The sequence below is a fragment of the Daucus carota genome, chromosome 4 (assembly GCF_001625215.2).
Source record: "Daucus carota subsp. sativus chromosome 4, DH1 v3.0, whole genome shotgun sequence".
NCBI classification, from domain to species: domain Eukaryota; kingdom Viridiplantae; phylum Streptophyta; class Magnoliopsida; order Apiales; family Apiaceae; genus Daucus; species Daucus carota.
In genome coordinates, this window is record NC_030384.2 from 31535779 (window position 1) to 31654568 (window position 118790).

General features: G+C 34.8%; 14 protein-coding genes, 2 long non-coding RNA genes and 1 other non-coding gene across 25 annotated transcripts; 5 read left to right on the forward strand and 12 right to left on the reverse strand.

The window, feature by feature from the left end:
• Positions 1-351: 351 nt before the first annotated feature.
• LOC108217227 (cytosolic Fe-S cluster assembly factor NBP35) lies at positions 352-3958 on the reverse strand. The gene is made up of 3 exons (XM_064092334.1): positions 3745-3958; positions 3554-3655; positions 352-1568 (listed from the first exon to the last, which is right to left on the reverse strand). Exons 1-3 carry the CDS (start codon positions 3812-3814, stop codon positions 646-648), a joined length of 1095 nt encoding a protein of 364 aa, XP_063948404.1. The 5' UTR covers positions 3815-3958; the 3' UTR covers positions 352-645.
• Positions 3959-4681: 723 nt separating this feature from the next.
• On the reverse strand, positions 4682-11545 carry LOC108219227 (glucose-6-phosphate 1-dehydrogenase 6, cytoplasmic). Of its 2 annotated transcripts, none has more exons than XM_017392554.2 (16): positions 11353-11545; positions 10804-10981; positions 10542-10627; positions 10282-10348; positions 9997-10183; positions 9551-9708; positions 9395-9463; positions 8484-8542; positions 8347-8383; positions 8002-8073; positions 7420-7567; positions 6841-6936; positions 6147-6217; positions 5657-5772; positions 5141-5186; positions 4682-5047 (listed from the first exon to the last, which is right to left on the reverse strand). In XM_017392554.2, exons 2-16 carry the CDS (start codon positions 10972-10974, stop codon positions 4880-4882), a joined length of 1551 nt encoding a protein of 516 aa, XP_017248043.1. In that variant the 5' UTR covers positions 10975-10981; positions 11353-11545; the 3' UTR covers positions 4682-4879. The 2 variants fall into 2 exon arrangements, with proteins under 2 accessions (XP_017248043.1, XP_017248042.1); XM_017392553.2 differs by having other exon boundaries at positions 11279-11511.
• A 7339-nt stretch (positions 11546-18884) lies between these two features.
• On the reverse strand, positions 18885-23046 carry LOC108217228 (plant UBX domain-containing protein 1-like). Its single transcript, XM_064092167.1, has 7 exons — positions 23041-23046; positions 22913-23008; positions 22766-22833; positions 22281-22354; positions 21936-21992; positions 21751-21855; positions 18885-19340 (listed from the first exon to the last, which is right to left on the reverse strand). Exons 1-7 carry the CDS (start codon positions 23044-23046, stop codon positions 19135-19137), a joined length of 612 nt encoding a protein of 203 aa, XP_063948237.1. The 3' UTR covers positions 18885-19134.
• Positions 23047-26466: 3420 nt separating this feature from the next.
• Positions 26467-31537, forward strand: LOC108215771 (probable carboxylesterase 11). Its single transcript, XM_017388339.2, has 2 exons — positions 26467-27548; positions 30635-31537. The coding sequence occupies exons 1-2, from the start codon at positions 26719-26721 to the stop codon at positions 31170-31172; spliced, it is 1368 nt and encodes a 455-aa protein (XP_017243828.1). The 5' UTR covers positions 26467-26718; the 3' UTR covers positions 31173-31537.
• A 390-nt stretch (positions 31538-31927) lies between these two features.
• On the forward strand, positions 31928-34925 carry LOC108217229 (myb-related protein 315). 3 transcript variants are annotated; one of them, XM_017390068.2, is made up of 5 exons: positions 31928-33215; positions 33462-33679; positions 33839-33968; positions 34043-34545; positions 34654-34925. In XM_017390068.2, the coding sequence occupies exons 2-5, from the start codon at positions 33547-33549 to the stop codon at positions 34692-34694; spliced, it is 807 nt and encodes a 268-aa protein (XP_017245557.2). In that variant the 5' UTR covers positions 31928-33215; positions 33462-33546; the 3' UTR covers positions 34695-34925. The 3 variants fall into 3 exon arrangements, with proteins under 3 accessions (XP_017245557.2, XP_063947823.1, XP_063947822.1); XM_064091752.1 differs by lacking the exon at positions 31928-33215 and adding an exon at positions 33281-33339; XM_064091753.1 differs by having other exon boundaries at positions 31933-33215; positions 34043-34925.
• Positions 34926-43088: 8163 nt separating this feature from the next.
• Positions 43089-48541, reverse strand: LOC108216012 (uncharacterized membrane protein At3g27390). The gene is made up of 10 exons (XM_064092557.1): positions 48101-48541; positions 46561-46669; positions 46282-46474; positions 46072-46196; positions 45293-45581; positions 44754-44860; positions 44528-44666; positions 44088-44286; positions 43735-43978; positions 43089-43629 (listed from the first exon to the last, which is right to left on the reverse strand). The coding sequence occupies exons 1-10, from the start codon at positions 48192-48194 to the stop codon at positions 43374-43376; spliced, it is 1755 nt and encodes a 584-aa protein (XP_063948627.1). The 5' UTR covers positions 48195-48541; the 3' UTR covers positions 43089-43373.
• Positions 48542-55496: 6955 nt separating this feature from the next.
• Positions 55497-55568, reverse strand: TRNAT-UGU (transfer RNA threonine (anticodon UGU)). Its single transcript has one exon. It is a non-coding gene; the product is annotated as a tRNA-Thr (tRNA).
• A 267-nt stretch (positions 55569-55835) lies between these two features.
• LOC108218221 (protein SIEVE ELEMENT OCCLUSION B) lies at positions 55836-59411 on the reverse strand. Its single transcript, XM_017391133.2, has 7 exons — positions 58983-59411; positions 58795-58884; positions 58185-58633; positions 57988-58094; positions 57650-57792; positions 56922-57557; positions 55836-56832 (listed from the first exon to the last, which is right to left on the reverse strand). Exons 1-7 carry the CDS (start codon positions 59367-59369, stop codon positions 56188-56190), a joined length of 2457 nt encoding a protein of 818 aa, XP_017246622.1. The 5' UTR covers positions 59370-59411; the 3' UTR covers positions 55836-56187.
• Positions 59412-61750: 2339 nt separating this feature from the next.
• On the reverse strand, positions 61751-64424 carry LOC108216010 (ras-related protein RABB1b). The gene is made up of 6 exons (XM_017388659.2): positions 64194-64424; positions 63914-64053; positions 63595-63677; positions 62690-62894; positions 62503-62571; positions 61751-62023 (listed from the first exon to the last, which is right to left on the reverse strand). Exons 1-6 carry the CDS (start codon positions 64237-64239, stop codon positions 61931-61933), a joined length of 636 nt encoding a protein of 211 aa, XP_017244148.1. The 5' UTR covers positions 64240-64424; the 3' UTR covers positions 61751-61930.
• Positions 64425-65613: 1189 nt separating this feature from the next.
• LOC108202215 (uncharacterized) lies at positions 65614-70375 on the reverse strand. Of its 2 annotated transcripts, none has more exons than XR_010291453.1 (7): positions 70111-70375; positions 69838-70008; positions 69629-69723; positions 69361-69489; positions 69021-69221; positions 67737-67870; positions 65614-66010 (listed from the first exon to the last, which is right to left on the reverse strand). It is a non-coding gene; the product is annotated as an uncharacterized LOC108202215 (long non-coding RNA). The 2 variants fall into 2 exon arrangements; XR_010291452.1 differs by having other exon boundaries at positions 65616-66010; positions 69867-70008; positions 70111-70368.
• A 12342-nt stretch (positions 70376-82717) lies between these two features.
• On the reverse strand, positions 82718-84220 carry LOC108218185 (uncharacterized). The gene is made up of 3 exons (XR_010291089.1): positions 83913-84220; positions 83469-83555; positions 82718-83361 (listed from the first exon to the last, which is right to left on the reverse strand). It is a non-coding gene; the product is annotated as an uncharacterized LOC108218185 (long non-coding RNA).
• A 647-nt stretch (positions 84221-84867) lies between these two features.
• On the reverse strand, positions 84868-85245 carry LOC135152292 (uncharacterized). Its single transcript, XM_064092168.1, has one exon. The coding sequence runs from the start codon at positions 85243-85245 to the stop codon at positions 84868-84870; it is 378 nt and encodes a 125-aa protein (XP_063948238.1).
• Positions 85246-87601: 2356 nt separating this feature from the next.
• Positions 87602-94534, forward strand: LOC108217974 (uridine kinase-like protein 5). The gene is made up of 15 exons (XM_064092169.1): positions 87602-87710; positions 87797-87888; positions 89653-89722; positions 89853-89968; positions 90134-90230; positions 90871-90950; positions 91371-91565; positions 91702-91785; positions 91868-91928; positions 92358-92418; positions 93358-93451; positions 93519-93591; positions 93657-93739; positions 93844-94116; positions 94252-94534. The coding sequence occupies exons 1-14, from the start codon at positions 87602-87604 to the stop codon at positions 94021-94023; spliced, it is 1395 nt and encodes a 464-aa protein (XP_063948239.1). The 3' UTR covers positions 94024-94116; positions 94252-94534.
• A 967-nt stretch (positions 94535-95501) lies between these two features.
• LOC108215977 (SAGA-associated factor 29 homolog A) lies at positions 95502-103241 on the reverse strand. 3 transcript variants are annotated; one of them, XM_064092478.1, is made up of 9 exons: positions 102927-103241; positions 102011-102104; positions 101699-101775; positions 100573-100679; positions 100317-100402; positions 97486-97539; positions 96107-96257; positions 95970-95983; positions 95502-95891 (listed from the first exon to the last, which is right to left on the reverse strand). In XM_064092478.1, exons 1-9 carry the CDS (start codon positions 103048-103050, stop codon positions 95789-95791), a joined length of 810 nt encoding a protein of 269 aa, XP_063948548.1. In that variant the 5' UTR covers positions 103051-103241; the 3' UTR covers positions 95502-95788. The 3 variants fall into 3 exon arrangements, with proteins under 3 accessions (XP_063948548.1, XP_017244110.1, XP_063948549.1); XM_017388621.2 differs by having other exon boundaries at positions 100573-100682; positions 102927-103239; XM_064092479.1 differs by lacking the exon at positions 95970-95983 and having other exon boundaries at positions 95779-95936; positions 100573-100682; positions 102927-103239.
• Positions 103242-108485: 5244 nt separating this feature from the next.
• LOC108218943 (U-box domain-containing protein 3) lies at positions 108486-109995 on the forward strand. The gene is made up of 2 exons (XM_017392128.2): positions 108486-109013; positions 109144-109995. The coding sequence occupies exons 1-2, from the start codon at positions 108799-108801 to the stop codon at positions 109910-109912; spliced, it is 984 nt and encodes a 327-aa protein (XP_017247617.1). The 5' UTR covers positions 108486-108798; the 3' UTR covers positions 109913-109995.
• A 317-nt stretch (positions 109996-110312) lies between these two features.
• Positions 110313-114399, reverse strand: LOC108218941 (serine/threonine-protein kinase D6PK). 3 transcript variants are annotated; one of them, XM_017392126.2, is made up of 3 exons: positions 114004-114399; positions 112315-113422; positions 110313-111638 (listed from the first exon to the last, which is right to left on the reverse strand). In XM_017392126.2, exons 2-3 carry the CDS (start codon positions 113358-113360, stop codon positions 110798-110800), a joined length of 1887 nt encoding a protein of 628 aa, XP_017247615.1. In that variant the 5' UTR covers positions 113361-113422; positions 114004-114399; the 3' UTR covers positions 110313-110797. The 3 variants fall into 3 exon arrangements, with proteins under 3 accessions (XP_017247615.1, XP_017247616.1, XP_063947572.1); XM_017392127.2 differs by lacking the exon at positions 114004-114399 and adding an exon at positions 113541-113876; XM_064091502.1 differs by lacking the exon at positions 114004-114399 and adding an exon at positions 113498-113876.
• Positions 114400-116195: 1796 nt separating this feature from the next.
• Positions 116196-118546, forward strand: LOC108216561 (large ribosomal subunit protein eL37z). The gene is made up of 4 exons (XM_017389355.2): positions 116196-116342; positions 116441-116585; positions 118154-118255; positions 118340-118546. The coding sequence occupies exons 1-4, from the start codon at positions 116340-116342 to the stop codon at positions 118384-118386; spliced, it is 297 nt and encodes a 98-aa protein (XP_017244844.1). The 5' UTR covers positions 116196-116339; the 3' UTR covers positions 118387-118546.
• The last annotated feature ends 244 nt before the right edge of the window (positions 118547-118790 follow it).

Sequence of the window (118790 nt, forward strand, 5' to 3'; positions counted from 1 at the left end):
ATCTGTTCAGCAGAATTTAATTGTGAGTAAAGTATGTTGTAGCTAAATTCTCCAAATTAACTTGGAATTTCAAAATCTGCTCCATGGCCAACGCCGAGATAGACGGTTTAGTTTCCTGGTGTTTTGCCAACTTTTTTGTCGTCCTTGGAGAACACGTTCCTGTATTATTACAGATTTTAAACGGAAAGCACTGCCTAATCATAAGACCTGGCTTCAAAATTTTAAACTTCTGTAATTCGTATTTACCATAAATTGTTAATTGTTTTTTCTTTGGTAGAATACTTCAATTGTTATTTGGTGCAGTATTTCGCATAATGTGCATACGTTACTCGAGGGCATTTAGCAGAGAACTAAAGAAAAAACTTAATTTATGAATGCATAAATTACACAACCTACTACAGGCGGCAAATTTTACATTTCCAGTGTCAACAACATGCACTTCTTTTTCTTTCTTGAACTGATTCCACCCGATACGGGAATACTTGATTAAAGTACACATTAGGAAAGCATCAAATAAATTTCACGTTTAAGATCAAGTAGAAAGTCTCAACAGATTCAAATTTTGGAAATTGAGCAAGTACACGAGTATCTGCTTATCTATTTTCATAGATAGGCCCTGCAGCCAAAAAGACAGCACCAGATGTCTTAAGCATCATTTATCATATCTGGCATTTGTGTTGCTACCAGTTTCTCTATGATCCGCTTTAATGCAGGTGCACTCGCTCTACACTTGCTATCCGAAAAGCAGGACCTGCCTTCCTCTGCTGCTTTACACAACTGAGGGTCTAATGGTACCTTGCCAAGAAAAGGTACACCCATGTCTACACACATTTTTTTAGCACCACCACCACTGCTGTCGAACACTTCACTGCAAGCAACCAAATTCAGAAGTTCCGGTGCTCTCTCTTTTATGAGATTTATTGCCCACTCTGTCACGTCTACTTCTTCACCTATAGTTGACATCCGTGCAAATTTGAAATCTGGAACCGACTGAGACAATCCACTCATATTTTCAACTACCCCTAGAACTTTTATTCCAACTTTCTTGCAGAAACTAACCTCTTTCCTGACATCTATCAGGGAGACCTGTTGTGGCGTAGTGACTATTATAGCACCATCGATTCCTGTTTCTTGAAGGAACTGAACAATTGATATATGTTCATCTGAAGTCCCTGGTGGAGCATCAACTACCAGGAAATCAAGCTCCCCCCAGTAGACGTCCTTCAGGAATTGCTTGATGATTCCGTTTTTGCGAGGGCCTCTCCATATGACAGCATCATCTGGATTGGGGAGCATGAACCCAATTGACATGACACCGAGATTGGACTCCACATAGACAGGAGACCATCCAAGATTACTCTGGTGAATCTCTTGGCCTTCAAGGCCAAGCATTTTGGGAATGCTTGGACCACATATATCAATATCAAGGAGACCCACTTGAAAGTCCATAGCTGCCAGTGCATATGAAAGTTGAGCAGAGAATGTGCTCTTGCCAACCCCACCCTTTCCAGATAACACTAGTATCTTGTGTTTTACAGTAGCCATTCTTTCTGCAATTGCAACCAAATCTGCGAAACAAATTCAGCAGTAAAATGAGATTGTAGCATTAACAATGGGCAAGTAAATCTTCAACTAGAATACCACTTTTAAGGAAATAGTAATCACAAGACACTAAATTTTACTTTTATAATTAAACTTAGTTGCATGAATCAACTGTGAAAGGTTACCTATACATATTACACAATGCTCATCAACTATTACAAATTTTGAATAAAATACTAAATATCAAAGGCACGTCAAGAAACTATAATAGCATAAACCATCCTCTGAAATGTTTCATGAAAAAATTATTGTCATAGATCATCTATCAATATTTTGCCTAGCAGTTGAAGCCTTCATAGCTACTAGAAGGCAATGCAGCCATTAAAAAAGGTTATATAAGAACCCGTCGCTCTACTTTCTTTTAGTGGGCAACAAAAACAAAAAGAGATTGTTTTGAAAGTGAACTACTTCAGGGTGATCTTTCCAGGAAAGAAAGAACTATAACAAATTTTACATATTAAAGAAGTTGTGAACACCAATATGCCACAATACTAGAGGCCAGAGGGAGGCACCAAATTCGACATCCAGATGAAATACACGTATGGAAAATCATCCTGGTAGAGAGTAAACAAATATTGCACGAGAATAGGCCTATTTAATCTGTGTTGGGAGATTTGCATCTCATAAAAGAATTTTATAAAATAATATTATACACAAGTCCCACAATAAGAACCCTGTGTTTTTCTGTAAACATATTGAATTGGGATAGTTTGGCGAGGGGTGGCAATATCAGACACGACCCGAAACCCGACACGAACCCGACCCAACCCGAAACCCGATTTACTGAGACAGAAACCCGAAAGTGACCCGAAAATCACCAGATTGACCCGAAATGGACCCGAAATGAGAATTTCATTTCTAATAACTTCAATTTTCAGTTTTATTCAATTTCAAGTGATTTTAGCTTGACCCGAAATCGACCCGATTGCTGCAAAGAGGGCTATAACCAGAGGGGGCTGTTCTGGCATGCCAAAAGGGAACAACCCTTGTCCCTACTGAAAGAACCACAATTTGCCACAATGGCTTCTATTTATTCTAGTGTGGTTGGATTCTGGTCGAGTAAATCTAGTGCAATCTCTGTTCAAGCACTCTCTCTTGTATGAAGTTAAAGCATTACTCGAAAGAAAAGACATGAGAATGTACATATATGTATACATACACAAAAAAACTAAGAGACTGTGAGCTAGATGATTCTTCATCTTTAAAACTTATAAAAGCATATTAACAGATATGCCCCATCAAGCTCTTCAGACTGAGAAGGGGCCATAACTAATATCATGAAATTTAAGTACCATAGGTGCACCAAATCTCAGAAGGTTATCTCCAATAAATTTGTGAGGCAGTAAGTAATAATCCAGTACTGCAGTGCTAACAAGGAGGTTATTTCCAATTGTGAAATCCTATGCTTTGAGTCCTGCAGAGGATGGGTGCAGCAGGCTAGGGATATTTAACTCGACTGATATTCACATAATAGCATGATTTGAATATTAGGCCACGTCTCAAGGTTTCGGAACAGCCATATAACTAAAAATGAGATCAAAAAACATTTGAGTCATTACTTGAAATGATCTTAGATGACAATATCCTCAAATTACTTAATTTGGACACTACTTAAGTATTGCCTCATAGATGAGCAACTAGTGATCGACCCCCAAAATAAGTTTCAGAGAACATATTAACAAGCAAGCAAAATATACATAATTAGTTAATTACTACATTAGCACACAACAACAATTGGAACTAGTAACAACAATAATTAATATACCTCTTAAGCTTTTAGGTGAACTAGTAACTTAACAATTGGACTCGAGCTGCTTTAAATGCAAAAACATCAACACACACAAATATACATATACAGGCAAGGGCAAGTTAATAGGGGGGGGGGGGGGGGGGGGGGGGGAGAGCGAGCGAGCGAGCGAGAGAGAGAGAGAGAGAGAGAGAGAGAGAGAACCAGGGTCAGGGCCTTTGGGGGCGGAAGCACAAGCATCCTGATTAGGGCAGCCAGCACAAGCATCAGATTTACCAGCAGACTCCGATGCAGGACCTGGGCAATCTGTGGTATACCAAACATAAATTCCCCAATCAATAAACACATAATCATATAAAACATACATAAGAGAGACAGATTCTCAAGTTACTCACGTTCATTGGCATCTTCAGGGATATTATTGTCACCGTTCTCTCTAGCACCCTTCGCCATATCATCTGCCATCTTCTCTTCTTCTTTCTTTTTTGTTGACAAACAAACAATTAAAATTTGTAAGCTTTGCACTTCCCTTCTAAACAAAATATCTCCGCCGACTAGCTGCCTTCCCCGTTCCCACGATATCTTTTTCTCTTGTGAGCTATGACTAACCCATATATTTCGAAAAACATACGAAAAATCAATTTATTTAGGTTTGACTTTTAACTTGGAGGAAAATTTCTCTCTGCAAAAAAATATCAAAAAGTATATATAAGATTATTTTTCAGAAAAGAATAATCAGAAAAGCGAAGTTCTTAAAGTTAATTTTCCATGTTCTATTATTTATTGTTATTAAAATTGTTGAGAATATTTTTAAATCTAAAAATATTATCATATTAACATAGGAAAATTGTTTTGAAAATTTCAGAACACTCTTTTAGAGAAATTTTCAATAAAAATATTTTGTTTTATAAAGATCATATAATATATAAATAATTTACTTTTTAAGTCCGGAAAATATGTATGATCATGTTTAAGTTGAAACATACCGGAGCCGTTTGGGTGAGCTTAAAATAAGTTCTTCTTTCTTAATATAAAAAAAGCGAAGTAAAAGTTAGAAATTAGTTAAGACTTATAAGTGATTAAAGTGTTTGGGCAAAAAGTAGAATTCATGAAACAAAAGTTAGGAATCCTAATTTTCTATAAGTGCTTCTCGACTTTTTACATAAACGGTACGAATAGGTGCTTCTAACTTAAAACATCAAGAAACCGGACTTAAAACCCCACCCAAACCCCACGCAGGTTGGAAGTTGGAATATAGTTTTTTCCTTTTTTTTTTTTTTGCGTTATAGTACCAACATAGGAAATGTTTAAAAGTACACAATCAAAACCACATTCATGATTAATGTATCACATATTTTTCATTATTTATTAATGCATCTCTCTGAAAGTGCCTCTATGAGTACCAATTCTGCATTTTTTTCAATCATCCATTACTTCTGCTTCAACATAAAACATACAAACCAAATAAAAAAGACAAGAACGTTACAATATCACAGCAACTCAAGTGACTAATTTTTATGGTAAGGAAATCTATAAGGTAGGAGGGATCCATATGTAGCCATGTGTTTGAACATAACCGGCCTTCTCAAGCAGCTTATCCGCTTCCGCTGGCCCTCTGCTGCCTTGCTTGTATGGAATTGATTTGAACTCTCCCCTGTCGATTCTGTGCAAGAGAGGAGTGAAAATCTCCCAGGCCGCCTGGTAGACAGAACATAAAATAAATATTTAGTACTATGTTGTGGTACACATGAGTATTGGTATAAAAGCATCAGGAGATCTGATAACATGTACCTTTAGTTCATCTCTCCGAACAAAATGTTGTTGATCGCCCCTTATCCTGTGGTGATAACATGAAAAAGGTTTCAAAAAGACGATTAGAGAAAAAATTAATTTATTGGCCAGTATTATATAGGGTGGGGGCTAGTAGCGAAATACACCAATTTGTATGAAGCCTACGTTTGTACAACAGGAATCATGATCTAGTATGCAACGTGAATGTTTGATAACTATCCGTCTATGCTTTTGAGAAATGACATGTTATAACATTAGTTTTGTGAGTTCATTGTATAAAATATACTTTATACTCCTGCTTCTGGATAGCTGCTAATATTGGCGACTCTGTAAATTCAAGATGCATACTTTATATTATAAATTTATAATCCAGCTTGCATATGCTCCAAAAGTATATTGCTGTCGTTAACATGACCGCCCTTGGCGCAACTCTTATTGGTGGATTTTAGACACTAAGAGAGTGTAATCAGATAAAAGGAAGTTTTATTTGGTAGATTATAAGAAGGGGAAACATACGTGTCAAGAATTAGACGTTCATAGGCTTCTGGAATGGTAACTTCCTGATAACGTTGCCCGTATGACAAGTCCATCTCACTTTGAACAGTTGACATCTTAAGTCCAGGTTGTTTGACCTACAGTAAAAAAGATATTAGCAAATTTATATAATCGCTGACATTTAAGAAGCTTATAATTCGATAAAATTCTACCTATAGTTGGGTTTATAAATCAAAGTGGAAGGTTAGAAACTTGTACCAAATTATAATTCAGTTTATATATGTGTATATATCTTATAACTAAATGAATCGCAAAATTTCTGCATAAGCAAATATAATCTTTCAATTTTTAAAATATATGAAATTCTGATTGCGAAGCAATCATAGGCAACTTATTACTAAACAATTTAAACACTTTACCTCGAATTCTAGGTATGTGCCTAAAACAAATATGTCCAGAAACTAACTTTTATAAAAAGTTTAAGACGCATAAAGAAAAATCGGTCGCTTACTGTAAGCTTCATATACATTGCCTCTGATGGTTGTAGGCGGATTACAAATTCGTTTCTTCCTTGCTTATTACCTGCACAATAAGGTATTTGGTTATTCAAGTTCAGAAATCAATTTAAAACAACCAACTTAAACTTTGCTACAGAGATGCACCTAGTTCTAGTATATTATTTGTATGTTTCAGCTATTTTCGCGGTTGCTCTGTGATAAGAGTTAAAATTTTTAAGAATCTATCAACAAATAAGACTTCCATATTATCTTCACTTAACATATATCCAGTTTTGAAATGATAAGAATTTGTAATGGAGATGTCGTGTTATTAGATTTATATCCTACTAAAACGTGTTGACATAAATTCAAAGTGATAATATACCCATTTTCAGACACCTAATGCTAACTGGGGAGGTGAAAGGAATTCTTTTAAACAATATTGCAATCATAGTATCAGTATCCTCAATCCTAAGATTTCATGATATGTTCAGCGAAAATCAAACAGAGATGATTATAGAACTACATCTTCAAACTTAAAAGTCATTTAAGGAAATGCTCTGAGCGAGATCAGTGGGACTATAGTCTAATTTCTTGAGGGGAGACTCAATAAAATTGTCAGCGGTTGCAATTGACTTGGTAGAAAATAGGAAGTGATGGCAAGTTATAAATAAATTACAGAATATGCATAGAACTCAGATGCCATACTTTTGAATATATCACCAGGAACATCCTTGAACTGCACTCGGATTTCTGCCTTTCTAGAATTCAAAGCTTTCCCAGCCTTGAGTATAAAGGGTACACCTGAAGCAATAATAAATAAATGTTATTGCTTGCAAGAACAATAAATTGTATATGATATATTAAGCCAATGATGATGCTGAAAAAACTAAGAAGCTGGTCACAAGCCTCTAAAGTACACCCTTATTCTGTAAAAGACTTTTCCGCACTCTAGTACGAGGAAACATTTCTTTTGTTAAACTTAACTTGCAGATTTGTCTCGGTTTACTTGCTAAAGCTTTTATCTGTCCTTGCACTAGTCACATAACGTGCCCTTTTTATACTTAAAAAAGAAATACTTTAGTTTAGAAAATCTCACTTAATTTAAAATTGTTAATTGGATTTTATAACACAAATCTTAGCACAGAAATCTTAATCATTACTTTCGGTACTGCTGGGGTACACAAATTTTCCATGCTGTAAAAGATTCTTCATTTTTGCCTAATTCAATGAGCAAACTCAAACGGAACTGTACTATTAAGAAAATGCATGAATCTATTTCCGTACCTTCCCATCTTTCGTTGTGTAATCTTAAAACCATAGTAGCAAATGTAGGAGTATACGAGCCGTCAGGAACTGTTGGATCTTCTAAATAGCCCTCGTACTGCCCGAGAACAACCTCTTCATCTTTAATAGGAACTACAGATTGAAGAACCTGAATTTGCATAATATTTGTCAAGTAAATTGCTAATATTAAAAGAAATGAAAATTAATCGAAATAAAAGATGATAACAGATATGAAAACTTTAAATGAAATTAGAAGTCTGACTGAGAACTATAAAACAATGAAAATTTATGTGGGCACTTTTTGCTTGTATGGATTATTATATAATAAGATAGCAATAACTGTGCTGTATGGGTTATGGTGAAACAAGATGGAGTTGAAGGAAGTTTTAGTATAATTTACTCATGTAAAGGGATCAGAGGCTCTCTCCTTGGACCAAATAAATGAACCTTCTCTTTTCATTTTGCAAGGGTCAATTTTAATTCTTTTAAAATAAAATTGGAACTGTATAATCAAGAGAGCGAAAACTTGCTGAGGATCACATACAAAGAATAAAAAAGAAACATTAAAAGACTCAAACACACCTTTACTTTCTCATCTCGAATGTGCTCAGGTTTAAGAGAGACAGGCTTCTCCATAGCGACAAGGCATAGAACCTACATTACATAGAGAACTACATTAAAAATACAATTCATTTTGGAAACTGCAACAGAAGAAGAGATGGGAGGAAAAAATATGCTCTATACTGAGAACCGGTAAAGGTAGTAGTCTCTTGACTGCAGGCTGATACTCATAGTGAAGTTCAAAAAAAGTTTTGTAACTTGAATCGTAGTCATTTAGGTGTTAAAAAAAATTCAAAAAGATATTTATGAGACAAGTGCAGAAGGGTTTATATAACTCCTGGTTTCTATTTGAGTTAATGTCCTCACCTGCAATAGATGGTTTTGGATGATATCACGGATAATTCTGCATATATAAAGAAACAAAGGAGTGAATTAACACATGCATTACAAGTTACAATGAAGATTATGTATCAACAAATAACTGCCATTGTCACACAACATACCCATACTGATCAAAATATCCACCACGACCATCAGTTCCAAAATCTTCTCTAAATACAATCTGCAAGTGAAAGCGTAGAATCGAGAAGAAAAAGTTGAGCAAATTGATAATCGTCAAATACCATACTAAATAGGCAAAAAACAATAAGCCGCGTTATACAAAGAAGCAATGTTGTATCAAATAATGGAATCATGTTATGAACGCGATCAGTACCAAGTACCAACCCCAATAATTAGTTTCCATCTGGGAAATCTTATGTTTTAATTTTTTTAAAGATCTGTCAACCTATTTATTTGGAAACATATAAGATTATAAAAGATATGCAGTTCCCGAATTCTTCTGAAAAGAAATTAAACACTGTGACCCCCTCTGTTATGTAGACTCGGCTGGAAATGTCCACATAGATATGCGTTCAGGTGCCAGATTAGGAAATATGTAGAAAATTTTGTATGTTTGCAGCCCAAAATGATGTATAGAGTCATCCCTGTCTATGTCGAGTATCCGACAAGGTACTTAAGGTAATATGCTTAGTTGAGGGTGACGCAAGTCACCACAAAGCAGGAAAAATCGGGATCCTTTGGTATTTGTGTCCATATAGAAATGTGTTCAACAATTCAAGTGTCAGACTAGGAGATATTTCAAAATTTTTGTACATTTGTGGCCCAAAATGAAGTGAAGAGACGTAAATGTCCGAGTTTTGAGTGTCCGACACGGATTCGCGGAGTGAAATAAAAATTTGGAGGTTATGCAGCCACATAGGTCCCCACAAAGCAGGAAAATTAAAATCTTTTGGTATTTTGTAATATAAAATCATGAAAAAAGATAGAAAGCTACAATTGACACGCAAGGTTGCAAGCTTAGCTACGATGCAAATGCATTTAATTAGGAAAGAAAAAAGAATCACCAACCCACCTGAATATTATCAATGTTGTCACGATTCCAGAGTGGCATGAAGAAACGATTTGCGAATCGAAGTACCAGCTGCACAGGAGACATCCAAATACAATAAGGATAACAATACACGACAACTAAAGCATTGAATGTTGAAACTATCTCGACATTTATTACCAAGTTCTGCACCAATTCTTTTCCCAGATAATGATCAATACGGTAAATCTGGGGCTCTTCAAACAATTCCCCTATCTGGTTACTGAGTTGCTCAGCCGATTCCAGATCCCTGCCAAAGGGCTTCTCAACAACAATTCGAGTCCATCCACCAAGATCAGCTGAAATGGTACATAGACATATTGTAACTTATATTACTTAAAATAGCATATACAAGTATTTGATAATAATTTGTTTTAACTTAGGCTTCAGATTCCCTGTTAATTCCCTAAACATAAAGCTCTTTCCATATTAACCTTTTCTAGGATTTTCTTACATAACCATATTTAAAAGTCTGGATAAAACATTTAAACCTGACAAAGTTTAGTTCAATTAAAGGACAGACAGACTACTAACTAAGAGGAAACAGTAGACTAATCAGAAGACAATTGTGTCATGTTGAAACATACATTTATTCATGCAGCATTTCTTGATCATCTTGCAGACAGGAGGATATACTGATGGAGGTAGAGCAAGGTAAAAGAGTCTGCGGGATGATCCTTCTGTGCTATTTCTGTATATCTCGTGCGCAGATATTTCCTTGTCCAGTAATTGATAACCCTCCTCGGTATCATAAGATCCGCAAACATATTTGATCTGCGTGATTGGTAAGGAGTCAATAAAATTGACACAAATAGATTATGTAGCCATGTAGGTGACCATTTGATAAACAAAGTGACAACTTCTTTACTAACCAATTGCAGAAAGTTAGTCAAATCTTCTTCATGCCCCTTAACAGTATTCTTGCTTGGAACAAGATATCTGCAGTTACCATTATACAAATCAGTTGATCCATCATAGTTACTCCAATGTGTTACACTCAATATCAACTGGACTATAAGATACATATTAAGTCGCAAATAATTTTGGCGCTGAAAAGTATCAGAATTGATTCTTAACATATATTTTCACTCCGAGTAAGTAGTAACTTATGAGCCTGATATACAGCTCTTACCCACGAATTCGTTCTCTCAACTCTTCGTCTGATATTTTTGTCCTTGCATACCCGAAAATGTAAACTTCATGTGATTGCAAAAACCCCTGTGCATATCCATTCAAGTTCCAAGTCAGCACAAACCAAATTAGATATAAATTACCATCTACAGCACAAGCTTCCATGAATATGTTAAAACAGAACTGATATCATCTCAGCCTACTCATCAAATAAAACCCCCATATTCATTAAACAAGAAACTTCAAGGCAATTTTGAGCAAACCTGCCGATAGAGATTAAACAGTGCAGGAAAAGTCTTCTTCTTGGCAAGATCACCAGAAGCACCAAGAACAACAATGGAAAGACACCCAATTTCAGGCACATTCTCTTCTTTCAAAACAGAATCATTTCTAAGAGGTGCTCTTTTTTCAATACTCCATTTTTCAGATGTCATCTTCTATCTGATTTCACATACAACCACCAAACGTTACAATAAAAAACCATATTTGACTAAATATTCAGTAACATCATTATCAATAATTCAAAATTTAATAACTAATATTAAGGAAAAAATCAAGAAAGCTCAAGCCTCAAAAGGGTATTTAAAATCACTCCGTTTGAGCTCAATTCGCATCATTTGCATACAAAATAAACATAAAGATCAAAACTTTGTGACAGTTCTTGAACAAAAAATCATCACCAATAAATATAAGATCACAACATTAAAAAAATGAACATAAAGAGCAAGAAGATCAGACCTGAAAGCAAATGATGCTTAAAGAAAAATATTAATGTTGCAGGGAGCAAAAAGTCTGGGAGAGAGATGTAGTACCTAAAACAAATGATCTTGGTATGTATATATACACACGAGTAGAAAGAAAGATAGATACAAAGAGAGAAATGTAAGCAATAAGACTTTTATTTTCAAGCAGGGGTTGATGATTCATTCGATTTTTACAGCATTCTAAGCACCAACTAACTTTGTCCTCGTGTCTGCTGTTTTTTTAATTGTTTCATTTATCATTGTTTTTCCTCCAAGCCGCCATAGTCGACACGACTAGAATAAAATTTACGCCTATATATTCGTGTGTTTACATTTCCTGTAAATTTGTCATATTTCTTTTAGTCTATCTCAAATTTATTTATAACAAATATTACTCCAAATAATAATAATTATAATTAATTATATATATATATATATATTTATAACTACGATTATCTCTTTTATTTTGTAACACAGGACTTCCTTGTACATACATGTCTTAAAACAATATGAGATAGTATTCGTTAAAAATAGACATGTAGAATATTATATAAAATTTATAAAATATGTATAGGATTGTGTTTCTCATTTATTTTATTTTATTACGCAAGACGATTGTACTACCTTGCACATACATGTCCCGCACCAGCCTCGGAAGATAATGTTTGTTCAAAATGATTGGTTAAATTAGACCCGTGAAATATTATATAAAATTTATTAAATATATATAAATTGTGTTTCGACGAGGTTGTCTGCAAAGCTATCAATATACTTATATAAAGGAGAAGCGAGGGGCGTGTAGGTGGCGCCTCTCAAATCGCTCCGTTCTATTTTTCTAATTTTCTGAATTTTTTGGATGAAAAATATCAAAAATTAGAACTACCTTTTTTAGTTTCGGGTATATTAGAAGCAAATTTCAGAATCTGATTTTGTTTCAGATTATTTATGGAATATAGTCGTTTAAAAGTTTTAATTTGATTTTGTTTCAAATTATTTAATTATGGGAAAGAGTAGCACGCAAGTCTCTCTGCAGTTATAAATACCCCTATAGATTGTAGGATTTTGGATCATCTAAACACAACCTATTCTCTCTCAATACCACAACTCTAGCTCTCTCTGGTGATAGTTCTCTTGCTTGATTTCTAACTCAGTGATGCCGTTTTTCTGCAACGACAAGTGAAGGCAGTTTATATAGTTTTAAAAAAAATAAAGGTTGTTGCAAGCAAAGGTATCGCTATGTGGGAGTCGACAAATTGAAACAGGGGGGAAAAATATAGTCTTGACATGATATTGATGGATGATATCAATAAATTAACTAATAGTGATGTATGTTTGTTGGTTATTCTTTTATAATATTTGTTTTGTTCATCGGACATGTTTGTTGTTTTTAATTTTTATATGATTTACTTTGTATATAACACAGTATGGTGAAGTGAGGGGCGTGTAGGTGGCGCCTCTCACATCACTCCGTTTTATTTTTCTAATTTTCTGGAATTTTTGGATGAAAACTATCAAAAATTAAAACTACCTTTTGTAGTTTCGGGTATATTAGAAGTAAGTTTCAGAATCTGATTTTGTTTCAAATTATTTACGGAATATAGTAGCTTGAAAGTTTTAATCTGATTTTGTTTCAGATTATTTAATTATGAAAAAGAGTAGCACACAAGTCTCTCTACACCTATAAATACCCCTATAGATAGCAAGGTTTTGGATCATCTAAACACAAGCTCCTTTCTCTTAATACTACAACCTCACGGATTTAAGTTAGATGTTTTTGTGCACAATCAATCCAAAAAATTTGACGGAAGGTGACAATGTAAGAACATGATTACCTTACAAAAACACAAATAAAATTAAGATTCGTCGTACTTTAAATTGTTAATTACATGTATTATTTTATTTTATTTTTTTTCACCATGAATTATAGTCCAAATTTGCAATTAGTATTGGTATTACATCAAGATTTTTATAATATAAAATTAATTTTATCATACAAATATTAATTTTGAAACGTTAATATAGTTTTTATAAATAGCCACAACATTATTTTATTCTACAAATATTAATATTTAATCCTTAATATAATTTTTATAGGCCGCCGCAACGCGCGGTTTCTCAACTAGTATCTTTAAAAGTAGTATATTTCTATTGTTCATATTATTAATAAAATATACTACTTGAATATAGTAACAGATGATCAGACATTTCACTGCGCTTATATACATATTCGACAAATTTAGTCGATATAAGTTTTTCAGTGGAATGAAAAAATGAAATCCAGTTCTTTCTAACAATTTTTTATGTTCAAGGCTCCTTTATAAAAGAATCAAACACATTTTTTTTTTCGAGATAGTCTATCTTTTTCGAGTTAGTCGATCTTGAGTCGAATTTGATCATAGTCAAGTTGTTCACAAACAATTTTTACATAAACTTAACTGATACTTAGTTATAAAATATAATTAAAAATCTTATAATTTACATCCATATTAATATCGCACTGTCATGATAATCATATAGTTGTGCTTACACATGACTCAAACATTTGTAATGTATTTCTTAATCGCCCGATTATAATCTATAAAACATTATTTATAATTTAACAAATTAATCCATATTAAATGTCATAATAATCATGTACTCACATATGTTCGATAAAGTATACATTTGTTCTTATCTCATGTCATAGATCATTTTTAATGTTAAGATTTCAATGATTTGGAGATTTTAATTTAAAATATATTAATTATCCATAATATTTTGAATTTTAAAATATATACAATACCTGAGCTAAGTTGAGTCAAACGAATTCAAATTAAATTCGAATCTATCTCAAATTAAATGAGCCCAATTGATAAAAAATTCTACTTGAATTCATTTACAAATTTAATATATTTCATTTTGAAAACTAGACTTTTTTTATTAAATACACAAAATCGAACTCATTTAAACAAGCTCTCAACTCAAATTTTTTGTTCAAGAAGGAGCTTGTTTCATTTGTTTGCCACAAACAACCATTACTATTGGGTGGTTAGAAACATGGAGAAATATTACCAGTATTATACTACGATTGATTATTATTGTTGTGCCATGTGTGATAGGAGGGGTTCAAAAGATGGTTGACCCACGAGACTTGGATCCCATCTCAGTGATCTCACTGCTGTAAACTCTAAACTCAGGACTTGTTCAGCTCTTTTGCTTTTAGCCCACCAGTGAGTCAATAATCTATTCATCTCTGACCATATTACACTACACGCCTTTGCCTTCTTCTAGAACGTAGGACATTTGTTAAGTTTGTTCTGCATGCCACACTTAATACTATAATAACCCCCTTGACACCCGGCACCTTCATTCCCATCTCGACTGTTACTCTGTTTAATAATAAAGCTTCACACATAGAGCTGTAATTCGAGCCGGGCGGCTCGCGAGCTCGCCCGGCTCGAACTCGTTTAAGTAGGCTCGACTTCGGCTCGTTTAGTTGAACGAGCCGAGCTCGGGCAAAGGTTCCGACTCGTTTAATTAAATGACCCGGCTCGGCTCGACTCGTGAAATTAAACGAGCCGAGTTCGGGTAGAGGTTTAAGCTCGATTAAGTGTAAAATTAAACGAGCCGCTCGCCCGACTCGCTAAAACCGGCTCGTTTAGCTAAACGAGCCGGCTCGACTCGACTCGTGAAATTAAACGAGTCGAGTTCGGGTAGGGATTTAGGCTCGATTAGTTAAACGAGCCGGCTCGGCTCGACTCGATTAACTTCGGCTCGAATTACGCCCGGCTCGAAACTCGGCTCGCTCGGCCCGAATTACACCCCTATTCACACAAATCACAACTCATTCGCAGTTTCGCACCATCTTCTTCACAATAAACAAATAAATAAACAATCGTGTGCCCAGACTCTAGTATAATTCATATCTGTATTAAAATTATAAAACATGGTCGATAGTGTTTGATAAAATCATTGACTAGATTTATCTAAATCCCGGAGTTGTAAATTATTCTCTCGGCTTTTTTTTAGTTGTAAATTAATACTCCTATAATTAATATTTAATTTTGATCTTTTATAGAAATTTTATTAAAACACCATTTTTTTTGGGTTTGTCTAGTGTGTGTGCATGGACACATGCTATGCGCATGATACTCAATTTTATAGATTTGAGACATTTTGATTGGTGTGGTTGTTACATATGCAAAGAGGTCCATCATTATTATTGAAAAACAATAACTAATCAAAATGAGTCGAACTTATGAAATTTAGTACTTAGCATGTGCCCATGACCCCGCACTAGAAAAATCATTTTTTTTATACCGAAAGCAGGCAGTAACAAGAAATTTAATGAGAACAAGCGTAAAAGTCTAGTACCCACATGTGTGACCGTGTGAGTGCTTTGATTAATTTGAACCACTTTCTAAGATCCAAGTAGAAAATATATCTGATGAAGAAAAATTCAAAAAATAAAGGAAACTTCTTGTTTTGTTCAATTCAAGACTTTCAAACTAAGTTGAATGTTAAATTTTGACTTCACCCATGATATCAGCAGATATGTAATAGTATCTCTGTACAAGTTTTATATTGTATATATCACATGAACAAATTCATGGAGTATATGATAATTATTGTTTAGGTTATTTCCTCGATTTCCACCTTTCCGGAAGCTTGACTAAAGATTATTTTGGTGCTTAATATATGTATAACGTGGACCATACCATCCTCTTTCCGTCTGCTGAATGGAACTCGTGCTTCCTTCACAGATATTTAACTTACTTGACATTTTATTATTATATATTATAATCAGATATGATAATGAACTTTAAATACAATAAAAAAAAAATTCTATATCATCATCTCTTCAGAACCCACCTCCCACACACTCAATCCATATCGGACCCATTAAAAGTCTTAACAAGACTCTGGATAGGACTCAAAGAATTTTAAAAATATGAATTTACGTTTAAGTTTATATTTAGTAGTTTATATTCCCTTCGCTTCTTTTACATGTCAATTTTGACTTTTGATTAGTCAATTAACTGAAATTTACATGTATCATATAATTGGACAAAATAATAAAAATTATATCATGAAAAAATATATTTAATTTGTTTCAATATACAACTTTCAGATTTTAATGATAATAAATAGATAATTTATAATTTTTAATCGAAAATTGGTCAATTATACTCCTTCAAAATCAAAATGCAATTAGGCTAAAACTCAATATTTTCAAACAAATCGAATGAGATGATGAGCTAAAAACTCCCGACATATCCCACGCTAACCTTAACCTAAAGTCCGCTAACCTTAACCTAAAGTCCCGTGTTGGTGACTCGCTTGGTCTTCCCGGTTCTTGAGTCATGATATAAAAGGTTAAGTGGGTGTTTGGATACCATGCTTCTGGGCTTAAAAATGGCATAAGCCCACCTCCACTTATTTGCTGCCCGTTTGGCAAACTATATGAAGGGCTTAAATATTGTAATAAAAGCCTAAGAAAAAAGCCAGAGAACCAAGCTTTTTTCCGGGACTTGACTTATATTTTCTTCCGTACAGTATTGCTTAATGTTTTAGATCCCATGCAATTCTGATACTAAAGGCAATTCTGCTACTAAAGAAACATTGTAAAATCTGAAGTATATGAATCCACACACGAGACCATATATACGAGAGATGATCTCAAAAAAAATTTAATTAATTCATGACTCAAGATGCATAATAAATCTTAAATTTATTATTATAATAATTTTTAATAATAAAATTTATATTTATAAAATATTTCATGTATAAATAATAAAAGGTCTTATATTATTATAATTTATTTTTTAATAGAAACAAATTATTATATTATAAAATTGCGAAACTATACCAACTTATAAGTTAAGTTATCCAAACGCTTATAAAACTTCTGGTAGCTTATAAGTTATGATAACCAAACACTTCTGATAGTTTATAAGTTCACACCAACTTCTTACTTTTAATACACTTCTTTATTTTAAGCAATAAGTCACTTCTTTTAAACTCAGCCAAACAGCTAGGGGTGATCGCGGTGCGGGCGGTGCGGTTTTTCGCTAAAACCGCGAACCAAACCGCGCATGCGGTTTGGTTGAAAACTCAAACCGCAACCGCACCACGCTAGCATAAAAACCACGTAAACCGCACCACAAAAATGCGGTGTGGTGCGGTGCGGTTTGTGCGGTTTGTATGCTTAAGAATAAATATTTTTAGTTGAAGTTAGAAATAAAATTTAAATATACAATAATTAAAAACTTTGCATGTAATGAAATTGATATTTATCATTTCAGAGCTACAACAACTACTAAAATAACACAATCAAAAGTGTAAATATGATAATAAATATGAGTACTAACTATTAAGAGACATATTATAATAATATAATAATTTCATACAAATTTGGTATAATAGTAATGCGAGATTGATAAAATAATAATTAACTATTATTTGAAGAGATTTAACAAACATATATAACATAATTATAAATAATATATATGTATAATATAATTTTATTTAACAATCACTAATATATATATATATATATATATATATATATATTATAATATTGCGGTGCGGTGCGGTTTGAACCGCACTACTAATATGTCAAACCGCAATCCGCACCGCACCGCGCGGTTTGTGAAAAATTCAAACCGCAACCGCACCACGAAAATTAAAAACCACATTTTGTGGTGCGGTTTGGTGCGGTGTGGGCGGTTTATGCGGTTTGGGCGGTTTATGCGTCACCCCTACAAACAGCCCCTAAGAATTCTCAATTTTTAATAATTTATTTTTATTTTTGAAATTTGATTTTATAAAAACGTAAAAGATCATTTTAAAATAATTTATAATATTTATTATATTAATAGATTTTATATCCGATAATTTATGAATATAAAAAAATTCTAAGCACATAAAATAAAAATTACATTTCACTTATAAATGTCTTATCACTTATAAACACAAAACATTTTTTTTCAGCTTAGGCGAAATCCCTATAATTTGTGTCTGTATTTTATTTTGTTGGCAGACCATTTTTACTGAGCTTATAATCCACTTATTTTGACTGGTTTCCCTGACAGTGCCCCTTTAAATGCTTAAAACGAGCTTCACAATCAAATCCTTAATTTAGGCTTTTGTGGGACCTCAAACATAGTAGAGTATAAGTGACATTGCAGCCCAGTGCCAAATATTTGGGAATCTTGGCACCTAATTCCCACCTCCCACGTTGTTGTGTCCCCCCAAGTCAGGAATGCTCTAATTCCCCACCAGGACTCCGTAAAATTGTTGTATTTTTCTCACCGTTCCGGGAGTTTCAACTAATTACTGAAAGCTGGGAGTTGGTCCCAAATGTCTTATATTTTAACACCAAAATGTCTCTATTATTACCTTAAAATGTCTCTATTGTTACCTTCTAATATAATGACTCCAACTATCCCTTCAAAAGGCAACTTCGTGTTGTGCCTTATAAAAAAGTAACGTCAAGTCATGTTTTCAGTTGAAAACGCAACTTGAAGTCGTGTTTCCTATGAAAAATCAAAATACAATTTCAAATCATGTTTTGAAGTAACAGTTGAGACTATTATTCCAAAAAATGACATTGAGGCCCATTTAGCTTAAAATAGTGACTTTTGGAATTTTGTCCTCCTAAAAGCTTCACTAATAACATAAATACATAATAGTGGTGGAATTTATACATTGGGCTTAGATATGCTAATATTTGAAACTCTTAATATGCATCCCAGCCTTGTAGAGTGGTGGATAGCTATCGATCCCTTGTCTTGTTAACAATGCAAGATGTCGAGGGTTCAAGCCACCATGGAGTCTTCGAAGTCTCCGCATTTAAAATATCGAAATTGATCATAACTGAAAATACCTATTACTTGTTAAGATCAGACTTCTCACCCAGCGAAATTTGAAAAGAGCGTTTATACTACTGGTTTGGAACTCTGGCGTGGGTTGGACAGGTTCCACTTGTTCAGCTATGAGTTCCAGACCTTTCAATGCAATGATCTCCTCTTGAAGGAAGGAACTCGCTTCACTTGCACCATCATCATCTGGGGAAGCTAAAAGGCATATAAAATACTTAAGATGTTGACAAGAATAGATACGACTGATATCATATGTAAAAAAAAAAAAAAGAAGCAGAAGTTGAGGCTGACTTAGTGGGTGTTTGGCCCGGTCTTTTAAGCCTGGGCTTTGAACTTATAAGTTAGAAGCACTTATTTGTACCGTTTGTATAAAAAGTCAAGAAGTACGATAAAAAGCTACCAGCTTTTGTTTCATGGTTTGTACTTATTTCTCAAACACTTTAATCACATATAAGTCTTAACTTGCTTTTAACATCTACTTCACTTTTTTACTATAAGTAAAAATCACTTATTTTAAGCTCACCCAAACGGCACCATTGACTTCTTACATTTTATCTATTCATTTGATAAGATGATTCAGAGCCTATCTAGCCTCAAACTAAAGCAGTATAACAAAGCATATAACTAGAATTACTCAGATAAAGCAGGACAAGAATTAAGGATGATCAATGGAATAAAACAACAAAAAATAGGCTTCATTGAATAAACCACAGAACCACTCTTGAACTGTAACTACAAGGATTAACATATAATATTTAATACATATAAATTATCTTCATAATTTCTTTTCCTGCATCATTAGGAAAGAGGAAAGCAAGATGCCCGTCAACTGAATGTAGGAGCTGAAAAGTTGACAATCCATGGATATCCTGACTATTTAACAAGTGAGTCACCATTTGGCCTACAGAGTCACAGACACACAGGAATGAATGGACTCTGGTGTTGACAGTGTCATATTTGTAGAATTTTGATAAAACACATACCAAAATTTGAGAAACAGGAACATAGAGTTTAGTATATTATCATTTACAGCAAAATTACAGATATGGGGCAAGTAAAAACTAAAAACTTGAAGGGCTTAAATTTCCAAATACAACAAAGCTTATAGAATAAACGTGATCAGTTGTAACTAACTAAATTTTTTTACCAATCAAGTGACGACTTCAATTTAGATCCCATTCCCATAGACGTTCTAGTAATAGAAGTATACTACAATGGTTCTTTAAAGGTAAAAAAAGATTCAATTCACATATATTGAACATTTAAAATACTTCCTATACCTATGGCTGTTTTTAGTGGCTGTGATTCAACCCTAAAACCCGAAACTGTTTCAAATCTGGGGAGGCTAGTTGTTACAAGGTTCTTTTTAGCCTGATTTCACTTAACTGTAGTATTTTGGAATCCATATTACCACTGCCTTACTGCCACATACAAAAGGTCTTGCAGATCTAGGTTCATTCCGAGCATCGCTAGTCGCAAGTGCCTTATACTCCAACATCATCGAACCTTTTAATCTTTTAAATGCATCATCATTCTTCAGTCTGGCCTAATTTATACCATAAATCACAACCGACATCTCCTTTGATGTTTGTTTCATTACTTTAAGTCTTCTTTCACACATGAAATTTTTTCAATGTCATACACATTACACAGACCTTCCATACGAGTTTGAGTGTATACGAGGGTCAAACTGTCTACAGGACAGCAACATATATTTAAGAAAATAAATAGCCATGGGAAAAGATGCAAACTCAGATTATAACATTAATCTCTGGGAGTCATATGACACTAAGCATTCTTCTAAAGTTCGAGTAACTGTTCTGAAAACCACTGGTAAGATGTTAGCAATTGTGCACTACATAATCATATAGAAAAATGTAAGAATGGAGGAAAGTAATGTTGCAACTTATAGCTTACACAGTTACACTCCACTAATAAGAAACTGCATTTAGTAAACTAGATGCGTCATGTCCAATGTGGATAATAGGACAGGGATTTATAGTTCACAAGGGGATTTCTACACCCTTTTTTGTTCCTTTTTCTTATTCTGACAAATAGACATCAGAATATCAGTTAATTTTAAAATATAATATACAAGCCATACAGTTTTTATCGCCAGCAATAGGTTGCATAAAATATAAGAGTGGGTCATCAAATAGAAGTAGGCAGTTCAATGTCTTTACGAAAGTTTAGGACAGCTATCCACAAAATCATGCATGGGGGCTGGAACATATTACAATAAATTTTGCATGTAGGAAATTTTTCACATGCCAGAAATCTGAGACCAAACAGATAGATACACCATCATATTTGAATTTTAACTGTATCCATCCAGTTATGTGTTTGCAACTTTTATATAGTACCAAACAGATAAATGTAGCAAACATAAGGCTAAAAGCACAATTATGTAAGATAATATATCATTATAATTCAACGTGACAATTTAAAACAATTAAGGATTTAAGGGTGCTTCAGACTGATCAAATGAGAATTTCACTTTCAGACCATGAGCAAGCACTCTTTCCTTCTTGTATTGGTCTGTGTACACTAATGACTGACAAAAGAGATACTTTATTCATGAACTCAAGATGAAATGTAAAGTAACCTTTTGGTAAATCCTGTGAAAAGTAAACAATTGCACCAGGAGCGAAGCCAGCAGAGTAGAAGTCCTGGGACATATCCTTAATTTGCTTCTTAGGAGGAGTGGTATCTGAAAGATGATTAAATATTTTAAGTTAAACACATATATACATACCTAATAAGAATTTTTTTTATATTCTTAATGCTTACATATATAAAATGGGAGCTCTGTCCGTGCAAGGACTTTCTTTAGAAGATCATATATGACTATAATGTTGTGTTTGGTTAGAGCGAATGAAAATGGAGGGAATGGAATGAGATTTGAATGTATAATAATTTCATTCCTTCCAGCATTCCATTCCTATCACCCTTAACTAGAGCTCAAACCCTACATTTTGTGAAGGAATGCTCCATTTTTTATCATACTTATATTCTACCCAAATCTTATCATACAAAATTTGCACTCACTCATATTTTCAAAGTCCTCCCTCCTACACTCTATTATTTTCTTTTATTTATACTCATTCCATTCCATTCACCCCAACCAAACACAACATAAGAGTTGAATGGACTCTGATGGATGAAATGTCACTTCCAGTGTGTGGTTGTGTGGGAACCGGACCCACAGCCTGCACAATAATAATTATTTTTATTCTCTAATCTTACATGTTGAAAGTGCCAATTTAACTTAACAACTCAAGCCTAATCTTAGACTAGTACCAACTTAACTCAACAACTCAAACCTAATCTTAGATCAGTTGACTGGAGCAAACTATGTTGCTGATAAACTATAAAGATAGTATCTGAGAAACTAATTATCAGTTTAGAACCTTGGTTAACCTTGACCTGCGAGCAGCTTCTTCTGCTTCTCGAATTTTCGAGTCTTTAAAACCTTATCTCTTCAATTGTCAATCACCACTAATAAATACATCTGTAACAATTATCACATAGCATAACGATCTCAACAAACATAAATTACACTACAAATAGTACACCAAAAGTTGACTCATATCCTGACTATTTCAATGCTGATAAGGTACCTGCTTTTTCGGACCCAAAACACGATAATAATCCTCGGGAGTAAACTCATACATGTCATCATCCTCATCTGTTACAAAGGGGAACAAGAGCTTAGATAGCTTAATGAGGCCAAAACATTTTTCGAAAATAAAGAAATGGGTATGTACCATTATTTGAAGCATGAATTGAACCTGTGAAATAACAGAAGTTTCGAAAACACGAATATCTCGTCCTAGTTTCTGCCTAGCTGCCTCAAGCTTTTCCTGAATCGCTTGAATAAATCAATCAGCATAACCCACATAACTAAATTCAAATCAATCAGCAAGCCATATATACATATATAAATTAAGTCTGCCTGAAGCTTGTATAGTTAAAGAATAAATCTTGTAAGACCATAAAAATAAGTGAAAAACAAGTATAGAGATATGGGCTGTAAGTTAACAGAGCGAATAGCAGATTTAAATGACGGAAAACTGTACCTAATGATTCTGTGTCCATGGGATCAACGAACGAGGCTGCAAACCCAAATGCCAAACACGGTCTTCTGAATCAAAGGAAATGCTACTATATGCCATGTTCGAAAGGGGTAAAATGGCTGATTCATAACTGTAGTCTCCGGTGACTCATAACTGTAGTCTCCGGTGACTTACAAGGAGTCCCCTGTGGGGCTGGTTTGGGGCGGGGATTGTGATTCCCGCACGCCGTTCCTATATATTTTTATTTTTATGAGTAGTGCTAGGTGAACAAAATTGTGTACAGAATTTTTGCACATAATGATGTGGAAATAGAGGTGATGGATTTTAATTGGGTGGTTGATGTAAATACAGGGGGTCCATTCCAATTAAAATCCAACACATGTCATTATGTACAAAATTTTGTACCCATTTATGTGCACCAAGCATTTTCCTATTTTTATTTGTCCGATCATCCGTAATGGTACAAGTAATAATTTTTTAATCTTTTTTTTTGAAGAAAAAAAGATAATTCAATGAATAATAGCCATACGACATCTACAAGAATGATCGAATCGAACGAACGTTGAAAAAATTAACATGCTTGTCTTCATATCCAAGATGAGACAAATAAGCGATGTTGAAATTGACGATGGTACATGTATAGATGTTTGCTCTGTGTTCACCATTTTTTCCAAAAACTCTGCTTGAGCTATCAACCACAAATGCAATTCCCAAAAGGCTTTATCGATAAATCCAAACCACTCTCACAAAAGGAGAGAAAAATCACACACTCTCACCAGGGAGAGAAATCAAACTATAATAAAAAAAAACTAAAACAATTAGATCTGCACCACGATTCTTGGGAGATAATCGATCCACCCACAAATCCAAAAAGACCTATGGAATAAGAACGACAATCGAAAGTTTCGGTGATATAGATTTAATAAAACTTTCCCTGAAGAAGGAGATTTATTAAGAAAATCAATGAAAAAACAAGAACAATCAAAGAACTAGCAATCAAAAGGAAAGATTTGGGGCTTTCCACCGGAAATCGATGGAAGCCCCGTCGGAGATGAAAAGAGAGAGACGGCTAGAGAGAATAGAGAAAAAGAATGTAATATTAATAATTTTTTAATCTTCATTCCTTTTGTTAGGATATTGTTTAAATTACAATGACATTAGATAATTGCTATTTTACAGTCGCGGCTGCTTAGGTGTATTTTAGTGGGTGCTATTTATAATTTATAATCAATATGAAGTGCAAGAGCATTTATTGCATACACAATTTTTATTAGAGATGTACACGGTACGGTTTGGAACCACGAAGGTGCGGTTTTAAAAATTGAAAATCGAAACCAAACCAAGTATCATTGATGCGGTTCGGTTTATAATATGATCGGTTTTGGTTTCATATGATGCGGTTCGGTTATCAAACCGCGAAAAGTCCGAGAAATTAAAAATCATGATATGAACACTTGAGTACGGAAAACAAAATAAAGTTTAACTTGGTCATTTTTGGAAAAATTTTATGATCTCTAAGAGGATGTCCAGTATTAATCTCTATAATACGACGCATCATAGAGACTCTAGGGTGACCTAATCTTTCCTGTCAAAGGGTAAATGATTTTGGATCTTTGAGTTTCAAAGTATTGACATTGTGTGACTCCATGATTTTGATTTTCATCATATATGATCCCGAGGAAAGTGAATGAAACTTTTCTAAGATTTTCTTATTGCTAGAAATAGCAGAAGTAATATGAAGAAATTCATTACTAGCCTTAGAAGTGGTTTCAATGTGAAAATTGTCAAATCTGATATCTTTAAAATTAAGAACATTTCTAACGAACTTACTAGAAAATAATGAATTTGGAATATGTACGTGTGTACCGTTAGGAAAGATGAAACTACTTGTTTCAAAACCTTCGATTATATTAGATATGTCAGAAATCATTTCAAGTTGAGCTTCGATTTTGGTTATATGTGTAAAATATTTTTAGTTCTGTAGAATGAGTTATACCACAATCAGCAATGCACATTCTTCTCGGTTTTGGTAAGGCTTCACGGTGATAACGTGTTGTAGTATTTTAACTACATTGATAATAGATAACTCTTATTTTGACAGATAGAGAGAGAAGAGAGAAAGAAGCAAGCTGCTTGAGGTGTATTTTCTCCATTATAGAGTGATGCTATTTATAGCCAATATGAAATGCAAGAGCATTTAATGCATACATAATTTTTACTTCTACAAAACTTAGCCTTAGTATGTGAGTTTTGAGCACATGGCAATCACTATAACAAATATTTTATTTTTCTGTGTCTTTTCACTTTATTTTGTTATTATAAATTTGAATTTTATATTTAGAAATATAATATATTCTTATTTGATTAGAGTATCATTTTTTCAATATATCTAATTAAGTTATTGTTGTTTGGATATAAACTTTCGATAAATTAAGATTTGATCTTATTTTTAAATTTTGATTTTATTAATTATTCTCAAATACATGTCATGATATGCATTTATTTTATAATCATATGTTTAATTTCAGTAAAATCATTATATTGTCTGATGATTTCTAAAGTGATGAATAAGATATTCCCCACCAACAACATATAAATTGACTTGTAGGACATTTAATCTTTAATAAATTTAAATTTTTAAATCATATTATTTTATACATCTAATAGGCATCGTTATATATCACGCTAGTTAGAAGTTTTTTAGGTCCAATAGTGGCGTGATAGTTATCAAATTAATATAGAAGTCTAGTGAAGTTAACTAACTTTATTTCAAACATAATTTGTTAGTATTAATTTTTTTTAATGTCTTGTGTTTCGATTATTTTTAATTTTACTATATCATGATGGGCAATTATTCTAATAAATAATAATGGTGGTAATGAATGAATTTCCATTTGTCACGTTCGCTATTTGCCTTCTTTCAAAACAATCTTAAGAAAGACAATGACTAATTTAGAATTTGAGTTAGATATGAATTTGACTAATAATATTGAATTCTAAAATATGATGAAAATTATATAGAGTTGTTCATAAATTAATTTATTTGAATCTATAAAATTAAAAGAAATAGTTTGTTGGCGATATAATTATGTTAGTGCAATAATTGTTACATTACAAAATCATATTCGTAAATAATTATTATTGAATAAAAAATTATATCATAATAACAACTTTCCATATCACTTCTTATTTATTTATATTCTGAATTTTATATGAATTTAGGAAATATTCAGCTAAACAATAATAAGTAAAAAAACAGAAAATAAGCAGCAGGAAAAGCAACAAACAGCGTCGGCCGGCGAGTGCATTTGTTCACCGACTTTCTTAAAAATGTATACGTAAAGGTCCACTTTCTCTCTCTACACAGCAACGTTTCTCTCTCTTAACAACTAAATCCCTTTATTCTACCAATCCAAACCCTAATTATAATTTTCAATGTAGAAATTTTCCTAATTAAAACTATCACAATCTCATCATCGATCACATAAATATTAGAAATGCCAAGTGTAGGTGTGAAACTGTACAGCGTGTTCTTCAAATTCCTGTTAAAACATAGATTACAATCCAGAATTCAAACCCCAATTGATCAATCCAAGGATCCGAACCACTTCGGCGTTTCGACCCGACCCGACGAGTCCATCGCCGCCTCCAATCCGTCTTTTGTTGATGCCGTTGCCACCAAGGACATCCACATTGATCCTTTTACTTCGCTCTCAATTCGTATTTTTATTCCGGACACGTGTTTGGTTAATTCAGCTACCAAGCACTCGAAATCGAGGGTTAGTGCTTTGATTGGATCGGAGAACGATGATTTGTATAGGCGGAGCAGCTATGATTCGAGTAATGTGAGTAATCGACAAGTGGGTGGGAATGTGGGGAGTAGGAGGAATAGTTATGCTACTGTTGGTGATTCGGGTAAGTCGGAAAGTGGAGGGTCTTATCGAGGGTATTTACCGAGTGGTGAGAATTGTAGGAAGTTGCCAGTGATGTTGCAGTTTCACGGGGGTGGATTCGTGAGTGGGAGTAGTGATTCGGTTGCAAATGATTCATTTTGTCGTAGGATTGCCAAGCTGTGTGATGTGATAGTTGTGGCGGTTGGGTATAGGCTTGCGCCTGAGAATAGATTTCCGGATGCGTTTGAGGATGGGATGAAAGTGTTGCATTGGTTGGCGAAGCAGGCGAATTTAGCAGAGTGTGGCAAGTCTATGGGGAATGTGAGAGGGGTTGGGGCGGAATTGAGGAAGGGGGAAGTTCAGAGGCATATTGCAGATTCGTTTGGAGCATCAATGGTGGAACCATGGCTCGCTGCTCATGGTGATCTTACCAGGTTAAATGTTTGATCTTGTTGGATTATTAGTTGGTTTTTTGGGGATGTGCTGGTCATGTTTTAAAAGAGTTATGCTAATACAAAGTAAAGTATGTTGGTTATGTTTTAAAATAGTTTTAACTTATCGCAAGGAAGTGAAGTATGTCGTTGAAGTTTATGAGTGAGAAAATGAGCTACATAGAATTAGCTACGAACTTCCGCTTTAGAAATTCAATCATATCTTTCAGTCTTTCACATGAGTGAACGAACTTTAGTGGGCTCAGCATACTTTGATCTAGGGAGTCAAACCTACTTGCAGCACTAATAACTACAAATTATAACCTCAATATTTGGCTCCTAGACCTTTGTCTGAGACTCAGAGTCAAAAGGTATTGACCGTTGTGACGGGCAATATGGCATAGACAAAGGTGCAAGGACGCCATGGAGATACCATGTCAATAGCCAATAATTAAGGGCAGGCATGATTATAATAATCTTGTTATTGACCTTTACCATAAAAATTCAACAAGGCATCTGTTTGATGATATGACTTGTACTACTGTTGTTGTCCACATCAAGTTTAACTTTCCTTGGTCGAGGATTACTTGTTCGTGAGGATAATGTTGTCCTTTCCAGTAAATAAGTTCAGCTGTATGTTTCCCTTTTTCTTTACTCCATTATGTAGCTATTTTCTATGTTTCAACTTGCCAAGTGCCAACTTGCTATAAATAGCCCGCCTCTGCAATTTATTCGCAAAGCCTTTTATATCTTCTCGTAATAGTTACGCAAGCATATAACTGAAGCTTGAAGATAGCATCTATGATTGCTAGTACTCTTTCGGTTCAGTGCTAGGAAGCTTTATTTGTCTGTTAATATAGCCAGAAATGATTAATGTCTTTTTTTATCTTCTCAGATGTGTACAATTTTTTCATGTCTGTAACTGAAGTGTTATGATTGGTGAAGTTTATTATCTTTTCACAATGATTTTATTGAGTTTTACAACTACATTGCACAGGTTTAGTGTTCCACACTCTCACTTATGATTTATGTTCTGTGAAAATTGTAATAAGAAATAAAGTAGTGACAGGGCTCTCCCCCATAGTTACATAAGACTTGGTTCGATTCGAAACGGGGAACGAAATCGGGTACGCGGAACATTAGTTTTAGTGAATCCGGTACGATGGAACGTACGGGTACGATGGAACGTATGGGTACAACTGGTCCTTTTAAAAAGAATTCTATAATCATATATATAAATTCCATTATAGTATACAATTTTAGTTGATAATTTATACATTTATAATTTTTTTTAAAGAAAAAGATGTTGAATAACAAATAAAAGTACACATTTATTGATAAAATAAACTACTTATCATATGACATAAACATGGATCTATTGTTCGGAACAAGAATGAAGTGTGTTCTCGCCAGTCGTCACTTCCGGCGATCTAGGTCGCGGCCCCGAACGTTTCCGTTTGCGTTTCGGGTACGAACGATTTGGATCGCGGTACGTGGTAGCGTACCCGTTTCCTTGTAACTATGCTCTCCCCCCTCCCCCAAACATGCGATAGAGAGGCCAAAGTTTATGAGAAAGAGGATAATAATTAGTAGGAAAAAGGGAAGAGAAAGAATGTTTATGCAGCAAAACTGTAGCAGTAGATATTGTATTTTGCTGCTCCAGTGATATTTTGCTGCTTCAGTATTGTTGAATAAATACTTGCTGCTTCAGTATTGTTGAATGAATAATCTTCACAGGAGGAGCTACAGGTTCTAAGACTTTATATGGTAACCACTTCATAACCTTAAGGTTATCAATTAAAACATATATTTGAAAACCGATATGTGACTGCTAATTTTTGAGCATGTTTTGTTTTAAGTCATTCTTTAATTGTGCTAATAGAATCACATAAGTTGTTTTGTTACTATTTTTGGTATATTTGTGCATTATTATTAGAACTTTAGAAGTACCTGTATTCGGAGTAGTTTTTTTTTTTTCCAACACTTTTGCCTGGTCAATCAGCTGTGGATTCCTATGTAGATCAATCTAATTTATATAAAATCTCTGAAAATAAAATCTTTTAAGTGAATAATTAAAGTTTTTTACTGGATTGAAGTGTTTGCATTGGCTCCAAGCATAAACATATTCTTTTAATTTTTTTCGGACTACATTTGATTTATTAGTGGCCTAAATTTGTTGGGACTTGTTGCATTCATTCCATTTTGTTGATATCTTGTATTGAAGTTGTTAGGGGTCACTAATATTATCGATTAAAGATATAAATTAAGAACACAACATTATACAGTATATAAATAATGGTAAAGTTGAATTTATTCCATTTTGTTGATATCTTGTCTTGAAGCTGTTAGAGAGTCAATAAGATTTATGATTAATGACATAAATTAAGAACACAAAATTGTACAGTATATGAATAATGTTAAAGTTAAGGTAATTCAACTGTAGAAGAACTAATGCCCCTATGGTCAATCAACTGCAGAAGGGATAAATTTGAATGATGGATCGCATTCCATAAAAAGTGAGATTAGTACTGAACTCAATAATTCAATTCAAGGCTCAAGCAGTTCTACATGCAATCTGCAATAAGGCTCCATCTGACCATATAGTAATTTAATTACATGAAATCTAAGTTGCACCTTTATGTGTAAGGAATTTTTTGTTTGCATAAAGTAATAGTCGACTGGCTCATTGGTTGCAACTTGTAAATAATAATGAATTTGTTAACTGAGGAGCTTTTCACATTTAATATCTGTGTGATGATTGTTGTCCATGTGTAACCTTTCCTGGTATGCTGACCCCAACAGCAGAATAAGTGAATAAGTAATTTAATATGCTTGCGGTTTAGTTAGAAGCTAAATTAGTGGACGATATTCTACTTGTTTGATTTGGTAAATGCTATTTAAAGACAGAGATGTCTTCTTAACTTGCTTGTTTACAGTTTAGGCAATGTCATTATCAAGATCACATGAAATTGGTGTCTAACAAACCTGCTATATGCTTACTGATATAGTTTAAGTTCCTTTTCTATGTTGCTATGTATCAACATAGTTTTTGTTGCTATGTATTAACATAGTTTTTATCTAATGATCAGATGTGTTCTCCTGGGCGTGAGTTGTGGTGCAAATATAGCGGACTATGTGGCTCGAAAATCTGTAGAAGCAGGAAGGATGTTGGATCCAGTCAAGGTTGTTGCACAGGTGCTGATGTATCCTTTCTTCATTGGAAGTGTTCCAACACATTCCGAGATTAGACTGGCTAATTCCTACTTTTATGACAAGCCAATGTGCATACTTGCATGGAAACTTTTTTTACCTGAAGAAGAGTTCAGTCTCGACCACCCTGCTGCTAATCCTCTTGTTCCGGATAGGGGGCCGCCACTGAAGCGCATGCCCCCTACACTCACAGTGGTAGCAGAACATGACTGGATGAGAGATCGAGCCATTGCTTACTCAGAAGAACTTCGGAAGGTGAATGTTGACGCACCAGTGCTTGAGTACAAGGATGCGGTTCATGAATTTGCTACTCTAGACATGCTCCTTAAGACACCTCAGGCCCAAGCCTGTGCAGAGGACATTGCTATCTGGGTGAAAAAGTATATATCACTTCGAGGTCATGAATTCTCTTATTAAGCATGAGAAATCCAGAATAACATACAGGAGTATCAGTTCTACTTGCATTTCTGTTGTATATTATGGGTGCATCGAACCATCAACTTGCCGACATTGATATTTTATTTGTAGTTTGAGGAATTGGTTGTATCTAGATTGGGGGTTGTTCCAAGGAATTTCTAAATGGTCCGTGTGCATCTGTTCATTTTTTTTGTAATATAGGGTATTGTTTGTGTAGGTTTAGTTGAGTTGTGATATGCAATTAGTTAGGTTTTAGATGAGTGTGATCACTGAGACACCCCCTTTCTGTAATCCTTTTTCTTATGTACTAGTTTGTATTACTATTTATGAGTACCTTATTTGAAATGAGTTCTTCAGATTTCATCTCCTCCTTGGTTTAGTGTAGTTGTGTTCTCATTTATCATCTCCTTGGTTACAGAAAATTTGAATTTTTTTGAAGTACTTCTCAGGTCGTTGTGAGTCCTTAAATATCTGTGCATGCCCCTTCTTTTAACATCGTCGTGTGAGTGGCTCTCCATGTTCTGTTTCATGTACTAGAATATTGTAATGCTTCTTTATTTGTCTTGGAGTGTCTTCTTGACTCTTGGCCTTCTCTATAGGCTATGGACTGTCAGTGGCTTCCTCTTGTGCATACTCCATATTATATTGGCGATGAGGTACCTTCTTCTCTGGGTATTAGGTCTTGCTTTTAGGAAATAATTGTTGTGGTCCTTTGACATGCTAATTCTTTTCGGGTGGGGAAGAGTGACGAGTCTCATTGTATATTTAGGTTGGCTTAATCTAATTTCAACATGAATAAATTAGGGTCTAGAGCACAGTAGAATAAATGATTCCAGAGAGAAGAAATGAACCCTGATAGAGTAATAATCTCTCTCCCTTTAATATTATAGAAACGCAATGTCAGTGATGTTATTATGGTGTTGATGTAATATCTCTTCTTCTGATTCATTTTATGCATATGCTGGTTTATACTATCAGAAACATTTTTTTGTTTTTCTTGTCGATTTTTACCTGTCGCATCATCTCTAGCTGATAGTATCATCTCTGTACCTGTATCTACATAAACTACAGTTTCAGAAGTTTCAAGATTGCCTTGCTTTAATTTGGCGCGACGATGAAGGAATCAAGCAAAGGTGTACTTTTGGATCCTGATGACAGCAATTAGCAATTGTAAGTACAGCATGGCACCACTAATGTTAAATGCTACGCAAAACATAAAGAAGATAAAAAATGCCACATAATTGAGGAAATCAGAAGCAAATCAACAACATTGTTCTGTTTACTCTAAACACCCCACCAAGATGTCTTTTCGTTCATTGGATGTACTCTAAACTATATTAACAATTTCAAGTGAATATAACCAACTTACGTGTATAAAAAACAGGTCCATGAACTTGTTCTCTCTCTCTCTCTCTCTGCAGTCCATTATTATTAATCGTTTATTCGTATTATTTTGTACCGGCTTAATCAGTGAACATGTCTGTATGCCTAAGACAATCTTCCAGTTTAAGCTTGTGATATGGATTGATGGTCAACACGCTAAAATAGATATTGTACTTGAGCTCAAGGGTTTACTTTTGGCTTTAGCATCTGTTTATACCCGGGAAGGCATAAGACAATCTAGTATTTTGTTAGTGCTCTGATGAATTCCTTTTCAGCTTCAGCTTTTGATAAATTGCAATTTCTGTCTTCTTCCAATTGTTCTTTTGCTAACTCTGCTGTGTTTATCATAACACTGAATGCAAAGTCAGTGAATCCGCCAAAATGATCAGCAAACAATAAGCCTTGTCTCGGCATAATATACATTATTTACTACTCCATATTTATTAAATTTTAGACGTCTGATTTAAAAATCCACGAATGGATGACTACTGACTCAAAAATGTAATTTTGCTGTTCCACTACAGCTTTGACGAAATTTCAAGTGGAGTCATTATGGGATTTCGAATAGCTTAAATTTTGTTTTTGGCATGTCTTTGTTTACAAACCTAAGTTGAAAGAGTTGCTTCCTAAGACAAACTCGGCCAGCTTTGAAGGGACCAGGTAATCATATAATTAGTACAACAAGGGAGGACTGCAGCTGCATTATATATATACACTATGATACTTTGTCCATTTTTATATGCATTCCTGTGCTTTTTTAGGCCAATGCACTCTCATTTCTCCGGTATGATCTCTTTCAATCATGTTTCTCCCCCGTGAACAGCATACCTCGTTAATTAAATTTTAAATGATCTGGCAGAATCTTTAGTTGTTATTATTAAGTTACGACAATTTATATATATATAGGGGTGCTGCAAGACTTCCTTTTTCCGGTGTGACTGTACCAGCAGAAAGCTATTTTGTCATTTCCTTTTCAAACAATCGCGTACAAATGGGGAGACAACCTTGCTGTGACAAAGTTGGGTTGAAGAGAGGTCCATGGACTACAGAAGAAGATTGCAAACTCATGAATTTTATCCTTGAGAATGGCATACAGTGTTGGAGAACAATCCCCAAGCTCGCAGGTACCTGTTTACACTGTCATTTTCTATTTTTTTTTACTGCAGAAAAGATAAAAAATCTTAGACATTCATGTATGCATGCATGCATCATTTTTAATCGTCTTTCTTTTTTTTGTTTAACCTCATTCTTGTTATTATGTTATTTTTTGTGTTGTAATGAAGGATTGCTAAGATGCGGAAAAAGTTGTAGATTAAGATGGATCAATTATTTGAGGCCTGATCTTAAGAGGGGGATGCTATCTGAAGCGGAACAGAATAAAATTATAGAACTCCATGCTCGTCTTGGCAACAGGTCCGTGTACCTAATTTCTATTTGCCTTCTTTGTCAGCTACTAGACTGTTTTCTTAAAAATTGAGACTTTGCAGGTGGTCTAAGATTGCATCTCATTTTCCTGGCCGCACTGATAATGAAATCAAGAACCACTGGAACACCCATATCAAGAAAAGGCTCAAAGCTAGTGGAGTATACTCTGTGGCACACCAACAGGTTGAGCCTAGAGAGAAAGCGGAACTGATTCTTGGGACAATGCCGGAGTCCATTTTACATATTCCTGACACCGAGCCAAAAACTAATGAGATATATGAGAGACAAAATAAAATCGACATATCATCAGATGAATCCACCTTCCTCTTGAACAACTATGAAATAATGTGTGGAAGCTTGGATGTCGTATCACTGATGAACCAGGTAGCCAACACCTCTGCTTCTTACAGCCCTTCCTTCTCTGTAGAAGAATCTTCGAGCAACCCCTCAATTGGAGAATCCTCTTACACCCAAGGAGATTCTGCACAACAGTGGGGACAATCCACGGATGCCATGCTGTCGTGGGATGCTTTTAATCAATTAGAAGAAGAGCTTTTCTATTTCAGTAAGTCCATTTAGATAATTTAGTTCCAGTAACCACCCTGTACCAATTCTATTACATTTTTAAAGATAATCATTAGCTGTGATTTATTTAAGAAGATGTGTGTTGCAGTTGCTCCGCGAGGTTCATGTGATCTTACTGTTTATTCATGACAAGAGGACTTGGCATATTCAATATGTTGTTGCTTTCTGTTTGCACCTTGCACCTAAGATGATATTTCTGGTTTAAAATTGTGATACAATGGAAGAGCACCACAGCTCTTTCTTAAAGGGTTTTTCTTTTTTTCATTTCATAAAATCCGAAGGTATTCCATTCGGATTTTAAAAAATGTATTTAAAATTCTTCTAGAATTCCGGGTCCTGGTTCCCAGTGTCTTGAAAATGTAATGCATTTGACAAACGGTTTTTCAATGGTGTGTCTATAAACACACAATAAGTACAAAACTGATAAGTTTCTCTTATTTTAATTGACTTAAATTATTAGTATTGGTAGACCCCTGCGTTCACAACAACTACACCAATCAAAATAAACAAAATTCAAAGATGTTAAACAAACCCTTTGAAAAATGGTAGATATCCAGAAAAAGAAAATAGAGGATATATGTCTTTGAACTGCTTTTTATTTGAAAACCCCAAGGAGTAATAACTTGTAATGCACATGAAATCAACAACAATAAGGTACAATACTAAGTAGCAGCAATCACATAATTATCTGTAACAAAGAACCAATCTTCATGATCATCGTCCATATCGTCCACTGATATAGTCCTCTCCACATCACCAAATCTCATCACCTCATCACTTTCAATCCTCAAATCTTCATCACACTCATCATCATCATCATCATCATCACAATCCCACTGATCGAGCCGATCAAGAATCCCCGTAGCCGTATACTCAAAACTCCTCTTCATCCCATTAGAAGTCTGATCAACAACCTTCCAAGACACATACTTGCAATCAGAGCTCACATCCGTTGCAGACTTGAGCTTGTGTGAACCCTTGGCCTTATCTTTGGCTTTACGAGCCGGTTGCATATGACAATCGGAGCACTTGGGCTTGCCGCACCTTCCAGTGAACTTGGAATGATTGGTGGGCTTTGAGGTGACTTTTGTGAAGAGTCCGGCTGTAGGGGGTGTGTCAAGCTTGTTGATGACTCTTCGTCGAGGGTTCGGGTTTAGTGGCGAGGGAATGCTGCAGAAGCTACGTACCATTCCGTGCTGGCGACCCTCGCGCTTCATGTTTGGTGTTTGATTGAGAGCTTTTGGTTTGAATTGTGAGATATGGGAGACGACGATGGGTTCTATATATACGCGATTGAGATTGGTGGAGTTTGACATTTTACTTGGAGAGCAAGAATGTTTGACAAAGTCAACGGTCGTATTGTGCAAGTATTGCTTTTTGGCCTTGTAGATAATCGGTGTCACTTAAAACATATATTCAGTGATCCTGTCATTTCATTTATATTGGTAGCATGTTATTCGATTTAGCATCTTATAGTTTTTTATCCATAATTTTATAATTATAATGAGGGTCGAAGGCAGGAATTTGGGTTGTGTTTTGGCCTTGCATATGCTAAAAACGCTACGAAGAGGTTAAAAAATCTATTCGATATGTACTATATAATAATAAATTTATGTATTTTGTATTACATGCATTTGAAATGGTTGTGTTATAAATTTTAAAACAATATTTTTTAATTTTGGATATATTGTTATAAATTTTAAAATAATATTTTTTAATTTCGGATATATCGAAAACAAGTTTAAGAACTATTTTTTTTTCTTCAAAATATGAAATTTTTGAATGAAAAATATCAAAAATAAAAACTATTTTGTTAGTAATCCTAAAATTTTGAAACTCTCCACCATAAAATATTTTTTCATATTAACAATATGGAATTTTTGAATGAAAAATATCAAAAATAAAAATTACTATTTTTAGTTTTTCTGAAATTTGGAAAGTCTCCACCATGGAATATTTTTTCATATTGACAATTTGAAATTTCCTTCTAATAACTTCGAAATTGAAAAAGATAGTTTTGAAATTTTCTTTCTAATATATTTGAAACTTCCTTCAAATAATTTCAAAATCAGAAAAGATAATTTTGGAATTTTCTTTCGATATACTAAACTAAAAAGTAATTTTTGAGATTTATAATTCAGGAATTTCAGACAATTAGGAAAATAGAACGGAGCTCTTTGAGAGCCGTCATGTCAATGCCCTTCGTTTCTCCTTTATATAAATTTATTGATCATTCATGATTTGTAATGTGCAGGAATTAACTCATGACAAAATATATGTTATATAGTTTAAAATTTGATATAGAATTTAATTTTCAGAATATGATCATTGTAATTTGTTTTAACAGAACCATGTTTCAAAAAATTTACAAAATATATACATTTTGAAGAAGGGACTCACAATTTCTACTATGACTCGTCTTGTAAAATATGCCATTTTCATTTAAGTTCTTCTTCTTCTTTTTTTTTGAAACCAATTTAAGTTCTTCTTAACATTTTATAATTTCATAGCATTCTCTCAGTTACATAATTTTTGTCCCATTTATTTCACATGTATTTTAATATTTTCAAAAATTAATTCTTGTTTGAACTCTAAATCTTATATAAAAAATCTAAAAAAATATGATAATTAAATAGATATTTTAAAAATCTTAAAATTCCTGAAAAAATCAAACCTGCGACGAAACTGAAACCGAAACATCAATCCAACTAGAAAGAAATCATGCTGACACATGAATCAACTGCAAAATCATGTCACTGATGACTCTGTATATGTTCGCATTGTAGACTGTACTGCATAGAGAGGACTGTAGTACTGCCACAGAAATATGAGTACAACACAGAAATATGAGTACAACTACAAGTTCTACTAGTACACAAGTAGTACAGAAACAAACACAAGCACATGTACATTACAATCAACTCAAAAGTACCATCCTCGAAACACATTCCACTCGGACCCCAATTGTGGTGGAAGTAAATGCCAGCTATTGCATAGTGAAGCTAATTGAAAATAGGCGGCTTGTAAAAGGAGTACTACAATTCGTGACTAGTCCAGCCATCCAAGCTCCCTATATAAGTAGTCACCCCGAATGGCTGGAAGTTGTCATCCCAGACTACGAAATACTAGTGTAGAATGGGATTGATCAGGATGGAGACGAGTATATCAACTCCGATGTTTTTCTCAATTTTCAGAACGCCGTTGAGAGCGGACCTCACAATGCAGAGTTTGCGGGTTGGAACATCATCCCGCAAATTCTGCATTGTTAAGTCCGCTCTCAGCCGCGTCTTGTCTCGAAGTTTTAGAAGAACTTTGAAGTTTTTAGACTCGTCTCCGTCATATTCAATCCCATTTTTCACTAGTATCTCCTCTGTCTTCTTTCTCCTCTGGCCTTGATTGTTTCAACGTTGCTTGATGGGCGGCCGAGTGTATCAGAAATGAGGATCTATCTGATATTCATATCCAACCAATCAGTTCCCTTGATATCTTTGCAGTTGCATTTATGCAACATTAGCATGTGACAAGAAGATCACATGAGTTGAGCTCGTGACTATGCTTCTTCTTTCACCTGTAATGTCCAATAGAGGGCTCTTCATTGCAGAATAACTTCAAGACGGCTAAACTTCGAGTGCACAAGATCTAAGAATGCGAGTGTTACACATCTCGTAGCACAATTTATTTTAGTTCAAATAATTTCTAGTGGTTTTTATGTAAAGATATGTTTCAAATATTATTATACGGTTCTTTAATTTAGTTGTACTATGGAATAATTTGATAGGCCTAGTCTTTTATATTTTTCACTTCATAATCTCAAGTTCTAAATATATATATACTGAATTTTCTTGGAATCCAATATTCAGGATGACATTCAGTCTTGACATCAGGAGAAAGTGCTTTTATAATAGTACTAAACCGTTGAAAAGTATACCAGATCTTTAAGTTTTCGAAATCAAAGGATAAAAAGTTCATTGAATAAGTATCTATTCACAGTTCAAACTTGCACTCAATTTTCACTCAATAATCACAAGAGTTTTCATATTTGTAGTAATCTGCAACATAAATTCTATCAAGAAATCAACAATCAACAAATTACAATACCTATCTCTCTCAACTAACATGAAACTCAAGAACTAGATAAACAAAGAGTACCTATTCGCGCTTCACTTGGACTCACGATTCAGTACCAAACAACAGTCCCACAACGTGCAGAACACAGTCCTTGTTCCTCAAGTTTAGTGAGTCTAGTTCTGCAATTGGGACAAGTTCGATTCCTTTTCAACCAATGATCAATGCAATTGCTGTGAAAAACATGGGAGCACGGCAACTTCTCGAACTCCATCCCTGAGCTCAAATCTTCTAAACACACAGAACACGTGATCACCTCTTTTCCCTCGTATTTCCCTTTCTCTACACCTATAAAACTCGAATTCGCCTCATCCTCATCCATATCCTCAATACCATCATCCTCAATATTATCATCATCATCCATATCATCAAACCGTCTCATCGACTGAAGTTCCTCCTCATCCGCTACTCGAAAATACGAAGCCTTAACGAAAGCATCAATCTCATAACCACAATCCACACCATTTTCAGGGCGTAGAGAAGCCAGTTTCGTCCCGCAGTCAACTACATTGTCTACCAAAAATTTCTTTGTGGCCGGATGCAGAGCATTACATGAATTAATAACTTGTTCACACAAATTATTAATCCTCCTCGAACGAACATCATCGAAAGAGAACTCAACAGGCTCTATCGGGTTTTCCTCATGACCTGCCCCTGCGATCAATTCATATTCGTTAGCGATTGTTTGAATACCCGGAGCGACCTCGGTTAGAACATGAACACATTGTAAGACAGTGATGTTCACTGCACAAATTCTTGTACGGTCAAAACTCTGTGTCCATGAAAGATTCATGGAATGTTCTGGAATACTCATGGCGGCGTGTTTCGTGTATACGTCAAACAAAATTACAGGCAGGTGTGATTGCAGAGAGGGTATAAATAGACAACGTTGGTGTGAAAGTGGAACTACTCAGACTCTTATGAGAATTAGGATTTTTAATTAACTTGTTTTTTGGGCGTGGCTTCCACACGATATTTCTGATGAGGTGAAGATTTTTGCTTTTGGCCGCCGAGCTGGCATGATCAATAGACAATAATGTTAGGGCAATGCTAGAGCCCAAAAAAAATTCCCAAAAATTTTTACCAAATGATGTGGCAAACAAGTGGCTAGTTATGATTGGGTGATTGATGAATCTGCAGGAGGGTCTCATTATTATGGGAGTGAATTCAGCCAATCAAATCTGGACACATCATTTGAGAAAATTAATTGGGACAATTTTTTGGGGTCTCTAGCATTTTCCTGGATGTTAACGTGGCATAAAGTACCCCGTAGTACTAAAATATGATAATTTAACATATATTTATGATCAATAGACAATAGAAAAAAAATTATATAATGAAATGATAATTAGTCTATGTCGTTGGCTGTCAACACCCATTAATTCCGCATTTAGGGTGGTCAAGCCGTACATATTTGCGTTTTGGTTTTTCTTAAAGATCTCATTTTAAGCTGTCTGATTATAATCAAATTATGATTAATCTTCTTTGTATTTACAATATGAATCTCTTTGCATTCTTCTTTTATTTATAAACCCTCTTTTTTTACCCTGTATCATTTTTTTTTTTTTGACAAAATGCAAATTCATCATACCATTAAATTAAAACAAGTCTAGTCCGGACAAATCCCCAACTGACAATGCAATCAGGTTGATAAACAATAAAACGAGCTAAACAAATAGCCGCATTGTTTCCAGACTGCTTAACACACAGAATCCAAGGATTCTTGAAATTGAAAATGAATCGAAAGGCTTCTCGAGTAATCCAGCCTACATCAATTCCGAAAATGGTAGCTTCACAATAGTTCCATGGCTGTTGGGGTGTTCAGGCGACTCAGTTGTAAAAACTAAGCAATGAGGAACAAGAGTACTCGAATAATGAACAACTATAATTTGTAAAAGGTGAGCACATGCGATCGCGACCGTTCCAAGCATATCCCAGCTATCTACATGCCGAGAGTCAGCTATAGACATGCCGAAAGTATTAATGATGCGATAAGTCAGATCTCTCAAAACTCTATCCCAATCATTCTCATTGATAAGACCAAAAGACATAACAACCACGAACATAACAACGCAGAATCACCCAAAAATTGGGTACTCAATCAACACATGCCAAAAGGCGAGACGGAAAAACACAATCGGACCTTTGACTTCAAAAGATCTGATTTATTCAGAAAACAATCAAGTCCAAGCTCAAATCCGAAACAGATCCGAGAATAAAACTCGATTGGAATCTTCGAGGTTTAAGCAACACTCGATTTTATTGAAAAACAAAAAAAATTGGTAAATAGCGGAGAAGATGGGAGAGCAAAAAGGATTTGGTGCATGAAGAGGATGAAGGTGGAGAATGGAGAAGTGACGGCTAGTTTTGGGAGTCGACTCTCAAACCCTAATTTGAGAGAGAAGAAGCAGCCTGTGTCATTTTTACCATGTATCATTTTGGTGTCAAAGAAACAGATAAATTAGGCACGATACTGACCGGTGCAGTGGCGGAGTGGCGGAACCAGAGTGGGCTAGGGGATGCTAGAGCCGTCAACCTCGAAAAAACAGTGTATATTTTCTTCGCAGCCCCTGCTCAATTATTCATGTTAATATAATTTAGGACACTTAGAGCGAGTTGAAAAGATGTCTTATAACATGTCCTCAGTCATAATTTAGGGCATTTCATGAAAAATATTGATTCAACAATGTGCTAGTGATGCCTAGGACAACTTCTTGAAGTCTTATTTATAAGTCACCTCTCTCTCCTTGCTTTATCCTATATTTTATAATAAATTCTTATACAAGCTCTTTTTCTCTTTGTTTTGGACTTGCTCTCAATCTAAAGAGCGTCTGATTAACAAATACTCGCTCCGTTTCAATTTACATGTCCATTTTTTTTATAAGAAAAATCATGTCACTTGTAACTTATTGCTTAAGCTTTTTCAAAGGTCTACATCCATTATGTGGCATATAAAAGTCGCTATTCCATAATTCAATTTTTTTTTCGCCGCCGCTGCTTTTTATTGTTGTATTTATATTAATGCACGCAGAACAACGTTCTCTTTTAGGCCTTTTAACCAATTAATACGTGAAACCTAAAGAAATGGCCGTTTCTCTTGATGAATGTGACATCGAGGTTCGGTATTCAAATTTCAATCCGTCTTTTATAATCTCACTTGTTTCGAAATTTGAGCCCCCCAAATGTTAATCCTGGTTCCGCCACCGACCCGTGACCACATTGTCAAAGCAGAGTTGTTGTCTCAAGATATAAAACATGACTTCACTATTCCCTGAATAAAAACCAGGAACTATTCTTCATTCTTTCTTGGTCCAAGGTTCACTCTGAGAACAACATTAGTCATTTATCCATATACATCAAAACCCTCAGAAATCATATCAACATTGCAAATGAATTATTTATTAAGAACCTCATAATGCACATAAGAATACACAATTAACTGAGAATACATAGTAGACAAGAAAACAAAGCAAGGTTCAATCTTAAACCATAGAATTGAATTCCTCAAAGTAACATATATTTGTGTAGAAGAAAAAACCAATCTTCTTGATCATGCATGCTCTCCATTAAATTATTCCCCATATTACAAAATCCCTTCCCCACATCACTCTTAATCCGAATGATCATCATAATCGTAACCTAGACGATCAAGAATCCCAGTAGCCGAATACTCATTACTTTTCTTCATCCCCTTGGTCCTCTGATCCACAAGCTGCCAAGATATGTAGCTAAAATCAATGCTAACATCGGTTGCAGACTTGAGCTTGTGTGAACCCTTGGCCTTATCTTTCGATTTACAAGCCGGTTGCATATGACAATCGGAGCACTTGGGTTTGCCACACCTGCCTGTAAACTTGGAATGATTGGTGGGTTTTGAGGAGACCTTGGTAAATAGTCCGGCTGTAGGGGGTGTGTCAAACTTGTTGATCACTCTTCGTTGAGGATTCGGGTTTAGTGGCCAGGGAATGCTGCAGAAGCTACGTACCATTCCGTGCTGGCGACCCTCGCGCTTCATGTTTGGTATTTGATTGAGAGCTTGTGATTGGTTTTGGGGAAGAGGCAGGTATCATATATATAGGCCATAGAGAATTTGGATTTGATTCCAAGCAGGCTTGTGGAACACACAGAAATTTTGCTTGAAGACCAAGGAAGCATGATATGGGGAAAGTCAATGATAGTAGTGCTCACCAAGTCTATAGAGATTGAAACACACATGACACAACTTAAGGACATTTTCTATATATAAAAAAAGAATTTATTAATCATATTCAATTTACCAACAGTTCTAAAAGAGGCTTGTTGTCAAATGAGTGCCCCCTTAAGCTGCTAAAGCTGATCAAATTCCTCATCCTCAGTTTAGTCACTAAAAGATTAGCATAGTATCACAATGGGTGCATCTTGTAGAAGAAACTCGACTATTACCAAAACCAAGTTAGATCTTTCGTTAAATCGCAGAAGATCATTACAGTAAAGATGTTTTGAAAAAAATCTAAATTACATTTACACAATTTCAGAAAAGATCAGCACTTCTATAGGACCTGTGGTCAATTGGGCAAGTGAGTAAAGTATTTGACTCTCCCCCGAACAATACTTGGTACATTCTTTATAGTTTACGACACATGTGAGCTTTCAATCTTGAATGGGTTGAACACCAGACACTGGTTCAAAGTTAAATGTGAATTTTCACTGAACTAGGATCTCTCTTTCACCAACTGGTTGAGCCTCTATATCAGCCTCCGTTGGCTTGCCTTTAAAAGATTTTTGGCTAAATATTTTAGCAAGAGCGCTTTTTGACCTGCCAGTTGTTCGAGATCGACTGCTTTCTTTGTTGCTGTTTTCACCTTTCTTAGCAAGTTCCTCAGATATTATCTTGATAGCGCTGTCAAAGCGACGTCTATATGTTGGATACCTTGATATAGACTTAGTGATCCCGTGAAGTCTGAAGAAGAATATTGAACGTTATAGGGTGCAAATTAAGTATGGGATGCAGGTACATTATAAGAAAAGTACTTCAAAAGTCATCAAATATTGGCTTCTTCATTACCTTCGAGCTAATCCATCAAGCTCAGCTCGTTTACGCTCCGACTCAGGAGGTGTGCCAAGGTCTGAATTCTTTAATCTGTCAGGATTACCACTCAGTAGAACTAATTTCCCCAGGTACGCCTCTTCACTCGGGGAGAGATGTTCAGCTTTGATCTGCTCTTTAATGATAAGGAGTGGGTTTAGAAACCAATCAAAGAAAGCATCCCTCGGTCTGTTTGTTGGTGTTATCTCAGTAGCATTATCAGCTGCACAAATGTGATAAAATTTGTAATCAAATCAGATAAACATCATGTTGCATGACTGAGACCATACTTATGAGCTTATGAAAATTCAATAGATCTCTCGTTTGCTTACCTAGCAAAATACCAGGGGAGTTATATTTTGCAGATCGTAAAAGCGACTGCAGGATGCCATAAGCGGCCAAGCCAGTACATATAGCCTTTCCATTACCTTTATTTGACTTGGCATCTTCAATGTCTTGCATTGTTATAAGGCCTTCAGAAACCATTACTTCTCCATAGCGCTTACACTCCTTGAACAAGTTATCAATGAGCTACAGAAAAAATATTATGAGTGAAATTAGAGCTAAATTTTTGACTGTGACATCCCATGACAAAAAATGTGTCAAGTTAACCCCCCCCCCCAACCCCAAACACACACACACACACCAAGAGAGAGGAGGGGGGGGGGGGGGGGGGGGGGGGAGGGAAGTTGCCCGCTGCATTAGAAAGGAAGCAAGTTATTATATAAAAGATAAATGGACCTCGAGTGCCTCTGAATATAAACATTAATACCTCTAGGGGCTTCACCTCAACTAGAGGGGTCTTTATAGAGACTGAACGGGAGGGAACCTTCCTGAAGGAGTCAGGTTTACGTAAAGAACCTTCACGAGAGCTGCCGCCTGAGTTTGAAGTCTTCTTCCGATATTGGGGCCTGGTTAAATTATAAGAATTATTTAAGTTGGCTATGAATTTGACACTGGGAAAAAAAACTAAAATGAAGATTTAGTCTCATTAGAACCTCGGAAAGCAGGAGCCCTCGGGCATGTCAAGAACATCATTACTGTATTCATCGTATATGGATAATGAAGCAACAATATAGCAAAGCCCCAACCATAAAGAAGATTCCTGCAGTCCAAAAGCCAAATAAAAGCACTTATATTTGGAAATTTATTGTGATTATAAACATTAAGATCAATCTAGCTCTAAAATGTCGCATGCTCAGAAGTACAAATGTCTGGATGAAATATACTATACAAAATGTGCACTATAGAATTTTAACTATTAAGGGGTAAATTAGGCAAATTTGTAACTGTTCTCTACTTAAATTCCCATCTAAAGCACCAAAACTAAGAAAATAAAAAATATATTGGTATTGACAAAATTTTGTGATCTTTTATCTTTTACTCGCAATTTTGGTGTAAAGTAATGAAAATTCATAACAATCAGTCCTCAATATGATAGAACATTATCAATTCAGAATGTCCTGAGGTGGATGTTTACGATAAGATAAGCTTTATCTTGTCACTGATCATGATATTTGAATAAACAGTGAATCACCTGATATACAATAACTGCAGCATAAGCCCCCAAAATGATACTTGACAAAACGGAGGCTAATAAAGCCCCAACAACAGCCAATGGCCAGAGTAATATAGCAAGACCTGCAATCGGGACACATATTGTTTCCAAGAAAGGACCTTCCCGTCCTATGCAGTCTTGAAATAAACGGTGCCACCCTTTGAAGAGCGTGTAGGGAAATTTACAAATAGCAACAAGTGAGATCACTACATAGTCAACCAAGATACCTAGTGCTCCAATTAGAATAGCGCCTGGAATATACATCAACCTGCACAAGAGCAAACTGATTAAATTGTTGAACATGGTGATTCTTATAACGATAATAGGAACATCTATAAGTGCAATAGTTGATGACTACAGTAGAGAGACAGGAAGTTAGCAGCAAACTGAGGTACAATATATATAGGAATCACTTGAGTCCAATTTGGCTGGGAGACAACTATAAGATATCAACACAATACATAAGGGAAGACTATATCTGCTATGATGATTGAGAGATAAATAGACTCTAAATGCTTATGTGATGCATGCTAGTGAAGGATGTTTTAACATATAAAATGCAGACTTTCTGTTGAAATGCTAGGATCACCATGCCCTCAAATCTATCACAGGGATGAATATCAATCCATATGAGATCTTGCCCACCAAATGAATATCGTAAACAAGACCAGTGACAAAAATTTAGAATAGTATCGGATAGAATGTTGACAAATATGGAGCCTGAAATGATAGTGCTAAAAAAATGTTGAATAAATAACCTTATCTCGTAATAATTCCCTTGACCCCTTAGGTCATCCATAATAGAGAAATAGGAATGATAGCATACATCCCCAAAATCTCTAACTATAGTGAAACACCCAGTGACTGTTTCCCAAGTTCCATCCTGCAAATAGTCCAGATCAACGATCTATCTTCACATAAGCAACAAGATGGGACCATAACTTGTTGAGGTAAATGAATTAACTCACATAAATACAATGGAAAAAGACATCATCTTTCCCCTCGCCCACTGCGTCAAAAGTGGCAAATATAGGTGAAAGAAGCCCAAATGCTGCACCACCGATAATACTTCCAACAATGCTAATCAGTGGCCACAAAAGCAAAGGCACAATAATACAGATGCAGAGGACAAGCTTCAAAACTATCCCAAATTGTTTTGTGCTGCCATACAAAATTTCAGAAACAATCACATAACGAAATATGCCATCAATAACAAGGATGTAGGAAGTTAGTGATCAGAAAAGCACCTCAGAATGCAGTAATACGTCCACAGACAGTGTACTGGCCAGAGTCCCAGTATTATTGCAGAGTTCCCAGTGGTCATAATAAGACATATTAACGGGCATAAAATGATACCTGGAAACAAAGAGCACGGAATTCCACATTTACGAGTCCCTTAATGTAGTAAATAAACAAAACTCACTAATACTCACTCACACATGATACCACCCTATCTGCAAAGAAGAGCCTCATAGGACTTATCGACACGTCGCAAATATAAGGTCCGCTTGAGACAACTAAATCATTGCATACTTTTGGGATTAGAATTGATAAAGGAAGAAGGCAGAATACTTTTCTTTATATATTTTAACTTGCTTTCTTGCTTTACAACTGATCCATCTATTCTTTATATAGATAGACTAGGAAGACTATTAGATTATACCACTAATAAGGTTCATGAATACGTTCAGGAGACCTTCCATTGCTTACATTGAATATTTGACTCATTATTATAACTAGAATCTAGACTCTTAGAGATATCAGATAATTCATGAGAATTACAAATTAGCTTATATTTAACACATACTCTAAGAACAAATTTTTAGACAAAATTTAGTGTGCAAAGAAGATTTTTCTATGTACGTAGAACTAGATAAACCTTCATCAAATGAAATTTATAGAGGTTTAAGTTAGAGGTTTTGTACTACTTGTAGAATTGAGAGTCTAAAACGCCACACATACACGCAAAAGAAAAAATTGACGCTGCAGGCACAGACACACAATGGGAATACAATTTTAAGAATACCATATAAAATCATATAAATGCTACAGAAACATATATTTAGCACTTCCTTGCACAAAGATCCAAATCTTAACAACGTCATTAGCACAGACTTTTTTTTAAAATGCTAAGGGTAGGCCAACATAAACCACACATATATACCGCATAAGGTTTTCTACATTAATCATTTGCCGTTGATTTTATTAGTCACCTATCTTCCAACAATTCTTTGCGAATATCAATGGATTCGATTTCTGTTGCCCCTTGGGCTCTTTTTCACATGCCTATATTTGAAGTCTTCACTCATGAATGGTCGCCCCTTTTCTCTTTTGCACATGCCTATATTCAAAATCTTTACTCCAATAATCAGTGCAATTGTAGGTTTACAGCGTGACCAACATACTTCCTCTGCAGGAACTAACCCGCCTTGGTCCTAGTGTTATTGTTGAGTACATGTCTCCAACAAAGCATTCTCATGTACGCTACACTCAATTAATCAATATAACATCATTCCAGCCTAAATTTGAACAAAGCAAAGTTCAAATTCGAAGACTTACTAATAAAAACTGCTTAAATTAACAAAAATGCAAAGTTTTGAGATTTGAGAAACTCATTTCCCTTAATTTCAACCTCAAATAATCAAACTCCACATAACCTTACCAAACAAACTAAAAATGATACTAAACGTTTTGTGAAAGGAAAGAAAAGAGTATAATGCATTCATTACCAGAACAATATAGATACCTATTTTATTAATTCACAGAAACAATAATAGGCTTACTAACCTTTAATTAAGCCAAGAAGAAGAAGCCCAATAAAGTAAGGCAAGAAACAAATGAAGTTCCATAAAGAAGCCCCAATCCCTCTCGGAGGCTCCATCTTCAAGAAATCAATTCTTCCTTGCTAATACAGATCTTTAACACAAATTCTTCAAAACCCCATCTCAAAACTTTTGCTCAAAATCAAAACTTTTTAATGCCCTCAATCCCACTTCATAAGAAAGGAACCGACTTGAATTTCCTTCTTATAAATCTTTCTTTATCCTTTCAAAATTCAATCTTTTTTTTTGTTCACAAAAATTGTAAGTTGGTTAACCAAAAAGGGAGTGTATGTATATGTGTAGAGACACTTTATTTGGCAGTTAGGTGTCAACCTGCAGGTAAAATAACTGTCGAGAACCTTAAGGTGGTGAGGTTTCAAGTGGGTATACAAGCAAAGAATACATTGTTCTCCTTTCCTTAAAATTGTTTAAGTATATATATAAGTACTGTAGCTTTTTTTCTTGGCACCTGTACACTTGTACAATCTTTTGTATTAAATTATTAATTGTTAAAAACGAGTAGATTTGGGACCAGTGCTGTCCACTGTTCTGCAGGTCTGCTAATAATTTATTAAAATCTGTTCAACTAAATTTTAGTCCCCCTTCTTTCCGATCTTACATTAGTCCTGAACAGCTAAGTTCTTATAACATGTCAAGTACACAACTAGATATATGCCGGACCAAACAACACACCACGGCCCAAAAGTATACATTAGTTATTTTCTTGTGTTTATAAATGCCCAAATACTCTTTTTATCCTATCCATGTGGGATGTTACGAATTAAATTAATCTTTTTGTGAAGAAGAATACGGCTCGTTCTTTAAAATGAGATAAAATATAATTTAATGATTTCAAATTAATTTTTTCTTTCTATAATATTTTTAAACATGCGACAAGTTAAAGATTATGTTCTACAACGTAATTAACATGCATAATAATTGCTTTTATACTCCCTCCGTTTTGATATACATGCTCTTTTTAAGAAAAAAATTTGTCTCACATCACATGCTACTTGAAAAAATAATTTGTGATTTGCCAAACATATCGTATAAATGAAAAAGAATTTTCGCTCGAATAAGGAATAAGACAGCTACTCGAAAAGAATAGCATACTTTATGTTTTCTTTTACCAAATATCCTGCAGGCTGTATAGTTATGACTTATGAGTATTTGCTGTGAAAATCGGAAATCATATTGATTAATGATTAATAAGAAAATCAATAATTAATTGAAATACTAATTAAATCATTAACTAGAATTAAGTTAATATTAATGATATTTTAAATGTAATAATTATCTATTCTTGTTTTTTCTCACAAATTTTAATATTATAGACCTATTTTTCGATCAATTAATTCAATTGTTAATTTACTAACCACTTATAAAGTATCAAGTTAATCAATTTTAACCCAATTTTATTATATCATATAATTTTTTTTTGATTAGTGATTAATCAGTTAATTGGACGAAGTTCCTAACAATGGTTACGAGCCTGGCAAAAACAAGTGTATAGAGTTGTGTGTATATAATAAGATATTGAAACTCAACCACATAAAGCGATTATCTTTCAAGCCCAGCTGGAAAAGGAAAATTTTGAGTGATGAATAATTGATTCTGGAATATGATAATTTAAATGAGTGTATTCTATTGAGATTATAAATAATATGATAATAAATGATGTGCAATCTTTCTACATTTCTTACAGAAGTGTAGAGGTTTGACAAATTTAACGATCCATAGGAATTTGACTGACAAAAATTATAGACAGTGGGTGAATGTGGTTGGAGTGTGAGAGCATCTCCAACAGAACAAAACCCTTAGCTATAAATTGTCTACATGGCACCGAGGTGGCATCTAGGTGTCAATTTGTAGAGAATATGTAAAAGTTTTGGACTCCAATCATATTTCCCTTAGCAAAAATTATAGATAACCATATTTTGATTGGCTATATTTGTTAAATCAATAAACCTTTTAGGTATAATTTTAGCTATCATATTATAAATAATATCATTGGAGTGTCTACCATTCCCTTTAGATAAAAATTTACATAATCATTATTTTATTATATTTTAGCTAACAGTTTTTGTTATCACCCTTGGAGATGCTCTGAGTTTTTGAAAAAGTTAGACTATATTTATTTGTCAACTTATATTTTAGCTAAAGGTTTTCAATGGTTGGAGATGTTCTAACTCAAATATTATCTTGTTATACGTAATTTGAAATGTAAAAAACAAAATTTAATATATTAATTTTCATATTATTTATGAATAAAGTCTTTTAGGCAAAGCAGGTACTCTAATTTTTCAAAAAGTTTATTTTTCAATTTTTGCATGAAATTTTTATAATTTACTACATATTTATTCTGTTTTCACTATAACATTTATGTTATGGGTGTTCTTCTCCATAGGGTAGCAATTTTAAACAACAGTACTACTCTCATAGCAAAATCGATAGCAAACAATAATAATAAGAGTAGTTCAGGTCTGCAGTTAAATATTTGGGTGACTGAGCATTTTCACCCTTAGCTAAAATGTGTATCAAAAATAAAAAATTTAGTCTAACTTATCGAAAAATTCACACTCTAACTATAATTATACTTAACTATTGTCTATAATTTTAACCAACCTCCTATGGATGACTATATTTGTCGAACCTCTACAGGTCTGTAAGAAATCTGTAATTGCACTCATTTATTACCATATTGAACTGATATATTCTATTTTAACAATTTAAAATATTAATTACATACTATTTTTGAATTATAACCAACCAATATAGTCAATACCATTTAAGCACATTGTGTTACAGGTTCAGCAAATTTTAAATAATGTTTTGCGCGCAGGTTCAATTTAGCCAACGATTATCGCCAACCCAATTGAAGATGCTCTAATGGCACTACCTATGCTGCAGTTATTTATTCAGTTTTTGAGAACAAGTTAAAGACCGATTATATCGTAGGTGAATGGGAACAACCAAACTGTTGATTGAAATTGAAAGTTTATTATTCTGTTGATCACACAGATCGGATGGTACCCATTATACAAATTTCCTGCTACTGCATGGTCCGGACATGTTCCTTAATCATGCCCTTATCGTGTTTCGTCAACACGACGCAATTATCACGGGTTCGATTCTTACATACAACGTCCGAGATCACACATTTATCAGGAGTTCGATTCATACATAGAACGTCCTAGATTATAGCAAGTAAACACTTGATCATATATCATAACGAGACATTGAGTCTCGTAGAACAATCACAACCTCAATTCCATTTTTCCACAAAACTACTTACAAGAAAAAACCAGCAATGGCCACAGAAGCCGCGGCAGCAGAAACAGTGAGAGCAGCGGCACCGCTATCGAGATCATCAGCAGAGGGTGCTAAGGGTTCGTCCTCAGCCATCGGTGTCTCGGCCACCGGAGCTTCAGCGTCCATAGCAGCGGGGGCTGGAGGAGAAGACAGCTCTGCGTCGAAAGCCGGTGAGCTGGCGCTGGGGGTAGCAGCTGGAGAGGCAGCTGGAGCGGCAGCCGAGGCCAGGCCTACCACGGCCATGAAGATGAGGGCCAAAACAACGAGTTTTCGTGCCATTTTCTTGCTTTTCTTGTATGAATATTGTGAGTTTATTATGCACAGGGATTTATTTAGTTCTTCTCTACGGGAAGAAATATTGCTTATATAATTACGTAGAGAAGGAAGGAGTATCGATCCCTGTGAGAAAATCTGGAAGAGAATTGGGATATTTATACGTAAAGGGCTATGCATGCATGAATCGAAAATGACGGGATATTTTGTTTTGATTTGTGGGTGAAATGAAAATGTAACTCCAGAATTGTTTTCTTCCTTGATTTTTTTATGGCTTGCTTTTTTTTCTTTCGCAAGGAGAGAGAGGCACCATTCGTTGCCATGGAGTCGTTGACCGAGTTTCCATGCTGCAAGGTTGACGATGTGGTCCATGAATTAGGGATGGACATGGGTTGTCCAAATTGTTTAACCCGATCCAAACCAGCTCTATTTTCGGCCGAATCAAACCGAAAATTATAAACCGTTATTTAATCGGGTTGAGTCGGCTCCAAATCGGTTTTAATAGGTTGGACACCGTTTTAAATTTTATTCGGTCAACCCAACCCGAAGATATTTTAGAAAAAATACATAATATATATATACTTTAGTAGACATATTTTTATTATCATTTTTCTTGTTGCCATCGTTTTGATAAAGGTTTTCAATTAGAATGGTTTTCTTGTATATATTTTTATTGAACTTGGTATTTTATTGCTTCCCTCGAATTGTAATTGTTATAGTGATGTGATAATTCGGTGAAGTCAGAGAAACTAGCTACGTCTAAATTTTAATTGTCAAATGCCTACTATGGCTGCCATTGCGGTTTCTTGGTCTCACGTGAGAAATCATGTGACCAAGTCCTGCTTAGGAATATCATGCAATTTCATAACTGGTCTCTTTGTTGTAATAAAAAAAATTACAAAAAATTTTAGATTACGATTTTATATCACAACTTTAACCGCTAGTAACCTGTACAAACCAGCCCAAATCAACCCAACCCGAAGTATGATAAATTGAGTTGGGTAATGAATTAATTTTAATGTGTTGGGTCCGAAAATTAACCAATCGAATTTAATGGGTTGATAATGTTATAATGGAATAAATTGAACAAATTTTGTTTAATCATTATTTTATATTTTAGCTGATCTTGGAGATCGCTGCCATATATTGAGTGGGTTTTTTTTTTTTTTTTTGTCAGGGAGTGGGTTTTTCTATATATACACAAAAATGGGTACCAAATTTATTAAAAGGCGAACAGTCGAGTAAAAATAATTTGGGAAAGGGTTAGAAACTGATTTTCCTAATCAGAAAATCCCTGTGATTTCTCCAGCAGAATCAATCAGTCTGACAAGTTCCTTTATTAAAAACAGAAGATTTCGTTCATCTGTGTATATAAATATAACAAGATCTACGCAAAACATATTCCTTGGCTAGCTCTCGAATACAATGGCAAAAGCAAATGCCTTCTCTTTTCTCCTGCTAATCGTTTTTCTAACCACTCTCGAAGCTGAGGCTAGAGAAAGCAAATATTTCTCCAAGTTCAATCCACGAGCCGAACAACCACCATTGAAACCATCGACACAAATCAACACTCACAATAACTATAACTCCGAAATTCACGAGAGTGATTTTCCCACCGAAGAATTCATCGAAAACATCAACAAAGATTCTTCGAAAACTAATCGCTTCCCTCGCGATTTCGGTGAACATTCGTACGTGTCCGTGTCCGGAGGCCACAAGAAAAAGGATAGTAACGATTTTTACAATCCCGTGCGTGCATCGACGAATGGAGTATTCGAATTAAGTGAGGAGGAAAAGAAGTTCTTCAACGTAAAGGATGCGAAGAATAATTACAAAGATCGTGAGAATGTTCATGCAAAGGAGGCTCAGGGAATGAGTGATACGAGGACTTTGGAGAATGGAAAGTACTATTATAACCCTGTGGTTGCGAGGGCTAAGCGCGGAGGTGAGGGGTATTTTCGGAACAGGGAGGATAAGCCCACATATGATGAGTTCCGGCCTTTGAAAGACTTCGAATATAATTCTCAAAATCAAGTGGGGTTTATTCCTTGAGCAACAATATTTGAGAAATTATAATTGTTTTGTCGGGATAGTGCTTTTTATAAATAAGTAATGGAGAATCTTCTAATTTTATAGAGTTGTTTTGCATAGCTTTCGTGATGCTTATTTATCTTTATCTTTGTAGTTTTTAGTTATAATAATGAAATTGGAGAGGCAGTGAAGTTTTTGTTCGTGTATTGTGCATATATTTACATGCTTGCGATGCAATTACAATTAAGTTGGTTGCCAGTTCCCACACACCCGAAATTATATCATAATTTACGATCACTTTTTAGTTCAGAATATTACTCAGCCCAAATCTGTTTCGATATCAAACAATAAATTTAAACTCGTTTCGGTTATTGACAGTTAACCACATTTTTTCACGGTTCACATTGCCCTTTAAACCCTATCTATCATGCAAGATTTACGGCTAATAGTTTCTGCCATTATTTGTGGATCCTAAGTCAGAAAAAAATACATTTTCCCCCGTCATTTTATGGAGCAATCATTAGTCATTTTTAACACATCTTAATCGGAAGCTTTTCTGAAAAGAGTAGTACTAGGTGCACATAATTGTGTACAGAATTTTTGTGCATAATGATGTGATATGTAATGTGTTGGATTTTAATTAGGACTGTGATGTAAATGTAGGGGGTCTATTCCAATTAAAATCCACCACATGTCATTATGTACATGTTTTTGTACACAATTATGAATTATGTCCCCAAACATTTTCCTTCTAAAAAACAGCTTTTTAGTTTTTGAAAAAAAGCTGGTTCTAGATTAAAAAAATTGGAGCAATCGACCTGACAATGGTATGAGTTCGAAATTTATTAGAGCTTGATAATAAATTTGAACCTACTTGACAACGGAGAGGTTTTTTAATTTATTGAAAGAAAATTTTGTTAAGACTCAATCACATAATGAATTTGAGTAGGAAGATAATGAATTTGAACCAATTTGATAAAATAGAGTTTTCTATTAAAATCAAAAATCATTCGAACTTTGGTTCAAGAAAAAAAGAGCATTTAATCGAGTTTAAAGCGGGTTTAACATATTTTGACTGGAATTCTGGTAATTGTTTTATAAGGTTTCTCAATTTAAAAAATGCGTTTTTAGTCAAGTTTAGAAATCTTTTTAAGTATAATGATGAATTTGAACCGAATTAATAAAAAAATTGTTGAACCCAAAAATCTACTCAAATTCAATGGAATAATGAATTTGAGTTGGAAGACAACTAATTTGAATTGAATTGAAAAAAGAGATTTTTTACTAAAATCAAAAAAATTTTACAAACTTCATAAAATACTCCTTCCGTCCTCTTTTACATGTCCATTTTGACTTTTGACCGGTCAAATTGACTATATTTTGACTCAAATTTACATATATCATATGATTGAGAAAAATAATAAAAATTATATCATTAAAAAATATATTTAGCCTATTTTAATACATAATTTTCAGATCTTAAAAATTATAAGTAGATAATTTGTTATAAGTAGATAATTTGTAATGTTTAGTCAAATTTTGGTCAATTTGACTTCGCGAAAAACAAAGTGGACATGTAAAAGGGGACGGAGGGAGTAAAAATTTGAACGGAAAAAGTGAGTATTCAATAAAATAATGAAATTTGAGCCGGAAAAAGAGAGTATTAAATCGAGTCAAGATGCAAACAAAAAACAAGTGCATCAGCTTACCTTCTCGGTTTGCTTGAAATTGTCAATTTAAAAGTTTGCCCTCACGCAGGATCGAACTACGGACCTCCAGTTTACAAGACTGGCGCTCTACCACTGAGCTATAAGGGCCAATTTGTAGTTAAAAGTAGAGACCATATTCTCGAATCTATTTAAAATTGCAGGTAGAGTTGATCCCTCTGTCCCTCCGGGAAGACGGGGACGCGGCATAGAGTTTAATACTCCAATAAAGTGTAATTGTGCAATTTGTATTTAAATTTTTTTTTTCTGAATTAAAATTTGGATGTTAAATTTTTATTCAGAAAAAAAATCTCAAACAAAAGTTGCGGAACCATATTTTATAAGAGCATTGAAATACATTTGCTCAAAAGAAACATATAGAATTAAATTACGCGGAGGGAGCATGCAACAGTTTATTCGTGCACAAAAGCAGATAAACCACCGTGGTAGAGATGGCTGCTCTTGAACTACAAAAATAAAATTATCACAACAAAAAGCCTTTGTTTATTTATGTCTCCTATAAATACTGTATTATCACATTATTCTTGCTTCTCAGAAGCAACACACAGTAACAAAGCTCCACAATCTATGTCACACTCCAGACAGTAGAACAGACTAGTACTGCCACAAACAAACACACAAAACAAAAATTGAGGAAAATAAACCATATCACATATTATGGTCTCTGTTTTTTTATCAGTATGTAGCCATGCACTCGAACCTTGTTGCTTCAATAAGGTAGTAATAGAGCATTCACATCATGGCAACAGAGGAAAGTGCTATACTTCTCCATATGGCCAAGGCATTCCGGGCATGTCATTGCATCAGGAATTCTTCCTGCAGTTGTCAAGAACTCGAATCTGCAACACGGCATGTTAGCAACATGAAGCTTGTCATGGTATTCCTTAAAGGCCACATCAAAGCCTCTAAGTGGAACATTTTCTTTCCAGGAATCGTATTCGCTGAAAGCGCTTAAAACTGTTTGAGCATGTCCACTAGCTACTATATCTGAGCCTTTGCATAATAATGCCCAACTTCCACTCTTGTCATAACTCAGCAGTTTCTTGATTTCTTTCATTAGTGGATCAAGCTGGTCATCTGTTTTCTTCACTTGGATCTTTGAAAACAACATGCTCTCGAGTCTTGCCCAGAAGAACCATATCATAGTGGGGTCTTGCCAGCAGTAGCTAAGCTTCTCCACAGTGATGGTTGCCATTGATTTTCGAACCATTTCTCTTTTTGTGCTCTTTCCTACATAGGCCATCTCGAGTTGGACTCCTGCAGCTTGTGCCACAGCCCTTGCGGTGTTTGTGAATCTTCGGATCCATTCAATGTCCTCTCCTCCATATAGAATTATGAATTTGCCCTCATTTACCTGAATGACTCAAATATGACTTTTTTTAAAACTTGTAGCTTAAAAGTTTGCAAGTAGGGGTGAAAAACAATTTAAAAGTTAAAACTCACCCAGTTATTGTAAATGACTGGATCCATGCCACTCACAAGCAATTCAAGCCTCCAAGTCTCACCCCTCCAGAGACTTTCTTCTCTGGAGCTAGTGAAAGGAAATGCTGCAGTCCCCCATATCCATATCATGTGAAGCGAATTACGGCTCAGTTCCTTTCCTTGAGGATCTAGCACCACCAGTATAGGCCTCCTCCTGAAGTGCCACCGCTCCTTCACCAACCTAACCACTGCCTGATCAATGATTGACGGATGGTACACAGAGTACCATGGCATGGTCGATGTAAGCTCATCAAAACGCTTCTGCATAGGGTCAGTCCAGTGCTGCCTAAATATGGCAGAAGAGCTTTTAGGATCCATCATGTTTTTTGATGGAAACTGAGACATCGTCTTTGAATTACTTGAGTGCAGGCTGTGATCTTCTGGCAGAGTACTAGTATGCTTTTGCATTCTGTAGTTGAGAACGTGAGAAAGATCCACAATCGGAATCCAGACTAACTCATAAAGGCTTTCCATTTTTGTTCCATGCATCCTGGACTCGCTATAAATCTGTTCCAGAATCGAGAGCTCATCTGCAGATATGTCTAGTCCAGATATGAGTAGCAAAACATTTTTCCTCCTGAGCACATCCAGGTGAACCTGCATAAGCAAATATTTTCCATACATTTATGAAGTAAATAGCATAAACCGATTAATCTGCATTATCTGTAATCATTTTGTTGATTGCATACCCTTCTCTTTGAAGAACCTTCAACGAGTGGCTGTATATCATCCCTGGGGTAAATCAGTGACCTGAGAACTTTCATATTGTCGACGTGATTCATGTCAAACAAATGCCTCAATGACTCATAGGCCGCAGCTCTCATCTTCTCATCTAAAAACATCAAAACATTAAACATATTGTTAAGTTACCCTTTCACCTAAAACCTCAAGGTGTTAAGAGAAGGGCTTAATTTGGATCATATTATTTCTTTCCCACGTAGACACATTCATTATCATATGTGCACTGTCAGTAATACACAATGTGTTGATTTAGATATATGCGGATCTTGAACTCATATATGAAAACCTATGTGTTGATAGCAGATATCTAAGCTCTTCTTGAAATGCTCATGAATCTGCTTGATCCTCTGATCCAATGTTGATAGCTCCCATGAAAGCTCTGTCAACATGTACCTAATGAAATAAGTTAAAAAAACAATTAAACAACATGTCATACTCCAAACATGAAAGATTTAATCATCAAATCACTGCAAACGAACATACTCATGGCCCATGATAGTCAGGTAAGTAATGAAAGTCGCACAAGCAATTAAACTTCTGATGCTCCAGTAAACAGCAGTAGGAACACTTTCCATGGCTGTGGACAATGGAGGCACATCCTTCGCTATATACATGCTTGGTAATTCTTCCAAAGCAATTATGGCTCTTGTCAAATCCATGACAGAACCGAGGAGACTGTCAAGTGCATCAAACCGACGTCTAAAAGTCCCTGAGTGCTCCATGATGAGCGGAACCAGCTTAAGTATGGCCATTGATCTTGCAAGTTGGTTGGATGAGTAAAGCTGAGCAAGCAACCAGAATTCTCCATAGCTAAAAGCAAATGCTGCTAGAACTAGTCCTAGTTTTGCGTCCCATGGGTAATTTGACACCATTTGTAGTATAGACACTGTGTTCACATGTCCGTCTGAACCACTCAAGCACTTGATTGATATCTGAATATATAGACTTGAAATGATCACAATCAAATGAAAAATGGTCACTTGACAGAATAACAGAATATAAATTAGCACTTGTTAACTTGATATCATGCCCCTAATTTTACTAAATCAGTAAGTAGTATATTTGGTAAAATAAAAGATATATAACTAATAACCTCGCAGGAAATCAGATCAATTAAGCGGGACAGAGTTTCAAGCATGGTGACAGCATCAGCTTGGTGCGTTTTCTCATCCATCTGGGAACCCTGCATGTGTGAAGAAAAGGTAAAATCATGTTAGCATTTGACAAATATGTCTGCTTAGTTAATACTGAGCATGCAAATTAAGATACAAATTGCTTTACATGTGAATTGGCAGCATCAAGGGGGAGACTCATATTAGAGGAGGCCATAATATCCTCCACAATAAGGAACAGTGGTTTGACATTAATAGCTCGGCCATCAGGAGTGTGAGTATCGTATACTTGCCTCATCATCACATTGTCGTCCAGAGACATGAACATGCTACGACCACCTTTGATCAGATTTTGCATATTCAACATCGCATTCAAAGGATGCCGACCAATTACAGCATTTCCAGCCACAGCATTCCCTGGATACATATTGACCATAGCATTGCTATTCTGCTGCTGAGAATTGGCCATAGCATTAGCCGCAGCCTGCAAGTTGGCCATACAATTCCCCTGCTGCATTGTATCAATCTGTTGCTGAACCGAAGACATGGCATTCATTGGCTACTGATATATCTTGGTACGTAGTACAAGGAAGGCGAGTATGCTATTTATATACAATATGGCGTTTACATGGCTCTGAGATGGGAATAAAGGCGCGAATTCCTTCCTTGTGATCAAATTCAGATCTTATGTAACGTTAATTTGAAGCAGAGTCTAGAGCAGTAAAAACACAGATTCAGAAAAAGCCTCGACATTCTACAAGAGAGGCATGATTTAATAGTACTAATAAGTTTGAAATGATCCTCTAAAGTGAAGTGTGGTGAATTAACTAATGAAGAAGCGTTTAGGTAAGAATTATTGTAGCTGCTTTAACTTTGTTTTGGAGAGATTTACGCTGCTTTAGCTTCATATTATAGTTTTGTTTGTCTTCTTTATCGTACCTGCTTGTTTGCGTGCAGAACATAGTCATACACGATTCTGTATCGCAGCTTCTGTAACTTGGGAGGGTCGGGTATAGGTAATGTTTCTCTGTTTTCAGATTAATGATTAATGCACCTGAGTAAAGTTTTCACCTCACTTGTGATTTCATTTTGTAACCATCTAAAAAGAAATACTCAAGCTTTTCATAATAATTTTGCATTCCTCTTGGAACACTAGGTTCTAATTCTATGACAGGGCAGTAATATTGATCCGATTTGTAGAAGGCTCAAGGATTTGTGAAGTGTTTGAAAATCAGCTTTATTCATTCATTATGTCCTGGGACGGACGCCAATTAACTTCCAAACACCACACGGAAAGTACTACTTTATTTCACTTGCTCTCTCTTATCTATACTTCCTACGGTACCATGTTGGACATGCTATTTTCTTACGTTTAATGACCAGCAAGTGGGGAACGCGTAGGAATTGCAGAATACTCCCTCCATCCCATTTTAAGTGCGCTGTTTGATTTTTGAATGGTCAAATTGACCAAATTTTGACTGAGATTTACACATATAATATAATTTTTAAAAGTAAAAAAAATTATGTCATTATAAAGTACATACAATATACTATAAAATGTAATTTTTAGTATTTTAAAATAATAACGAATTCGTTCTTTATGCTTGGTCAAAAATTGGTCAATTTGACCGTTGAAAGTCAAAACATTACACTTAAAATGGGATGGAGGGAGTATTAGTTAGATAATTTCATTAATACAATATCTTTTTGGAGGTATTCAAAATCAAATATGTGAAGACACGTCTCAAATAAGATAATATCATATTATTCTAAAGTTAAACTCGTCTAGTTGTTCCCATAAGTGATATCAGAGCGAGATTATGACGGTAGGTATATGTCACGGGAGTTCTTGTTGGTATGTCTATAGGCATGTATTTTACGAAAAGGCATGCCCAAATGGCAATGCCATTTTCCATATAAACTGTTGCATTAGAGCATCTCAACCATGAAGACCCCTTGGCTAAAAGATGAGTTGTCATGCCAAAAATAAAAAATTTAGCCAACCACTTCAAAAGTTCACACTCCAACCATAGTGACCTGTTGTCTATAAATTTAGCCAACCTCCTATGGATGGCTAAATTTGTCGAACCTCTACAGACCTGTAAGAAATCTGTAGGGTGATTACACATCATTTATTACCATATTAAACTGATATATTCTATTTATAACAATCTAAACATTAATAACATGCTATTTTCAAATTATAGCCATCCAATATAGCCAATACCATCGAAGCACAATGTCTTACAGATTCAACAAATTTTACATAATACGCTACAAGTCCAATTTAACCAACGATTATAGCCAACGTCATTGGAGATGCTCTTAGCATTGCTACTGCGCTTATTAATATTGGGCTGATAACTTAATTATACTTAGGAATTGGGCTTGAGCTATAGTTGGTTATAGCTTGTAATTATGTGAAGATAATATAACTATCCTGGATTATATTTTAAAATCTAAATATCTATAAGATATAATATTAACATAAAATTTATTTTTTATGATATAAATATAACATAAAAAATTAATAAAAAAGCATGCCAAGTAGATAAAAGGCATGCCATAATTTAATATTAGTTAGTGGAACAAGAGGAAGACAGATTTGAGGTCTTGGATCTAAAACAGGGAAAGAGAATTCATCTGTTTTAAAGTGAAGTGTAATTGTGAACATGAAATTAACATCAACAGCTACAAATTACAATCCCCTACACTATGAATTAGGGCTACCTGCCATATACTCCTGCAATTTTTACTTTTAGCACTCATTCAAGGAAAGGACAATGTAACACTAGTTTTAACACATAAACAGCTATCAACTCCAGCGATCTACACGAAAAGAGTGAAGTACGCAAGTAATATTAACTTGCAAGTTATAGGCAATGATCTACAGCGAGCCATTGTCTTGAAGATGACAGGGTGGCATGGTATGAAGGATTAAGGATATAGAGGAAGTATGTATCATTGATCAACACGTTCTAGTCTACATATACAGGATAACAGGGACAGTAACTGATCTTTTGAGTTCTAAACTCCACTTGCTTCATAACATTATATCACAAGATAAGCAACTATAGAATCAAACTAGAGATATATTCAAAAGGTTGTCACATCATCTCAATTACAACATCCAGCATTCCGCGTAACTGAAGCATCTCTTGCCCCAGGGGCACCTTGGCCTCGTTGATATCCAAGCTTGATACCAGATGACTGCATTTGAAGAAATCACGAAGTTCTTAATCCAAACCAAGACCCAGAAACAAAACTTGTAACTTTCTAAACATTTATGCCAAGGGTCAGAGGCATACGGAATTATACACCAGTTTGTTGTTATAAAGATTAACCAACACAACATGTAAAGGCAAGTAAATTGCAGATTGCTGGCCAGACTTTATCCAGCATTATTGTATAATGGCTCAATATACAAATTTGCGTTGTAGTGGCCATACATTGCTTCTATCTTTCAATTAAGTGAGGAAGCAATGTGGCCACCATTTTATGATGAGTATGCATTTTTTTAAGGGTGGAAGTAATTTCCGGCCACTAAACTCTGAATTTGAGGATCCAGCCATCAACATGCTAGACTAAGTAAAGTTCGGCCAATATAGCGATTTACATTTATATATGTTTTAATGATACAGAAACAATTATTAATATACATAAATAGGCTACACACGGATTGTCCATACCTCATTAGAAACATCATAAACTCCCTCCTCGATCTTTTGAAGTATTCTTGCAGCAGTCTTTATGAAAGCCTGTAGACGCACACACAAACATTAGATTTGTGCAAAAGACAAATTTGCACGACCATAAGGCTTATTTAAATCACATAAGCAATAGAGGTGTAATTTCACAATTAATAAATGACTTCACCTCCTCAACATGCTGAGCTGTTCTCGCAGAAGCCTCCAAGAACAGAAGTCCATTTTCCTTGGCAAATTGCTCTCCTTCCTCTCGACTGACAGCCCTTCGATGAGCAAGATCACTCTTGTTCCCTATAAGCATGATTGTCATGTTGGGATTAGCATGTTGCCGAGCATCTTCAAGCCAACTTGCTAAATGATTGAAAGTCTCTCGCCTGCCAAAACATTACAAAAAAACAACTTGGTCAAGTTACAGACTTACAGATATGCAAGAAGGTAAAAAAACCTAAGAAGACACAAGAACATAAGAGTTACTGGTCAAGTCAAAAACATGACGATACAGAATCAAAAATCACTGCCAGATGTTGCAAAAGAGCTTGATCCAAGGTTGTTATGCAGAGTGCAAAAATATCTAGAAATACATGCATCAGAACTCTCACCAAGTACATGACAAATAAACTAGTGTATATGTGTAAGAGATTAATCACACCATCAAGACGAAAACATATTAGCTTAGAAACGTCAAAACTCATTACCTGAATATAGAGCATCAGTGCAGATCACAAAGACAGTGACAACAAGAACAAAAAACCCTCAGTATCTAATTCTAGAACCCTGATACAGAACATATGAAGAGCTTTTCTAATCCATAATAACTCTCCTATTTTACAACTTTTCACCATGAATTTTATGGCATATCGAAGAACACACTCATAGACAACAATATTCAGTTACACTGAATTACTTTAACATATAAACACATTTATAAATTATCATATAAATTTGCAAGAAAAGATATTAAGTAGCTTCCTTACATCCATAATCTACGCATTTTCCAGAACCACGTCCCTCAAAGATCTACCCAATTTGTCAAAACTGATTAGTGTAAAACGAACACAAACAATAAGTGATTACCTGGTTATATCATAAACCAGAAGCGCTCCTGCTGCTCCCCTGTAGTACGACCTAGTGATGGATCGGAAGGATTCTTGCCCAGCCTAAAACACAACAGATGTTTCATCACCACTTCATTTCACATACATACATATCAAACAAAAAACAACTAAAAGTAGACCATAGACGTAATCATATAGAAATACAGTATGCACTTTATATCTAGTTCAAAATACGAGCAATCACATAGAAATAGAGATATTTGAAGCAATTGACAACCACAAGAATCCGCAAAAAAAGAATAATAAGAAAGTACAATTAGCAGTGAAAAAGGGCATACAGTGTCCCAAATCTGAAGCTTAATAGGCCTCCCCTCGATATTAACCATACGAGCACCAAATTCGACACCGATTGTAAGATCATGAACAGGCTGGAACCTCTTGTCAGTGAATTGCAACAACAAACACGATTTTCCCACACCTGCTCACCAATTACCCCAACTTAAACTTAACAACAAACACTTCATAAACATATATCAACAGTAACAAACAAATGTTAGGGTTCCACGAACAGAACAATTTAAAATTTGTATCGGTGAGAGAGAGAGAGAGAGAGAGTACCAGTGTCTCCGATGATGATATACTTGAAGAGATAGTCGTAAGACATGTTGGGACTAGTACGACGTCGTTGAGGGGACGGTGAAGGGTTGTGCTTGGAGGTTCCGGTGGATTTGGTTGGCGTGCGATGTTAAAATTGTGTGCAGGCTAAGTAAAGAGGAACTTGTATTGGATTTTACTACAACTTATATAGCGGATGCGCAACAAAGGATTGTATTAATCAATTTAAAAGAAATGGAGATTCTCGTACAGGATGTCTTTGGAATTTCAATTGCACACATCACGCAGTCAAGCAATGTATATCTACAATTCTATCTTTTTTTTTCATATTTTTTTCAATATATGTCGATGCTCCCTCGAAAATAAATTTTAACAACTTATATGATGCACAATATTTAATTATTTACCCTACTATTTTTTTTATAAACGAATTAATTCAATAATAAAAAATCATACAGCATCTACATAAATAGTCGTGTCGAACAAATAAAATACAAAAACAATCACTGATTAATTCATTCTTTTTGGAGATAAAATCACATGATCTGTTGAAAATGATATATACACATACTTCACCACTTTCGCTTCCGTCACAACCAGTTTGAGCTATCGACTGGGAATGCAATCCCCTGACAATTTCTATTACTAAATCAAGCACCATACTCACACAAACGGTGAGAAAATAACAAACTCACACAAAACGGTGAGACTATCAAAAAAGCAAAACCAAACGTGACGTAACAACCAAATGCGTAAATGAAATATTAGCTAAATCAAGGCAATCCTTAGATCCGGGGAACAAATCCACAAAAACAAGATAACTCGGACCACTTTCGAGGATAAAAGCATTGGGAAGAACGAGAAATCCGTTGCTCCGTAGAATTGAGATCTAATAAAAAGAAAGCCGAATCGGAAAAGGCTTTGAATCCTTGGATCGAAAAAACAAGTTAATGTGAAAAAAGTTTTATTGAGTAAAGGAAGGAAAAAAAAAAAAGGAAATAAAAAGTTTCGAGGCTTTCCATCGGTGGGGATCCGGTGAAAGCCCCTGCCGCCGCTAAGCAAGAGAAAACGATGGACGAGAGAAAATTTTAGAAGTACGTCAATTAGATTATTATGTGAATTTTAAGAGGATAGTTGAAATTTTTTAATTTTTAGAAAAATGTCATATATGTGATTATGTTGATTTTTACACAAAAATACATTTAGATGTCTGTATTCGAAAGTCATTTCTATCAAAATTGTAAAGGAATGAACTTGAAATGTATTTGAGACGCGAACACGACACGTCACGGCAAGGCAGAATTCGAACCGCTCGTTTGACTAACACTATATACATTCCGATTATAAATCATAACTAGCGTAAAAGCCCGTGCAAGGCACGGGCCTATTATATAACTAACATATACTTTCGAGTTTCAAATATCAATATTTTACGATTTAGCACGTGTTTATTAAAAAAATTCAGCAATTTCTTGTCTTTATTTTATAGTATGCCTGTGTCAGAAAGCGCTGCTAACCATCCAAATACGTCTCCATGTAAAGACAGAACTTTCTTCGGGTTTTTTTCAAGTTAAAATCTGACGTAAAAGTGAAGGCAACAACATAATTTCGAATAAGTCCACACATTTTGTGGTTACCCAGATTGAGTTTAAACACAAACTCCTTCCCTTCCTGTAAATGTTCAAGCATAGAATAAGAAGATAGACTCATCCCTTTGAGAGTTTCTTTTGACTGGCGCATTATGTAAACATTCAATATACGATTTGAACACAAGCAAGTTGAAGGAGACGCCCTTGTCTTGCACATCGAGATCCAAAACCCTGAGACATAATATAGTTTAAAAATTAAATCTGAATGAGTAGAAGTGAAGATCATATATATGGTGAAAAATAACAATCAAGGGAGTCAAACAATGCAAGTGCAAGTCCCAATAGGTCGAAAATTTCACCGACTTGAATGCATATTATTCAAATCAGCCCCGTAGATTTTTTTTAAATGGAAAAATCATGGACATATCGTGCTTATATCGTTTTATAGGTCTTAGTATCAGAAAAATAGGAATACTAATAATTAGGAAAGCATGAGCAATTGTGAGTTATTTGAGTAGAACTCTTATCTTAATTAAACCCTTTAACCACATAAAACTTAAGCTATAACATAACAAAGGAGGTCGTTGAAATTTTTAGGTAAGTAAGATGAAGGCATAGCCATAAACGGCTAAATCATAGTCTAGAGAAGAATCTGCTGAAGTAAAGTTGAAACTTCGGTAAAAGCAATATAAATTTGAAGTAAAAGTTATAAGTAGTCTACAATAAACACTTACAAGTCAGTTAATATTTTGACATTCAATTTTCTACAACCACTTGAGTCTGTTTGAACACAATTTATCCCACAAAATATGTTGGAGCATAAAGCAAAAATGTAGTATTTTTTAGAATTTGTAAGTGGGCAGTCTTGTCCTGTAATACATACCTGACATGATGGTATGGATGTGTATCTTTTTGAAAATATAGTTTTTAGCTCACATAATTCCCCAACTTTTAATCACAGTGTGTAGCAACAACGGAAGTTAGTGGGTCAATAGTTTGATTTTAAATTATGGGAGCAGTTCTGAGCCTCTCATTTCATTATTCATCCCCCATTCTAATCTTTTCTGCTTCTATTATACCTTGAGATTAACCATTCTCAATTCCCTGATAGGACTCTTCTTTAAGGACCTTAAACACTGGTATCATATTGACTAATTAACTAATGATTTCTTGCCATGTTCACCTTTAAAACCATGTTATGCATCAAACAATCGGAATAAACCACAAATTCGAGCTGTGTGCCTAAATTTTCTAGTCAAATAGATAACTTTGTCTAACTGCCATTGTATACAATCTCACTTTAAATTTTGGTATCACAGAATAACTGTCATCAAGAGTAAAGAAGGAATTCTTGCAGTTCTAACTATTCTTCTAATTTGAGTCTTTCATTCGATGAGAGATTAAGGTGACATACTTGATGCATATAGAATATAATAATAATTATTGTATACTTTTATTCACAAAAAAGAGAGTAAAAATAATAATTTCAAACAGACAGTCAATAATGTCTAAAAAACTCAAACGACCTATGAAAAAAACGGGGAGTACCCTGTCTACATTATTTTTCACAGAAGTCTCAAGTTCATTTAAGCTGATCTATGTATAAATTGTTACAGTATAGTAATAAGCTAACCGTTTTTGCTTTGGAGAAGTTAAAACAGAACATTAATGCATCGGAGATATGTTTAAGTGTAAGAACGTTTTTGGCCAAAGTGAAGGTCAATCTAACAATAACCCAAATGACAAATAAATAATTGCATTCGCAAATGCACATAATAAACAATGACATAAATAGTAATCATTTCTAAAATTATCAACCTGGCCTCAAAAATATGTCGGCATCAGCTTTGACATAGAATTCAGAATCATAAAGTGCACATGCTTTTATGAGTATCAGATTATGTATCCAACTCACCGAGATGAAATTAATGCAAGGACGAATTTATATGGGACTTACTGTACTCCTCTTTGATATCCAAGAGCATGAAGTCATCAAATTTTGCCACCTCCTTCACGAGTTCTGACACTTTTGCTTTATCTCCTGTTCTACTGATAATAAATATGATGACCAAGCCAGTGGCTTCTTCCAAGCTGCCAAATCCATTTATAGAAGATGATCATCAAACATACAATAGTGTAAAAAAGAGTGCGCAAAGGAAAAAAATGCTGATTCTTAGTTGCCTTGAGAATGAGTAAAGAGAAAACTAAGGGATAAAACTCAATATTCTCTGCTTTACTGATCAAATATTTGTAGGACTTATAATGAGCTCGTATTTAATGATCTGATATCACTTAATAATGGAACAAAACATAGTTCACTAACAAATTATCCATTAGATAAAATAAAAAAAGATGCACACAAATGTGAAAATATAGTGCATATTTATAATTGAACTTGCAAGTTTTACATACACATTCGACATTTATAAATTTTTTTCCGCGAAACTTCAGCTCATAATTCACAAAAGAACTCATAAAATCATGTCATCAAAATCTTAAGTTCAAAACTATCCAGCAATAATCAGCTTAACACTCTAATTTTTTTTTAAAAAAAAAACTGCTAGTCATATCCATTGTATCTTCACAGTAATGAACAGACAGACAGAAATTAAGTTGATGAGAATGCCTTTTTATTTTAGCATGAGACAGGCCGTCAAAATGAACACGTAAGTACACGATTTAAGTAGTCCGAAAAGATATTTATATAAATAATCAAATGCTATTGTTTCCAAAATATCCTCGAAGATAGCTGCATGAAAATATAAAGGCTTAGAATGGTTTTAGTCACAACTATGTTGTCTGCCATCATTCTTTTGCATGTAGGCATAAATCACGAGATGGCCTAAAGCAGCATGAAAAAAAACCCAAATCCCCTCTTCTACAAACAGACAATTATAATTTAATAATTAGTGAATTACTAACATGTTCTTTGTTATTTATTACACAAGTGACAAGAAGCCTACTTTGCTCAAATAAAAAAACAGCTTTTCTGTATTTTGCTACACTATGCTCCAAGGAAAATCTTGAAGAAATTAGTGAAATGTGAGCCTCAAAAGTCTGAATTTCGTTTAGTTACGACCACAAAACACTCAATTTACATGACCAAAAGAAATAATATGTTGATAACAGTGACCAGCTATATATAATTATTGCTGAAGATTCACCCTTTTCTAAATAAACAAAATAAAGATTTTAAAGATTTGATCTTTGAAACAAAGCTGAGAGCAGATGAGAAACACACCCTTTTGGAATTGGCATAGAGAAGGTCAGGAAAGATGTTGTAGAGATCTTCATCCACAGCCTTGGGTGCCTTTCTTGGTGGAGGAGCATTAGGCACAGGGCTTGGTGACTCTTTCACATCATGCTCATATTCATATTCACACTCACAAACCACCCACCCTTCCTTTTTGCTGTCTTTCACAAGTGGGTAGCCTCCTTTTACCTGTTCCCCAGATTATTTTTTAACATTGTGTAGATAGGTTTAACCAAAATTTTGAAAGCAAAAGAAAGAGGCATTTATCAAGAAGAATTCACTCTTCTTGGCAAGTACCCACATGCAACAACTCAAGAAATGCACATACCTGTTTAAAATTGAAAAAGAAAAAGTTACTTTCAGGCCGTTGGGACTTGTTCAAGTACGATGGCAATCATAACCTGTCTTCCAATTTTTCCTTCATTTCAGCAGGACACAGCATGCAGCATCCCTGTACCTGTTTTTTATTACTCAAAAATGTATGATTGCTGATAATTATGGAATAAAAAACGCAATTTCTGTTCCAAAGATAAAATATACACTGATATTTTTTTTTATAATATTTACAAAAAAAGCGACACTATAATATGTCATACCATTGAGTTAGTGCCCAAGATTTTCAGTCTTTGAAAGACTTTTATATTAAACAATATTGTCTGAGGCAGCCCAAGTCATAGGAACTTCTAAATTCCTAAAAGCCAAGATTATAGATGATGATTAGAATGCGACAACTAAATGATAAAAAAAAAAATAAGATGTTCGCAATTGTATAAAGACATGCACATAATAAGTAGAAATTTGACACCAGTATTTTGTAGGTAGAGCACAAGTCACCAGTGACATAGAGATCACGATCTTCAGAGTAGCTGTAACGCAGGAGTCTAGCTTGTCTTGCTGACTCAAAGCACTGTGTAAACGGAAGATCATCATTGCAATCCCAGCTCCCAAATACTGGAACATGGCTTTTCTTGAATTCCTGCAATTTTTTCTCAATCAAAATCATATACTAACCACAACAAAATCTAAAAAAAAGATATATGTAAAAATATTATGTTATTACAAGGAAAAAGAAGCATACCCAGAGAGTACAAGTTCATGTTCCGTTGGCTCTTTGCTACTTTGGCTATCATATGTAGTCCTTTGTAGGTGCATCTAATGCAAGAATAAGTTATTAGTTTTGCCCTTCATTTCTCAAGTCTATCACTCTAGTCATTGGAACAAATATACCACTTGATAATATGTTCTCATGGTCTTAATATTATTCTATTGACTTTTATGTTATAGATATCCAAAACCAAATTCCAATATGTTGGAGATAGATAACCTGTGAACATACCTCTTCCGGAGTGAGTTGCGGATTCTTTTTAAACATAATTGGTTTATGTAAGTCTAAATGTAAAGACAACCCTATCTGTTACATAGGGATGATAACTCAACAATAGAACAGGACAAGTAAATAACACTACGCCTGCACCGGAATCGGAAGATACGAAGACAAAGGTTGAAGAAGCCATCTACAGTCTTGAAGGAATAAGTTCACTGGAAGAAGTTCATTAATATGTTCATGCCTCGGTGAAGAATAAGGATTGAAGTATTCAAGATTGTGGAAGCAATGAAGATGTTGTCCAAGTACTCGAAAGATTTCAGTGCAACCCCTGAAGCAAGATATTTCTATATATCTTGGTTGGTTATTTATAATCAACAAACTGAAGCATAAACTAACCCGGAATGACTGATCAAGTTTATTATCAAGCAAAGGATTCAAAGAATTATTTCAGTTCGAGTCGTTCGTGAACCAGACCAGTGCACAGGACGTCAGGACGTACGAAAGTATTCAGTGAATTCGACCAACGAATTAATTGATCAAGTCAATCGAGCTGCTCCAGGATATATTGCCAAAAGGATCTTATTAATTAGATATATATATATATATATTAATTGTGAATTATTTGAATTTAAATAATTCAAGTAATTAAGTTAACACAATTATTTATATATATATGTATATTTAATTAGTATACAAAACAAGAAGCAAGATCAAAACATGGAATTTGTCTAAGGCATTTCACAGGAGCACCCAGCGCAAGGTTTGACCAAGAGTCAAAGCGCAAACTTTGACTCAGGTCAACCCCAGCAAAACTCCTTGGTTTTAATTCTAAGTACCACACACTGCATATGATGTACAAGCGCAACTTGGGGCGCAAACTTTGACTGGTCAAAGTTTGCGACTCCAAGTCACAATGACACAGAAAATTCACTTAGAATTTCTTCTAAGTCACATGTACTGATGTCACAATGGTAAGGCGCAATGTTTGACCAAGAAGGGCGCAAACTTTGACTCCTGCACTCTACTACTTCCTGGCGCAACCATTGACCATGTAAGGCGCCATGTTTGACCTCTCAAGTTAGCACAACTTAGAATTTATTCTAAGTATTACAAATCATATACTATGATGAAGTCAAAGCGCAAGGTTTGACTACCACTGGTCAGTGGCGCAACTTTGGTATGCACTTGGAGTTAGTTTTATTTTTATAAAACGAATCCGTCCAGGACGAACTCAAGTCGTCCAGGACGAACTCGTTAACCATGGTTAGATTTTGTAAAGCCTATAAATAGAGCCTTGTAGTTTCATTTGAAACTAACTACACACTTTGTAAAGTGCACACACTACACACATACGAGAGCTTAGATAGAAGATCTGTTTTGATAGGCGTTTGTGTGTAGAGTGTATTGTAGTCTCTGTAGCCAACCTTCGGGTTTGGATTTGTAGCACCCTTCGAGGTATTTATCAATATACAGATATACCTTGGAAAATATTGTGTGTTGGTTTAATATTTTCATATCCTCAGAAACCGACCCAATAAATATCCGGAACACGAAACCCATTACAGGACTGCAATTTATTTATCCGCAAGATTCGAAAGAATTTTAAATTGTAGTGAGTATCGTATTCAACCCCCCCCTTCTACGATACTTTGGACCTAACAATTGGCATCAGAGCGCAGGCTGATTGATATACAAATCAGGATCCTTATCGTACGGAAAATCAAGAACCTAGCTTTTGATATTTGATAAGGGGAAATGTTCTTCCGGTTTGTGTTGCTGAATTTGTCCGTAGGCCTAAGCAAGGATTATCTGTCGGATACTGAACTTTGGACCAGGACTTATAAATTTATATTTTAAATTTTAATAAGTTTATTTTATAAATTTAACTTAATTTATTTTAAACTTATTAATTGAGTTTATTATGAATTAATTAAATTTATCTTATAAACTTAATTAAATTTACTTTATAAACTTTGCTAAATTCTTTTAATAAATTTGCTTAAATTTATTTTAGACTTGTAAAGTTTACTCTTAGACTTTATCAAGTTTATCATAAATTTTTATAAATTTATTATTTAAATTTGTATAGTTTATGATTTAAATTTAAGTTAAAATATAAAATATAAATTTAAGAGGATTTAACTGATTATGGATATAAGTTCAAGTTCAAGGGTTCAAATTCATTTGTTCTGGAAGCTATGATTTAATTGGAGACGAGACACTTGAATATTTTCAAAAGTTAAATTTATCTAATAAATTTTAATATATTTACTAAATGAATTTGAAATAAATTTATTCTAAACTTATTCAGTTTATTATGAATTTATTTGAATTTATTTTTTAAATATAATTAAATTTACTTTATAGATTTAACTAAGTTTATTTTATACTTTATTTTCTTTCATCTTTTAAAACTTAATTTTAAAATTTATTTTCTTTATAATTTAAACTTAGTTTAAATAATCAAGTGTCCCGTAACCTTTTTAATTATTCTACACCAAGACAAATCAGATTGACATTTAGTTGAGACAGATCAGGCTGACAGATTACAAGACAAACACCGGGATTTCAAATACCAGATTCTCAGAACCGGTAATGGAAGTACATTGATGACCCAATCCAATTGATTACTCAAAGGATTATTAGAAGCAGTTTTCTATGTTCGACAAAGCTGATTGTGATTCGAAGAAGATTCTATTGAAGACTAATTTGGTACTACTAAGAGTGGATTTTGAAGAAGGCACTTCAGGCCTTGATCTGAGTAATTACTCCGACTTGATTATCAGATCACCAGATCAGGATGGAAATTTGCTACATCTGCAGTGAAGCATCTTTCCAGGGCTCGGAATGTCAACTTTGAATGGCACCACTGGTAGTAGGAAAAGAGAAGTTTTTACGGACGAATCTTCAAGGGATTTCAATCTAACTCAGTGATTCAGGGATATACAATTACCTAGTGAATTGTATCAATGCTAAATCCATCCAGAATCAACTGAACAAAAGACAGAGAACTGTGGAGGTTTAAGGATATAATTATTGAGTTACTACCGCACCAAATCAGTTTCGTGCATTTATGTCAGAACCTTAGGATTGAACAGAAGAGTTTGTAACTACTGAATTTGAGGAAGCTCACGTCGACGAAAGTTAACACTTTTGAAGAATGTGAGGACAGAACTTCAAGGATTAGCATAACATTGTCTGAGAGGTTTAGTCATGTCAGATTCAGATGGAATCCATTGGTTTCAAGTGGAGACTCTTCAGGGTTCAATTCAACAGGCTGTTTGAAAACTGAGTTGGTCAGCGCACACAATATTTTTGGTATCTTTAGCAAAAGAGGGTTGCTATATATATTTGAAGCCTCGACAAACAAGGATGATAGGGCTTGTCTGAAATTCAAGTGGATGTTTTGAAAGAAACATCACAACAAGTTCTTATGCTATTTTAGGAAAGGTGTGAGATGGATCAATTGCTAATGAGAAGGATGATTATGGTTATCTGGCTATCCTAGCATTCTCTGAAGATGACTCAACTCGCACATCTCAGGTATGAATTCTTTCTAACTATGCAATACATATTCCTTTATATTCAAAGCATGTTATAAATCTCTGAGTAGAATTGTTTAACACACAAGTACAAGCATGATAGCATCACAGTAGAAAATGTTAAACTGGTATGCTAGATGACTGTTCTAGTTACTAGGCTTGATGATAATCTTGTGCATGTGTCTTTAGCAGATTCTTAACATGTGTATGAATATTTAGGATTTGATTATTTGCTATGGTGAGATTAGAAGCTTTCCTTTGGAAAACAACTCTTAGTTTTAGGGGTTATGATCCTAGCATATATAACTTTGTTAAAACATTTACTTTCAGATTCCCTAGTACAATTAGATTTGCTTATCTAATCTGAATTGTTTGTTAAGGAATTTATTTGTTCTATGATGGAATGTCTACCTTGTGTCAGTAGAACTTTTAGAACTTCATGTTAGATCTAAAACTGACTTAGGTAATAGAGATAGTATAATGCCATATAACAATAGAGTGGGATTAGTATGAATTGATAATGTGATTATTGATTTGTCTATGATCATTATGCTTTTAGGAGATTATTGAATATCTGTAATTCTACTTGCTACCTGTTGCACTTGTGTTAATTGGTTTAAGTAGAGAGTACTGAATCTTCTGAATTGCATAACTGCCTGTCTTGCTCTTGTCTTATCTTTGATTGTTTGCCATGTGTATTCAACATCATGTCTGCTTATTTTCATGTCATGAATGCATGTCTTTGTACTTGCATTGATTTTAGAAAAGCATGTTTGAGAATCACATTAGGGCAATGTCTAGATAAGAATTAGCATGTTAAGGTTGCTTTTGTTGTTACCATTGTTAAAGAAAAATCTCTAATCCATCCGGACCCAGTTATGATTGGGGACCATAGAACTCTTTCCATTTGTGATTGCAGGTTACATATGTTCCATATGATTTTTGGTGCACTCTGTTTGCTGAGTAGCTGAAATCATATATTCACCAAAAGTAACCTATTAGCAAATGTGATCATGTGAGCAGTTCCGTCAATAATCTTTGAAAGATGACAACAAAGATTCTCTTACGGGACATGCCTGTTTTCCTGGAATGTCATCATGGAAGCATATCTTTCTTGCAAGGAGTCAAAACACACATTCCTAGTATCAGACGGTTCTCTGACAAAGGACATTATGTCAGTTCATGGAATAGTGTTTTATCTTAAATCAGGAAGGATGTGAATTTGCTCGTGGCTAATATGGAACTTCAACTGAAGATGGAGTGAGCTGTTTTGATAGTGAAGCCTCATCAGATGAGTATTAGCTATGGCACTTGAAGCTCTCAAACTTGTATGTCAAAACAAGTAGCTCTTTTTATTAGTAAGAAGAGAATTGATGAGAGGACTACCTCATCTGGAATTCAATATGGATGAAGATTATGAGGTATGTCAATAGGGAAGTCGAAGGAGCATCGCACAGAAGCAAAGATATGACTAACATTACTGAGCCGCTTCAGATGATACGTATGGATTTCTACGGATCAGCTAATGTCATGTCTGCAAACAAAGCTAGATATCTTTTTGCGATGATCATTGACTGCTCTAGATTCTTTCGTGTTGTTCATATGTGTTCGAAGGACAAGACGTCACAAATGAAGGTTGATCAAGATGAACCCTGATCATTGATAAATCCAGAAAGACACCATTCTTGGCAGTGGCCAATCAGAAGCAAACACTAACTCTTGGTATGTGTTTGGAGGAAAATGCCTATTTGCAAGTCTTGCATTTGAAGCTCAAAGAATATTTTCCTCAGCTACTCAATGGAGTCTACAGTCTACAGGGTGATTGTGATTAATCAACAGAAGGTGATTGTAAGTCTGGACAGGACATTGAACGACACTTTGCTCCAAGCTGTTAAAGGTGATATTATTGGTTTAATAATGATTCAGATCCAAGCAGAATCTCTTTGCAAGGATAAGGATTATTAAAGAAATCCCAGCAACAGCTTAGGGGGAGCATTTGGTGGATCTACTAGTCAAACTCAACACCACACAAGATGAACAGGACATATAAAGAACGTATCTGCTTAGACAAAGGGTTTGGAGTCAATATCATTCCTGGGTTCTAGTTCTTAAATGTTCCTAACGGTGAAGTGAAGACTGGGAGAGCTATTGTGAAAGGATGTTATTTCTTTGAGTTTCAATCTGAAGTGAAACTTGAGGAAGATTCAGAAGCTCTTAAATGGATCCAGATTGAGTGATTGCACAGCAAGATGATCTTAATCAGTTTGAAAGCAGATTGTGCGGATTCTAATACCTGACCTAATGACAATTCATTACTTAGTACTTGTCGGGTATTTAGATTCCAACTGGATGTTTTTGGCTCTGTTACGAGGGACAAGCCAATTTGGTTGCTTAGAGTTACTTCAAAAGAGAATATTATGAAGATGATGGAAATAGAATCTTCAAGTTCAGGACTCTACATCTTAGAGGACTCAACGACCTTCATGATTGAACTAAAGCACCATTGACGAGACTCGGGTTCAGGATATTACAGTGAGCTAGAAGATGAAGCTTCATACAACATTTCAAGGACTTTGCAGTTGCAGATCCAACGGAATTTATATATCTCTTTCTTCATCAGCTCTCATTGAGTTGCTATCCAACACCGGATGATCGTCACAGACATGGTATGACTTCTGACTAGCATATTATTTTAAATATCTGTTTGCTAGAGTCATATTTGGTATTCAAATCATTACCTCTCATGATACATGGCACACACAATACAACAATATGTGTTGTGATACCATGATTATATTATATGTGGACTAACGTCACTTGTGCAAGATAATTGCTAAGTGAATGCAGATTAGTGATATGATGAGTTTTTTGCAAAGTTGCAATTCTTTATGGTCTACTAGTTAGCCTAAAGAATGATGGCAATAAAAAGAAGTCAAGGATCTTTTGAATATGCGCATTTTGGAAGATTCTAGACCTGCCAAGACTTATGCCAACAACCACTGGACTTAATCAGTACAAGAAAGGTACATCAACTGAAATGTCAAGTCTCAGAGGTATTCAACTTATCACTTTACTTAACTGCAAGTGGATCACATGATATATTTTCTATAAGGTATTACTTCTTTCATGAGCATGTCTATCGTATTTCTTGAATGAATTCATGAGTATTAAATTGTCTATACATAGGACTTGTGAATTTATTTAAAATCCAGTACCTCGTGCTTTTTGCTATTATATATGATTGCCATGTTTATTGATTTGCATGCTTAGATGGTGATTATATGTTTTAGCATGAGTATTTGTTATTTCAAATTATTTAAATTGTGTTGCATGACAATTAAGTGACTTATTTGTTCATGATTTAAATGATTAGAGATGACATGAAGCATGACTTAATTATGTTATTTTTCTTGATCTATACCTCTTCAACAATTGGTATCTAGTAGAGAACTTTGTCATAATCTAGTCGTGATATATCTGTATTTGTGAACATACTTAGGATTATTTTCTAGGTTGAATTCATTTTTATAGGTATAAAATCTGATGCATGACTTATTTGTTTCTAGACTTGTGACTTGTATCAGTAATTGGTATGTGGTTAGAATCTAGTTAGAATTTAGTCATGATATACTAGTATTTGTGGAGTTACTTAGATTCTCTCTAGGCTGAATCCATTTATATTAGTGTATATACTTGAAGCATAACTATTTGTGTTGGATATTTGATGATTCATTAATTGATATTTCATTTCATGTCTAACTGCATATAGTTGTGATACTTTTAGTGTTAGTGATATTTTTGCATGCTTATATGTAGATCACTAATATTAATTGTTAATATTTTCTGCGAGGAGTTGTGTGAGTTTACTTGTACTCAATGCTTACATGTATAAGACTTGTGAACTTTTCTTCAACTTTCCCTCGGGCTTGCGTATATCTTTGTATGATTGTCATGATTTTAGTTGTTATATGATGATCTGATAATTATATGATATAGCGTAGGTAATTATTATTTTATCTTAGTTAAATTGTGATCCATGACAATTATATGCTTATTTGTTTCATGATTGACTTTGATAGAATAATAGATGCATGATTAATTCACATTTTGAATTATTTAATTGGTATCTCTCTTTGATGCTTTATTGATGTTTTATTTGTGAATTGATTGTGATATATTGGCACTGGTGAAATATTGTTGCATATTTCTTAAAACCACTAGGGCTAATATATTTTAGGTGTTTAATATTCTGAGTACAAGGGAGACAACATAATCTTTATTCAGTCTCATATTTATGTTCTAGAGTGGTGAGTTTCTTTAAAGAAATTTTCATATCAATTGATTTCAACAATTGGTATCCACTACTCTATATCATAAAATTTCTTAGAATATTTTGCATCTATACATGTAGCGTCATAGGACGATACATTGATTATCTTGTATTTGTGTACTTGGTGATCTTTGTCACTTGTAGCGTCTGTTTTGACGATGTGCTAGTATGAGGCCTTTTCACTAATTATTGTGGTGAGTGCTTTATACACTGTAGCGCATAAATTTTCTTTTTCCCTTTTTAAATTGTAGTGAGAAACAGGAGTCTGTGTCTTTTTCAAAGACAAGTTCATTTAAACCTTTTATGCATAGATTCAGACTCTCGTACTCAAACAAGTTTTTAATGGAAAACTTTGATTCTTTCATCGGTTGTGATTGTCATTCTTTATGAAAATCAATTTACAGTCACAACTGATTCATTTTTCCTCAAAAGATTAAATGCAATTGCTTTCATTCAAAATCATAGATTTTCTAAAATGCATTTATATCTCTTTCTGTTCTTTGGAACTTAATCAGCCTCTTGGCTTTCCTAGATAGTCATAAGGTTGAAAAACCAACAATCTTTATCCCAGACTACAAAACCAAATTCAGAACACATCCCAACTTTCCCCATGGAGTAATAAGGAACTTATTAGACTAGAGGTCAATGAGGGAGAAACTGTACTTGTTGCAGCAAATAAGGATGTGAGGGATAGTGTACCCACAGCTCTACCTCTCAAGAAGAGAAGGTGTTTTCAAACCTGAGGTAACTGTTGCTCATCTGTATTCTCTCAAAAGAATATAGAGCTGAAAAGGCAATAAAACAGTCTCTGGAATCATTCTCTCAACAGGATGAGTCCATTGAAATTCGCTCGTCAGCCAGAGCATCTTGTATTGAGTCAAGCACATTATCAGTAATCACTCTGATAAAGAGCCTACACAGAAAATCTTTTGGACACAATACAAGAGAGTGCACAGTAAGGTTAAAGGTTTTGTTCTAGAAGCAACTTCTTCATTTACCATTTCACGGTAGATAAGATGGTTGATGCCTTTACAGGTGTATGGAGGAAACGAGGATCTCAATTGCCAAATCTTCAGGATTCTCGTCTCCCTCCCCAGATAAGAACAGATCTGGATCCAATCGGAATGGATTTCCTATTTATAGGAGATCGGCAACTCTCTGACTATGAGTCAATTTATTGATGAGTCAGTTGAGGATCGGGGATTTACGAAACCCCATTGCACCGCCAGTGACCTCTCTTGAAGGGGCTATGGTGATTTTCTCATGCAGGTACAGAAGACCATACTTTGAGTGCTGAGAGAAACACTGTGAGCCAAACACTGAGAGTTAAACACTTGGTGAGATTCTGAGAAGGACCAGTGAGATATCAGAATGAGAAATATGTGAGCATGAGTGAGTGCAAACACATAGGATATTGAGAAGAGTGAAACACTTGTGAGGTACATATAATAATAATTGGTATTGAAAGCTCACAAGTTGTTGAAAGAATTGACGGAAGCAACTACGGTTCATTCCATTTCACGTTGTGAACCTATGGTTGATGATTCTCTTGAATCAAGTGTCTTCACAGACATTGAGGAGGACTTAGGCCTTTGCCATAATTAAGCCTTTGTCTAACCTCCCAGAGCAAACAACTCTGGATCCTTAATTGGATAAGCCACTTAGTGGTTGGCAACTTGTGGACCATGATTCGGATTTATCTGATGCGTCTACAGGGACTGGGAATTACGAACTCCCATTGCACCACCGGTGACCCCCTTTAAGGGTGGCTAAGGTGATTTTATTGCAGGTACTCAGCATTTTGGAAGCTTAGTATTTGTGTGGAGGGATACACTTACAGAACTCGTGAGTGACACCCTTACCCAGAAACCGAGAGAAAATTGAGTGTCGAGTGATACACCTGCAGAACATTTAGTGAGATAACCACTGATTACCAAATTTATACCTAAAGGCAAAGTGGATACTTTCACTGAAATGTTCGACTGACTGCCGTTGGAGCCATGTTGAAGATGTTATCGAAACCTTACCAGGGATCTAACAATTGGTATTGCGACCTAACAATATCGGGAAGCTTTAGCATTTGGTAACACCAAAGGGACACGATTGTCAGATTTTACTCATTACTTTTCCGTTTGGAACCTATTCTTTCAGCATAGGGACCAACCCAATCAAAGTAAACCCTTCTTCTGAACTCTTTCTTCGACCCCAGCTTTAGCGTTGTGTAGTTCTCTATGGGGAGATTATCTTTTGGTACAGGAAGTATTGTACACATTCCTTGACCATATTTGATACCACATATCCTCGGAGGATTCCACAACTAAGGGGGAGAATATATTTAGGGGGAGAATATATGAAAGGGGGAAGAAAAAGTAAGTTAGCTTTCTTCTGTTGTCTACAACTAAGGGGGAGTAAACTACTCTTTAGCTGTGTAATACGGAGGAGGAGATTCATCTTTCAACTAAGGAGGAGGATTCATCTTTCATCTAAGGGGAGATAGCTACTTATCACCAAGGGGTACTTGATCAAGGTAATGGGAGGAGAAGTAATAAAAACTCATGTACACCTCACCACTGTATTGCATTCTTATTCAGGTGGTACGTGGTATGATTCCTAGGAAGTAGTGGTATTAGTTCACCACTATCTCTAACAGAGGGAGAAGCATAAGCAAAGACTTGTTTCTTTACTTTTGAGGGATCACGGTGATACATTTATTCTTCAGTAAGTGGTAGACAGGAACTTATTCATCACCACTGAAGAATTTAAAGAAGCTGCTGATTGTTCTTTGCATAATGGAATGTTTTGAATTCTCTTCAAGACAAACTATGAGGATGATCTGGCAGGTAAGCAAGAACCAGAGAAATAAAGGTGATATGCACATTTGTTATTTCTATTCATGAAATCTGGAAATGTATTATATGATCCAGAAACTTTGTAGCATTATTTACTAGTCCAGGATTTTACTTTTTCTAGTGTTAGTTGAGTTATCCTCCAGAGGATTTGCTTGTTATGATTAACAAACAAATAGGGGGAGATTGTAAGTCTAAATGTAAAGACAACCCTATCTGTTACATAGGGATGATAACTCAACAATAGAACAGGACAAGTAAATAACACTACGCCTGCACCGGAATCGGAAGATACGAAGACAAAGGTTGAAGAAGCCATCTACAGTCTTGAAGGAATAAGTTCACTGGAAGAAGTTCATTAATATGTTCATGCCTCGGTGAAGAATAAGGATTGAAGTATTCAAGATTGTGGAAGCAATGAAGATGTTGTCCAAGTACTCGAAAGATTTCAGTGCAACCCCTGAAGCAAGATATTTCTATATATCTTGGTTGGTTATTTATAATCAACAAACTGAAGCATAAACTAACCCGGAATGACTGATCAAGTTTATTATCAAGCAAAGGATTCAAAGAATTATTTCAGTTCGAGTCGTTCGTGAACCAGACCAGTGCACAGGACGTCAGGACGTACGAAAGTATTCAGTGAATTCGACCAACGAATTAATTGATCAAGTCAATCGAGCTGCTCCAGGATATATTGCCAAAAGGATCTTATTAATTAGATATATATATATATATATTAATTGTGAATTATTTGAATTTAAATAATTCAAGTAATTAAGTTAACACAATTATTTATATATATATGTATATTTAATTAGTATACAAAACAAGAAGCAAGATCAAAACATGGAATTTGTCTAAGGCATTTCACAGGAGCACCCAGCGCAAGGTTTGACCAAGAGTCAAAGCGCAAACTTTGACTCAGGTCAACCCCAGCAAAACTCCTTGGTTTTAATTCTAAGTACCACACACTGCATATGATGTACAAGCGCAACTTGGGGCGCAAACTTTGACTGGTCAAAGTTTGCGACTCCAAGTCACAATGACACAGAAAATTCACTTAGAATTTCTTCTAAGTCACATGTACTGATGTCACAATGGTAAGGCGCAATGTTTGACCAAGAAGGGCGCAAACTTTGACTCCTGCACTCTACTACTTCCTGGCGCAACCATTGACCATGTAAGGCGCCATGTTTGACCTCTCAAGTTAGCACAACTTAGAATTTATTCTAAGTATTACAAATCATATACTATGATGAAGTCAAAGCGCAAGGTTTGACTACCACTGGTCAGTGGCGCAACTTTGGTATGCACTTGGAGTTAGTTTTATTTTTATAAAACGAATCCGTCCAGGACGAACTCAAGTCGTCCAGGACGAACTCGTTAACCATGGTTAGATTTTGTAAAGCCTATAAATAGAGCCTTGTAGTTTCATTTGAAACTAACTACACACTTTGTAAAGTGCACACACTACACACATACGAGAGCTTAGATAGAAGATCTGTTTTGATAGGCGTTTGTGTGTAGAGTGTATTGTAGTCTCTGTAGCCAACCTTCGGGTTTGGATTTGTAGCACCCTTCGAGGTATTTATCAATATACAGATATACCTTGGAAAATATTGTGTGTTGGTTTAATATTTTCATATCCTCAGAAACCGACCCAATAAATATCCGGAACACGAAACCCATTACAGGACTGCAATTTATTTATCCGCAAGATTCGAAAGAATTTTAAATTGTAGTGAGTATCGTATTCAACCCCCCCCTTCTACGATACTTTGGACCTAACAGTTTACCAACCACCACATGTATTGGTTTGCAGAAAGGTAGATGAGATATGAAACAATGATGTAAGAAAGTTAGCAACAGCTACACACAAGAGAACAAGTTGAGGAAAAAGGGAAAAAATTACACTGTGTGATCCTGCGTATATGTATACATAAGGTCTTAAGAATGCACAAATGAGGCCAGCATCAAAGAAAATAATGAACTATTCCCAGTTTAGAATAAGCAACTTGATACTTGATGAATTCTTTTACCAAATGCACTACATCTATCAAATGTGATGATGCCTAGTTATAGTAATATTTAATTTCTGGTGAAAAGGATATGAAAAAAGAGAATACATCACTAAATATAATGCAAATTAAATCTTGCAAAAGTAATGGGATTTTTGAACCATACCAATTTGCAGGAACAAATTGTTATTAGGCTTCCACCATTTATTGACTTCAGTCTAAAGCAATTTGCGATCCAGAAATTAGCATCAATGAATGTAGAACTGAATAGGAAGGTGAAGACCATATAACAGATGTCTCTTTGACAATCATGAAGTATTAAAATTTAATAGTGCAGACTGAGATGAGAAGACAGGGCAAAAATGTATACCTAACAAAAGCCGAAAGTTGGCACTGTATCACATCCCTTCTCCATAGCTATGCGAACAAATCCCCGTCTTGACTTGAGAAAAGCAACCTTCAATTGAAAAAAAAAATCGAGTTTCACTGTAAAGAAAAACTATGCCTGCCACGTTGTTTCGAGGAACCGTCCATTGTGAAAAAGGTGCCCCATAAACCCAATTAATATACAAACAAAAAATGAATCTCTTTCTCTAAAACCCAAACCATGACAAAAACCCAACAAAGGAGAGGCAACCCCGAGTTGGGGGTTTATCAAACCCCTTGAGAAATTGATAAACGCTGGACCTAAATATATCTTGACTCCTTCACCCACTCAAACTCAAGATTTGTAATCAAACAAACAATATATTCCTGTTTGTCTCTGATTCAATTCAATTAGCAGTGTGTATATCGATTATCTGAGAAACCATACCTAGTTCCCGGCGAGTAGCATTCCGCAGTCGCTTCAGCGTCCCGCGCTCCTCCGTAACTTCTTGTTCAGGCACAGCTTCGGTTTGCTACGCTTTTTTGGGAAACCATCCAGTGAAAAGCCGTGTGTGCCGCGTACATCCAATTGATATACACAGAGATTCCCTTTTTCCTAGAACCCAATCTAGGAGAGGCAAATCAATACAAAACACAATCGCAGTAAGAAATCTATAACTCAAGCTATAACCTAATAACGAGAGAATACTGGAGCCAAATTAAAGAGAAAACAAACGATAAACATAAAAAAAAAACTGGCAGAGCACAGCAAGAAACCGAAAGTATTCAGTATAACACGCCGAGGGCATTATAGAAAATCTGTGTAAACTAAGGGTATATATGTAATTTCACGGGCATTTTTTTGGCTCTTTTTGCCCCTAGTCCCCTTTTAATATATAGAAGTAGATTACCGGCTCACTAATAGAACTGCACATACATCCGTGTTTGGTTCTAATATATAAGTGTTCGTCGAATTTATTTTGGGCATGTACTTGTGAAAAAAACTGAGAATTGCTTGTAAAAAGATAACCCAAACAATTAAATATAGTTTATTAGGTTAATTTAGGTTTTTCCGAATATTAAAGACGGATTTTGATCATGTTAAAAATCTAGAAATTTGTTTAACTCTAACCGTTCTTGGTCTCTTTCAAGTGTATCTTCTTTTTTTTATTTTTTTCTGTCAAAAAAAAAGATGTATCTTTTTTTTTTCTTTTTTTATATTTCACTTTTTTCATTATATCATATTTTCTTTAAGAAGAATTTATCAATTATCATGGTCCAGTAAAATTTATTTATCAGTCCGTCACTAATCCAGCTTCTGTATTTATGCAATCTACATCAATCATTCCTGCTCTCCAGGCGATTCAATTACAGACTTGATACACTTAAGACATGTCCCCTGACTAGGGTCTAGGGAGGCAGTATTTAGAAGACAAGTGATCCTGAAGATAGAAATGAGCCTTGTCAATATATTTCAAAGAGGGAGGAGAGACCTGCATGAACAAATAGTTCCCTCCAAAAATATCACCGAAGTTGGACTGTACTTCCTTCAATCTTCTCACAAATTTAGACCATGAAGCCGCAACAAATTTATCTTTCTTCCTCTTCAACAGTTTCTTCAAGCTTGGAATCTTGATCCTAAGTTTCTTCCGAATGTGAACCTTTCTGTAATTCCTCGACCACCTACTTTCGTGTAGCTTCTCAGAGTCGATCCCGGTGTCACCGATATCATCAAACCATTCGTCGGTTTGTAGTCTTTGGTAGGAGCTCTTGGAGGCCATCTTGAGTAAAGAAGATTATTTGATGATATAGGGGTGGTAAAGAGAACAAGAATGTGAAGTGAGAATTGAGAAGTGAAGCTAAATGGATTTGTAAATTTATACAAGTGGCCTGGACACATTTAAGAAAAGCAGTTGAGATGATAAATGAAAGAAGCAGAGTGATCTCTTTTGCTGGTGCGATTGTTGATTAAGTTGGATGATCCATGAAAGCAATTGTGAAGTTTTGCTTTTGTTAGTTCAACTACTCAAAGGAAATGAACTTGATAAAGAAGTGACTACACACGGGAAATGAGTGTTGACATGCATCATCTGTACCCTTTTTCGATTGCTGCCTCTGTTTTTATAGGAGTAAAGTTTCAAATTCCGGGGGGAATGGCTAATTTTAAGAGGTTCATGTGTATTTTTCAACTAAAATTTGAAAAAAAAGTTTTAAATTTTTGAGATACCTAATTTTTTTATTTCTTATACTCTTTGAGATAATAAGGAAACGAGAATACTCTTGTGTATACCTTTTATTAGTGATAAATTTTATTAATAAAGGAACATGTTTTTCATAGAATTATCAAATTTGATTTTACAATTATCTAAATATATTGTACAAATTAATGACATTTTTGTAATTATTTGATATAATTTTTCAATGTACAAAAATATTCTATGCGCTTAAAAAATCTTTATACTCCGTGCTTAGGAGAATTTATCCCATAATATAGCATTAATCTCATAATATTATTATTTTTAAAATATAGTTCATCAATTTTTTTATTAATGAAACTAAAATACAGTTGATACTTGATCATTCAACGTACTGTTTTATTTTATTTAAATAAATCATCTTAGAGCATCTACAACCCATCAAAACCCTTAGTTAAAATTCATTAAATCATACCATAAATAAAAATTGTAGATAATGCGTGAAATTTGCTCCACTCCAGTTACACATAACCTTTGTCTAAAAATATAGACAACCAATTGATGTTGGCTATATTTGGCCAACCACTACCATCTGTAGCAAAATTTCATATCATTTATTACCATATGATAATATACATTCTATTTATAACAACTTGAAAGAATGATAACTCATTATTTCTGAAATATAGCCAACCAATATATCCAGTATTATCAAAGCAAAATGGCTTATAGCTTCAACAAATTTTACATAATGTCTTACAGGTCCAATTTAGCCAACACCTCACAATCCTTAGCCAAAATTCATTAAATCATACCATAAATAAAAATTATATATAATGTGTGAAATTTGCTCCACTCCAACCACACATAACCCTTATCTAAAAATATAGCCAACCATTTGATGTTGACTATATTTGGTCATACACTATAGACTTGTAGCAATATCTGTAGCAAAATTTCGTATCATTTATTACTATATGATAATATACATTCTACTTATAACAATAACTTACTATTTCTGAAATATAACCAACCAATATAGCATTTACCATCCAACCGAAACTTCCCCGTTGAGAAGCCCGGATATACTTATACAAATGGTGAAAACAGTTGTGTTTTGGAAAATCCAGGCCGGGCCTAACAGCAAAGCCCGTGTGTGCATAGACACGAAGACACGACACGAAAATTTAATGTTTGTATTTGCATTTTGAGTACACGACAGGAAAAGATACACGACACGAAGTACACGACTGAGATGTCATGTCGGTTTTGTGTTTACCCTTCGGGTACATGACACGACACGAGGTACACGAAATAAATATAATTTAATAGTTAAATATTAATATTTAATTATAAATATGTATATTTATAATAAATATATGTATATTTTCTTTTAAAATAATACATAGTTTATAATATTGTAAGTGTAAATGATTTAAATATATATATTTCATACTATTTTGTAAATTTTTTGCCTAGAAATCTAATATTTACATTAATTCAGATATTTATTTATATTTATATTTATATTTAAATTCGATTTTACACGAAACACAAGACGAGAACGACACGAAAACGGAGGTACACGACACGAAAATACACGAATACTAAACGGGTCGATTTTGTGTTTGGCCTTTGAGTACACGACACGAAAGTATATATATATTCAAGTTAAGCACGACAAATGCGCTTGCTTTTCCCGCTATTTTAGCTTTTCTTCCAGATATCAAATTCACCATCTCTGATGAAACATCTAACACCAATACAATGAAAACTCCACTCATAATTACTTACACATAACTACACTATGTGAAATCCTCCATCTACACAATTCGTCATTGATTTAAATTTTGAACATTAGTCTCTCTAACAAAGGTAATGATTCGTTTTTTAATCTCAAACTAATTTTTTTGTTCATCATAACATTTTTTGTTTTATACAGATGATAAATCCCGAAAGCGAGGTAGGATCGGATAATGCAGCTTCGGATGATCGTCAATCAAAGAGTATTCTGACACAAGAGGTCTCCACTAAGCAACCTTTTATTATTGGTATGTAGATTTAATTTAATGTCACATTTTCACTGTTTATTATTAAAATTTTCATCTATTGATTCATTGCTGTATGTATACCTAAGGTGTTGCTGGAGGAACTGCCTCGGGTAAAACAACTGTTTGTAATGTGATTATCTCGCAGCTTCGTGATCAACGGGTTGTTCTTCTCAATCAAGTAATTACCTCATGTCTTTTTCTTTATATAACTACTTCCGTTTCTTATTTTTTCTTATATACAATTTCGGTTGTGAGTAAACAAACAACTGCAATTTTAGGGGGTGTTTGGATGGTAGATGAGAATTGGAATCGGGAATGGGAATGTGGGGTATGGAAATGAAGGGTATAGGAATGAGTATCCCAAGAAGTGTGGAAGGAATGATTTACCCATCAAGTGGGAATGAGGTTCCCATTCCATATCACAAAATTGCTAATCCAAACACCAACATACGGGTTTGATGTTCTAATCCTTGTTAACCGGGCTCGCTAAGCATGAATCAAACAACCCTTTTAATTTTAAGTTTTTAGATAAACTGTATTGCAACTCTGCATATACCAGAAAAGTTTGTAGAAAACTGTATGCAGCTACTCTGCATATACAAGATTATCTGAATTGTGGCTGCTGGCCAATGCTCCAGCTTTAGCCGACCTTCAAAATCTAATGTTTTTTTTGTTCTTGCCGGATTTTCACAATTTAGCTTGTTCCTTTTTTGCTAAACTAGTTAATTTTTTCTGATCTTCCTCGCTCTTTAAAGTATATTAAGCCTGGGGTTCTTTGAATCCTGGCTGTGCTAGTACAAAGTTGATGGTTCCTGTATATTGTAAGACCATGTTATGTGTCCTTGCCTGAAACCACCTTACAAGGATATTGACATACATTAATTTTGGAACCTCTAATACTTTCATCCTCCATTGTCGCACTAATGACAAAGAGTTACACCCAGGGTCTTTGGCATCTTTTAATTTTACTGTTATTACCGGGAGCATAACTGGAAGCAAGAATGTTATAAATATATTTTAAATGATAGATATATTGTAGGATGATCTAGGACACTAGAAGAGATGAGGTTGAACAATATGAATAGGATGTGATTATGTGATCTGTCAAGGATTAAATCTGAGATATGTGTGAGAATAATGAGCTGTCGTTTGTTAAATGAAAGGATAGCAATTTTGTTCTTTGGTGGAATAGAAAAAAGGGTGTGCATGTATGTTACATCGATATCTTACCACCCCCCATTTCATTCCTTCCAAATGAATACAATGTTAGGGTGGTTTAGCATTTAAAAAAATTGAATGAGATATAGGGCCATTTGGTTGACATATACCCATTAAGATTGTTTTTCATTTACAAAATTTAAATGAGATATTAGGCCATTTTGGTTGACATATAAGCATAATATTTAAAGTTTATTCAAATTATGCAAATGATTGCTACAAGTCTCTAATTTCTTTGCAAGAGTTTTCTCATTCTATTCCCATATTTCACTTTGCCATCTTTCAACAATTCACTGTGTCTTCTACATTTTGTCTTCTATTATCACTATCTTTCCCTTCTATCACAACCATCACTCACAACCTCCACTCTGTAAAAGAAGACACTCTTTTATAAAATAAGATATGGAGGAAAGGGAAGATGAGGAGCTATAGACTTCTAGAGTAGAACAAAATGAATATTTGGATTTGATACAGAGGCAGTTATAGATAAAACTTTAATCTGTTAAAGTTGCACAATAGAGAATTTAAATATGCCTCTCCAATTAATCATGTTAAATTCCAATTGCATTCCTTGCTAAAAATTTATAAGTATTAGACTATCATTATATACTCATATCTTGGCATGTAACATTGTTTCCTTTACTTGGCTCTCATGTTCCCATATCTATAACATTGCACTTATCTGCAGTTCTTGATGTAAGTCGATCTTAATATGATTGTTCAGGACTCATTTTATCACCCACTGACTGATGAACAAATGAAGAAAGTACATGAGTACAACTTTGATCATCCAGGTAGCTATATTCAGAATCTGATGTTTATAGGACCGATCTGCATTCAGATATCATCTATTGTGCTTAAGGTTGATGAGGCATTTTGTACATCCTCATTGTACATCCTTTATACTGCATCTTCTCGTTTCAGATGCCTTTGATGTGGAGCTCCTACTCTCTTGTACTGAAACATTAAAGAGTGGAAAGGCAGTTAGCATCCCAAATTATGATTACAAGAGGCATAAGAACGTTGAACCATCACGGATGGTACTAGCTTGCATTCATCAAGCTCATTACAAAGTCCACTTAAAGTTTATTTTTGACACATAATGTCACCATAAAGCTGGATTCTTTTAAGATAAAATAGCCACTTTGTCTATTTTGTGCATATTATAAATCATTATTGTGGGTCAATATATAATAAAAATGCAGGTTAACCCCTCCGATGTCATCATTATAGAAGGCATTTTGGTTCTTCATGATCACCGTGTACGTGACCTCATGAGCATGAAAATATTCGTTGATACAGGTTCTTTCTGATGTCTATGATTCCTTAACATTATTCGAATTTATGTTTCTCTACTTGTTCCTAATAATATGAAAAAAATACAATCGCCAAGTAGGTAATGTTTTAAAATGCATATAGGGAGAACTCCATGTGACCAAATATATTAATCTAGCATATTTTGATGGACTTAAAACTTAACATTTACCTTCTGTTTCTGGCAACACCAAGCATAAACAGAGGAATATGAACTTTTAGTATACCCCAAGTTAACAAACTATGTGCTTATTTTATTAATGTGTCCAGTATATCTTTCTTAATATATCTGGTCCATTTTATATACAACAACAAATAATGCAAGAGATCCTGCTCATAATTGCGTAGAATCAGGAAATTTTGCAAACACCAAGGAAGCTAAAAACTTTAATTCTTAAAAAATCCGAAACCAAGGTTGACTGATTAGCAAGTTCTTTCAAACAGCAGTTGGAGTAAAAAAACCTTATGTTGAGTTTTTGAGGAGATGAAACATAAATTCCAATAAATATCTCCGTAATTTCATTTTCCAGTCACATAAACGAAGATGTTAAAATAGTTTTATTTCTTGATGAATTAATTTATGCTGATATATCAATTGTTACCATGTGGTCACAACTAAGATCTGCAGATTCTGATTTGCGCCTTGCAAGAAGAATTCAGCGAGACACTGTCAATAGGGAGAGAGATATTCAGTATGTACTTGATCAAGTAAGTACTGTAGAACTCAAAATTTTCTGCATCAATACCATGCAAGGACGAGTTTGTCATTTCCTTCTGTTGTAAATGTAACCGGTTATATGTATAAGATAGGTAGCACATGAACACATCACCCACCTTATGCTTTTAAATGCTTCTAGTCAAATGCATTTTAGTTTCAGCAAAAAATATACCGTACAAAACATCCTACTATTCAGATAATAAGCTCGTTATGTTGTTAGGGACCGGAAGATACTATTTTGACGTGACCTAATTATAATTGTTCATTTCAGTTACCCCCAAATATCATGCACAGAAGTGGATATACCAATTAATCTCATATAGTTATGTAAAACTTAGCAACTGCCAGTTTGTCTTTTATGTATTCAGTCTCTGGAAAACTATAACCACCCAATGCTATTTGATATGCAGTACGCTAAATTTGTAAAGCCTAGTTTCGAAGAATTTATACTTCCATCAAAGAAATATGCAGATATCATCATTCCTCGGGGAGCAGATAATGATGTTGCAATCGACCTGATAGTACAACATATTTTTACTAAGCTTGGACAACACAATCTATGTCAAATTTATACAAATCTTTTCGTCATACAGTCAACAAATCAGGTACTTATCAGCTTCATAATTTTCCATCTGAAGTAGGTTCATACTAGGCCTCTATTTGCAATAGGGATACTTCTAAATTCTAATGTGTTCTAAAAGTAAATTGAATCAAACCTAATATATCTTTGCTTTTTATCAGATACGAGGGATGCACACACTCGTCCGTGATGTTAGAACAACAAATCATGACTTCGTCTTCTATGCAGATCGGCTGATTCGCTTGGTATTTAATCTCATTTGCATTACTTTCAGAAGTTGACAGCCTTTTTTATATGATATGGCATAAATAAGATTTGATTTTATAGGTTGTCGAGCATGGTCTAGGCCACCTACCATTTACTGAAAAGCAGATTAAAACTCCTACTGGTATGTCTTCAAGTATGACTTGCTTCATGTTTCAACAGTATTATGCAATGTGAATCTCTTATTACCTTCTAATCTAACATTTACTTAAAGGTATCAGTTAATCTCGAGGTCAAAATTAAACAACAAAAAATGCAGATATCTATCATTTAAGCCTTCAGATGGTTATTTTTGAGAAGAAAAACTTTTGTAAAATATTAAGAGGCATTAATATGGCAGAAAGGAAGAAACCATTTACAGTACCTGTGGTCATGGATCAATAATTTAGGAAGAAAGAACTGCTGGCTCCTCAGAATCTGTCTTGCCAATAGCTTCTTGCAATTTACTTTTAATATATAAATATGATTGCATTTGTAATGTGGATCACCATATATTGTGTTAAGCTACTCCCGCACTGGTTAGCTGAATCTTTGGTTGGCTGACTCACTGCAGGATCAATATATACCGGAGTTGTTTTCAATAAAAGGCTGTGTGGAGTCTCAGTTGTCAGAAGGTATAAGTTCTCATAGCTGTTTTCGCAGATACTTCTGGCTTGAATATAGCAAAAACAGTAGCAGTAAAAGCAGAAGTATTATGCAGTAAAGGCCAACTGTTAGATTAGTATTATGAATGAGTTAAATGGCTATATGGTCAATGAACTCCGAGAGTCAGCTAACTAGCAAGTAGGTCATCAAACTGAAAAACGTAGATGTAGTTGACTAAACGAGAGATAATATACTGAAATGTGATCGAATTCAATGAGACTTTCACAACCATTTAATGCCTTTGACTTTTAACAGAACTCATTCAAAACATGCCAGGTTAGCTCACAACTGAGTCGCCACGCAAGGAACGATATAGGATCTGACTATAATAAGATTTATATTTCTATGTAAGACTCACAAACAAAAATTATATTAAGAGAAAGTGGATTACGATGATGAAGGTACTTAATGAAGAAAAAGCGTGATTGATGAATATGTTAGAGAGGATCTGAAGTAGACCAAGATATCTGGTCTGGTCATGAAGATTTATAGGGAATTTGTTTTTTAATAATTGATATTTACTGAGGGTTGGATCAGGTTCATAGGATAATTTTTGATCTGGCCGATTGAATTCAAGAGTCATCATTACACATCAAAATTCCGTCAATCTCTTTCTAATGGTAAAAACCTAATTAAAAATTGGAGGTGGTTTAATGAGTTGATTGCAAGTTGTTTCAGTTTGACAGCCTACCTGAAAATGAGGTCAGAGTACAGTGTCCAAATAGCCATTTAACCCTGTTACAAAACAAAGGTAATCTTAAGTAACAAACATGTCAATTTAAGTACAGAGGGTTGAGTTTTTGTTATTCAAAGAGAATGTGGAAGACAAAAAGATGAGTGTGTCCATTAAAAGTAATTGCATTGCATTTTGTTCATATTGTGGCTCATCTCAGTTTTTGTGGTGCCAGTGGTGAAAGTATGGAGAATGCCTTAAGAGCATGTTGCAAGGGGATTAAAATTGGAAAAATCCTCATCCATGGTGCAGGCACCAATGGCAGACAGGTCAGTGATTATACATTCTCTCTATCGTTGCATTGAAGGATTTCTGATTTCTAAATTACTGCTACAGTTGATCTATGAGAAGCTTCCAGCAGATATTTCTAGCCGCCAAGTGCTACTACTTGATCCAGTTCTTGCTTCAGGTTTGATACTTATGGACCTATAATGACTCTTTTAACTCCATGTTGTACTGATTGCGCATCAACAGGAAACTCTGCTGTCAAAGCAATTTCTCTACTACTCACTAAAGGTGTACCAGAATCTAATATCATTTTCCTTAACCTAATAGCAGTAAGTCTTATTTCTGTTTACTTTTAAGTTTGTGTGAGATTAGTTTATTGACTTGTCAAGAGCTTCTTGCTCTCCCGTGTTGAAAACTTTTGCTAATGGTGCAGGCCCCTGAAGGAGTACATACCGTTTGCAAGAAATTCCCAAGGCTAAAGATTGTGACATCAGAAATTGATTCATCACTAAATGAAGATTCAAGTGTAATCCCAGGCATGGGAGAATTTGGAGATCGCTACTTTGGAACTGATAATGATCCCGGTTCTCTTTTACGCCAAAGTAGCAGATAACTGCAAAACAAAAAAAATGCACAATGAACCCTTCCAGAAAATGTTTATACATATGTTCTTGGTTATAGGTCCAAGAGTTATATCTGTTACCTGGTGAGAATTTCTTGTTTAGTACACATTCATATATTGGCTCGCTCATAAAAAATATACGGGATAATGCAACTTTCAAACTCTACTATGAATGATGTGGATATGATTTAAGTTCTTGGTTTGTTTTTCTTTTTGAAGGCAAGCTGTTGTTGCTGCTTGTGGTGTTCCTGTGATCTATGGAGGACGGAAGTCTTGTCAAAGAAATTTGCAGAGAAATCCCAGATTCCGGATTCAGTTAGCAAGTTTAAATGAGTGTCTGTAGAACAAAAATAAAGCTTTTGAGGTTGGGAGTTGAGCGTAGTAGTAAAGGCACTCCTCCACCCGTGACTGGGTTCAGATTCTCACTATACTGATTCCCCTGTACTAACAAAAGTATGTAACTTATCATAAGAATAATAAAACAAGTAAGCTTTCTGTTTCACATCATAGTGCTCCTGCCTTTAATGGCCATACAACAGAATTTTGGTTTAGTAATGCTTTATGCATTTGAGAGATCAGTGTTTCAGGTTTTTTAACATCCTCCATCAATAATCAAGAAAAGAAGAGAATCAGCGGAACCACAGAAACGGCAGGTTGCAAGAAAAGAACTGAGCACTTTGATTGATCAAACGAAACAACTATCTAGCATTTCACAATTATACCATTAGCCATTAGGTGTGTCCATCAACAGGGGCATAGCCACTGTATTGGCACTTGGGTCATCTGACACCACTGCATTTTTCAAAATAACGTTTTTATACGTATATTTTTGTTTGGAAAAATATTATAGTTAATATTGACACCAGTGGATGAGATTTTTTTGTATGTATTTGGGATGCTTTAAATTATTGATGGAGCTCTTCACACTCCCAATCTTGGATTGTCTGATCATAACCCCGTTTCATTCGGCTTGGGTTTCCTCAGCAGCGTAGGTTTTAAGATTTTCAAGTGCAAGATAGTCCAAGTAAATTGCATAAATTTTAGGAAAGGATGACTATCCCTGCTACATCTGATCAACTTGCTTCAAGAAGGAATTTAAAAGGAAATGTAATATCCAGAGTGAACTTTTATTTCCAGAGCTGAAAAGTATGAAAAAACGAAATTACCTCTCACATTGTTTTTTTCTTTTGATGTTATTGTGTATGCACCGGGTCAATTTTGTCTTTTCATGCTATGTTTGCTCTGGAAATTAAAAGTTTGCTCTGGATATAGCATTTCTCTTTTTGTAAAGAGATTCTGGGTAAATGTAGTCTCCTAAAGAGAATCTGGGTAAATGTAGCAATGTGCAAGTGATGACGGAGGATATTCATCACCTAGTTTGAGTCTGAACAAGCAGATGGGTTCCCTACTCCGTTCACATCAACTGATATTCATCGTGCAATCAAAAAGATGGGTAAAAACTAAAATAGTTGATGCAAAAATGTAACATCATAATAACCGTATCTTCCAAAATCCAGATTCAAACTTCAATCAACAACTCCCACAAGAAATGAACGGTTGGGTTTTTAAAAGTTGCTGCGTCACAAACAACCCTAGAAAGTAGAAACCATTCTAAATAATGTTAAGTCAATTAAAGTTACTGCACAGCTCAGGTCCTGTTACACTCAAGTAAACAGGATAGATACAGACTACAACCCGACAACACAATTTTTACCTACAGTACTGTATAAATAGATGCTCTTCAACAATATTACATTCACTGGCCATGTCCTTCAGGAAGAGCAACTACTTTGTAGAACGGTACAGATCTCTGAGGCAAAGATCCATCTTCTTCGTCATCATCAAATTCCAAAATATAACTAAAAAACGAAGTAGGTATTAATAGATTTACCCATGCGCTGTAACTGTACAACAAGAACAAGAGAAAAGTGACTTACTCATCAATCTTCCTCTGCCAAGTTGTACCAGGGTAAGATATCACCAAGCATCCCAAGTGAATGTAACATTGATTTAATTATCATCGTGAAGGTAATTCAAATATTACACACAGACTAAAGCATTTAGATAAACTTACTTTTCGAGATTGGACAACCGTCGCTTTGTACAATGCAGTTGTTCCCGGGTAGACTGCCAAAACATGTCTTCCAAGAGGAAATTCTTGAGCACTCGATGGATCATTTCGCTTGGGGAAAGGAATAATATGTGACATCGGCAACTTGTACTTTCTGAAAATTGCATCATCATATTATATATGAACATTTATGGTAATAAACAATGATCAAACACAAGCATAAGAACCTAAATTTGATTGCCTATATTCACTGAGAAAATACTGGCATATAACATAATGTAAGTAACCACCAAAAGAAATTGACCAACATCAATTTCTTTTTTTGTTCAAGTGAAATTGACCGAATTTAGAAACTGATTTATTTCACACATAAAATTTAAGATACCAAAAGGAATCAGCGATAGTAAAACTTAAACTAAGCAGTAACAGAAGTCTGCATTCTTAATTAATTGTCCAAGTGGAGTTTATCATTATCTTATAAGAGCAGAGGAATAAATTTTTTTTAGATAGGAAGGAAATATGAAAAAAATATTTAACTCAATAGTTAGCCACATTTTTCAATGGCACACTGATACTAATAAAATGAGTTGTAAATGTGTAGTTTCACGAAAGTTTAAACACTATACATTTTGGGATCTGTTCATTTGAGTACTGAAAGTGAAGGCCCTGAACCTTATAGGTGAACTATCAAACACATATATTAGCGGGACCACTGCATGTCTAAATTATCCAAAGAAACTGATATAGCAATTCTTCTAGTTCATTTATCAAAAAGAAAAAGTCCTTTAGTTCAGTAAAAATTTATAGCAACATCAAAAAATTTCTTGTCACTTTGTTGTACATAATATAATAGGAGTGAAATTTTTTTGTAAGTATACATCAGTGATCAGTGTACTTTAACAGTTTTTGACCACAGATGCACAACTTCGATGAGTTGCATCTGAGATCATAAACCCATAATTAATTAGTAGAAAAACACTTTAAATGAACATGTTAAAAAACACTAGTAATTTTGTAGTTGATCATCGAGCTTGAAGAGTATGTAAATGCTACTCTTCGAAATTTGAAATGCAAGTCACACTTGGCGACAGACTTGGTCACATGCCGGATACAGATTAGGAATAACACGCACAAGAACTACTCATGAAATATAAACTCTACTATATATTGCATGCAGAAAACACCACAAAAATCTCCAGTACAGAAGTCGTATATTTTTGTTGTCTTTTATTGTATAATCTAAATTAAGAAGATGATTTACACAAAAAATTAAGGATGTACCAACTAGACTAGTAAATGAAGTATGCAAGACGCGCAACAATAATAACATTAAGGAAACTTGATGCCTTTACAAAGCAAGAAAATAAGGTTTCAAAAGATACCTCTGGCCACTGCTGTCTTCATCATCACCCGGTTCTTCATCAAGTACTTCAAATCTAAGGGGTAAAAGGACAAGTTAATAAAGACTATGCAACTTTGATTTGCAACTTACCACTAAATTCAAATCACTTCTCACATAATAGTGTAACAGGGTTATTTGATTTGTGGTTGTCCCATACCCGCAACAGGGTCATTTGATTTGATTAGTGTAAAAAGCTGACGGTTCAAATTCCAGCAAATACAAGATTTATATATAACATTATGTTCTTTTACTCATATGTTATATGATGGAAAAGACCAAGGTCCGATACTTGACAAACACAACATTTACCAGCAGTTAAATTATACATACATACATACATACATACATACATATATATATATATATACATATATATATATATATTAAGAAAGGAGATCAACGATTTGATTAATAAAAATTACAAAAGAAAAATATAGATATTGTATTCTTTATCAACAAGAGAAAATAATTAGACCCCAATATTAGAATTACATAAATATAAATGCAAAAAATAAAAAAAAATTAAAAAATACACATTGTTCAAATAAATATTGGTAAATGATTTGAAAAGTACCTGTGCACTGTTCAATAAAGTGGACAGGTGAAAAAATACACAATAATGTTATGAACTATGCAAGCAATTCGAATATAATCTGTTCAAAAGAAGAGTATCTACAATGACATCAATTTATCTACGGACTTCTACCTACTTATTGGATGGAGAAAAAGATGCCTATCCTTACTCTTGCTACATAGCATCATCTTATGGCTACACATGTCAAAAGAAAGATAAGAAAAAGGTTTATACAGCTTTCAACAATTCTCATGATTGGCAGGATACTATATGTAAGAATCTCTATGCACTGAGAGAGATGATTATCAAGTATTAACACATAAGCATTATGTTCATTAAACGCTTCTCCTAACACCTTAAGGTTTTGGGACAGTTAGTAAATTAACATGGATTCAGGTCTCCGTGTATGTATATCCTTTCCCCCTAAGATGTCAAGGGGATTTAGGGGATATTTAACTTAGAGTTAAGGTTTCTGAACAAAATTTTATATTGCTTAAAAAATTATCTACAAGAAATCTGTAACAGAATTGTTGCTATCTGAGTGGATATGGAAAGTTAAATGGGACTACTGGAGACTGAAATATCTACTGGAAAATCAAACTTTAAAAGTTATTGCCTCGTCTTTATCCTTCTTAATCTGCAGATTCATGAGCAGAAAGGGATTCTTATGATGATAACTGGCCCTTGGTCTGTTGAGTGCTAACATACTTTTTTTGCGTAAATATTGTACAAAGGCCAGCCAAGCTATCACAGTCGGAAGAACTTTCATGAAACAGATCAATGTCATTGATGGGTAATGTGTTAACAAGGTCTGTTTAATAGTTCGGCGGCATGTATTTGCAGACTGAAGGGACCAAGTAGTCAAAGGGTCGGAAAAGGCAGTCTGCAGCAGGGCCAATATAGGTGTTTTAGAATTTTAGTTATATAGACACTTTGTAACTAAAAGTATTGACGTATGGTATCAACTGACTAAAAGAGAAAACTTCATATATTACGTGTAGGAACTTAATACAGGATAAAAGTAGGTATGGAATTATGCAGATTAAAAATTCGCTGATACTCCTGCCATATGACTTATGAGCATAGCAATATCGCATGTCTCCTTTGTTAATCATTACTGGACGGTGATAAAGCTTTCCTAGAAATGGCTCTCAAGACCTCGTCTTCAGGATCACAGCTCTTTAATGCAAGTAGATGAAATGATCCCTATATACCTAAAGTCTGAAATATTTAAGATCTCAACACCACAAATTTGATTGTTTTAGTATAGGAAGCCAAGCATTTGGCCTCGCAGGTCAATGCAGCTCCTTGATATTCCTCTTCTGGTCTGCACTCAATGACCTTGATTCCCTCCGAGATATAACATTGATTGTGGCGGACCTTGTCAAATAAATGTGGGAGAAGCTAAAAGAGTCCGTGAAATATAGAAGACTCTAGACATTTGTTGACATATAGAAGTACTTCCTCCAAAACCCTAACCCCATTTATAATGAACTGTAATTCTAAGGTGGAATATAGTAAGCATCAACTCTTTTTTTTCTGAAAATAAACTTTCTTTTTCAGAATAGTCACACATATATAGTTTAAGAATCAATTATCCAGATGATAGAACATAGTAATACAAACACAAATAACCATCGCCTTATGATAAAATTCCTACTATTCGCATACGAACAACGACGTAAGTTTCGAAATTCTTAATCTTTCTAAGCATCCCCAATACCATCTAACACAATATATTAGCCTCTATAGCATGAAAGAGAAGTAAAGATACATAAGATTTACCACCTACTCAGGTGAATCTAATTTGTTCCAAGAGAAAGACAAGTGACCAGCAGTACTAAATTGAATTTAAGGATGATATGTGATAAAACAAGTATGTGCAATACATAACTGAAGCTTTAGTCCTGATGAGCCAAAATTGTAATAGACTTTAAGCCATCTCCAAGAGGCAACAGAAAAGCTTATAAACACATTTATTGGCACCTTTATTCTTGAATATGATATAAATGTAATAAAATTTTGCAATTATGATTTCAAGCAACATATTCCATGCTATATAGTGGGTGTTTACCAGCTAAATCATGGCATGACCTACGGTAAAACAAGGTCTCCCCCTATTAGGCATTAGTTTGCACTTTGTGTATGATTGTGTACTTTGCAGGAAGAGCCAAGGGGGGAGTGGAAGTTTAAAGATCAAGAAAAATATTCAGTTCCATAGATGGAAGTAGACTTACTCTCTCGACTCCCTATCAAAATGAATTACTTTGACAATGAACCAGTCATCTTTATCTGCATCCTCTAGCCTGACCCTAGCTGCTACCTGAAACAATAAATCTAATTGCTTCAGACAAATAAAATTAGAATTTCGGCAAAAGACTATAATAACAGTCACCTTTTTGCAAAGTAATCAAACTTTTAGCAATAGTGAAACAGTAGATAGTGTAATACTTAGAGACACATCTGCACTAGATTACATAAGGTAAGGCATACCTGTTCACCCTTTAAACTTGCAAGGGCATCCAGGTGGTTCCGCATCGAAGGGGAAACTCTTGATATGTCTGAATCACTCTTCATTCTTTTCTTTTTTTGCTCGTTGCCTTCTGCAATAAATAGATACGAAAACTATCAAAATCCATTAATAATCAACAAACCTCTGCATTGAAATAACCATTTTACAGAGAATGCTTGCTCTATATTATAACAATCTAACAAATGGCACAAGTAGAATACATATTGACTGAACATCATTTCATCCAACAGTATTACCAATAATAATATAAGAACACAGCAGAATCTAAACTCTATAACAATATACAACAGCAACATAATCCGTATCCACTGATAAATCTTCAATGATAGCAGGTGTATAAACGGTAGGGCTGTACGCGGTTCGGTTTGGTGAGGTTAATGGGTTAAAACCGAACCTAACCGCAAGTGGCAGTTTCATAATATCTCCAACCACGACCACATTTGCGGTTGTGGTTAAGCGCAATAATTTCAACCACCTATTAGAATTATTTAATGAATTATCTACATTTATTATGAATCCAAGTAGCATATTTATTTAACACAAATAGTTTTCTTAAAAAGCTTAAGAATGTTTTCAGTAAAACCAAGAAGAGTAATACATCATGTAAATTAAATAATTGAAATATAATATGTTTCCAAACGGATAGATAAGAAAGCCAGAGACCGATAAGTTATGATTTTAATCACAAAATTCTCTTAACAATGCATTAGAGTATATTTCATTTATAAACAATTTATTGATGTATGCATATTTATAGAGTATAAATCCTCACATTCCTACTTATTGTTAAAACATATGCTATAATTGTATATTTTCCGGTTTCCGGTTGCGGTTTGATTTTAACGGCTTTTGAAAAATCATAAACGTAATCCAACTGTGAAAAAAATAACTGATCCACAACCATCTGTGTTTTCCGATTATCTGCAAAACTAGAAACTGTGGTCCGAGAGGTAGATGCAGTTGGGCAGATGATGTGTACACCATAAAGCTTGCATGTAGTAAGGTTAAATAAACATAACTGATGTACTAATAGTCCAGAAGCTAACATCCAATAAAAAATAACCTTGTAAAACTTATATCACCTACCTACTCTCCTTCGCTGTTGCCCTGGAGGTCCAGAGGGTAGCAGAGTATCCATCTGACTAATCAACTGAGTGGCAATACTGCATGGAAGTAATAGTTACTAAGGCATGATACATAAGGTCAGGAAAATCATAAAAGTAAGATGCCAGAAACTTTACACAAGTTTAGGTAATATCACATTTAACCCAGACAAAAGTTTACAGAAGCCCTGAAGAGCCCTGCCATGGAGCAATTTTATAAAATATTTTGGTAAAAGCAATTTTTGTAGTATAGAACAATAACAAAAGGAAATCTGCAGATGTAGAACATGCATACCTCACTTCATTTTCAGAAAGCTCTTTTGCTTGAGCGTACAACATCTTGAGCTTCGATAGTGAAGTATCACCGGGCTTCTCAACCACCTCAGGAGCTGCATCCACAATCCAAAAATCACAAGTCATGAAAAACCAATATAGAATAGCTAAGCTATAAAAGGGGTGTGCCACAAAAGCATGCAATTCAATAACATGTCATCGTGATCCATGCCAGGTGAACACACACAATTTCTTAGTTTATAAAAGTGTCTTCATATGAATGTTTAAAGAATCAACATCATTATAGAAAGCACCAATATTTAAGAAAGAGACGCCATGTTGTCAAAGTGGGCCCCTATCTCTTACAAGGATTTCTGGATTTGAGCCCATGTCTTTGTAATGCACAAGGGGGTAGACCTGCACCTCTAGACTATCCCCAAGTCATCATAGCATCATGATCATTTACTAGATAATGAGAGAATCACATTCACATAAATCTTTTGAAAACTAATACTTTGTCCACTACAACCTAATTAAAAAGCTCTAAATTTCTTAATTAGCCAGTTACCTCGCAAAATAAATGTGCAGATACAATTATAGATAAAGACGCAGAAAAATGGAATTGGGATAGCAGCAACAAGTACCTGGCCCCATAAAACCAAGCATCAAACAAGCACTTATTTACTAGGACACCATGCTTACTAAATTAGCTCTAATACAAGCTAAAGGGCTAATTTTTCAACCAAAGAACACAACTCAATCAACAAAACATCCAATTATTTCTTATGATCAACTAAACCCACCATTAAATACCCACATATCCACAAGAAAAACAAAAGCCCACATATAAAAATCCAAACTTTAGCACAAAGAAAGAGCCAAGAATTCAAATAAAAAATAAAAACGATGATAAGAGCAGAAGGGAAAAAAGAGCAAACTTGTTTGAAGCTTCTTGTGCATCTTATTGATCTCAATCAGTACATCCTCCTGCTCCTCCCTTATCCGATCTAGCTCCTTGGCATTGTCCATTATTCCGGTGACGTCAGCTGACGTCGACGACATTTCTCCAGAAATTATCCGAACTAGTTTAACGGGTAATTCCCAGACAAGAAAAGGGACATGTAAGTATGTATAGCTAGTCTATTTATCTTGAAATTAAGCTATGTTGTAATAGATACAGACATGTATATATTCAGAGGAGGACCGGAAGAGAAACAACAAGAGGATCGAATTTCTGTTCAATTCTCTTTTAGATATACGCCCTCTTCTAAAAATTCCTCATTTTTCTTTTCTAATTCTTCGCCAAATAATAATAATTATTATTATTACTATTATTATGATAACTAGTTTATTCTAGATAATCTAACTATTCGTTACCATTTTATAAATATTTTACAAAATTTTAATTCTTTTTTTATATAATTAATCGGAGTTATTTATTAATTAATTGTTTTTTTTGTATTTTTTATAATTTTTGGAATATATATTGCGAAGATAAGATTCGCAACTAATAACTAGTTGATGTAAATTTTTCTCTAAATAATTTGTATCAAAAATTGCAATTGAGGTTTACGCCATATTTTGAAATAAATATTTATAACTTGGATATGTTTAAAGAGTTCTTTTAATTTTTGTGATATTATTTATAATAAAATACACATATTTACACACACACACATATATATATATATATATATATATATATATAGATTTTTTGTAATCGATTTATTTATAATTTACAAAGAATATTTATATTTACTTTGAGGTTTTAGTTTCACCAAGCATATAATATATGATTTTAAAGTTTAGTGTCTCATTTATTTATTTTTAGTGATTTACAAATATTTTTATGGACAATTTGAGAAACTAAATTATTAGATGGTGTCATTAGCCGGAAACTCCATTTTTAGTTTTAGTTCAGCATCTTCCAAAGCTTCATCTGTTATAGACTGATAGTCCATCTGGACATAGTACACCTCCAGCAACTCCACTGCCTGTAAATTCCGAAGCAGCTCCCACGCCGCGAGCCACTCCCATGCTAATATGGCCAAACATATTCCTGAATAAAGATTGAGATAAAATTTCTGTGATAGATCAAGTACTTTAAAAGGCTAGAAAATTATACTAAAGCATGTTATACAAGCTGAGATGGACGATTTACTAGTTTGTTTTGTATGTGTTTAGAGGGCGTGGGTCAATTAAAACATCTGTATGGCATGTCCTAAGTACCAATAACCAGTATCCACATACTTTACTAGTTTAATGAACTATAGAAAATCTTTTTCAATTTTTTAACTATAAAATAGCTAAATTTCTATGTTTGGGGGGGGGGGCGGGGGCATCCCTTGAACGATATATTTACCTCCCAAGTTTAGAATTACGATTCATTAGCCTTACAGGTTTAGTGTGGTCATTTCCTATCAATGCTCACCACCCTTCTAATGGTAGTATTAGTAAGTTGGCAACTTCCTCCGTGGATTAATTTATAAACTCTTCTCCATCAAACCATCTTTGTCCAACTGCGCTATGCACCAGCACAGATGAATCTTCTGTTGCTAAATGCTACTGCATAGTGTATTTTCCCTACACATTACTCTTCTTAGAATTCCCCAATCTATCAACATAGGACACTAGGTGCAACACAAAATAACTATTCAAACTGGAGACCTCTTATTACTACTTTTTATTACTACGTCCAATAGTGCAATATTCCTTTGTTGATTAGATTTAAACCGATGTCATATTCCTACTTAAATGAATACAAAATAGTTATCTTATTTTCGTCTGTTTTCTTAGACAATTTTACACATGTTTCTGGTTTTCAAGTTCACGTGCTTGACAGCTTGAGACAATCCTATAAGCTTGATCCTATTAAAACATTTCAGATGACTCCAATCTGACGGGGACAAGAGAGACGGAAAATTATGTTGCACAAAACTTTGTCCTTTAAAAGATATACTAAAAATACCGTGAATTTGATTAAAAAGAACAAAATTGTGGCCTTGATGAGGGCATAGATGAGATGAAGAGGGGGAAGTAGACCAATATCCGTGGGGGTGTGTACAGTATACACCATGGCCCAAGTCATCCATAAAATTCTTGCTCAAGTCCTAACAATATCCAGACAGGAGTTATGATTATAAGGAATGAATTATACAAAAGTTTACATATTAAATTAGTGATATATAATTTACAGCGTACCATGTATACAAGACCCCTATAGACCGGTACAACTCAGTCCTGTAAACCGGCAACAATTCTAAGTTCTTTCTCCGCATTGAGGATAATGTTAGGTCTTGAATCACCTGTGAGACAACAATGTAACACAATATATATGATGTACATATTTTAGGAAAGAGTGAAACTCCATTGTGACAGTGAGGGAACCATAACTCGAAAGACCTGAGGCCTAAACTGTTTTCCACTGTTTTTAATCAAAAATTTATTAATTTCAAAATCCAGGAGTCTAGACTAGCCTCCTCAGGTTCCGTCACTGCACATAGATATACAACAAGTACATAGAAGTAGTGAATAGTGGAACCAGGTAAGAGCGCGAATCAAATTGGACGAGACCATGAGAGTTGGGAGGCAGGATACGTAGATGATCAGATGGCTAAAATCGAATGGAGGCCGTCTGATCCAAGTTATAATCGTTTCAGGTTATCTGACATGATTTCAATAGCTTTTTGTTGAATTATTATACTATAAGGTTCAGAAATAATTTGTTTACTCGTTCGAAAGGATATGATTCGGAATTAAATTTGTAAATTACCATCCTTAAATTATTTGTTGAGGCAAATGTTTTATGCCAGTTATGATCTTATTACAAACTCTGCAAGGCTTTAGATCAAGCCAATTAAGAGAAGTTTTTTTTTTGGACGGATCAAGAGTTGGTAAAACCAACTCAGGAACAAGAAACAGAATCACTTCTCAGCAGAGAGGACAATTGATAGGGGGGTCATACACCCAGTCGAGTGGCAGATTCTTCGAACAAGCTTGCTGAGCAACCCAGTGAGCAACACCATTGCAAGATCGAGGCACAAAAAGGATTATAATATGAAAAGCACCCACTATTGATCTAATATCTTCTATAAGAACCGCAGAATTTCATGGCGGTGCAGACTCAGTAGAACAGAAGCTGATCGCTTGCAATCCGATTCAATCATTAAAAAGATGATGATGCCTTGTAATTTAACAAGCTTCACGGATAGCAATTAGCTCAGATTATAAAGGAGATGTGGGTGAAACACAACAACCTCTGCCATCTACAAGCTTTCCATCAGAATTTCTACCTATAACCCCAATAGCCGCGGCGCCTCGTTTGAAAGCACCATCACAATTGAACTTCACCAAATTTAAAGGGGGAGGAATCCACTGCAGTGAAGAATTGTCAAAAAAGCTACGAGACTCCAGGCAAGATACTACTAACAAAGAAGAGTATTCTCATTGAGAAGAACTAGCCTTTAAAAAAGTGAAATTTATTTCCGTCAAATTTGTGTTCTTAAAATATTTTAAAAATAAGATTTTGTTAACCTTGTTGCTCATATAAAGCATTCTTCTCTACGACTATCGTAATAACCTCAACCGATTTTGTTATATGCTAAAAATTGCATCATAATTTTTCTTTATTTTGTTAATTACCCCACCCCCACCGATATTTCTTTTCCAAATTTCCAACCAAATATAACATTGCAGTATTTTCAGACTTGTTTTCAACCTAACTAGCCACTCCACTTTAGCACCGCCTAGTAATCATTGATTCAAACACACTCAACTAGATTGCTAGGTACAGAATAATTGAACTAAAATAACATGCGGGAGCAATCCAAAGATCATGTGCTCCTTACAACTTTAAAAAGTAGCAGCAGATTATTAAAACTGATATGTGCAATTACTTCAAACATAAAGTAAACTGATGACAAAGAAAAGAAATACCGAATTGTCACTTAACTTGGTCCCAACTCCCAACTACAGTAATAAGAGGTCCAAGGTTATTTTCAGCCGGAGTTGGCGGGGACGGAGCTAGGAACAGAGCTAGGATTTTAATCTACGAAAAGAAAAAATTCTATCAGCAAAACGACTTTGCTGTCATTAATTGGATTCGAACTTATGTTCTCACAGGGAAGGTCCACCTCCACACTCATGGGGCAAAACAAATTTTCTCTTAAAGAAGCAGGAGATTTATAGTCATATAATATGAAGGTTAGTGGGGTCAAGTACCGCTTGTCCACATACAGCCTCCGTCTCTAAGAGTGGGTGTAATAGGGGCGGATCTAGGAAGAGCCACGGAGGACACGTGTCTTCCCCTAATTTTTTCTTTTTACATTTTCTCACCAATCTAAATTTTGCAAAATCATAAAAGTGCCTTCAAAAAATTTAAAAATATATAGGTGCTTTCCAAAAATTTGCTTCATGCCCCCCTAACATTTGTGTGCTAGATCTGCCCCTGGCTGTAATAGAGACCAAAACCCACATTTTTCAACATTTTGAATATAAAAACGTATTTGAATGCGGATCAAATCAGGGATGGAGTTTGGCCGGTGCAGTTGGGTACTTGCCCCGAGCAAATCTATAGCCCTTATCAATTTGTATTAGAAATTATTTATCAAGTGATATGTTGCCCCCATGATTTGAGCATTGGCTTGTGGCTCTGGTAAAAAGAGTTCGTTTCCTGTCTACTGCAAATTTGTTTTTTTATAACTAAAACTCTATCCATGCCTGCTGTAAATTTGTTGTTCGAAATTTTTACCCCCCATCATAGTAAACCTGGCTCCGTCCCTGGTGCAAATGGAGTATGTCATAAAAGATAATTTCAGACAGTCGTAAGCGGCCAGGATAGAAGCAGAGATGTGGTATACCTTAGAAATATGAACGGATAATGGATGGCTAAGTTTAGTAAGTAAATATTTTTGGTTTGCTTACATTAACAAAAGCAACGAACTCTGACTTGGGGAGTTGCGTGATTGTGCGTGAAAGTGAGAAAGTGGCCACGAGCCGTAATATATCCATATATTTTACCCACTTTTCAAGAGGAACATCAGCCTTGGATCACACCAGCCCCCCACATTTTTCGTTCATCCGCAGAGCAACTTGTCAAGGATATTTTACATATCTTGTCTTAAATTATCTCAATCATTATTGGGACTCGTTAAACTCATCTTGTTAGAGCAAGTGCAAGAAGTATGAGTTAGAGCAAGTATCAGATAATTTGGACTCCAAAGCTCGCTCAAACAAATTTACTTTACATATTTAAATGAATCTAAGAGTCGCGCTCTAGGGCGCGTGAGAAGTCTGTTGTTCACTTGTTGAACGATACAACATTGAAAATGTGAAATATTTGCAAAGCAGTTGATTTTGCACTCAACTTCGTAAAAAGTACAGAACAACTGTTCTCATCGTTTTTATAAACTGTTCTCACTTGAATCACTATCATGAATCTAAATTCCAATTTCATTCCTTCAAAAAAAAAATATCAAAAATATATATGAAGCGAAAGAATCTCCCCATATGAGAAGCTAGGTTAGTAAAAGCTGAAGAAGATAACTTCCATGAAAGGAAAGTAAAAGATGAGAAATCCTCCTCAGGTATCTCCACTGAAGACAGTTAACAGAAAGCTACATAGGGAATAGTCAGTTTGCTTCTGATCCAAACAACTAACTACTCACTCTGCCTTGCATCCTTCATAAGCAATCCCAACTTATAAATATATTTTAAATCACACCCATAAATAGATATTGCTTAACATGCAGACTTAAGTTTTACATATTTTCTCCTTTTCTACTTCTCTGTCTCTCTCACATTTGCTTCTTCATGGAGGACTTTGTGGTGAATGCTCTGTTATCTGGTGACACCGAGGCACGAGTCCTGGCTGCCAGGGAGCTCAATAATCTTAAGAGTAAGAAGAAACATAAGTTAATTGAAAGAGGTATTATTGTTCCCTTGGTGTCGATGCTTTGCACACCAGATTATGATGCTGTTGAAGCTTCTCTCAATGCTTTGTTGAATATGGCCTTCGGCAGTGAAAGGTTTGTCTCCATACTTAATATGTCGTAGAATGATCCTGATCAAAGATTACAGATAGCGAATTTTGTAACCACTGTGTTTATTGTGATGAAATTTCCAGCTAAACAAATTTTCATTTTGATTTGTATACAGAAACAAGAACCTTATTGCAAAGGCGGGCGCTATACCAGTCATTATCAACCTCCTGCAGTGCGAAAGCCAGACATTGGTCGACCTTGCGATAGCTGCTCTTATGACCCTCTCTTCTTGCTCAGCAAACAAGCTGACAGTTGCAGGCTCCGGAGCTATTGAAATCTTAGTTGAAATCCTCAATTTTGATAGCACGGGTATTCAAGCGAAGCTTGATATAATTGTTACGCTCCACAATCTTTTAGCCAGCTGGGAGATTATTCCGTCAATTGCTTTGTCTAGCACTGTGGTTAAATTGCTTCAGTTGATCAGTGAATGGGAGAAATCGTCTGAATTGGTAGAAAAGGCGATCACGTTGCTGGAAAAGATTGTTTTATCATCTCAGATTGCATTGAGACAGACTGCTGGAACAAGCGGAGCAATCCAAGCACTGGTGGAAACAGTGGAAGATGGTTCCATGCAATGCAAAGAACACGCGGTGGGAATCTTGCTACTCATATGCCGAAGCTGCAGAGAGAAGTATAGAGGACTTATTCTTCGAGAAGGGGTCATGCCAGGGTTGCTTCAGCTGAGTGTGGATGGAACTAGGAGAGCCAAGGAAATGGCGGGGGCGCTGCTGCTGCTCTTGAGGGATTGTTCGGAGGGGAATACGAGAAAGAAGATATTAAAAAATGTGCTTATGGAGCAGGTAATGGGAGAGATAGACAGAGGAGAAAGAGGTGGTAAAGAACATAAGTTAGTAGCAGATTTAATTGCAAAACTTAGAAGATGAATCTCTCCAGACAAATAGACACTGTTTGTATAGAGCAGAAATTTCTCCTTTTATGCAGAAAAGATTTAACCTTTCAAGTTTCACCCCTACTAATTCCTATCATGATCAAGGGAGAGATACTTATCAAAATACTACAATTCAGAAAGAAAGGCCTAAACTACCACATTAAACAAGTATGTATAATTCGCTTTCAGGAGGAGTTGCATCTAAGGTGCTTTTAGAAGAGAGAAGTGCACTTCCATATACATGTTGAAGAATTTTTGAAAAATATGTATATCACAGATCATATCTCATTTCACCTTTAGAGTTTAGACATTTTAAAACAGAGTCCGAAACGGTACTTGATCATTTCCCGCTTCAATAATCAGCTGTAGGCTCTGGTACGAAATTACATATGATATAAATACAAAGCAAATATCAAATTGAATACAAGTTTAATATATAAGAGTACATTAAAGCATTGAAAGATGTAATATATTTGTGACCTTGCACAAATATAAGATTTGACAATTTAAGCAACTTAACAAACAACGATTGTGATGTACAAACAACAAATTCTGAATATATACCCGGTCCGTCCTGCATTTCCTCAAACCGACATCTTCTGCATTCTTTATTCCTCACAATCTGGAGAAACTATTGAACTTCACAGAATTTTGCAGTCATTATTTTGTTTAAACAATATAGACATCCAAAACTGACTATCATATCAAATCCTTGATCATTTCCTTGCATTTTAATTTTACCAGGCAATTCTCTTCATTCCTAAATACTGTAAAAGGCAGACCACTCACAGTTCCTTAAGGGGTGTGGAACAACAATATTTTGTTCGTTTAACAGGAAGAAGACGTCAAAACACGATCCCGATAGAGAAGGAGAACATAATTAAAAGAAATCAATCTCTAAATAGTTACCAGACGGCTTTACATCAACACCGGGAACCTTATCCACTTTAGGTGCTCGTGGTACCTCGTTGTACAAGAATGGTCTTGGCACATCTGGTGGACTGGCACAACGTATCAGCGCCCAGTTCACGCTCTGAAAGAACGGATGCTGTTTGATCTCAGTAGCCCCGCGTCTATATGCAAGGCGGTTTTGTGGTTCTTTCACAAGTAGGCCTCGGATCAAGTCCCTTGCAGCAAAACTCACACTAGGTGATTCTGGAAACTTAAGGGGCTGTCCCACAACATTAAACAAGGTGGCTCTATTACCTGCCCCTTTGAATGGAGTTTTTCCAAATAGGAGCTCGTACAGAAAAATCCCAAATGTCCACCAATCTACAGCACTTCCGTGGCCTTCGCCTTTAATAATTTCAGGTGCCAAATACTCGTGTGTCCCTACAAAGGACATTGACCGAGCACTTGTAGGTTCTGCCATTAGCTCAGGCAAGGGACTCACTTGATTATGTATTTCAGCCTTAGGCTTTTGTTTTTTCGATTTCTTAGACATGCCTAGAAAGCGTGGTCCAAAACAAGTAGGCTGGATACAAGAGGGCTGGACAACACAAGAAGGCTGAACACAATATCCAGAGTTCTTAGATTCCATGGTAGAATTTGAGGACCTCACCAATGTTGGGCTCACTGCACATCTAAGCGAGAGATCAAAATCAGAAAGCATAATATGCCCGTCTTCCCGTACTAAAACATTTTCTGGTTTAAGATCTCTGTAAATGATCCCAAGCATGTGCAAGTATTCCATGGCAAGGAGAACTTCTGCCACATAAAACCTGTAAAAATATACCTAAGTTAACCTGCTGAGAACATAGTTAATAATCTGTCAAATGTTCTTGGTGTATGAATCTCTTCTTAATCAACAATAACACAACAGAAAAATGGAATTGGTGATTATAAGTGATTAGAACTCTCAAATGAACTACCAATGCATGTAGTTTCTTTTTTCTTCTTCTTTTTGCCAAATAATGTTAGTTTTTTTTAATTTTGCATATCATACCTACATCAAACATCTAGTTGTAAGTATAAAACCAATCTCGAATGCTATGCCGATACAAATATAATTCAATACTTTCTTGTCATAGCCCATTGCAGAGAACACTGAAGTTATATGTACAAAACCAGAAGGTTTAAAGTTATTACAGCATACTTGTGTATTTAAGTAACCTATCTTCATAAAACCTGCCAAGGACTTAAGTATATAAACCTTCTCATAGTATTACAACTTAAGCAAGTAGTATATACATATACACTGCCACAATACCAATTAGAAGCTAATTAATAACTAAAGCACATAGGGTCATACGGCTAACTTCATTAGGTTTCATTTATATGCAAATAAGATCAATTCATATTTTTCAAGAAAAGAATTATTTTAGAAGCTGCCCTAGGTTGACATTTGAAGTTAGATTAACCACATTCGCCATAAATGAAAGTCAACAAATTATTAACCTGGCAGCATGTTCTGAGAAATATCTTCCAGGTTGCTTTTGCCGCAGTGCATGTAAATCTCCCCCCGGGCAGAATTCCATCACCAAGAAAGAAAAGTTCTCTGTCTCAAAGTGTGTATACAAGGTGGGAAGAAATGGATGATCCAGGGACTGCAATATCTCTCTTTCTGTCTGAGCCCGTAAGAGCTTCTTCCGACTAGCTAGGGCTCCTTTGTCCATGACCTTAATTGCAAAATAATTTCTGGTCCCACCTAACTCCGCCAGATGAACACTGCCTATATCTCCACATCCTAACCTTTTAAATAGCCTGAAGTGGTTCAGCCCCAAGTTCCCATCACGAGATCGGATGGCTTGAATTGCTTCCCATCTTGAATCATTTGACTTGTGCGGTTTGTTTATTGTGCTACTTAAACTACTGGAGCTACTTTCATCACTAAGATCACTGCCTGTGCTTCCCCTAATACTTGTCTTCCTGCTCTCAGCAAAATCACATGAGTAACTAACTTCACCACTTTCGATGGATTTCTCTATACTGCTTGCACATTCACTAACTTCAGTGGTAGTGAAGCTTTGTTTGGCTTCTGCAAATTGTGTGGTAGAGTTTTTAGATAATACTGGTTTAATTTCATCAGCAATGACTTCTCCTGCTGCCAAAACATGATCTGCAAATTCCACTAAGCTGCTTGAATCAGAATTTGCAGAATCATCAATAGAGGCGGAGCATTTATGTGAACATGTTACTTTTTCTTGAACATTTTCTTCACTTTTTTGTACAAACTTCGAATTACCGTTATTTGACCTAGTGTGAAGCTTTGATGACTCCGGTGCATCCATGTTCTTAGGTGTATTAAGAACAATATCAACTACCGGGGTTTGAGCAGCATCCATCACATGATCAATAACAGTTGCAGATGAGGCAGATGTAGCTCCATCATACCTAGAGTGCTTTGTACTTAACGGACGAGGAGGCCGGTTAGTTTCAGCAACAGGAGAGGAATTGTACCCTAAAGAATGCAACGCATTAACTCCCTTCACAAGTGATTCCATTCAAGTAATCACAAGAAACAGTCAGCTGACAAGTTCAATTAAGCGACCGACCCGATCAGATCCTAATCACAAACAACAATAACAGAATCAATAACCAGCACATATAGGTACCATAATTGATTAATAGAAACAATTACTTTAATTATGAACGCAAACAAGCAAAGTAACCGAATTGCATACTTTCTGCACAAATTAGTCACAATACACTGAATCAGCCCGCACCCTCTACAGAAATAGTTCAACAACAGCTCATTGAAGTCGAAAAACTTCCAAAAAATTGCATTTTTAAGTAAACCAACAAAAACAAAACGTGATTCACAATCAAATGAAAACCACAAGCAAAGATTTAGCAAACATTACAAACGAAAGAATTAATGATCCTTAACAAACACACCAAAATACCCACATTCACAAACTCTTGAAACAAGCAAAACTAAAGAAAAAGCAACAAACTTTAAGCAAAAAAAGTCAAGTAAAGAAAAAGGGGTGTTGATTATTCCCACAACAAAAGCAAAAAATGAATTGGGTATTTCATGATTCCCCAGATTCCTTTTTCTTTTCCTGCACTTCCCACAGTAAAGTAAAAACTCTTAAACAAAAATAAACACATATACACAAAAAATACACACAAGCTTTTCAGTACCTGATTACAGAATGCAGATGAAGAAACAACCTTCCATGAGTGTTGAAAGAACCAAGTGGGTGTGTGTATATATGAATTATATGTATGTATATATATTACAAGCCCAAGAAAATGACTTGAAGAAAGTGAAAAAGCAATCAACTTTACAATTTTAATAATGATGGGTTCAATGTTTTGGGAGTCATTCTCAGATCTGATCGGAACAAGTGATAGTGGTGGTAGTATTGAGATTGGAGAAGGAGGAGCAACAATATAAATATATAATCTATCTGCCTTTTCTGATTAATTATTGTTCTTGTACAAAGGCTTCGTCGTTTAATGTGATGAATAATACTTACATGTTATAGATACATGTACTGGAATAATGTATGTATTTGTGGAGAGGGAAACATGTAGAAAAGGAAAAGGCTTTCTTCGTTTATTTTATTGTTTTGCTTCTCTTTGCTGTCGCTACAAAGCAAATGGAAGAAATTATTATATATTAGCTTTTCTTTTCTACTTAGATATTTTTATTTATAAATAAAATTATTAAAGATATAGGGAATGTTTGGAAGCTCAGTTTTTGGGCTTATAAATTATAATCAATTTATTTATATCATTTGCATAAAGAAAAAGAAATTGTGAATGTCTTCTGTCGGAATTTTAAGCAATTATATAGCGTATGGATATTAATGGATTGTTATATATTGATTTTATGCCAATTATAGATAAATGTTGTTGAGTTTATGTAGAGCGTTTTAAGATTTAAGCACTATATTTATAAATTTTATTAATTTTGATGTGATTTCAAAAAATATAAAATAAACTAAAAAATCTCACAAAATTCACAAAATTAGGTATGCAGTTTATAAATTAAGGTTTCCACCACACTTCGATATTCCCCAAGATTAAATACTACCGTAAAATAATTTTAATAGGTGGTGCTTCGGCCAATTAAAATTAGTAATGGTCGTTTTAGTTTTTTACACGTATTTTCAAATGCAAAAAAAAACGTATTTTTATACATTATTGATCAAATTTTCTTTTTCCAAATAAATATATAGATATTAAACTTTAATTCAGAAAAAAAATATGAAAAGTAATACTTAAAAATGTATTTTTTTTACAACTCAAATTACATGCACAAAATCAAAACGACTATTATTTTAAATAAAAGGAATATATATAATTATACTTTCTCAGTTTGGGCAGGGTTTCATCCCGATAACATGCTAAAAATTGATAAGCTTGGTAAAATTTACATTCAACTTGGCAATTTATCTCTCCTCTTACTTTTTCACTTTCTTCCAAATTATTATTTTAATAATAAAGCATAATTATAAGACATATTGTTAGAGTTCATGTAAAAAAAAAATGTCTGAAATCACAATTATAAGACATTTATATATCGGCTAACTTGCTAAGAGCATCTCCAACCCAACACCAAAACACCAAAATGGTGTCACTTTTGGTGTAAAAGTCACTCCAATGCAACACCAAAATGGTGTTAAAATTACACCAAATGAGTTGGTTGACACCAAATTTGGTGTCAAGTGTTCATTTGGTGTAATTTTTACACCAAATTTGGAGTTTTTGAAATTGCCTACTATACCCTCACACCTTATGAGACAAAACAAATTTATTCCTTGTATGTCCCATTACACTTATTTTATTTTATGTTTTTTATTTTTCAATCATAATCATTATAAATTTTCTTTCTTTAATATTTAATTCACATTTTTTATTTATTCTAAAATTTTAATAAATTTATATTCTTGTATAAAAAAATTAAATAATTAAGTTTTTCTCTTAAATTGGTTGATGAATTTATAATTATTTGAGATCCTTGTCTAGTTATTTGTTAAAATTCTATGTTAAGTAATGAAATTGATAAATATTGATATAAATGACTTAAAAAATGAAAAATATTTCATTTTATGTGTAAAAAGATTCTTTTTGGTATAGGATATGGTGTTGATGGGTTGGAGTGAAGTTTTGAAATGGTGTAATTTTTACACCAAAATGGTGTTATGGGTTGGAGATGATCTTATAGCTTAATCATTTTCTTTGACAAATTTTACAAAGTTATTAACGGGCCTTCTAAAAGAAGAGAGTTGTGAAATGGACTTTTATACACATCAAAAGATACACATCAAAAGAAAAGGGCTTTTTAATCGAAACGAAAATAGAAGCCCAGAAAAGAAATCGAAAGCGGTCCATATACGAGCCCATACCAACACAAACCCTAATTCCCTCATCTTTCATACATAAAGCTATAAAGATTCTATTTTCCCAGCCTTCTCCGTCCAGCACCCGCAACCCAGAGGAGATTACTGAGTTCTCCTGCATTTCACGAAATGGTACGATTACAAGATTTTATGTTGTCTGATCTGTATTTATATAAATATTTTCTAAAACTAAGATATATTTGTAAAAAATTGGTGTGTGTGTTTGACAGGGTAAAGCAGGTAAGGGAACAGGAAGCTTTGGTAAGAGGAGGAACAAGACACACACACTGTGTGTACGATGTGGTCGGCGCAGCTTTCATCTCCAGAAGAGCCGTTGCTCAGCTTGTGCTTATCCTGCTGCTCGTGTTCGCAAATGTATGCTCTCTTTTCTCCACATAAATTTAAATACTGACCCGACCCGACCCGACCCGAGCGACATCCGCAATAATTTATTTGCTCATTTTAAAATGTTTGAGTTATTCCTCGATTTGATGAATTAGTCACTCATTTTATGGAAATTAAAAGATTAGGACGTATTGTATAAGTCGATTAAGTTGTGATTTTGTGCAAGTCACTGATTATGAACTATCTGATGTTTTGATGCTGAATTTTATTACTTGATAAGTTACTCGGGAATGTTAATGTTCTAGGCAGTTAGAGAGATGCAATGCTTTGATGGTAGATACTTTTGACATTTAGATATAAGCAAAAATGTAAGTCACTGCACTTTGATAAATTATTCAGGCAGAGTCGAGTAGTAATTGTGAACTCGATGATTTTAACTGACTTGCTGACACAACAAGGAAAGTAGTTACATTTTATGCATCAATATTCATAACTCAAGAATGTCTGTCCTTTTATTGCCGTAATGGGAATGACCTTGAAAGCATACTTTATTTAATATTTCTGATAATTTTTGAAAGAAATGCAAAATGCTGTGAGAAGAATCATACTGGATTTGCTGGTTATTAGTAGGTAACTGTGTGCTTTTTGAGGAGGTCATGTTTTTTGCTCTTATGGTTTGCTAAATTATTTGCTCGTTTTTAATATGCACTTCAAGTGATCTGCTTATCTTGTAAGTATTTTAGGAGTTGGTTAAATTCTGAGTCTAGATTTGGTGTTGTCTGCCTATGGTGTGATTGCGGAGTGCAACTGTATGAGATACCTATTCATGTAAATCTTATGTTTTGTTTGGTTGGAGTGAATGATTTCGGAAGGAATGGATAGAAAAAATGAACTATTTTATGAACAATTGTTAAGAAATTTCATTTTTTTTTCTCCATTCCATTCCTTACATCATGCGCTAAATATTACACCTTCAATTTGAGATGGAATGCTCAATTCTCTCCCATCCTCAATTTCTTCTCAAATCTCAACATAACAATTTTGCACTCCGTCAGATTTTTTTCAAAACTTTCTTCCTATCTCTATTCATTTCAAGTATTTTTACTCACTCCATTCCATTCCATTCTCCCCAACCAACACAACATTAGGCTGTGTTCACTTCATGGAATGGAATGAGGGTAGAATGAAATGAAAAATTATATAGAAGTTTTAAGGAGAGAAAGGAAAATATGAAATAATAGTGACAAAATATGAACGTAGTTAAATTTCTTGTGAGAAAGATTGTGAAGCAACATGATGTAAAAATGGAATGAGCATTCCTTCCAAAACATGTGGGTTAGAGTTATAGTTAAAATAGTAAGATTGGAATGATTGAAGGAATGAAAATATATACATTTTCTTTGATCAACACCATTTTAGAGTACAAAATTTATTCCATTCTCCCTTCATTCCATTCACTCCAAGTGAACACAACCGTAATCTTGCCAGTTTTGCTAATGTTGGAAGCATATCAGTCTGTTATAGTGTGGGCAGGTCTTAGTCCATCTCATACGTTCTCAATTCAAATTAAAAATTAATTTATGTCTTGTGGTGATTAGATAACTGGAGTGAGAAGGCCATTCGAAGGAAGACAACTGGAACTGGTCGTATGAGGTACCTCCGCCATGTTCCCCGTAGATTCAAGTCCAACTTCAGAGAAGGTAAATCCCTTCCCCCTTCCCTCCTCTAGATAGCTGTTTTTGCTTTGCAGAAGATAATCTTGTTTCTTTACTGTTTTTTTTAAGGTACCCAAGCAACTCCACGAAGCAAGGGAGCTGCCCCAGCATCTTAAGGTTTTATCTTCTGCAGAAGACAATTTTAGCAGTTAGAACAAGTTGAGACATTAAATTGCTGCCTTAGTTGAGACACTAAATTCCAATATTGTATTTGGATGATTAAATTTATACTCTCTTGCGTGCTCATATAAAAACCAACCTGCTTTGTTTTTCTAAGCTTTGCCGTTTATTGTGATTTAGTTTGATTATGCACTTTGGAAAAATATTTACTGCATTATCGTTTTTGTTCCCAAAGATAAAAGAACAAAATTTTAAGGTATTTTTTTTCCCGAAGATGGATGTAGCCTTTGTTTTTTCCCCTTGTAATGGAAGGTGGAAATGCGCATTTTTTGAAACTTTGGTTTATATGATCTTCTTACGTGTGTGCTTGCTATATTATTGTAGAATTTCACTGTATAAC

Coding starts and splice junctions, on each gene's coding strand:
- LOC108216012 (XM_064092557.1), bottom strand. CDS start 48,194: ATGGAGCCTCCGAGAGGGATTGGGGCTTCTTTATGGAACTTCATTTGT. Junction 44,861..45,292: donor CTGCAGTTATTGTATATCAG/GTGATTCACTGT, acceptor TTTGGACTGCAG/GAATCTTCTTTATGGTTGGG. Junction 43,630..43,734: donor CTTGATGGATTAGCTCGAAG/GTAATGAAGAAG, acceptor ATTCTTCTTCAG/ACTTCACGGGATCACTAAGT.
- LOC108218943 (XM_017392128.2), top strand. CDS start 108,799: ATGGAGGACTTTGTGGTGAATGCTCTGTTATCTGGTGACACCGAGGCA. Junction 109,014..109,143: donor ATGGCCTTCGGCAGTGAAAG/GTTTGTCTCCAT, acceptor ATTTGTATACAG/AAACAAGAACCTTATTGCAA.
- LOC135152292 (XM_064092168.1), bottom strand. CDS start 85,245: ATGGCCTCCAAGAGCTCCTACCAAAGACTACAAACCGACGAATGGTTT.
- LOC108217229 (XM_017390068.2), top strand. CDS start 33,547: ATGGGGAGACAACCTTGCTGTGACAAAGTTGGGTTGAAGAGAGGTCCA. Junction 33,969..34,042: donor CATGCTCGTCTTGGCAACAG/GTCCGTGTACCT, acceptor GAGACTTTGCAG/GTGGTCTAAGATTGCATCTC. Junction 34,546..34,653: donor AGAAGAGCTTTTCTATTTCA/GTAAGTCCATTT, acceptor TGTGTGTTGCAG/TTGCTCCGCGAGGTTCATGT.
- LOC108216561 (XM_017389355.2), top strand. Junction 116,586..118,153: donor TGCTGCTCGTGTTCGCAAAT/GTATGCTCTCTT, acceptor TGTGGTGATTAG/ATAACTGGAGTGAGAAGGCC. Junction 118,256..118,339: donor CAAGTCCAACTTCAGAGAAG/GTAAATCCCTTC, acceptor GTTTTTTTTAAG/GTACCCAAGCAACTCCACGA.
- LOC108219227 (XM_017392554.2), bottom strand. CDS start 10,974: ATGACATCTGAAAAATGGAGTATTGAAAAAAGAGCACCTCTTAGAAAT. Junction 8,074..8,346: donor TCCAAAACCATCTATTGCAG/GTGAGGACATTA, acceptor TATGTAATGTAG/GTTCTATGCCTTGTCGCTAT. Junction 7,568..8,001: donor TTCGAGATGAGAAAGTAAAG/GTGTGTTTGAGT, acceptor ATGCAAATTCAG/GTTCTTCAATCTGTAGTTCC.
- LOC108218941 (XM_017392126.2), bottom strand. CDS start 113,360: ATGGAATCACTTGTGAAGGGAGTTAATGCGTTGCATTCTTTAGGGTAC. Junction 111,639..112,314: donor TTCTCAGAACATGCTGCCAG/GTTAATAATTTG, acceptor ATATTTTTACAG/GTTTTATGTGGCAGAAGTTC.
- LOC108217227 (XM_064092334.1), bottom strand. CDS start 3,814: ATGGCAGATGATATGGCGAAGGGTGCTAGAGAGAACGGTGACAATAAT. Junction 3,656..3,744: donor CCCTGAAGATGCCAATGAAC/GTGAGTAACTTG, acceptor GGTATACCACAG/ATTGCCCAGGTCCTGCATCG. Junction 1,569..3,553: donor CCCCAAAGGCCCTGACCCTG/GTTCTCTCTCTC, acceptor TTTGTTTCGCAG/ATTTGGTTGCAATTGCAGAA.
- LOC108215771 (XM_017388339.2), top strand. CDS start 26,719: ATGCCAAGTGTAGGTGTGAAACTGTACAGCGTGTTCTTCAAATTCCTG. Junction 27,549..30,634: donor GCTCATGGTGATCTTACCAG/GTTAAATGTTTG, acceptor TCTAATGATCAG/ATGTGTTCTCCTGGGCGTGA.
- LOC108217974 (XM_064092169.1), top strand. CDS start 87,602: ATGATAAATCCCGAAAGCGAGGTAGGATCGGATAATGCAGCTTCGGAT. Junction 91,929..92,357: donor GCAGATTAAAACTCCTACTG/GTATGTCTTCAA, acceptor GACTCACTGCAG/GATCAATATATACCGGAGTT. Junction 93,452..93,518: donor CAGGCACCAATGGCAGACAG/GTCAGTGATTAT, acceptor TTACTGCTACAG/TTGATCTATGAGAAGCTTCC.
- LOC108218221 (XM_017391133.2), bottom strand. CDS start 59,369: ATGAATGCCATGTCTTCGGTTCAGCAACAGATTGATACAATGCAGCAG. Junction 58,885..58,982: donor TTGATGCTGCCAATTCACAT/GTAAAGCAATTT, acceptor TCACACATGCAG/GGTTCCCAGATGGATGAGAA. Junction 57,558..57,649: donor AAGGTTCTTCAAAGAGAAGG/GTATGCAATCAA, acceptor TTGCTTATGCAG/GTTCACCTGGATGTGCTCAG.
- LOC108215977 (XM_017388621.2), bottom strand. CDS start 103,050: ATGTCGTCGACGTCAGCTGACGTCACCGGAATAATGGACAATGCCAAG. Junction 97,540..100,316: donor TTTGATAGGGAGTCGAGAGA/GTAAGTCTACTT, acceptor TTTACCCCTTAG/ATTTGAAGTACTTGATGAAG. Junction 96,258..97,485: donor GAAGACAGCAGTGGCCAGAG/GTATCTTTTGAA, acceptor TGCAATTTTCAG/AAAGTACAAGTTGCCGATGT.
- LOC108216010 (XM_017388659.2), bottom strand. CDS start 64,239: ATGTCTTACGACTATCTCTTCAAGTATATCATCATCGGAGACACTG. Junction 64,054..64,193: donor TATCATCATCGGAGACACTG/GTACTCTCTCTC, acceptor ATTGGTGAGCAG/GTGTGGGAAAATCGTGTTTG. Junction 62,895..63,594: donor CTGGTTTATGATATAACCAG/GTAATCACTTAT, acceptor ATGTTTTGGCAG/GCGAGAGACTTTCAATCATT.
- LOC108217228 (XM_064092167.1), bottom strand. Junction 21,993..22,280: donor AGAGTCCATTCAACTCTTAT/GTTGTGTTTGGT, acceptor ACAACATTATAG/TCATATATGATCTTCTAAAG. Junction 21,856..21,935: donor AGAGCTCCCATTTTATATAT/GTAAGCATTAAG, acceptor ATCATCTTTCAG/ATACCACTCCTCCTAAGAAG.